The 144,179-nt window shown below is 40.5% G+C and overlaps 1 protein-coding gene and 2 long non-coding RNA genes across 4 annotated transcripts; 2 read left to right on the top strand and 1 right to left on the bottom strand.

The window, feature by feature from the left end:
- The first annotated feature begins 82,381 nt into the window (after positions 1 to 82,381).
- LOC134297901 (uncharacterized) lies at positions 82,382 to 85,293 on the top strand. Its single transcript, XM_062976778.1, has 2 exons — positions 82,382 to 82,967; positions 83,096 to 85,293. Exons 1-2 carry the CDS (start codon positions 82,773 to 82,775, stop codon positions 83,939 to 83,941), a joined length of 1,041 nt encoding a protein of 346 aa, XP_062832848.1. The 5' UTR covers positions 82,382 to 82,772; the 3' UTR covers positions 83,942 to 85,293.
- Positions 85,294 to 88,849: 3,556 nt separating this feature from the next.
- On the top strand, positions 88,850 to 139,354 carry LOC103278157 (uncharacterized). The gene is made up of 4 exons (XR_010004851.1): positions 88,850 to 89,110; positions 114,374 to 114,485; positions 129,467 to 129,645; positions 138,292 to 139,354. It is a non-coding gene; the product is annotated as an uncharacterized LOC103278157 (long non-coding RNA).
- Positions 109,469 to 135,237, bottom strand: LOC134297900 (uncharacterized). 2 transcript variants are annotated; one of them, XR_010004850.1, is made up of 5 exons: positions 134,830 to 135,237; positions 132,463 to 132,539; positions 130,907 to 131,017; positions 126,446 to 126,581; positions 109,469 to 110,373 (listed from the first exon to the last, which is right to left on the bottom strand). It is a non-coding gene; the product is annotated as an uncharacterized LOC134297900 (long non-coding RNA). The 2 variants fall into 2 exon arrangements; XR_010004849.1 differs by lacking the exon at positions 130,907 to 131,017 and having other exon boundaries at positions 134,830 to 135,234.
- Positions 139,355 to 144,179: the final 4,825 nt, after the last annotated feature.

Genomic DNA, 144,179 nt, shown 5'->3' with positions numbered 1-144,179 from the left:
CACGAAGAGTCGAAAACGACTAAATAACTGAGCAGCAGCATGTCTACATGTAGTTCAAGGTTGCAGAAGTAGAGTTGCACATATGTTTATGTTTCACATTGATGTGAATTGCACATTACAAACCATAATTAAGACTGACCACATTTAGGGTTTTAAAGAAAGATTGAACACTAAAATAAAAATGGCAAATTCTAATCTAGCTTTAAAGGAATACAAGCAAGGTGGGAATACTTGAGCCCAGGCCTCATTCTCGTAATACCAACTTGTGTTTTAGAGCTAAGAGACTGGGCCATAGTGAGTTTTGGGCCTGTGATTTTCCCCCTGCCCTCTTCTCCTTTGGCCTCCGTGTTTGACCTTTACATATTAAGTGGGGCATTGTTTTTAATGCTTAAGGTGGAAACTCCTTAACAGCCAAAGTAGCAAGTAGGAGACCTGTTTTATATTTGGGTGGGTGGGCTATGTTGAACTTCTTGTTCAGATAAGAAATGATATGCCAGATTTCTTTCCTCCTCATGCACATACCTCCCTTAATTGGAAATCAATAGCCCCCAATTTCTGTATAGCATGGCACATTTGTCTTTTGCTCCTATTTTCAGCTGTTTAGTATTTCCCATGACAAGGAAATAAATCTAGAGGAAAAATGCATATTAAAATTAGAATTGATTATTCTAAGCAAAGCACTGCTTTCCAAGTTGTAAATCTTTGCTTAAGAAGTCAAGCCTTAAACATTCCAGCAAAAATGACCATATTAAGGAAGGGAGAAATCTCTATAGTTTAATCGTGTGTTAAATTTGGGCTTTTTATGAGCAACAAAGCAGTAGGGAGATATATCTTTCAGAAAGGAGACTTTATCAGGCAAGAACATGGCTCATCAAAGATAGCAGAGTTTTTCTTGTACTGTATAGGGATGCTTGAGGATATTATTCTGCTTCATTTTTAATCAGCCCAATCTGATAGTTTATAAAATTTACTTTTATTAATACAACTCCCCAAATTCCTTACAAGTATAATGGCTAGCGGGTTCAGCATGTCAGAATCCAAAAAGGTCACTTTTCCAGGTTGCCTTTTTGTATTTTTTGTATTAATGGATTTATTTTTGGATTATGCTGTTCTCTGAATGCTTGAATCACAGTCTTCATCTCACAAAATTCATCAACCTACATGCCAAAAATGTCTAATTTAAGATAAAGTGAGCATACAACAATATATTCTAGGAGAAGACATGTGCAGAAATGAATACTCATGTCAATATGAATTTTAATATGAATTTCAATACATTTCTTCTTTGTTTAAAAATTTCAGAGTAATGGTGCCATAACAAGCTATAAATTCCAGAATTCCATAGGATGGAGCTATAGCAATTATAGTAGTGTCAAGATGTTATATCTCTGTAGTGTGAATGGTCTTTGGATGTTTTGATTTTCCCTGCCAAAATGTAGGTCATGTTCCTACTTTTTAGTTAGATTCCTTTTAAAAAAATCAATAAATCCCAACAAAATAGTAACAAGAAAAGGTGAGTAACATAACAAGTCACATAATAATGAATTACTACTTTTTGATTGCAACAATGCTATAACCATATAGCGTGCTGTGAAATAGCCCAAGAAATGGTCTGCTATCCAATGGAATGGTTGCAGCAGAGACAAGAAATCTCATCACAAAAGGTCAATCGTGATGAATCAGCAAAGTTCTCACAGGAGTGTGAAGACCTCATTGCTCCACACCCCACATCGCATAACTTACCTGGCTTCCCCCCTTGTTTTGAAGACAACATGGGAAGCCTCTCGTGTTGCCACAGTGGCGGCATACACCACTTGCTCTCCCCTTTCCTGACAGAGTCCAGTGGGAAGTACACATGCATTGTGTAATAGGTTCCATCCAGAAAGTGGAAAGCAAGCGGTGTACAATGGGGAAGGTAGCCTTTCCAATGAAGTCGCATGTATTCTGTGTCAAAACAATACATTAAATAATAATAATAATAATAATAATAATAATAATAATAATAATAATAATAATAATAGCAAAACATTGCATGGAAAGTTCCTTGACAAAATTGAAGGAAAAGTTGATAAGGAGAAGACCTGGCTGGCTATGGCTCATGAATGGGACCCTGAAGAAGGAGACAGAAGGCCTGATCCTTGCAGTCCAGGAGCAAGCCATCAGAACACATGCAATTCAGGCCAAGATCGAAAAATCAGCTGATGACCCAAAATGCAGACTGTGCAAGGAAACCAACGAAACCATTGATCATATCCTCAGCTGCTGTAAGAAAATCGCATAAACAGACTACAAACACAACTACGTGGCCCAAATGATTCATTGGAACTTATGCCTCAAGTACCACCTCCCAGCAGCAAAGAACTGGTGGGATCACAAACCTGCAAAAGTATTGGAAAATGAGCACGCAAAGAAACTGTGGGACTTCCGAATCCAGACTGACAAAGTTCTGGAACACAACACACCAGACATCACAGTTGTGGAAAAGAAAAAGGTTTGGATCATTGATGTTGCCATCCCAGGTGACAGTTGCATTGACAAAAAACAACAGGAAAAACTCAGCCGCTATCAGGACCTCAAAATTGAACTTCAAAGTCTCTGGCAGAAACCAGTGCAGGTGGTCCCGGTGGTGATGGGCACACTGGGTGCCTTGCCAAAAGATCTCAGCTGGCATTTGGAAACAATAGACATTGACAAAATTGCGATCTGTCAACTGCAAAAGGCCACCCGACTGGGATCTGCGCACATCATCTGAAAATACATCACACAGTCCTAGAGACTTGGGAAGTGTTCGACATGTGATTTTGTGATATGAAATACAGCATATCTATCTTGTTTGCTGTGTCATACAATAAAATAATAATAATAATAATAATAATAATAATAATAATAATAATAATAATAATAATAATAATCTTTATTTTTAACCCACCCTCTCTCCCAAGGGGACTCAGGGCAGCTTTCAAAAATGAAAGGCAAACATTCAATGCCATGTGCAATGACAAGATAAAATGAAACAAACAACAAGATTAAATGAAACAAATACACAATTAAAGTAAACAGTTACAAATGCACGAATAAAACAACTTTGTTAAAACAAGTCTCATAAAACACATTAAGTAGTTAAAATCTATATAAAAATATAAAACGTGGCTCTCCAATAAGTTAAGGCAATCACTCTCAGCATCGTCAGACAAGGTAGAATCAATGATGAACTAATCATCTTCCTCTCCATAAGCTCATGTGCAAAAATAGGTTTTTAGTTGTTTCTTAAAAGGAGAGAAGTGAAGAGGCTGTTCTAATTTCCGTGGGGAGGGAGTTACATTACAGAATAATGAGCTACACTTGGGTGTTTGTCATGACCAACACGACACATTATTTTTAAATGTAACTTTCCACTTCATAAAAGCTGGGGGGAAAGGATGAGGGTGAGGGATTTTGTCCACTTTTTGTAATGGTTGAGATGCTTTTGTGTTTGTCCCAAATGCTATTATATTACGAAGCGTAGGAAATAATGATATCGCTGATTCAGATCTATGTATCCAACAAAACTGAAACTAAAAAAGAGAACGACTTCTCAATTGGCTTGTCAAAAGAGATCAATGTGTTCACAGTTAAAATGGGTGATTTAAATGTATACAAACATTCAGTATGAAACTGCAGCCCTAGCAACAGGAGCACCTGAGCAAACTCTGAAAATAACATCACATTCAAATCAAAACAATTTCTGCAATATGAGTTCTTGATTAGGATGTATCTATAACAAAACAGTCATTGATGTTGAAGACAAACTGTTCAGGAGATCTGGGCATTGACAAGCCAATACTAGACCCAAATTTTAGGTTTTCCAAAGCAAACTCAGTACCTGTTCTCCTACTCTATTAAGGTTTTGCTGTTGGCAAAGATCAATGGCAGAGATAATGATCGGACATGATCTATAATAGCAGTCCAAGCATGAAAAGAAGATTGCCGTGAGCATTCTATTAAACCACCTTTCTCCCACTGCTGGCCTTTCCCCAGGTGTGCTCTTGAGATGCTTGCAATAACTTATACTTCATCATGGAACAAAGAAGGAATCATCAAGAAGTTGATGTTGGTAACATCAATCTTGTTATAAAATAATGGGAATCGAAATTAAGCTCTTCCAATCACTCAGCTCTGTGTGCATGGAAGATCTCTATATGGCAGGTTTGGAGATAATGAAATCATAGTATCTTAGAGTTCAGAAAGGTATCATAGGCCATTGAATCAAACCTGTCCTGTTCCACCACCTTCACCCCCAATCTCCAAATGCAGGAACTCAAGCTAAAATGTTTCCAGATGGTAGCTGTGCAGCTTCTTTTTGAAGATGTTCTCTAGGTAATTGGTTCCATTGCCAAAATTCTATAACTATCAAGAAGTTCTTTTTGGTGTCCAATTGATATCTCCCCTCCTACATTTTAAAAACATTAAACTTGGCCCTACCTGATCCCCAAGTGGCTATCCAGATATTGCAAGACCTCTGTCCCCACCAGCCCCAGCCTGCCTAGCCCATGTTGATCATTCTGCCCCATACTTTTTTCTGCCCCATAGAGATTTTCTTAAGTAAAGTAGCTGAGCAGTTGTGACATGCAAATCCAGTGGGTTCATCTTTCACTCTGTCTTTAACAAAATGATAATCTCAGGATACTTAGGGAGCGTGATTGCTCAGAACTTCCAAAGTGCTAAATTTGCCTCTTTGTAACATGCTGAAAAATTAGCATGGATAGCTTTTTTTTATCACCCAGGATAAAATGGCTTCTTTCTACAGTAGTGGGGAAGTACATTCAAGATTCCATCAGTGCTTCCTTGACAGGTGCTTTGAAGCAATTGCCATTTCGGACAAGAGTTTTATGAACTTTGGTTCTGCCAGGAGTGCACCCATGGAAATACTCCTTATGTACTATTATATGTCCCCCTGCAATGCATGGACCAATGTCTTCATAAGCCTAGGGTACTTATGGGTAGTGATCCTATATGTAGCAGGTGGAGCATAACACTCTGGCCATATGGGTTTCCAGCATTGAAAGTGACACATTTAAAGTGTGGTAGCTCCTTTAAAGTTTAGACCAAAATCCAAAACAGATTCCCTGACCTATATTCATGGAAACTATCAGCTGCTCCTCACACACAGAATAATTTACACAAAGTAAATTATTATTTACTTTGATGAAAATCATATGGGAGAACAATTTCTACTACACCTGGACCAACAAACTTCTTTTGAAGGTGTAGAAAATACAGCATCTGATCTAGAACCTGAAGGAGCCAACTCACCATACCTAATAGCAGAGTTGACCGTGTGGGAATAATATTTACAAGTAAAATTATGATTCAGTTTGAAAGCTTTCTATGGATCAAATATTCAGGATTATTCCAGTTTGAGAGATTGAAAAAGTTCATTTTTCTGGACTAGAGTTCCCAGAACTCTTAGTCTAGTAAGGCTAGTGGCCATGCTAGTTGAGGGAAAATGGGTGTTGTGATTTGAGAAAATAGCTTCCACCAGCTCTGTTTAATGAATTGTCTAACACAATTCAGTTGACTGATTTCTGACTCAAGAAAAACGTTTTATTTCCCAACCGACTTGAATATTTCTTCTGAGGACAGTGATGCTTAGAGCAGTGACAACCTCATTCATCTTTCCTGCTTTCAGAAAGTGAAGGGTTCATTCTTTAATCCTGCTGGCTATGTGCGGATGGCACTTGAAAGCCCTTCCTTGCAGTCCAATCACTTCAAATCCGCTATTAGATTTAAATGGTGTCGGCTTCGCCTATTCTCAGAACATAGTTATTTGACACATTGTTCCTGCACTTTATATGACATCTCCTGATCATGAATATGTTGCTGCACCCTCTATATCAGCATAGAATAATAACGTCTGTGAGCTGTCCTTGCATCTTGCTTTTTGCAAACACAGTCAGACGCTCATCAGTCACTCTCCTTGCAAGTACATGCAAATTTCTTGTGAAGGAGTAACCTGTGCTGTTAGTTACAGGACAGGCCTGGGAAGTGTGAGAATACAGTTGATGCAAATAGTAGGCTGGGTAAAATCAAGGAGAAAGTTAAAAGTGTTTGACTTTCAGGATGGGCTGGGAGTAATATTTACAAATAGAATTATGACTTGGTTTGAAAGCTTCCTGTTTTATCCTTTTATATGTTGAAAGGCTAAGCAGGAACTTGGCTGATATACTGCTAAGAAAATAGAGGCCTGATGTACCAGGCATGATTCCTCCAAGCCTGCGGGAAATTTCATTTTCTCCTGCTCCAATCACTGGCAGAATGGACCTCCTTGTCCTCATGCAGCTGATGCTCAGGAAAGTAGGATAGGGAATTAAGATGTGGCAATAGTGTTTAAAGTGTGACTAAAGACTTTATCATATGAGGCAAATAAATTAGTATTGCAACTGAAGGTGATAGTCCCTATTGCATGATGCCATGTGCATCCCATTGTTGGTTTGCCTTCTCCGTTTCATTCTTCTGTTTCTAGCTATTAATGGGGAAAACTTGTCAATATCTCCCAGTCTACAACATTAGTGTCACCTCCCTTGGTGCAATTTCTGTCCAGACATGCTAGCAGTAAAGTGAAATCAGAGGGTGGGATTCTTTTCTTGTCCCCATTCCCCCTTGTTATTTCCAAGTTGGCTGGTTTCTTTTCCTTTTATATTTATATTTGCTTTTTTATAATAATAATAATAATAATAATAATAATAATAATAATAATAATAATATAATAATTGTGCAGTGCAAGAATTGATGTCTAAAATGTATAATGACCTTGGAATGGCTTTAGACCATGATTTTTTGGTTGGCGTGATTTTTAATTGTTGTAATGTTTACATTTTTATGTCTAATTTTTTTAAATATTTAATATTTTAAGCTTTGATTTTATATGTGTTTTGGGGCATCAAATTGTGCCATGTGTAAGCCGCCTTGAGTCTCCTTCGGGGTGAGAAAGGTGGAGTATAAATGGGGCAAAAAATAAATAAATAATATGGATATCCAGAAAGTAAGATTACAAGACTTTTTTAAAATACAAAGAATGAATTCCCTGCTTCCCTGCTCTGGCTCTGTTGCTGCTGCTTCCTCCGACATACCTCCATCTCTCTCACAAGGATCTCTATTTTGTCTGGATTCAGTTTCCATTTATTCTTCCTTATCCAGCCCACTCCCTCCTCCAGGTATTCATTCAGATGAGACACGTTATCCTTAGCTGATGTTGTTTTTGAAGTCTGTTAAGTACTGGAATTGTGTGATTTGGTGAAGAAGAAGAAGAAGAAGAAGAAGAAGAAGAAGAAGAAGAAGAAGTCGTCAATGAACAGCAATCATGCAGGATGGCAGGCTTATGAAGGTAAGTGGAAGTATGAATTCAGGGCACAGACTGGTAAATCGGCACAATTGTGCCACTGAAGAGAAGTGTGATATTGAAGTTCGTCAATGCGATATACATCCACTATCAACATTAACACAACTGTAGTGGAATAACCCATTCATGTGACTGAATTCTAAGTTTTGGTCAATATAAAACAGTTATGGATGAGCAATTGAGATAACTGCTTGGTCTTCATGATAGTTGCAATTGTGATACTATTGCCGTTTCTGTTATTCATTCACCTGCGCTGGGCTGTGGCGCAGCTGTTGAGCAGCTGCCTTAAATCACTCTGACCATGAGGTCATGAGTTCGAGGCCAGCCCGTGGCGGGGTGAGCACCCGTCAATTAAAAATAAAAAATAGCCCCTGCTCGTTGCTGACCTAGCAACCCGAAAGATAGTTGCATCTATCAAGTAGGAAATAAGGTACCACTTATAAAGTGGGGAGGCAAGATTAACTAATTTACGACCTGGAATGAGGAAGTGCCGTCAGTGTGGATGATGAAGCAGCTGCTCCCCCCTGTGGCCAGAATCGAACATCCCCTCAGAAGAAGGTTAACTTTCCTCTGCCTGTGTGTCTCTCAGTCTCTGTTTGATGTGTTTATGGGCATTGAATGTTTGCCCTATGTGTGTTATAATGTGATCCGCCCTGAGTCCCCTTCGGGGTGAGAAGGGCGGAATATAAATACTGTAAATAAATAAATAAATAAATTATATACCAGGCATCGGCTGAATGGGGAGAAGAAGATCCATTCTGCCAGCAACTGGAGAAAAGGTTTATAACATTTCCATCAGGTTTGGGGCTTAGGAAGGTCAGGCCATGAGAGTTTACTTCAGTACATTCAAAATTGTAGACATACTTAATTAATGCAAAGAGATCTTGTAGCACCTTGGAGACTGAGAGCAAGAAATTGGTAGCATAAACTTTTGTAGACTAAATATATTTCTTCATTTGCGTGAAGTCAAGTGTCTAGGCAGGTTCATAAAAATATTAAATGTGTGGGTGTGGTGATAAGACAACAAGCTTCATTGTAATTATAGCCATTGAGGATCAAAGACAAGAAGAAAGAAGGTGCCTAAAGTGAGGGTGAGTGATAAATAGCCCAAAAGAGCTTTCAGGAGGTATGGGTATTAAAACAGTACTTTCTATGGCAATTTGAATTTACTCATAGTCTGCTTAGATTAGTGCTTCTCAACCTGTGGGTCCCCAGGTGTTTGGGCCCACAACTCCCAGAAATCTCAGCCAGTTTACCAGCTGTTAGGATTTCTGGAGTTGAAGGCCAAAACATCTGGGGACCCACAGGTTGAGTACTACTGGCTTAGATGGTCTTCCAAGACCCTTCATCTTGTATAGTCCTCTATGGGTGAGAAGGGCGGGATATAAGATGTAATAAATAAATAAATAAATAAATATCTGATTAAGTAGATTTATAACCTGTCTACATTGTCCAGTTATTTTGGAGGGCCCTTGAGGCTTGGAGGTGTTTGCATACTCCATGTTCAAGCAGCAGCAACTGTACAGTAGAGCCTACATGGTCTAGCTATGTCAAAAACTTTCCTGTCACAGCTGCTGCTGCTGCTGGATAACCACAGAACTCCAGGAGAGCTCCTGGCCATCATAGGTGCTGCTACTGACATCAGTAAAAGGCACCCATTTGACCTAGGAGAAGGAGAGGGCCCATCCATTCCCTTTTCTCTGTGAAGATGGTGGCATTGGATTGTGTGTACAGCAAATTGATTTGTGTCACAACCAGCTATGCCATTTACACTCTGCCCTAAGTGTGGGGCTGCCAAAACCCCAGCATACTCTCTGACATTCCTTTAACCACTTCAACATGGTTTACCCTGCATTACAAACCAGAAGTCCTTAGGTGTTGTGTAGACATCTAGTAGTGAGTTCTAGCCAATCTGGTTTTTTTGTAGAGTCCATAATATAGTGAAATCTCTCCCCACAACTACAATGTAACTAACACAGATACATCCTAAACGTTCTTCCTTAAGTTACCATCAAAATGTAATTTTGTTACGTTCTGCTTTCTCCAGAAGAAATTCTTTACAAGGAATTCTTTGGGAGCAATTACCTCTGAACTCTGATTCTGTTGTTATACTTTTATTTTGCACTCTACACTGAATATGCCTTGGCATAGAATGAAGAGATTGGGTTTTGAATTGAATGAATGAATTTCAACTGGTTCCAGGTGGATAATCCATTGTGCAAATGAAAAGAATAGTGTAGGTGAATTTGCTTTGCATTTTACTGGCAGGAGTCTGGCCCCAAGATGTCCTCTCCAAGGGAGTCCTGATTCTACTGGTGTTACGATGTGTCTCAAAAAAGGGAGGATTCTTTGCCCAAGGGAGGTTTAAACTTTTCCATTGAACCTTTTGTTAGATGAAGCTGTCAAGTGATTTAAAAGCACATTGTGGTCAAGACGAAAAAAAGAAATGATTTCAAGCAGGAAGGCTTTGGAGGTGGGCTCCTTGTGGGAGAAAGAAATTCATCCTTGAAAGGTGATGTGAGTAAGTTGAAAAAGTTTTTATCTGCAGCAGACAAATCATTTGCCAGACCTTTTATCTCTCAAGCAAAAGAGAAAAAGAGAAGAATCAAAAGAGTGTACGATTTCTCTCCCCTTTGTTCACACTTCCCTTTCAATTCACCATGTGTGCTATAGCTGCTGCTTTCCTTTACATTCAGCATATATTTTTTTAAAAAATAGGAAGAGAACTGATAATGCTCAAAGGAGGAGCACGCTGTGGAAAAGAAAATGAGAGAGAGGGAGATTTTGCATGAGAGTAAATTGAATTAGTTTTTTTATTTATACAAATACAGTACTTCAACTGGAAATGCCAGTCTACAAAAACTGCTAAGATTGGAAAGATATCAGTGATGCTCATCATTGACCTGAAGGTAGGAAATATTTTAAACAAAACAGAACATCTTAAGAGAAAGCCATCATTGTCAGGACCCTCATAAACAAAGGTTCTGTGGCTTGAAGTAAGAGGCACTTGGGCTGAAACACTTTGATCATTATCACACAAACCTGCTATTTCTCTATAGTCACATTATTGATGACAGCGGATACATACTGCATTGAACACCTTGAATGTCACACTTCACTCCATTAGCACAATTACACTGTTTCATCAATTTGTAGTTCAATATCATACTTCTCCATACCCTCTAAATAGTGGTTCTCAACCTGGGGTCCCCAGATGTTTTTGGCCTACAACTCCCAGAAATCCCAGCCAGTTTACCAGCTGTTAGGATATCTGGGAATTGAAGACCAAAAACGTCTGGGGACCCCAGGTTGAGAACCACTGCTCTAAACTCAGCAAGGAGGGAATTGCTCTACTTGAAATACCTACAATCACATGTCTACACACTAAAGATATGGGATTGTTGGTTTCAATACCTGCCTTAACCAGTCCAGTGATATCACTAGGGTTGGTGTCACCCAGAGGAGTAATTCATGATATCACTCCATGGACATTCTCTGATACCAGATCAAGCCACAATATTGTAGCTAAAATACCAGAAAAGTTGACAAAATCAGCAGCTATGAAAATCCAACAGTAAAAAAACAAAAACAAACCAACAGCATGTGCTTGTAACCAAGGCAGATGAAACCTTGTGATTTGAAGGGGCTTTCTAATTAGGTAGCAATGATAGCTTTGACCAAAGCAAACACTCATTTGAAGATTCAAAAATAAATTAGCATAGAGATTCAGTATTGTATGTATAGTACATGTAAACTTGGTTTACAAAGATATCTATAAAAGTTTTCTGAAAATTTATAGGCTAGTCATTTGGGGGTCAAACCTCTGATGGTTTCACTTGATTCAGTTTGCAACCCTGCACCAATCTAGTGACACCACTGAACCAGTCATACATTTTGTTTCCAGATATCTCCAGACTCTTGAAGCCCATAGACTTCTGGATCTCAGCACACTTTTCTGATTCTTTCCTGGACAGTTCCTTGAGCGCTTCAGAAATCAATAGGGCTTTAGATCTCAGATTACTTCTGGACTGCCTTTAATTCATTCTTTGGCTGTATTTTGCATTGTGCCATTGCTCAGTTTGGGCAGTTGTCATCCAGGACCTGGGCATCCTACCCTACTACCGCCCATAACTTGTGTTTTGTCTCATCATTTACATGCAGCTCCAGAAGCTAAGTCACCCCCTCATTCTGAAACATATATAGATTTTTGACTTCATATCCCTTGAGCTTTCCCTGCTTCTAAATACAGAACTTTCTGTTCTGTCTACACAACACACAATTTTTATAAATAAAATTGGGATTTTCAGTATATCTGGAAGGGTCTGGTTGCTGCCCCAAAGTGTCCCTAAATAAACACTGCATGCTCTATTCCGGCAATAAGAATGATTTCTAACTGCATGTTGGGTTCCATTTTCTAATTCTCTATCAATTCAGAATGCTTGACATTCCTCAATTTCCACGTCTAACTTCTTGAACTATCACATTTCCATTAGAGCGCTAATTCGTTCAACCTCTAAAAGAAATGTTGACAGAGATTGGCTTTCTTCTCCTCATTGCAGGAAGATTACCAGTTGTGAGTGAAGACTGAAAATCTCCTCACGTCCAGACAGAAGCCTGGCCTTCCATTTTATAATGATGGTGCTGCTCTAACTTTAGTTACACTATTTCATGCTTTTTTCCCTCTTCTGTCTGCAAATCACATAATCCATTTGGTACACAGGGAAGAGCTACTTGCACTGTAGAGCGTGAGGTTTGAAAACCAAACAAAACACATCCAGCATTACAGAACATCTATCCTAAAACTGAGCTCAACATACCGAGCAGCCAGGGGATGCCATTGTCAGTGTCTTTCTACAACAGGAAGAGGCATGTGTAGAGAGGGACAATATTCACCCCCACAGCAGAGTGCATAACCAGATTTTTGGTCAAAAATTAGTCCTGGAAGTAACAGGAAACTTATGTCTGGGTGTTGGACACCTCTTTGGGGGTTTGGGAAGTCAGGGGAAGTTTGGGGGGAAAGAAGCACTGTTAATTGAGGTTTTTCATTGTAATAGTTTTTTATAGTGTATATAAAAAATAAAACAGACAGTAAAAAAAGAAAAAAGAAAGAAGAAAGAAAGAAATACAACAGAATAAGCAAGTTTACAAAATGGTATACATCCAGCACTCATCAATGGGCTGGGCTGTGGCGCAGCTGGCTAGTAACCAGCTGCAATAAATCACTACTGACTGAGAGGTCATGAGTTCGAAGCCCGGGTCGGGTTAAGCCCCCGACCATTAAATAGCCTGGCTTGCTGTTGACCTATGCAGCCCCGAAAGACAGTTGCATCTGTCAAGTAGGGAAATTTAGGTACGCTTTATGCGGGAGGCTAATTTAACTAATTTACAACATCATAAAACTGCCAGCAAAAACACGAAGAAAGGAATGAGGAAGTACAGCCACTAGTGGACAGTGAAGCAACAATAAAATAAATAAATCAAACATGTGAAAAATCAAATTTGGCTGTACAGTTTTTATACCTTAACATTTCTTATCCCTCTAACCCCACACCCATGAACCCAACCCCCATGACCTCTGACACCCGTCAGTATGGATCACATAACTAGCCAGCAACTATCCATATATCTTCTTTCACTAAATCCCCTTTATGGCAATCTTCAAATCTACCTTTGTCTTCTTTTCCAGATACACAAGGGCCAGCCTCCATTTGTTTACAAATTCTTCATTATTTCCTCCTCTGCTACTATTTGTCAGCTTGGCCATTTGGATATAATCTACTAGTTTATCTCTCCAATCTTTAGTAGTAAACTCTTTCTTCCTCTTCCATGTTTTAGCTATTTTTAGTCTCACAGCAACAAAGCAATTTTGACAAATTTCTTCATCACCTGAGCGAATACGTCTTCTAAATAGTCCCAGTAATGACATTTCCAGGTTTTTCTTGACCTTTTTGTTGATCATATTGTTTGTTTCTTTCACCCCTTTTTTTACAGAATTCTTGAACTATATTACAAATCCATTATACGTCGAAAAAAGATCACTACACCTTCTTACATCTCCATCCTGTTTTGTTTGTTTTTTTCTATTTTGGCCAATTGCTCTGGAGTTATGCAAGTTCTATAAAACATTTTAAACATATTTTCTCTAATTGAACCAGCCACTGAAAATTTAAACCCCTTTTTCCAAAGATGTTTCCAATTTTCAAAATCAGTATTTCTACCTAAATCTTTGGTCCACGTAATCATAGGAGTTTTTATCTGGTTTTCTACTAAGTTGTGTTCTAAAATATACTTATAGAGCCTGGAGATTAGGCCTTTACTGCACTTCACGGAGATAGCTCTGATTTTTTAGAGGCAATCCTACCTTCGCATCTTTCCTAAACCTATCATGCAGTTTGAAGTAGCTAAACCAGGCTTTTACCCCAAATTTTTCTCTACCTTTAAGTAGAGGTTTATTTTCCAGTCCCTCGGTTAAATTGGGTTGTCTGGCAGCCGATCTATGAAAGACTCATCCATACCACAGTGTTGTCAGATAAGTCAGGACTGACTGAAAATGAAAATATAATGGCTGAGATAATGCCAGCTCTTCTCTTCTGCAGTCAAGAGTATAATGTTCAACATGTATAGCTATGCACCTCTCCCTTCCCACCAGCAGCTGTCAAGCTCCAGAAAGTCACTGTTGCTGCTTGCTTACGGGCAAAATGAGTGAGAGAGAACATGATTAAAGTAACCAAAAGGTGTCCCATCTTATAAAAGGAAGAGAAAAAGGTCCCTCTCCACTCACTCTTCAAGAAAATGCCCTTGCAGCCAAGAATGGTCACTTCTTGGTTGGGTGTTTCTTCCCCCTTCCAAGCTAATAAACTGCCCTCCCCCTCCAACACTTGAAGGCTATGTTGACGGAAGGTTTTGGTAGATGCAAAAAGGGTGAATGAACACCATCCAAAGGAAGATGTAGGCAAAATATATAAACAACAGGATTTCAACAATGGCTTGATTAATCCAGTCTTGTTTGCGCTGCCATACATCCTATACTTAATACTTGGTTACTTCCATCTAGGCTTGGAATTCTTAAAGCAGGAATATTTTACATATTGTGCCTTTCCCCATTTCTAGTTGTCATTTTAAACATCTAGCACATATCTCATTTACATATGTACAGCAGAGTCTCGCTTATCCAATGTAAACGGGCCAGCAGAACGTTGGATAAGTGAATATGTTGGATAATAAGGAGAGATTAAGGAAAAGCCTATTAAACAGCAAATTAGGCTATGATTTTACAAATTAAGCATCAAAACATCATGTTATACAACAAATTTGACAGAAAACGTAGTTCAATATGCAGTAATGCTATGTAATAATTACTATATTTACGAATTTAGCACCAAAATATCACGATGTATTGAAAACATTGACTACAAAAATGCATTGGATAATCCAGAACGTTGGATAAGCGAGTGTTGGATAAGTGAGACTCAGGGCCGGCCCCACTATTGAGGCACCTGACGCCGCCGCCTCGGGCGCAGGCCCGGGGGGGCGCCGTCAGGCTGGGCGGGAGGCGGGGCACCGCCCTGACGGTGCCCCGCCTCCCGCCCAGTGCGCCCTGGCCCGTCTGGCCTTTTCTAGCTGGCCAGAATGCAGCGGAGGTCCCTGCAGGCCGCAATCGCGGCCTACAGGGACCTCCGCTGCAGTCTGGCCTGCTAGGAAAGGCCAGACGGGCGAGCGGGAGTAGCGGAGGCGGAGCCAGCTCTGACGCCGCTCCCCCCCGCCCAGCGTGCCTTGGCCCCGCCTCCCACGCAGCGTGGGAGGCGGGGCCAGGGCACGCTGGGCGGGGGGGCGGCGCCAGAGCTGGCCCCGCTTTCACGCTACTCCCGCTCGCCCGTCTGGCCTTTCCTAGCAGGCCAGAAAGCAGCGGAGGTCCCTCCAGGCCGCAATCGCGGCCTGGAGGGACCTCCGCTGCTTTCTGGCCTGCTAGGAAAGGCCAGACGGGCGAGCGGGAGTAGCGGAGGCGGAGCCAGCTCTGACGCCGCTCCCCCCGCCCAGCGTGCCCTGGCCCCGCCTCCCACGCTGCGTGGGAGGCGGGGCCAGGGCACGCTGGGCGGGGCCAGGGTGCGGGAGGCGGGGCCGGTGGCGGGGGCGCTTTTCAGCACCCCCGCTTCCCATTAAAAAATATCTCCGGCCGGCCCTGGTGAGACTCTACTGTATTATGTGGTCTTTACAACAAATACATCCATTGCATGATGTTGACCCTTTGGCTCTTCATGCATAGCATGACTTGGCGTGTATCTATACTGCAGAATTAATGCTGTTTGACAACACTTTAACTGCAGTGGCTCAGTGCTATGGAATCATAGAAGTCTGATGAGGCACGAGTACTTTTTGACAGAGAAAGCTAAAAACCTTGTAAAACTACAGCTGAAATAATTCCAGGTAAAGTGGTACCAATGTGTATTAATTCTACAGTGTGGGTGCACCCTTGCTCATTCTTATGTCCCTCAGGTTGGTAGAAGTCATCCAGGTTTTTAAGTCATTCTTTCCTAACTACATGTAGTTAATGTACTAGCCAGCTTTCATTTTCTTTCACTTCTGAAATGAGATGATACTGGATGCACTCAAAGTCTATTGTGGTAAATAATATTTTTTATTCTTAGTTTCCATATTACAGTGTGTGCAGAGAAGTCCAGCTAGGCCAATAGCAAAGCTGTATTTCTACTTGTACAGGATAATACATAAAAAAAGTCCAGGCTCTATTTCTATTCTGTATACAACACCAAAAATAACTGCACTTTTCTTCATTGTGAACTCTGGCATTTTGGAAGACAAGAAGTAGTAAACAGTCTTCTTTCTGAGTTATGACCAATTCTTAAGAATTTTGTATCTGAGTCCAATCAAAACCTGCCTGTTTCTCATCATCAGCCCAGCCTTGTGTGGCTTTTTAAAAATAGACAGCTGCAGTGATTGATACAATAGATGAGAGGAGATTGAAATAACACACACCTCCCAACAAGCACAAATAATGCTATTAGGCATCTTACAAAAGGAGCAGACAACTATATACTACAAGCCAACCTGCTGTGTTTTGAGCAAGAGAAGGAACAGAGATTTAGATAAGTTGCTATGACATTTTGTTATACACGTTGAAAGGTCAGGATGGAATTCCATTCTGGTATAAGCTAAAGCAAGTTTCTGAATTCAATTCTGGTTTTCCATTAGAAGAGAAGGATTCCTGCCTTCCACATGAAATGTAGTGCTATTCAAATGGTAAAATGAGACATTTCTGTTTTGAAAAAAGAAAGTTTCACTCAGAAACCTCCCAGAGAGTTCTATACACACAGCCCACATTTTTCTGTAGCTTAGAGAGCAGTTACAAGAAACAACAATATACATACCGAAGGTATGAGAAGAAACATTCATTATCACATCTTTGCTCAATGATATGTTTATATAAAGAGCTTTCGTGTTAGGAATGGATTACATGAAAAACGTGGAATGTCAGGTGCAAAACACAATCATAATACTTGAATATATAGAGAGTAGGACTGTGCAAAACTTTGTTTGTAATTCATTTGTCGTATCTATCACGTACATATGAAGTGATATTAAGAAATGGGAAGGGCAGCCACACAAAAATCATAAGATTCAAAACACTGACCTATGACCTTTTGAAGAGTTATGTAAGTGTTGTAAAGGGCTCTAGGTCTCCATTGCAGGTGCCGCTTCTCCCCCAAAAGGGCTGGGGTTTTTAGCTGCTGCATCACACTGTTGGCTCATGTTCAACTTGTTGTCCTGATCTTTTTCACGTGGACTGTTGTCAAGCCAGGCATCACCCATTCTGTATCTGTGCATTTCATTTTTTTTCTGCCTACACTTCTCATTGTTGAAATTTATTTTGATCCAGCTCTCTAATCTGTTACAGTCATTTTGGATTCTGATCCTGTCCCCTGGAGTATTAAGCCAATTTGGTGTCATCTGAAAACTTGATAAACTCACCCTCTAAACCTTGATTTAAGTCATTAATATAAATGTTGCAATATAAATGGGCCCCTGGTGGCACAGTGTGTTAAAGCACTGAGCTGCTGAACTTGCAGACCAAAAGGTGCCAGGTTCAAATCCCGGGAGCGGAATGAGCGCCTGCTCTTAGCCCCAGCTCCTGCCAACCTAGCAGTTCGAAAACATGCCAATGTGAGTAGATCAATAGGTACTGCTCTGGCAGGAAGGTAACGGCACTCCATGCAGTCATGCCAGCCACATGACCTTGGAGGTGTCTACGGACAATGCTGGCTCTTCGGCTTAGAAGTGGAGATGAGCACCAACCCGTAGAGTCAGTCACGACTGGACTTAACGTCAGAGGAAAACCTTTACCTTTACTTTATAAATGTTGAACAGTACTGGGCCCAGGACAGAACCCTGTGGCACTCCACTAGTCACTTCTTTCCAGGATGAAGAAGAGCAATTGATCTGCTCCCTTTGGGTTCAGTTGCTTAACCAACTACAGATCCACCTGACAGTAGAATTATCTAGCACATTTTACTAGTTTGTTTGAAAGAAGATCATGTAGGACCTTGTCAAAGGTCTTACTGAAATAAAGATATGCTACATCCACGACAGGTTTGAAGAAGTCATCATTACTACTTTTTCTGAGTCTGTGAAGATAAACAAATGAACAAATAAACCAGAAATCCATTAGGGACGCATTTCCCCTCTCCTTGAGTTCATTTTCCATCTTCAACAACAAAAATCAATACAACAAATCCAGCAAAAATAATACTTTGCCATTCTGGTTGAACCATTTATAGCTAAGCTGTGGCCTGTGGCCCTTTTCCTCACTATTTATCTTAGTACCTTTCCACAACTTTTAAATGCATCAAAATCAATTGAGAGGGTTATTCTTAGTGGTTGTATTTATTTATTTTTAAAATATTCAGGTGAAGGTTGTAATTTTAATTGACAGACAGAGCCTTTTCTAAACAACAGGCAGGGTGTTATAGTCTTTCACTGGCATTCTATATTCCTCATTACATTGTATAACATTCACATATACCTAGTTATAAAGCACAAAAATGAAGAAACTGCTTTACTGAATTGTGAATATGTGTAACAGGATAACAGCAAGAATGCCTGATGTGCATTGGTGCCCAATGTGCATCAGGACTGATGTGATGCACACCAGGACCAATACAATGTGCATTGGGTCTGATGTATTTTGGTCCCATTGTCCATGTTTGAGCTGGCAAAGTGACCATTGAACACTGGATCAAAGCAAATCAGGAGTCAAAGCTCCATATATCAATAGATGGTCACTTGCTCTATAAATAAAACAAGTGACCATTTATCAGCATATGGAACTTTGTCTCTTGATTTGTCTTGATCCCTTGTTCATTGGCCACTCTATCAATTCTGCTGTAGTATAACAGCAGTCCTCTACTATACATGGATATTATGCAACTGTAAAATTTTAGGTGCCTCATACATAAGTCCATTTAAAGACATAAGCCCCTGCCCACACATGTTATCCTCATTTACCAAACATTTTTCCATGAGACAATACCAACCCATACAGCTCTCATATGGTGGTCCCTGTTGAAAATAATGACTTCATTTTCATTTTTGTGCTTCAGGCTGTCTTCCCAAGCTTTCATTTGGCTTTGTTTCTTGGCTGTGTACCACAACTGAAGAGAATGCTTCTGGGATTTCAGTTCTGACCAGGTGTTTTTGGGAAACGTTCAACTTCGTAGCAAGACATTGCTGACATGTGTTTTCTAATTGCTTGGCATGATTCCCCTTCTAAGAACAGTATTTTCATGAAACCATCTTTAAAAAGAATTATTTCTAATTATCATGCTACTTTACTGTGAATTGCCTTGAGAATCTCTTACTTCATCAGTGTGAGTTCCTCCAGTTACGTAGACTGCAATTTCTTTGCACTGTTATTATATTCAGGAGTTTTATGAGCAGTATAATGATTTAGCTGATATAAGATGTCGGTCCAGAATCCAAGATAGCAATAAACAGTATCAGTGTTTGTTCCTGCATTTAAACATTCAACAAATGGATAGGATTTTTCACTAAAGGTGTCATTATTTATTTGAGCTGTTATATTGAATTGTTTAAATATCCTAAAAGCACTGGATCCCATCTGATGTTAGAAACTTAGTAGGGTCAGCTCTGGATAGAACTTGGGTGAGAACCACCAACAAATGGCAGATGCTATTGACTGTATTTCAGAGGGAGGAACTGGTAAAACCCTATTTGAATATTCCTTGATTAAGAAAACCACATAAACCTCATATGATAGTGTAGGTCCACAGGTGACTTGTTGGTATATAAACAACTCTTATATCATTTGAAAAATTTCCATTTTTAACAATGTTTTTTTTTTTTTACCTAACTGCCATGGGGTATTCTAGAACCATGTTCAATAAAGTTCTATTTTCTCTTCCTTCAAAAAATGTCTCAATTTGTTCCAGTCTGTCCTTTGCCCTTGTGTGATATTCTGTGTTAGTGTTTGTGTCAGCAAGTCCATCCTGATGTCTAGGATCCTGAGAATCCACTTTTCTGTGGAGGGGCTGTCTTGGATTTTCCACATTTGAGCTAAACATATCCTTGTGGCAGTAGCTAAATACGTAAACAGCTTATTTGTGTTTTGGTCTATTTGGAAGTATATAATTCCTAAAAGAAAATATTCAGGTTTGCAGTCAAATTTTTGTAATATTTTCTCCATTTTTCCATAGATTTTATGCCAGAACGTTTTTACACTTCCACCACATGTGTATGAAATTTCCCTTGTGTTTTCCGCATTTCCGGCATTTCCCGTAATTTTCATTTTTTTTCTTTATTAAATCTGGCTAATCTTTCTGGTATTAGGTACCATCTATAAAACATTTTGTACCAGTTCTCTTTCAATTCAGTTAAATATGTAAATTTTAATTTCTTCATCCATATTTCCTCCCACTCTGCCATGGTTATTGTGTGTCCTACATCCCTGGCCCATTTTATCACCATTTCTTTTACCTGTTCTTCTTCTGTCTCCCATGCTAATAATTGCTGATATAATATTTTGATTAGGTTCGTGTCTATCTTTAGGATTTTATCCCAAAATGTGTCCATATTCTCAAGACTGTTTTCTTGAGGGATCTGGAGTGAGGGTTTTATGCACAAATATGGAAATGTTAGCTGGTGGTCAGCACTAAATAGGCAGTTCATGCTGCTGCAGAACATTTGACAGGAAAAAAACTCTCTCAGGGAAATGTCTGTGAATTAGTTCAATAAGCCATCAAATGCCCTCTGCGGTCTTTGCCTTAAAAGAATATTTTAAGGAAAATCTGAAATTGTATCTGTTTTCTTTCCCTTCAGTTATACCTTGGCATCTCCTGTTCTCCTTGGCAAGTAGGTTGTGGCAGAAAAAGCTGTTGCACATTGGAAAATGGAATTGATTTATTATGAAATTGATCTTACTTCCAGTCCTACACCAATGGTTAAAGCATTAGCAGTAATGATATCCATTACTTCAGCACTTAAAGAAAACCAACAGACTTCCTAACAGCTTTTTTTTTTCATGTGTTAGACTTTTCCAAAATGTAGATATGGAATGTATGACTACTCCAATGTCAGAGAACTCTGCTATGGTTGCTATTCTTCTAGATATGCTTGGCTTTTGCAAAGATTTTTTAGCCTACAGCTCCCCAATCTTTGCACCAACCAGGAGGATTTCAGACATTTGAAATTTAAAAATCACCTTTCCAAGCTCTGGATTTTCCTGATCTAAGGACAGGAGCAAGCCTTCCAAATCCAGGTGAAGGGGAATAATTTATAACAACAAACACATTTTCAGTTTGGTTGAAGGAGCCTCTGGTGGCCTAGGGGATAAAAGCCTCATGACTTGAAGGTTGGGTTGCTGACCTGAAAGCTGCCAGGTTCAAATCCCACCCGGGGAGAGTGTGGATGAGCTCCCTCTGTCAGCTCCAGCTCCATGCAGGGACATGAGAGAAGCCTCCCAACAAGGATGGTAAAACATCAAAAACATCTGGGCGTCCCCTGGGCAATGTCCTTGCAGACGGCCAATTCTCTCACTCCACAAGCAACTCTGGTTGCTCCTGACACGAAAAAAAAAGTTTGGTTGAATAAATAAATAACACACACACACACTTTTCAAAAGAAGACAAAATCCAACATTCTGGAGGAGGAAACTGTCTAAACAATATACCTACTAATAGTACTGTATATTTTTAAAACTATGTGCAAAAAAGCATGTAAAAAAATTATGACCATTTCATAAACCCATTTCTTTTGTGGTTCCTCTTCATATGCTGCCAGGAGAAATACAGAACCACCAAGGGGGATCTAAATGATGAACTCTACATGTATTTTTCTTGAAATGAGTTTTATTTGTTCCAATCCAGTTCTCCTTCTTGTGGAGATATTCCCAAACCCTATTTCAGTCTTACGTTATTTCAGTTACTTTTCCACCCAAAAGCAGCTAATGCTGTTTGTCTTCGATAATTGTACACAAGATGGAAGTTTGGCAACAAGTCATGGAAGAAAGAGAAGACAAAATCCAACTCTTCTCTGCCCCAGCTATGCTTGCTCCAGATGTTCTCAAACTATTCAAAGGGTCCATAAAAATTGGCAATTACTGAGGTTCCAGATAGAGAAACAAAGTGAATATGAAACTTGATCAGAAGCTATTGCTGACATACGTTACACCTGACTTAACAGAATTTTGTCACAAGAACAGATGGATCCACTACATTAGAGAAATACATGACTGCAGTTATTGAAATATGAATCACACTGTTCTTTCATTACAGAAAAATATAAGCAATGGGGCACATACACTTGTCAAGTGAGCAACAGAAAGGGGATGTATTTGGAAACTGCCATTTTCATTTGTTCACTAGTTACCATGAATATGAAGAAATAAACTGCCAGATTATTCACACAACAGAATTATAGCAGTTTGATACCACTTTAACTGTCTAGGATTGGTAGTTTGTTGAGCTCTCCAAAAGAGAAAAGGTAAACACCTTACAAAACTACAAATCACAGAATTCCAAAGTATAGAGCCATGATGGTTAATATGTTGCTAAAGTTCAATAATACAGCTATTATGAATTAACTTTCCTTTATATTCTATATCAGGCATGGGCAAACATCGGCCCTCCAGGTGTTTTGGACTTCAACTCCCACAATTCCTAACAGTTGGTAGGCTGTTAGGAATTGTGGGATTTGAAGTCCAAAACACCTGGAGGGTCGAAGTTTGCCCATGCCTGTTCTATATGAAAGAATATAAAACAGAACTTAGAAATTGTACTTTTCAGAAATATTACTTTTCTGGGAATCAGAGTCCAAAACTAAAATTTTCTGCTTGCTAAAATTGTCAAAAGTGAGGAGTTTCAAGGAAAAAGAAGTGGAAACTGTAAATGAGCAATAACAGGATCAATCCACAAAAGCCCAACCGTTTTATAGGTAGGAAGCTAAAGACCTAGGGTCTGGATGGATATTTTTTTCCCATTTGAACTACCCCTTCATTCACTTTAAAAAGTCACCCCCTTCAGAACATGATTTGGGTAGACTCATCTAAAAAGAGTACTAAAAATGATTATCATTCTTAAAACCCAACTGCTTTAGACCAAAGAAGAAGGGCACTGTATGTTTCCATTCACAAGCTTTTTGTACATCAGATTTTTAAGAAGAGAAAATTGTAAACCACAGTGAAGTGACTTTTTTCGCCTCTTGGATTCCTGGAAGCATACACTTAGCATCCCTATTAGTTGCAATTATCTAGCGGTATTGATTGTCCTGCTAATGTTATCTGAGGAACAAGGGCCATCTTTAGCCCACGAGCTAATGCTGCCTTCTGTCAGTTTTAATTTCAGCCCCTCCAAATGGAAAAGTGATCTTCATACAACCTTCTAGCTTTGTCACAGCCACTTAGCAGCTTCCAGACTGGAGATCATGCAAACAAAAGGCATGCTCCCCGCGCTTTCTCTCATGTTCCTTAATGCATATATCTGAGTAGAAGAAACTGAACATGTCCATTCTCACTGATACTAATGTGAATTATTCAAGCATTTTAATTTTGGGTTTCATTACAAAACCACTTGAAGATTTGAAAGTGATCTCTATAACTAGCTGTTTTGAGTCCCCTTCGGGGAGATAAAGTGGGGTAATAATAATAATAATAATAATAATAATAATAATAATAATGACTAATTTGGACCTTTTGTCACAAATATCTTTCAGGTCCTGATAGCTTGCATTCTATGTAGTCTATGTTTATCAACAGTTATTTAGAACATCTGTCCAATGAATTATTCCAACTGGAGTACATGCCCACTTGTCCATGGGGGAAAATGCCTACCTAGGACCGGGCTGTGGAAAATGCCTAGGACCGGGCTGTGGCGCAGGCTGGAAAACAAGCCAGCTGCAACAAATCAACAAATCACTCTGACTAAGAGGTCATGAGTTTGAGGCCAGCCCGGTGCCTGCGTCTTGTCTCTGTCTCTGTTCTATGTCATGGCATTGAATGTTTGCCTTTATGTGTGCAATGTGATCCGCCCTGAGTCCCCTTCTATCAACAAATATCAACAAACAATAACAGAGCATGGGAAAGTTAATTTTGGAATATAAATCTCAGAATCGCTTGCAAAATATATTGTTATTGTGAAAGACTAAAACCATTTTGGAACATGAAACCAATATCCAGTCTCTTTATGGGTTTACCCATACATTAAGACATTTAACAGGAAACTTTTTGTGAATGCTTCCATCAATTAAGTTAAGATGGAAGGTTATGTGATAGACTAGTTTGAGGAAAGTGTCCTTTTATGTCTGCAGACCTTCAACAGGTCCTGATCACCTGTGTCATTTGCAACTATTACTACTAAAAAGGGGGACATGTTCCCAGATTTCGCATGGATATGTCAAACCATAGATAATAGCAAATCTTGCTGAAATGAAGGACATTTGGCCCAAGAATGCCATAGATTCTTTCTTGGAGGACTCGTAAAAACCTGTTTTGACCACAGCAGAGGTGCCTGTATGACTACTAACTTCATTTTGGATATGTGGGCAACTCCATTGATGTTAGAATTGAATGCCTTTGACAGCCAGGAGCTTGCACAGTTCTGTGGCAAGCTGGGAATGGCAGCCAATAACAGTGACATTTCTGTGAGAGCATGAGTGTCCTGTCCGAACAGCAAATCAGTCCAAATTGGGTCAAATTCCATTGTCCAGATTGCTTTAAAATCATGGGATACTCTAGAGTATCCAGCAAATTGCAGAGTATCCTCCGATTTTGCCTAAAGCAGAACAAAGGCAATTTACCTCTGTATGAACTGTGATATGCACTGGAAGTGGGTGAATGTCTGGGAAATAGCCAGAAGTAAATTTAGGCTGAATATGGGTTTTCTTACCCATGTAGATTCACCCCATGTTGGGAGTTGTCCAAAGTAACCTTCCCAGGCTTTGGTATGGATACCAAGCCAGTTAGTATTGCCACTTTTTCACCTGATAGAGCCTCCAGGATTTAGAAACTTCTTGGCATGCAGATATTATACAGGTGTTATTTCTCACACAACAGAGAGAGGAGGAGAACTCCACCTGTCAAAGCTGCTGTTTTAAAAGACACGATTTCTGTCAGGAAGGGAAAAAAGAACCCAACAACACATAGCAACCTAAGTTATTCTAGCATCAGTATCGTTCTGAACTCCCTGCATAACCCACAAGAAGAATTCAGTCTCTGTTCTTGGCTTGTTGCCACTGTATCACTTAATTGATTTTTCTCCCCACTACTCTGAGTTTTCTATTGCCATAGTAACCCTTATCAAATCACTTCCCACAAACACCTTTCTCACTTCCAGGATGCCTCAACAAAAGACAGCTCTGCTCCTGCATGGATTGCTTGATAAATGCTCAGTAGCTTTTTTGTCATCACTCTTATTTCCTCAGGTAAGGGATGCCATAGGTTTGGTTTCCACTGACAAATCAAAATGGTTGACCATCTCAAGAATGGAACTGGGATTCATGACACCCAATCTAAGGTGTAAGGAGATTAGAAATCTAGGTCAATGAAGAAATCTAATGCCCATCATACAGGAACCAGATTAATGATAATAGGATGGAACGCAAAGGCAGGGGGACAAGTTAAATCTGCACACTGTAGGACTGCTAGATCTCAATATGTCAGTTTAAAGCCTCCAGATTTGATGGACCTGCTCCATGAATGAACCAAGGGTACAAATTCTCCAGCAACATGAGATGCTAATTAAAAGTTTTCTGCCACCCATGAGTTTGTGTTTCTCTTTTTCTCCTCTACCCTTTTTTTTTATTGTGCTCTTCCAGCTGTCATAGAATCATCAAGTTGGAAGGAAACCCACAGGTGATCAAGTCCAGCCCCTCAATGAAGGAACTCCAGTTATCTCACCCCTAGGAGTTCTGGATGAAGACATCCAAAAAAAAAAAGAGAGAGAGAGATCTCACCATCTCTCTAGGTCTCTTCTACACTGCCCTATATCCCAGTATCCGATCCCAGATTATCTGATTATCCCAGATTATAGGTCAGTGGAGACTCATATAATTCAGTTTAAAGCAGATAATCTGGGACCAAATCCTGGGATATAGGGCAGTGTAGATTCAGCCTAGGTAATTGTTTCCACTGTTGAATCACTCTTACTATCAAGATATTCCTTTTAATGTTTCATTTGAAATCTACCCACCTGTAATGTGAAATCATTAGACTAAGGACCTCATCACATGATGGAAAGTCAACACCTTGAAAACTGCCACCCCAGTTGACCCTCAGAGCCCTACGCCGGCCATCACATGATGAGCCTCACTTCAAATCAGGCTCCATGAGTCAACTGGGGCAGAAGTATCATAGGGCACTGTGCCACCAACACGGGAGCCTCCTTGTGTTCCATTTGGAACAGGGCTAGTTAGGTGGCAAGCCTCATGGCAATGCTTTCCTATGTGTGATTGTCCGGCTGCCCCCGACTCACAATAGAGGCTGGAGAATTAGGACACTTAACCTCATCAAGTTATGTGGTCCCTAGTTCTACCCTCTTGGGAATCAGTGAACAACCCTGCACCCTTGTCACTATGACAGCCCTTTAGATATTTAACAGATGCAATCATATCCCCTTCTCAGGCTTCTCTGTATCATACTGAACATGCTCGGTCCCCTTCAACCTCTCTTCATATCTTTTTTGCATACTCCTTATCATCGATGTTGCCCTTTCCTGAATCCACTGCAACTTGGCTATATCTTTTAAAAATTGACCACACTTTTCCAGATGATTAGCACAGAATTGTAGTGAAACTGTTATTTCCCTTGACTTGGAAGTGATTGTTATCAATGCAGGCTAAAACATTAGTCGTCTTTGATGCAGTGTTGCAGCACTCGATCATGCTCAGCATATTACTGGGTCATGTCCCTGATGTTTGCTGCAATTTGACAGGCTTATTTGATTTCAATCAAGTCATTACAACCTTCAGAACTCTATATGCTTACTTATTTAGCTAAGCTTTCCTCCTCCTATGTGACATCACCAAAGTCCACCTCTTGCTATCGCAACAATTCATCTCTAGGTCTCATGGTTTGGCCCAGACATTTCAGGGCTGGGGATGTTCCTGAAATGACAGTCCTAAATTTGAATGTGTTTCCCTCAGAGTGTTTGTTGGAGCTGGGTTTAGGTGAAGGTAATCCAAACTACTAAGTTTCAGATGTACTCAGCTTGGTGTGCAGCTGTCATGAGCTATTGACTCAATTCTCCATTCAAAAGCTGAAACAAGTAATGCAAATACAGTGTATACGTTTGAATGTGCTAAGATACTGAGTCCCCTTGGACAACTTTCAAGACTAGTGAGCTGTGCTTGGCTTTTTTCATTTGCTTCACAACTATGGATGCCTACAGGAGGGATGGAAAGCAATTTCATTGGATTCCATTATCTCAGCAAAACAGCACTTCCACATTTCCCAAATCTTATTCTGAGAAAAGGTGCATCTTAGTTCAAAGATTCACACCTCACACATCATTTCCAAGTTAAAGTGTGGTCACAGCAACCTACATCTCTTAAAATGTGAATGGTTGAAATGTGCATAATTGGTGGAAAATGCACAGAAACAGGCTTTAAATTGTGTGTGTGGGTAGGTTGCATAAGTTAGGTAGCATTTTACAAACATATAAACAAATTTGGAAAAAATATGCCTTAAACATTGTGCAAAATTCAGTATGGCAACAAAACAACACAATTCAATATAAAAGAAAGATGGGAAGGAAATGCAGGAGGGATGTAGAATAATTCAATGAAATGGATTGTGAGAGATTTCAGCAACCTCTAACTGAAACTAGTCCATGGAATAATAATTAAAAACTACTTCAGAGAGATGAGGAGTCAGTAAATATGCAACAGAGATAAAGTCTTCCTTTCTGCATCCAGTGGAAAGCTTTTAACCTCAAAAAATCTTACTCTTCAGCTTTTAAGAGAAAGAGAACAGAGCTGCCAAGCGCTTTAGTTCAGAAACAAGGGGGAAAATCATTGAATGCCAAAACACAGCAAATGTGATTAGACAAAGCCAAGAAGACCATAATTAGATCATTACCATGGAAACAACCTAATTACATGGGTAGAGCAGGAAGGCCTGAGTTGCAGATCTGAATGAGTTTCTGCTGATGTCTGGCAGAGGAGTTGTGCTTTTTAATTCTTTTTTCTTCTTCCCCCACCCTTCCCTTGACTTGGAGATGGGTAAAGTGTCTAAGACCAACATTTCCTGAAGTTTATTCTTGTTTACATGCTACAGAATTAATTCCTTCTTCCCACATTATCCATAGAACATGTCTTGGGCCAAAAGCCTGACCTCTTATGATCAATTCATTACAAGTATCCAGAGAAGCGATAGGGTGGACCAGTTTCTGGATTTATTTTCTTTTCTTTTAAAAAACTTGGCAGATCATCCCTTTTCTTCAGATGAGGACTGTATGTGGAAAACAGAAAGTTAAAAGGTAAATGATATGGGTGTAGGATTGTCTGGACCACACCTTACGCAGAGCACTCAGTCCCAAAGTTTACTTTTAAAGGCCACAGAAAATAATAAAATGCCACCAGTTCTTGTTTTTAAAAAATCACTGCAGCATAAGATAGAATTTTGCAAAATGAGCATCTCTTAGAGATTTAAAAACTCTTTTAGGGTCTGCACACACAGAGATTCAGTGAAGAGAAAATGCTATGGTTTTAATGTTCTTCTTTGAGAAACCACAAGGAGCAGTTTTAAGAGCTGGTTATGATTAGTTTGGAGAAGACATTATAGCCATCTTTAAATATCTGTCATGTAGAAGATGGGAAATATTTCTTTTTTCTCTTTCAAAGCAATGGATTCAAATAGCCAGAAAATATTTGGAAGACTTTCTTGATGGAAAGGGCTGTTCAACACAGAATAGGATGCTTTGGATAGTGGTAGGCCTTATTTCATTCATAGTCTTTCAACAGAGTTGGATGCCTATCTTTCAAGAGTACTTCAGCTGCTTATGATCTCTTCCAACTCATTTTTATGTTTCCATGATTCTTCAAGATTAGCCACATATATCCCATCCAATTCCACATATGTAAGCTAACCAGCAGTTGACTTTCACTTCAATTCTGGTGTCTTCTATGGATTTTTCAGGTCCAGTGTTATGTATGCTGGCTGTTGTTTTGGATCACACTTCGGACACTTCCCAAGTGTCTAGGACTATGTGATGTATTGGCAAATAATGCGTGCAGATCCAAATAGGGTGGCCTTTTGCAGCTGACAGATGGTAATTTGGTCAGCGCCGATTATTTTTAAGTGCAGGCCAAGGTCTTTAGGCACTGCACCCAGTGTGTCAATCACCACTGGGATGGTGATGATAATAGAATCATAGAATCATAGAATCATAGAATAGTAGAGTTGGAAGAGACCTCATGGGCCATCCAGTCCAACCTCCTGCCAAGAAGCAGGAAATCGCATTCAAAGCACCCCCGACAGATGGCCATCCAGCCTCTGCTTAAAAGCTTCCAAAGAAGGAGCCTCCACCACAGTCTGGGGGAGAGAGTTCCACTGCCGAATAGCCCTCACAGTGAGGAAGTTCTTCCTGATGTTCAAGTGGAATCTCCTTTCCTGTAGTTTGAAGCCATTGTTTCGCGTGCTAGTCTGTGGGGCAGCAGAAAACAAGCTTGCTCCATGATGATGGTGATGATGATGATATTTATACCCCACTTTATCTTTCCTGAAGGAGATTCAAAGTGGTTATGGATATGTTGATTCACCATTCAGTAAGTAATTCAGGGGTATCTGCTCTCATTGAAACTAACAAATTAAGGGCAAAAAGAAATGGAAAACTAAACTAGGAAGATACTACCACAAAACATTACGTTTTCCTCCCCTGTATATCCATGTTTTGAGGTAAACATCATCTGCTCATTAGAAATTAAGATGTCTAAATTTAAGGTGGCATATTTGAACATCTCATAAGGGACTGAGTCACTGAGAAAAACAATACTGAAGGCAAGAGGGAAGTCACACTACAAGTGTATTGAATTAAACAAGGAAGAGATGACCCTGAGTTTGTAAAGGCTGAGCAGAGCAGTTGATGAGTGTAGCTTTTGGAGACCTCTCATTGAGAATACAGGTTTTGTTAGAAACTATATGAAATACTAGCTGTGCCCGGCCACGCGTTGCTGTGGCGAAGTATGGTGGTATGGGAAATAAAGTATTGAGGAATTGGTGGTAGTTAAGGTAAAGAGTAAAGGCTTTCTCCTGACATTAAGTCCAGTTGTGTCTGACTGCACACTGAAGTGGATTATATGGCAGTGTGGAGTCAAAATAATCCAGTTCAAAGCAGATAATATAAGATTCTAAATGGGTTATATAGCTGTGTGGAAGGGCCTTGAGTCTACACTGCCATATAATCCAGTTCAAATCAGATAATCTGTATTTTATAGGCAGTGGGGAAGAGGCCTAAGTGAGGCCTAACTCTGCCTGTCCCCTGGGCTGCGTGGATTGCTGGGAGACCAAGCGGGCGGAGCTTAGCCTTTTAACTGGCAGCAATTGGATAAAAACAATTATTCCTCTCCCTCTAATTAGGACTTTATTTTTCTTTTCTTTTTGTTGTATGAACGTAGAGGCATGGATGAGGGGTTGTGCTGCCAAGTTTAGTGTTTCTGGGATGTGTTGTTTTGTCCTAGGCCGAAATTTCATTACCCTTTTATATATATAGATAAAACTGGGGAGATATTCAATATAATCATTCTAATACATAGTTTAAATTCTATAGGCAAAGCCCTGGATTCAGATTTGAATCAGAAAGGTTAAAAATAGTGCACCAGATATGCCCATTTCTTGATATTATCCATCTGACCACCTAACATATGCCTTGCTTGTATTCCAGTTGGATTACTGTATCACACTGTATATGGAGTAGTCTTCGGAAACTTGGAAAGTTTTCAAACTTCAGCAGGTTTAAAAATTCTGCTGCCGAGCAGCTGACTGGGGTTCATTAAAGGAAACATATAAGTCCCCTGATGAAACAGCTCACTTGGCATGTTCACTTTTTTTATTCAAGCAGCCTTTCAGTTTATAATTTATGTGGCAAAGGGGGATTTAAATGGTTTTTTTTTACTGTTTTAATTTTTTTGCTTGGTTTTAACATAATAGTTGTTTATATGTTTTTACACTTTATGCATATAATTGTTTTATCTTTACCCTGTTTTCAACCAAATGTAATCCACTCTGGATCTCATACAAAGAAAAAGATGTGGTAGAAAATAAATAAATAAATAAATAAATACGTATTTTTATGATTTTCATCACGAACAAGGAAGAGGTTTTGACAACGAGTGCCATGGACTCAGGGCAAAACAGTTATGCATTCATGTGCCACACATGCGGTTGCCCCCAAGCCTTACATTTGGTTGCAGTGACATCTGCATTGTGAATTTTTTATCCTTGTGAAGCTGCTTTCATGCAGACTGCACAGACAGATCAAGCTGACAGCCTGCTGGGCTACCGCAGTTGTAGCTTGTTCAGACAGTTCCCTGTAGGTGGTAACGAGTTTGAAATATAGGTGTATTTTTAGCACAGCAGTGTTGGGTGACTCAAAGAGGAGGGGAGGGGAAAAACTAGGACAGGCAGCATTAAGAATTAGGACTGTGGAGGCAGGTTTTGCATACTGAGCAAAACTGGAGAATTTGGGCTTTTGCTGACTTCATAGAAAGGGTGAAAAAAAAATCAAGTTTTGGCAGGAAGTGTCTGTGCTGACTGTAAAATACCCACAGAGAATCACTCATTTTTGCAGAAAAACTGGGCATCAGATCCCAGCCTCATATAACAGTGAATTTCACATAATCTCTGTAGAAGATTTAAAAAACACAGCTGCAAAAAAGCATGGATCAGCTAGCTCAGCATAATGCAGAAGTGTGAATCATGTAGACGTAATGTTTTTGTACTGCAGCTCCCAGCATTCCTCACTGTTGTTTATGCTAGGTAAGGCTCCTGGGACTTGCCTTCCAAGAGGGCTGCATGATTCCTCCTGACCCCACCAGCAAAATGCACTCAAACCTGAAGAATTTATAACATGCCAAGTCAAAAATCCACCATACAACTGCTTTAAAAAGCACTGCATTTGGACAAATCAGGCTGCACTTCATGGATGCCCATGCTATGATAAACTAGCTCATCTTAATGGAATCATACTACACTTTATAATTCTGCTGTAACACAAACAGCCCCCTCCCCCCCCCCCATGAAAATCAATATAAGTTTGTGGTTCGCTTGGGACCACAAACACAGGTCGTCATTAAGTAGCTCGTGACTTATATTTGTCATGGTGAGTCACATTCAGTTGTCACATAAAAAAAATGGATAAATAAGCACCCAGAGGCTACTACAATATAATCTATGTGCTCATCTGTGCAAGCTCACCACAAATTTAAGTCTGGCAGTCTTCATGATGCAGTGCTACTTCCAGTAAGCATCCTAAAGTTTTTAGCTTTAAATAAACTTTGCCCCACTTTTGGATATTCCAGAATTGTCTGGAGTTCAGGGCACCCTGGACAGCATGATTAGGTCTGATTTGACCTGATCTGGTGCTCGGATAGGGCACTGGTGCCATCAATCTTTCCCTGTGTAAAAGAAATTGGGTGGGTCATGGCCATGTTGCCACCACTGCTCCTAGTTAGCCAGAAAGTTCCTGGCCATTGTGGGAGCTGTCTGTCATCAGGTCAGGGCAGTCACATGACCAGGAATAAGAAAGATGAGACCCCCCCCCCCTTCCTGATTGTACAGATACCTCATTCTGACATTGGCAGACCAGATGATCCCTCCTCCTTCTTCCTGATCCTGTGGATGCTTCTGCTGATATCAGAATGTGTCAATTATGTGATCAGTAAGAAAGAAGGGAATTATCCCCCTCTTTTTCTTCCTAGTCACACATTCTGATGTCAGCTAAGGTGTCCACAATGGCAAGGAACTCTCATAGATGTCTATGGTCAAAAAGAAGAGGCACCAGTGACAACACAGAGAAGATAGGTACACACTGCTCCAGAGGAGCAGCTGCACTTCCTATCCATGTAAACAATGAAATCTTCAGGCAAATTTCATAAAGGCCAGACCAAGATATTTTGATGCCATAGGCAAAGAATCATACAATGTTCCTTTCCATGCTATGGTCACAAGCCAAACTTAATTTAGCCTTCCACCAGTCTGCATGACTCCAGGAACATTCCAGTGTGGTTTTAGACAAAGAACATATTAATTGCTCATTAATTCCATTGTCCTCCATCAGTCTACCGCTAAACTGAGAGAAAGAGCCATCATTCTGCAAGTTGCCCTGTGAGTTCATGGCTGAAACAAAGAAGCAACCGCTCCACATATGGGAGTGGAGACATTGGGATTGAGGAGCAAACAACATGGAAGAATAACAGCCAAGCATGCTTGGGAAAGAAGCGGTAAGATATGCTTTGCTTTCAAAACAAACTCTGTTGTTTCCATCAACAGCCTGACTTTCAAGCATTTATATCTCAGCATCATATTTGGTAATATACTCCACATTGATTTTTTTCTCTCCCATGCTCTCTGCTGACTGTACATTCTGTAGAAAGCATTGACCTGAAAATCAAGGTTAAGTTCATGTTACCCAAATAAACAAGCAGAGGAAGAAGCCTTGAAGAGAATGCATGTCTCTGCTGTGAGATAATCAAGAAACCATGCAAACAAACAAAAATCACATATTTCTCTACACAGAGAGACAGACATGGAATTCTGTTACTAGCATGGTTCACTGTTATATTTGACAGTCTTCATAGCGCACAGGGACTTCCAATAAATATTTGGAGTTTTTTTACCCAATTTTGCTCTACATTAAGTAAAGTCAGGGAAAATTCAAGAATTTGCAGGTAACTCTGGAGTATCCTTAATCTTTCCAGAAGTCTGGACAGCTGGACAGACCAAGGATAGACGAAGTTGTCTGAACTGGTTAGCATATGTTTTGCCCTGATCTGTCGTCCACATGCACACCACCATAGAGCAGGGAAGCAGGTGGACTGTCCCTATGTTGCTGCCACCACTTCTCACTGGCCCCAGAGCTCCCTGAAATACCTAGTCATCTCAGTCATATCTGATCTTTGTTGATTGCCGCCCCTCCCCTAGCCAAAGCTTTGTGGTGTCCTTTTGAAATGTCAGGAGCTCTGCATAAGCCTCATGTCTCAGTCAGAAGACTTTGAAAGTAAGTTTCAGAGCTAAACAGGGGCCAGGAAGGGGAGTGTGACATTGCCATCTCGTCTCCATGGGTTACCTGAACCCGTAGAGTTAAGATGGTTGTAGGGATAGCCTGCTGGGATCACGCATGGTGATCCCAGGGGGCAGTCCTCACACACCCCATACTTGGCAAGATGTGGATGTTCCTGAAAGATCCGTATCTTCCCAGGTGTTTTTCAAACCTGGAATAAACCTGGATTGTTAAACTACATTATTTTGAGGCATTGTTTGGATGTCTCAGGATACTGTGCCCCATGTATCAATAATAATAATAATAATAATAATAATAATAATAATAATCGTTATTTTTCTATCCCGCCACCATCTCCCCGGAGGGACTCGAGGCGGCTAACATGGGGCAGAGCCCAACACAGAACAAAGAATAACAAATTAAAAACAATAGTACAACAATCAAGTAAAATAATCAGTTAAAAACATACCATATCATAAAACATAAGATATATATATATATATATATATATATATATATATATATATATATATAGCAGTGTATTTGCTAGGAAGTCAACTGGTTGGACCTTTCCCTTGTTTTTGTATTCTCATTTGGTATTGCTGATCTCATTAATCCTGTCTGCAACCACACCATGTTAAAATCACACACTTTTCCTGGTTATTGGGAATTATTTCATAAACTTGTGCTTTCTATAGATGAATGGCTCCCACCAGGCAGCAATGAAGGCTTTGCGATTGTTTGCATACTCAACTGCCTGCCCATGTTCTAAGATATTTCCATGTATGTATGAAATAGGAATTTCCTTTACAAATTCTGTGCAGGTTCAGATTTCGGGCAGGTTTCTATGCTTGTGAAATTACTGAATATTAAAAAGTTATGACCATACATTATAGGAGTTGTGATTTGTAAACAGATCAGCTTTAGAAAGCTGTCCTCTATTTTTTTAGTGCCAAATTTTTGTCTGTTGAAGAAAAGTTTGACTGATTGGTGTTACCCTTAAAAACATCATCATTACTTTCTTGAAAAACCACAGCTAATATTTATTTCTAAACCACACAGCACCAGTAAGGGAAATATAACATTTGTGGGTAGATCCTACTGGTAGAGAATGAACATTTTTCACAACACTGCAGAAAAATTCCAGCACAATAGGATAAAAATACTTGCATGTGCAGTGCGACCAACCCTCCATCCCAAAACATGACACGGAACACTAGAAGCTTAGGATAACAAAGGCCACAACTTGTTTATTGGTTACAGATGAAAATAGGGGTGGCAAACATGAAAGTAAGTTATCTATACACATAATAAAAGTGAAAATATGTATGTATGTATGTGGCAGTGGTGTCCACTTACACAGACAGCTTCCAGTCTCTACAAACAGCTATAGTTCCCACTGACATGCAGGTTATAGTGAGTGCCATGAACATGTAGCCCAAATTCTGCCAGTGTCCTCCACAAACACCATTCTGCCCCCCCCCCCAAGTGAAGGCTTTCATGAGGGGACAATTTCATCCTAGGTGTACTGTTTTTCCTCCAGCATGGGCACCCCAAGGTTTCTTAATTTGCATGTCCCTGCCCACTGCCTCTCCCTTAACCCTTTCCTACCCTTTCCTATGGCACACAGTTAACAAAGGAATTGATCAGCAACTGAACAAGAAGTTTGGGGAGAATTCACCATGATTTACAAGAGTTGTACTTGACCTAAATCCAGAGAGGACTGATAACCCAACCAATGATGGATCTGGACCAAACTTACCACAGATAATGGGACTTGCAGTACCTTCACTTATACTGTGACCCCCACCATCAATGGACTGGGACCAAACTTGGCACAGAGAAGCCCATGACCAACTGAACATATAGCAGGGGTTAGTGGGAATGGGCCTAGATTTTGGGAGTTATAGTTCACCTGCATCCAGGAAGCACTGAACCCAGCTGATGTCAGATCTGGACCAAACTTGGCACACAGACCCAACATGGCCAACTGTGCATACGGGCCTGGTTTGGGGGTGATTGACCTCAGATCTGGGAGTTGTAGTTCACCCTTATCCAGAGAGCCCCAAATCCAACCGACGATGGATCTGGACTAAACTTGGCACATACTGTGACGCCTCTAGGCTGTGTGAGCACTGGAAAACCAACACGGAGGCCAATAAACAATCTAATATCTTTATTAAAGCAATAAAAGAATCAAACAAAAATAAGCAGAGTATATAGTCCACCAATAGTCCTTTTAGGAAAGGTCAAATATAGTCCAGTAATATAAAGTTAAGTGTCCAGTATTAGAGTTCAAAGTTTTAAATCCAATAACCGAAACACACTCAAACTTCCAAGCAGTTTGAGTGGGGAATAAAGCAAGGTCTTTCACAAGAGTTCCAGGTTTAATGTCCAAGACAGGGATAACAAGGCAAGGCAAGGAAGCAATGCAAAGTTGATAATGGTGGAACTGAATTGCAGTCCAGACTTGACAGGGAGACGAGACGCAATGCCCGGTCTACTCAAGAGTAGCGTGCCGCAGGAACTAGAGTCGATGTTAACTTCCCAACTGACACGTTGACACCACGATGGCTGGCCTGTGCTCAGAACTTTTATGGGACTTCAAATCTTCCCCCAAACCAGGTGCCTGATCACATTTTCCCAAGGGAAACGGACTGAAGACAACAACTTTGCCAGATGCAACCCTCCCTGAAAACTCCCAAGGGAATCGGTTTAATTAGCGTCCTCTCTCTCCGCTAATCTCGCGCTTCATCTCTGATTCTCCTTCTCAGAGCGGAATGTTTTGAGAAACGATTTCCTATCAAAAGGAACACTGTCCAGGGAACCAGGCTCTGTTTCAAGGGCTTTTGTAATTAGCTTTGGACCAAAACTGTCAACAGGGAACATCTGGAAGGGAACAGAATCTTGCTGAGTTGGAACAAACCCCATATCCTCTTCAGTCTGATCTATAATGGCTGTGGGGTCATGACTCGAGGGTCTCTGACCCAACATGCCCAACTGTGAATACTGGCAGTGTTTGGGGGTGATTGCCCTGGGAATCTGGGAGCTGTAGTTCACCCTTATCCAGACAGCACTGAACCCAGACAACGATGGATCAGGATCAAACTTCAGTGTTATTACCTAACATCCCAAAACAAACAATGCCTTCTTCTAATAACCCAGGCACTGCCGGGTCCCCAAGCTAGTCTAAATAAATGTAGCGAGAGAGCACCAATGAAAAGAAGCAAGAATAGTAGAAGTGTGGTTAGAATGAAATGCAGAGTGAACCAGAGCGCAAAACATAAATAAAATAATAGAAATGGGAAAGGCGTAAACTTGTTGTGGAAATAAGCACCAGATTAATTGCACTGCTAATTGTGGCAAATGATTTTCTTAAGCTGATTTTCTTAAACTGGTTATTGTTGTTGCTGCTGCTCCGAAAAAGCCATATTATCATAGAGGGAGAATATGCCTGGTATGTTTTTATTTCACATTTATGAAGTTTTTGGGGACTTATTACTTTGGACAGATTTTCTGGTGAGAATGAGACTTCTGAGGCTGTTTTTGGTTTCATACATTTCCCCTCCCCCATCTGCTAAGTCAAAGCACAAATGTGAGTTCAACATTCAAAGGAGTGACATGCAATCCTTGATGTACTTCCAACCACAGTAATCTTGCCGTAGGCCTTAGAATAATAATAGGACATGAAATTCAGTGGTTTCTGATTTCTCAAGAAAAAGTCCCATTTCACTACAATGCATTAGTGCATCATTACAGCTGGCTGCAAATGTCAGTGCTGCATCACTGCCTGGAAATCTTTCTTTCTCATTCTTATTGCTGAATATCAATTTAAGCCTGAGGAATTAGAAAGGAAAGAAGAGCCATGGTTAACTACCAATATATGCAAGCAGTAGTGACACCGTACTGTGAATGAACTCAAACCCAGCTGACAACCTATAGGACCCCCCATTGGGACGAGTTTCAACTTCTTTGCTCATTTATGTCACATATGAGTGGGTTGTCAACAATGCACATGCAAAGAGACAATACAAGTTCCCAAGGTATGAATGTGACTGTCTGATTTAACATTCAGAGATTGGTATCTAATCAAGAATTTGATATCGGGCTCTCTCTTAAAATATTGCCTAAAGCAACATTCTAAGTAAATTTGAAGGTTCCTCCTCAGATGAAGTGACATTTGAGGAAGTTGAAGAGAACTCTCAAAAAACACATCAGTATCACTTGTAAATTGGCCATGATTTCTGCCAGTTTGAAAGTACAGTATTACTATTTCTACAAAGCTCCCAGACAGCATTCAGGAGATACTAGCATATACTTCTGTTATACCTGTCTTTCACCAAATGAACCAATAACTAGAACATGTAACAGACAACATATACTTTTAACCTAGTTCATAAATTGGCGGTGGATCTATCAGTTGATCCATTGCTGTGGCAGAGGTGATGTCACCAATTATTGGTTTTACTACTGCATTTTCAGTAGCCACAACAAGCTGAGCTCTACCAGTATAAAACCTCTGGTCCAGAACTGGTCTAGAGCTGGAAAAGTTCCCATTAAACTTAGAGAAGCTGCAAAATGAGAAGAAGTAAAATCTCGACTAGACAATCTGATCCTGACTTGGTTAGATGTTTGCCACCCTCTTTCAGTGTCTTGCAATTGGTTCAAAGTTTGAGGAAGTTAATTTTCTAACCAAACCTCCCAGACTCTTACACCGAGCATGGTCCTTGCTATATTGCTGAGCAATTCTGGGAGTCATCATCCAAAAAATAACTTTCCTAAGCTTTAAAATTTCAACATACATTTCAGCAGCTTTCCCAAACCTGGCATTCTACAGATGTGTTGTCATGCTAAGTTGGGGATGGTGGGACTAGAAGGTCAACACGGCTAGGGTGCTCCAGGTTGGGAAAGATGACTTTAAAATAATTCCTAATTCCTTTCAGACTATCCCATGGGATATCATTATCAACTAGTCTCTATCTCTTTCCTGATTCTGTATAATTATTCAATATTAGGAGAGCTTAGTTCAAATTAGCATTCAATAGCATGAACAATAGAAACTTTAATACCCTAAGTCTCCCTAGCCAACTTCTTAAGATGTAGATTGGTCTGTGTCACCAGGGGGTAGTGTTGGACACCTTTTGACCATTCTGTTTTCCTCACAAAATAATGAGCCTTTAAACCTCCAAGAATTTCAGTGTTACATCTTCCCATCTTTTTTCTATCTTTGGCTTATTCAAAGGTTTCAAACAATTACCATTTGTAACTAGGCAACGAAAGCACATGTAAGAACATAAGAAGCTGCCTTATGCTGAGTCAAACTGTGAGTCTGTCCAACACAACACTGTCAACTGTGAGTGGCAGTGGCTCAGCAAGCTTTCAGTAAAGAGGTCTTCCTTAACTCTACATGAAGTTGGCCATTATCTTCTCCTTAATCTCTGAAATCCAAGAAGATTGCTTGTAAAATATGAAATAGTTAAGGAAAAGAAAAATGAACTGGCTCTATTCAGAGCAATATGAAGGACAACATTTATTATGCTTTTCCTACAGTTATTGAAATATTGGATGCCTCTAGTAAAAAAAAAAAAAGACACAAAGAAGCTTTTGCACTACCCCTCCATCCCAATTGATTTTCTGTCTTTTAAAAAAATGATGAATAAAATGTTGGGGAAAACAAAGGGAATATGAAGCATTTGGACATCCTTCACCTTAAAATTCCATGTCTCAGGCAAGGAAACCACAAGATAAAAGCCACACCTAGAAGATCCTGCTTATTTTTTTAATGTTTGCATCCCATGTTGATTTTAGTATCTCACACAAGAAAGAAGGAAAGAAAGTAAGAAAGACATAAAATGTGATTGCAGATGATTTGCATAATATAAAAGTCAATGAGGAAGAGATCTAGATTGTTAAACATTTTCTTTACCTTGTTTGTGTGTGTCTTCAAACACTCGGTTGACATATAGCAAACAGCTCCATAGTACTAATAGTACTAATACTCCATTGTACTAATCAAGGCTGATCCAGATTGGCTTTCAAGATCAAATGGGATCTGGTGCCTTTAGGGTATTTTAGTACTCTCTGTATCTTGGTTCAGTCATTAATCAAAATGGAGACGAGAAATCGGAAGATGAAAAAGCCCTGCAAGGGCAGATATGAAGGAACCAGATATGATTCTCAAGTGTAAAAATATGCAAATCATTGAATACCAAGGTCGGGATTGTCCATCCCACAATACTTCTAATTTCTATGCATGGCTATAAAAGCTAGAAAGCAAAGATATTGTACAAGGAATAAATCAATTCATTTGAAATCTGGATTAGGGGTTTGTATGTATTTGCAAAAAAGAGATCAATATTCCTAGAGCAAATCAATTCTGAATTCTTCCTAAAGCCAAAACTAAACTGAGGCTATCACACATTGGACACATCATAAGATGACACAACTCATTGGGAACTATAATAATGCTCATCAAAGAGATAGAAAATAAGGAAGAACATATTACAGGTGGGTTTATTTCATAAAGGAAGCATAGCCACTAACTATACAAAATCTGAAGAAGGCTCTTGATGGCTAGAGGTGCATGTACACTGTATAATTAACACAGTTTGACACTACTTTAACTGACATGACTCAGTGCTGTGGAATCAGGGAAGTTGAAGTTTAATATAGCACTATCACTCTTGGGCAGAGAAGATAAAGATCTTGTAACACTACAACTCCCATACATCCATAGCATTGAGCTATGTCAGTTAAAGTGATGTCAAGCTCACTACTTCTACACTCCAACATTGTCGTCCAATGCTCAAATCACGAATGAGCCAGATACTAAAAAGAGTGCTGCAGGACTAATGTACTTTGGTGCCTGACTTCAAGACCTCTCACCATTTTAGTTGCCCTCTTTTTCTGGACAAGATCCAAACCAATGCACTAACTATCTAGTAGTTAGCTATTTAACAGGTGTTGAAAAGTACAAAGGGAGCCATGGCCCATTAAAAAGTTAAAATGCCACTCCTGGAATTTCCAGAAATAGCAATTCACTTTTTTCTTTTGCCAAAATAAGTACAGTCTGGAAAGTCTATAGAAAAAAAGAATCACAAAAAGAGCCGGGGTCCAGGGCATTTATTTCCATATTTTGCCTGCTCTTGTGCTAGTGGCAATGCAAGACAACTAAATATACAAGCAAAGAATCACTTTTGGCCTCATATGCGGTTAAAATCACATTCCCAACTGAAGACAACACTGCAAGGAAGGGAATTTTTGAAAAATCAGCCAATATAATTAGTCTTTGAAAATTCAAGACACCTGTTCCTGTTAATTCAGTGAGCAACAGCCTGGGAGTAAGTAGTTACAGGGTGTGACAATCCCTTCTTTGTTCTTATCAACTCTGGGTGAACCTCATAAGAAAAATATGTCTAGGGGTCACTCCACTGCCAAAGCACACTGTTATAAATTAACTAGGTCTGTTTAATAAAAGCCTGTAGGAATAACACAAATGAATCACAGGGATGAGTTGATGCCAGGTGTGGCAAAGGTCTAGCAATGGCAGCTGTTTCATAGCAGTAAGGGCCATTTGTATCATCACTTGCCGTTTTACATTGCTAGAGCCCACAATATTAAAGTGCAGATATCAAAAACTGGATACTCAGAAAGACTTTCTTTTCTCATTACAAGCAGAATACAAACTGCTTGTAATAGGATACTAATAGTGGCATACACAATGTACCCTCCAAGCATTCCAATTTGGCATAAATAATCCCAATTAATCCTTTGTGGTCCTCCTTTTAAAGCTTCCTTTACAATAACTCAGGCCCCATGTAATTTTAATATTTATATTAGGGTGTTTTTAATGCTTTTTCTTAGTGTTTAAATGTTGCATATGCTTATGTTTAATGGTTTTAATGATTTTAATTTATAGTTATATGTCAATGTTTAGTTATTATGGCTTTTTTATTTTATGTATGTTGGCACTGAATTCTCGCCATTAATATGTTGTAAACAGCCCTGAGTCCTCCCAGGGTTGAGGAAAGTGGTACAGTAGAGTCTCGCTTATCCAACGTAAATGGGCCAGCAGAATGTTGGATAAGTGAATATGTTGGATAATAAGGAGAGATTAAGGAAAAGCCTATTAAACTTCAAATTAGGTTATGATTTTACAAATTAAGCACCAAAACATCATGTTATACAACAATTTGACAGAAAAAGTAGTTCAATATACAGTAATGCTATGTAGTAATTACTGTACTTACGAATTTAGCACCAAAATATCACGATGTATTGAAAACATTGACTACAAAAATACATTGGATAATCCAGAACGTTGGATAAGCGAGTCTTGGATAAGTGAGACTCTACTGTATAGAAATATACTAAATAAATTAATAAATCTACACTGCCATATAAAATCCAGTTTATCTGCTTTGAACTGGATTGTATGGCAGTGTAGACTCATATAATCCAGTTCAAAGTAGTTTTTTTCATGTCAGTAGCGAGTTGAGAAACTGCAAGTCTGGATTATCTCCTTTGATAATCTGGATTATATGGCAGTGTAGAAGATGCTTCAGTTTTTATTATCTCCACCCACTTTTCTCCTTTGTTCTCAGCTTCCTTCATTTGCTGTCAACTGAATTCAAAGTGCAGAAGTAAGTTGCACTCAATTGGCAGAGGCGGTCCAACCATAAGGCGAAATAGGCATTTGCCTGTGGCGCCATCGTCCCGGGGGGCACCATCGTCCTGGGAGGAGGGTACCACTCTCCATCTCCTTCTCTTTCGGGCCTTCCAGCGGCCGCGCTGGGCCTTCCGGCCAGCGCAGACCCACCTTCGCACCACGCAAGCCCACCTTTGGGGCCTTCAGAGATTGTGAGGTCTGTAGGAACTTGGAAGCTAGGTATGTGGGGTTTATATATCTGTAGAAGGTCCAGGGTGGGAGAAAGAACTTTTCTTTGAAGCAGGTGTGAATGTTGTAATTAATCACCTTGATTAGCATTTAATGGCCCTGTGGCTTCAAGGCCTGGCTTCTTCTTGCCTGGGAGAATCTTTTTTTGGGAGGAGTTAGCTGTCCCTGATGGTTTACTGTCTGGATTTCTTCTGTTTTCAGAGTGTTGTTCTTTATTTATTGTCCTGATTTTAGAGGGGGTTTTTTTTAATACTGAGGGCTATCTGGGTTATCTAAGTCCACACTGCCCTATATCCCTGTTCAATGTTTAGTGCTAAATTTGCAAATATAGTAATTCCTACATAACATTACCATGTATTGAACTGCTTTTTCTATTGATTTGTTGTAAAACATGATGTTTTGGTGCTTAATTTTTAAAATCATAATGTAATTTGATGTTTTATAGGCTTTTCCTTTATACTTCCTTATTATCCAACATTTTCGCTTATCCAACACTTTTATTTTTCAGTGATTGGTTTGGGGGGGCGCCAAAATTCTGTTCGCCTACACTTGAAAAATACCTAGGGCCGGCTCTGTCAATTGGCAAAGGGGAGCGGAGAGAAGGGGGTGCAATCTTGCCCTTCCCCATAGGTTCAGGCAATTGCAAACTGCTGCACCTTCTGGTTTAGTTTGAGTAATAAACTAGATTCAGTACAGAAGTCTATAATCATATACAGTAGAGTCTCACTTATCCAACATTCGCTTATCCTCGTTCTGATTGATTGCACCTTGCTTTGCCAATTTTCTGGTATAATCACAGGATCCATCCCACTCCAAAACCTCTACGACTTTGTAGCACTTTATTAACTACCTCATGTCTACAAAACACACTTAGCGCATTTTCGCCCAGTTGTTTTTATGATTTTATCGCTGTATTTTAATATGTTTTTACCAATGTTCTTGCTATTTCTATGTTAATGTTTATTCCTTTTGTGTGCGGTTTTTGCTGTTTGATGTGTCTTATGTTCCTTACGGTATTTGTTTGGGCTTTTGCCCCATGTAAGCCACCCCGAGTCCCTTCGGGGAGATGGAGGCGGGGTATACGAATAAAGATTATTATTATTATCCAATGTTCTGGATTATCCAACGCAGTCTGCCTTTTAGTAGCCAATGTTTTAAATACATTGTGATGTTTTGGTACTAAATTCGTAAATACAGTAATTACTACGTAGCATTACTGCATATTGAACTACTTTTTCTGTCAAATTTGTTGTTAAACATGATATTTTGGTGCTAAATTTGTAAAACCATAACCTAATTTGATGTTTATTAGGCTTTTCCTTAATCTCGCCTTATTATCCAACATATTTGCTTATCCAACATTCTGTCGGCCCGTTTATGTTGGATAAGTGAGACTATACTGTATTTAGAAATGGCACAACATGTGAAGCTGAGAACAATAGAAGTTTCTCAATATGTTCCGTGTTTCCCCGAAAATAAGACATACCCATACAATAAACCGTAGCAGGATTTCTAAGCATTTGCACAATATAAGCCAAACCCTGAAAATAAGACATAGTGATACAAGCTGAGGCATAGAAGGAGACATAGAAAGTGAAATGCAAGAACTTTCCACAGCGGCGGTGGAGGCGAGTCCGGGCTTCCTTTCCTCTCACTTCCTGCCTTCTCTTCCCTTGAGGAAAAATAAATATAAGACAGTGTCTTATTTTTGGGGAAACACAGCATATCATATCAGACCACTGATCAGTCTATACATTACTGGTATCTACTTGGATTGTCAGCATATTTCCTTTGTGGCAGAGGACGATTTGATTCTTAGGCTCCTTCCATTTAGCTCAATGTAATTATGCCCCAAAGCAACACTAGATTCAAGGCAATATATTGGATTCAGGGTCATTGTAAAGGTGGCTCAGGAATATATCCGCTCTGCTGAGGCAGCATCCATCTCACCTCTGCTGTGTCACTGCTCCCTGCCCACAGAGCATTATCCACAGAGCTCCTGGCTGTCATGTATGTCTCTGTTGATGTTTGAAGGGGGCACCAGTGAAACTAGGAAGACAGCCAGGAGCTTCAGTGAAGCCTGTGGATGCCTACAAGTAGTGGTGACATTGATACAATCCTTTTCTTATGCTGATAAGAGCAGAGAAAGAGTGATGGCACCAGTGTGCAATCTAGACAGCAGACTGGTCTGAAATTCAGTCTTACTGTCCAGACTGGCCTGAACCTGCAGGATACTTCAGGGCTTCCAGCAATCTTTGGAGTATTTACTCTTTGCTCAAAGGGGGCAAAAAAGGAGGCTGTCCAGGTCCTGAACCGGTGCTTGGCCGCTGTGTCGGACTGGATGAGGGCCAACAAATTGAAATTGAATCCAGACAAGACAGAGGTCCTCCTGGTCAGTTGGAAGGCCGAACAGGGTATAGGGTTACAGCCTGTGCTGGATGGGGTCACACTCCCCCTGAAGGCACAGGTGCGCAGTCTGGGGGTGATCCTGGACTCATCGTTGAGCCTGGAGCCCCAGGTCTCAGCGGTGGCTAGGGGAGCCTTCGCACAATTAAAACTTGTGCGCCAGCTGCGACCGTACCTTGGGAAGCCAGACTTGGCCACGGTGGTCCACGCCCTTGTTACATCCCGTTTAGACTACTGCAACGCACTCTACGTGGGGCTGCCTTTGAAGACTGTTCGGAAGCTTCAATTAGTCCAACGGGAAGCTGCCAGGTTAATAACTGGAGCGGCGTTCAGGGAGCGTACTACTCCTCTGTTACGTCAGCTCCACTGGCTGCCGATTAGCTACCGAGCACAATTCAAGGTGCTGGCTTTAGCCTATAAAGCTCTAAACGGTTCCGGCCCAGCTTATCTATCCAAACGTGTCTCCCGCTATGACCCACCTCGAAGCTTAAGATCGTCGGATGAGGCCCTGCTCGCGGTCCCGTCAGCCTCACAGGTGCGGCTGGCGGGGACGAGAGACAGGGCCTTTTCAGTGGTGGCTCCCCGCCTATGGAACGCCCTCCCCATTGAAGTCAGGCAGGCTCCCTCCCTCCTATCCTTCCGTAGGAAGGTAAAAACTTGGTTGTGGGGCCAGGCTTTCGAATAAGAATCAGCAGCATTAATTACTATTATGTATACTGGAACTCAATTGACAGACCCAGTCTTTTAAACTTGTACATGCCTACCTATATTTTATAAATGCATTTTATGAATGTTATATGTAAGTTAATTTTTTAACTGATTTATAGTGTATTGTACTGTTTTTATATGTCTGTTTTATTGTAAGCCGCCCTGAGTCCCCTGTTGGGTGAGAAGGGCGGGATATAAATATTGTAATAAATAAATAAAATAAATAAAAAAGCAAAAAAAAGAAAAAAGCCCATGATACTTGTATGAAAAACAAAAGGTGGCTTCCAGTGGAAACCTTCTTTCTGTTCTTTTTCTGTTTTCCTTTTTTAATATATATATATATATATATATATATATATATATATATATATGCTATTTTCATTAGTGTGCCTGGGAGTAATATAGGGTCTCTAGGGCAGACCAAAAGGTCCCAGGTTCAAATCCCGGGAGTGGAGTGAGCACCCACTGTTAGCTCCAGCTTCTGCCAATCTAGCAGTTTGAAAACATGCCAATGTGAGTAGATCAATAGGTACCGCTCCCGTGGGAAGGTAACGGCGCTCCATGCAGTCATGCTGGCCACATGACCTTGAAGGTGTCTGCAGACCACACCGGCTCTTCGACTTAGAAATGGAGATGAGCACTAACCCCCAGAGTCAGACATGGCTGAACTTAACGTCAGGGGAAAACCTTTACCTTTACCTTTAGGGTAGTGGTTCTCAACCTGGGATCCCCAGATGTTTTTGGCCTTCAACTCCCAAACATCCTAACAGCTGGTAAACTGGCTGGGATTTCTGGGAGTTGTAGGTCAAAAACATCTGGAGACCCCCAGTTGAGAAGCACTGCTCTAGGGCATTTTGAGCAAGGTAGCAGTTTTCAGAAATAAGGTCCATTAACATATAAACTAAAATTTGGAAGTATTGTAATCAGAAAAAATAGATAAATACAACTTTTTAATACACATAATATGTGTTTTGCCCCATGCCATGACATCATTGAGTCCCTCCCACTGCTTTATGTATTTTTTTAAAGGAACGATTTATAAATTATGCTGGTCTATGACCATGTTAAAGATTTTGATTATATTTTAAAGCAACTGCACTAAATAGCTATAATTTCACCTAAACAAGGAACCCTTATATGTTGATATACCGGTTGTATCACCATCAAACTAGTGGGGATACTAATGTTACTGCTAATTGAGGATTAAGTTTAATGTTGGCCAAGCACAAGACTTTGAGGTGTCCATGGGGATCTGAGGGGCCCACAGGTCAATGATAGCTACCTCTGTTCTAATGACAGAAAATGGATTAAGGTGCCTGTTCAAGATATCTTGAGGAATTCAGCTTTTTCACAGCATGTAGGTATAAGTTTTATCCTACCCGATCTCTCTCTTTTTTCTCCACTCACACTTCATTCTTCTCATTCATGTTCATTCTCACTATATATTGGACGCCTATATAGAAAATTCTCCTATGTAGTCAAGATTCTAACAGCAATTTTCCTTGATGCTATTTGCTCACATTGACCTTCTCAGCAGGCCTCCAATAACATGCAATTGAAATTTGTAGACAAAAGAATAAACTCCCACACTGTACCGGTTCAATAAATGCTTTATAACTCAATAGCCAGCAACATTCAACACACCAACATGTCCCTGAATAATTGATCATCATACAATTCTGCCTGAACCTGATCAAGTGAGATAGCCTTACTTGTGACCCTCACATTTCCCCCCTTCCCCAGTTTTTCATTTTCATGCATCAGCATAACCATGTACTCCGTAACCCCTTTCGGTAACCCAGTATGAGCATTTATGAATTGCCGGTAAACTGATCTTTCTCTATGCCCCCATCTCCTGATTTCCTCCTCTACGCCTTTCTTCCTCATGACAAATGGTTGTGTCAGCAAAAGAACAATGCAGGTGACTAACCTCATAAAATGTAGTAAATGATTAATAAAAATCTCAAATAACAAAGGCACCATAGAAGCACCGGTAGGCAGGCTGTCAGCACTGATTGCTCTTAGTGGTTGGTCTGCCTCGAGATGACACCAGTTAATGGCTCAAGGGGGAAAGCAGGGAGAGAGGAAAAATCCAAGTCAAACCCACCAGAGCCATTCATCTCACACGTCCATGCCAGAAAAAGCAAGGAAGAGTGTTAACAAAACCAAGTATGATAATTTTAAAGAAGGACTGTAATATTTTCACCTTGGTTTTTAACTTTTTCTCCCTTCAAGGAAACCTTTCCATAGCTTCACATGTATTGCAGAAAGTCCCAGGTTTGTCTACATAGGCTTCAAACCCCACAGTCACTGTGCAATTGTTTATGGCTGTTTTGGTTATGTTCTCTCACTTCGATTACTTAGCATAGGATAAAGCTACTTAACCATGATTAGCCCCATGTTAAGAAAAAGTGTGTGTGGGTCTGGGTGGAGGCTCTGGAATTTGGGAAACAGTCCAGAACAACCCTGCAGCTTCATCACAGTGTGGTCTGCAGAACCAGGTTGGATTCAGAGCAATCTGCTATCTATATAGCGCACCATTGCCAGCCCCTTTTCCTTGCCCACATCAGGGGAAAGTAGATGGATCACACCATTGTCACTGCCATTGATGTTGCAAAGCTCCAAGAGTGCTCCTGGCCATCATAAGCACTCTGTATTGACATCAGGAGAGGTACCTGCTCATCTCAGGACAAGGAAAGGGGATTGCCCCTTCTTCACACTGGCACCTCTACTGATGTCAGCATGGGGTCCCTGAAATAGGGAATAACTCTCATGGAGCTCTGTGACTGTCTTACAGCAGCAAGAGTGGTACGCTTACAGAATCCCTAATCCATCCTGGTTTTCAGGCTCAGGTACATACACATTCAATGTGATTCAGCTCCCTAGTCAGGTAAAGATGGTATTTATAGACCACAGCTTCCCCTGCCCACTTTCCCTCACCTGAACATCAGGAAGAACTTCCTCACTGTGAGAGCTGTTCAGCAGTGGAATTCTCTGTGGACTGTGGTGGAGGCTCCTTCTTTGGAGGCTTTTAAGCAGAAGCTGGATGGCCATCTGTTGGGGGTGCTTTGAATGAGATTTTCCTGCTTCTTGCAGGGGGTTGGACTGGATGGCCCGTGAGGTCTCTTCCAACTCTACGATTCTATGATTCTATGATTCTACCTGTTCACTGATACAGTACCTGGCCTGGGCCCAAGTTGGCCCACTATCATTCCCCAGCCTCTATAAAAACATGTGACTCTGCCATTGCCATATCTCCCTCTGCACTGAACAACCTGTATTGCTGCCCCAGTTTCCATATACACTTAATTAAAAACAATTCAGGGGCAAACAAACAACCAAAAGGAAAAAAGGAAAACAAACAAACAAAAGACTAATGATAAGACATTAATGTAACAACACTTAACACAAAGGCAATGGGTATATTCCCAGTCAATCAGGATGTTTAGCTTGCTAGTCCAGCAGCACCCTGCTCCCGCCTTGTAGCCAACTAGATGGTTATGGATATCACTCTTACAACTACTACCTAGTCCTTCAGCTGGCTCTCTCACCAGCTGGCAATTATTGACATATCTTCAGCATCCTCTTCCGTCTCGTGCTAAGGGCAGCACCCACCCCTCAATGCCTCAGCTTCCAGTTTCCCAGACTCAGAGAGAGCACCATTATCATGAGATTCACATTCCTGGACATCTGATTCTGCCATGTCTAAATTATCAGATTCCAGAGAGTGAGTTATGGCGACCTTTCCAGAGGTGCTACCGTGCTTCCCTGAAAATAAGACAGTGTCTTATATTAATTTTTGCTCTCAAAGATGTGCTAGGTTTTATTTTCAGGGGATGTCTTATTTTTCCATGAAGAAGAATTCACATTTATTGTTGAACAAAAAAAATGAATATTTATTATATATTGTACAGTAGTTGTCATCACAAATCTGCATAACCAGACAAACTGTGAATCTTATGAAGAATTTCTTGTTACTACCGTTATTTCCATGTACAACACTCTATGGTATGTACATTTACCAATCCTGCATATTCTGGTGTTCTGTTTAGTGGGCATGCTTCCAAACAAAAACTTTGCTAGGTCTTACTTTTGGGGGAGACCTTATATTTAGCAATTTAGTAAAACTTCTACTAGGTCTTATTTTCAGGGGAAGTCTTATTTTCGGGGAAACAGGGTAGGTGGTTCCGTACTTTGGATAGCTCCTATAAAACCCAGAAATGCTCCCTTAAAATCTATCATGAATTTATCAACATTTAGTAAAATCCATATATATTCCCTGTTGCCTGAGCCACTATTTCATCCATGCCTCAACCATTGCAGTGATATAATGCTCCCTTAAAAACCTACTTGTCAGCTGCTTTATGGACCAAACTGTGAGCATGCTGTTTTGGGGGGAAATAATGCAAGAGAATTACAATTCTTGCCCTCCACACTAGTGATCCCTACAGAATTTGCTTATATTTATTTTTTGAAACTTCCCAAAACCTCTGTTGAATATAGCCAGTACTCAATAACTTCAACTTTCCTAAATTCTGATGTTATCTGCTATTCTTAATTCACAAACATACATGCACACACAAACCCGCTGCCCTCTCTCTGGTATTAATCTTTTACAGAGCCACACAAGACGGTGCCATAAGACATGGGGCAGCAACCAAGGGATCAGCTACAATCCTGATTTCTGCCTCATTGATTCCCATGACTTGCCTCAGTGGTCCAAGGGTCTAAGCCTTTCTGTTCATGCCTGGACTGTATCCATGCCTCATCAATTTCAGCAGTCTTTTAATAGGATCCCAAGGTGCAATGGAAAACATTGTGCACTGCAACATCCCCTTGAGACATGGCCAAGCCTCACTTACCCAATGTGTGGTTATAATGATGAATAAATATCCCAATGATGGCCAAGCACTTGCAGAGTTACCAGAAGAACGCCTTCTCATGTGCCATTTCCACAATTTATGTACAGAGCAACACATAAATACTAATTAATGAAGCAACTATAGGAAAATTAATTTAAACACGAGAGGATAAAAGTCACTATAGAATCTTCTTGTGAAATAAATGGAAAGGGAGCCCATCACTAAAGCAGCCATCATCCATGTCAAACATTCACCACAGTTTCCAAAGGAAAGGACTGTTTTAATATTCTTAGCAATACTATAGCAATGCTCTGTGCAGGCATTCAACCACAACACGATAGGTTTTAAAAGACATTATGGTGGCATAAATGTACAATTGAAAAATTCCTGTCTGCCTGCATACCCAGCTCCTTTATAGATTTCCATAGGTTGAGCAGATTATGGAATAGTTGGTGGTCTTTTACTATCCTTTCCATGTGCTGTTTGGGAGATGCTGGGCATTGTACTTCAGAAAAGTACCTCTCTATCCTAAAGGTATAGAGTCAAGAACAAATTCATCCACTGAAAAAATGTAACCATCAGCATATACAAAACAGGTAAGTTACAATAGCATTTCTTATATCAAATCATTTTTCTATGATTAACATTGTTGAGGCATTTAGCAGTGTTGTGTTTTTCAAGGTGCAAGATATCTGGCCAGTATCCAAGATAGTGAGAAGGCAGTCTCCTTCATTGTATTCTTATGTTTACATTGCCAATATGGATAGTATTTTTTTTAAAATAGCATTACTTATTTGTCTGTTGGTAACTTTTATAGTGGGACCTGGGTATCTGATGGGGTTTGGTTCCAGGATAACCACCCTCCTCCATGGATGCCAAATCCACGGATGCCAAATCCAGGGTCCCATTATATAAATAATGTCATAGTTAAGTGGTGTCCCTCATATACAATGACAAAACCATAGTTTGCTTTGGGGATTTCTTTTGTGGAGGGAGATATTTTTGTGGTGGTTGAATCTGTGGATACAAAATCAGTAAATTATAAAGTACTGATTACACTATGTAACACATTTTTGTTCCTGGGTTATAAATGTCATTTCCTAACTGATTCTATCATTAAAACATGCAAAAATGTATTAAATTGCAAAAAACCCTTGTTTTTGCAAGGCATCCTGCACCTGCAGTATATTTTGCTATAGTTTTTCTATGAATATCTCATAGAGTCTCAACCAATTCAACATAGTTTGTGGCAGCCACAACAATGTTTTTTTTTTAGTATAACATTTATGATACTTTCAAAGTAAGTACTCCACAATTACATATGAAATAACACTTAAAAATCAGGAACAGATTTTTAAAAAATATTTTGTTACATATTGTTATATATTAAATTGCCTAATGCCATGAAGGCACCAGAGCCTGTATGATCTTGGAAGCTACCTAAAGTCGGCCCTGCTTAGCATGTGGATAGGAGACTGCCAGTCAATACCAGGTGTTGTAGACTCAGTTTTAAAAAAAGGAATTTGCAAAGATACCTCTCACTATTCTTTACATAAGAAAACCCTATGTAATTCATGGGATTTTTTTCAGGGGAGTTCAATAAAGCTTTCTAGGCTGAAAGCAATACATACTGTATCAAACTTTAAACATCCCATTATTTTATATGATGGAACAATTATGGCTAAACTGGTATCTCTCTCTAATATAAAGATTAAGGATCTACATCTTTGATTCTCTAGCTGTACTTCTCAGATGTTACAGATATCAGTGTTCCATAATTTCTGAAGACTTCTGGGAGTTGAAGTCCAAAACATCAGAAGACACAAAACTTGAGAGCCACTGACATACATCCTCATTAGATCCATGTTTGTGAGAAAGATGGGAAAATTTTCTTCCTGATGCAGGATGGTGAATTTGCTTCAATTTTGGGGGGTTCTTTCACAGATGTTTGCCTTCATTTCTGTACATTTGGTTTTGGAAAATACCAATGCTCAAACCCTGCTGGCTGTGCAAGTTAAATAGCGTTGGAAACATTGACTCTTGGGGCCATATTATATAGAAATCCCAAAAATTATTTCTTACCAAATCAGTCTATTCTTAGGAATACCATACTGGTTATAGAAAACATGGCAATCCACTCCCTGGGAATCCATCTTTGTCATCTTGGTCATGCATCAGGGCTGAACGGTCTCAAAAGAGTATAATAAATGCTCGTTGTGCAGTATTCTTTTGCCAAGGTGCCCAGACTTCAGAGAAGTCTTGGAATTAGCAAGATTTCTTTTCCCTGCTCATTCCAAGTGAAGATTTATTTTACTCAGCTTGTGGTTTCCCCCCAAGAGAATTGTGGCTTGGCAAGTAATGACAGAAATGACATTTGAATCAGGGACTTCACGTGTCACTTCCTGCCTCAGATTCCTAGTTACAGCATCAGCTTTTAGCACTTTCAATCTCATGTCCATCAAAAGCAAATCTTTAGAAAGGGAGAGAGAACCAGCAAAGATTTTACAATTATAGTAGCATTGGAGGGCAGATTGGAAATTACGATCTAAAGTCTATCTGCCTGATTTCTTTTCTATAGACCAGGGGTCCTCAAACTTTTTAAGCCGAGGGCCGGTCCACAATCCTTCAGACTGTTGAGGGGCCAGATTATCATTTGAGAAAAAAATACAAACAAATTCCGACGCACACTACACATGTCTTATTTGTAGTGCAAAAACAACAACAAGAACAATGAAAGAACAATACAATATTTAAAAATAAAAACAATTTTAACCCACATACATTTATCAGGATTTCAATGGGAAGTGTGCTCCTGCTTCTGGCCAATGAGATAGTCAAGTTAATTAAGATTGTTGTTGTTGTTGTTGTGTGCCTTCAAGTCATTTCAGACTTTGGGTGAGCCTAATTCTAAAATTTATTTATTTATTATTTATTTATTTGCTTCATTTATTTACTACATTTGTATCACACCCTTCTCACCCCAAAGGGGACTCAGAGTGGCTTACAAATTATATGTACATACAATATATTATATTATTAGCATAGCACAATATTAGCATTATATATTACTATATTGAACTATACCACTATATTGTAATATTATTTGTAATATTATATGTAATATAGAATATATAATTAATATTATTATATGGTATTATTATTAGTGTTATATTGCATTACATTATAATATTATTATCAATATTATATGTATATACAATATATTATATTATAAAACTGAGGGCGAGGGCCAGGTAAATGACCTCGGAGGGCCGCATCCGGCCCCCGGGCCTTAGTTTGGGGATCTCTGCTATAGACAGTGGGCAAGTGGAGAAGGAACCTCTTCTTGGAAAATGAATTAACTCCTTTCTATGGGGGTTTAGAAAGTTTTCAAAGCAGGACATCCACCATAAAGTGTAAAGCGAAAGATGCAAATATATTTCTAAGAATATATACATAACCCGACTTTTTCTCTTGGTGGAATATTAAAAGAAGAAGTCAAAAGGACAAATGACAGCAGGCATGGTTTGGGATATTGTGAGACACCCGCAGTACAGATACCACTTTAACAGCCTTGGCTCCTTCCTGTGCAGTCCTGGGAATTGTAGTTTGTTGTGGCACCAGAACTCAGCTCCCACAATTCCTAATAAACTGGCTGGGATTCCTGGGAGCTAAAGTCCAAATCACCTGGAGGAGCAGAATTTGAGAAACACTATCCTATAACACCCGGAAAGCCATTGCTCTTACAGCTCTGAATTAAAAGATACTCTTGCTTTTATCATTTTAGTGTGAGAAGCACATAAATGCTAGACTCTAGAATTTGCCCAGCTAGATAATCTTCACCAATATTTTAATGTAGTAGGAAATGGCATTTACATTTTAAATTCAATTTGATCCTTTGCTATTGTTCTAAACAGCACTGACCACAAGGCTAGGGTGAAATATAAAAATCTGAAACAAATGAATATGTAGCAACTTGGTGCAGTTGTCAATATGATGTCTTTTCAAAATGGTGAATGCACAAACACAAAGAAAAGCCTTAACTTCACTTGATTCCAGCAAACAGTTATCTGCCAGAAGATTTTTATGCCCTTTTGATGTTAATTATAGCTTTTCTCCAGTGTAGAAGTTATTGAAAGAAAGTGAAGATAATTTTTCAAACAGATGCTCAGATCTTTTGAGGTTTTCTCAAATTAAGGGTTCAAAGGGATCTCTTAAGTATTCATCTTGCGGAATTGACTCTGCCACCTTTTCTTCCAATCACAGCTCCTGTGCTACGTGACAGGTAGAAATGCAACAGGTAAAGCTTCATTATGTATTTCTGAAGATTACTAGTTCCATTGTGTCTCCAAAACTGACATATTTTTTTTACAAATTAAATCAATAGTGTTACTAAATTATTTTGAACTTAAACCGAAGACAGGATTAGGAACACATCCTATCTCCCAGATGGACTAATTGAAACTTCTTTTGGAAATTGCATCATTTATTTAGGTTAAGGTTAAGGTTGGACTGTAAATCTTAACTAGGTTTAATGTGTTGTCGAAGGCTTTCATGGCCGGAATCACTGTAGTGATGTTTCTGGGCTGTATGGCTGTAGTCTAGCAGCATTTTCTCCTGATGTTTTCTCTTGATGTTTCGCTGACATCTGTGGCTGGCATCTTTAGAGGATCCCTAAAACCACACAACACTCCAGTTAACGTGGTTTGTACTTACATAATAAACAAGGAACAACAACATCAATCTACTTAATTTTTTATTTGAGAGATTTTCTAGTCTGTTTTTGTACATTTCTGTAAAATTTACAAAACTTTTCAATGCTATAACTGTTGCAGTAGGTGGGTTGCATTATATGGGTTGTTTGTGTCATTACTTTCTCTGTATACCTGTGTACACAGAGATATTAATTGTGCACAGGGAGAAGATGGGTGGTGAAATGTTTTTTTCTTAAAATACCAAAAATACAGTAACACCTGTTCCTCGATGCCTCTGACTCCTCCAGAAGTGAGATGTCTCAAAGGAGTTGGAGACTAGTCTTGCAATGCTGACACAATCTGTCTTGACCAAAACCTAGCAACTGTAAGCCTCTCCAGTTGAAAGGAAACTCTCTGAAAGTCCTATCCAAAACCAATTTTGTTTTGAAGACCCACATGATGGTTTCTTCACCCCAAAGTATTTTCTGGGATCTCCTGGAATTATCAAGGACTTTTCATTCCTCCTTCCAAAGTCAACCTAAATTAACCCTGTAAAACATAGCTATTGTCTCCACAACACAAATGCAGTAAGCAAAGGGAAAGAAGATAGTGAGCATTAAAACAAAATGATTTTGATGCTTATTAGTATAACAATGGTAAAGAAGTTTAATACTTTGACTATAACAAAAATACAAATAGACACTATGGAAATTGCTGGAAACCAATTTGTGAAAAGTTGCATGAGTGACAATAAACAGTGGGAGGGGAAGAAGGAAGGACTCAAAGGAGGAGGAGTGAAGGAAACTTGGGAAAATTCAAGATGCAAACCTAGGAATATGCAGGCAACATCAGCTTTCCATATGAATGGATTCTATATCCATGGATTTAACCATCCATATACTGAAAATCTCTCTCCCCCCCCCCCAGAAACCTCCCCAAAAACAAACATTGTTTTTAAAGGTAAAGGTTTTCCCTGACGTTAAGTCCAGTCATGTCTGACTCTGGGGGGTTGGTGCTCATCTCCATTTCTAAGCCGAAGAGCCGGTGTTGTCCGTAGACACCTCCAAGGTCATGTGGCCGGCATGACTGCATGGAGCGCTGTTACCTTCCTGCAGGAGTGGTACCTATTGACCTACTCACATTTGCATGTTTTTGAACTGCTAGGTTGGCAGAAGCTGGAGCTAATAGCGGGCGCTCACTCCGCTCCTGTGATTTGAACCTGGGACCTTTCGGTCTGCAAGTTCAGCAGTTCAGTGCTTTAACGCACTGAGCCACTGGGGCTCTCTTTCTTTAAATAAGGGACACCCATGCACTTTGCCACTATATATAAAGAGATTAGAACATCTGTGGATTTTGGTATCTACAGGAGGTCCTAGAGCAAAACTTGAACAGATACTAAAGGCCCATTTTAAAATCAAAACAAAAAACAAAACTAGAAAGTCTTCAGACTTGCAGAGACTTTTTTCTATTCTGGATGACTATGCAGTAATTCTTTTTGTTCACATCCCTAATATAAGTTGGAGAACTCTGCTTTTTCTTGGTTGACATTTTGGATGACTCCAGCACTAAATTTCAATGTATTTTTAAGCAATGTGCAACTGCTTTTAGTGAGTCATCAGGACAAAACGTATAATTGATTCAGAGCCTAACAGGAGTAGATGCTCCATCAGTCCAGTAATCATGCAAATGGATGCACTTCATTATGGTCCTGAACCACAACCACTGAACATCTTCCCTGCTGTGATGAATGAGACCCATGAAATATGACAACGATTTTGGACCTCACAACAGTGTGCATCAGGAGCTCCTGTGCCAGAATAAAGTGGACCTGTCAGGCTGATTTTCTCCTTCGTCGGTACTTGTTTAAGTTTCCCCTTTTATAATTTGCAGCATTATCAGGGGCAAATTACCTGTATCGATAACCCATTAGGAAATGAAATAAAAAGACATGGGTATTGACATAAGAATGAAGACCCGCTCAATCTGCTTTGGTTCTTGCTGATTAGACTCAGAGTATCCATTAGGGTCAGACCTCACAAGTGACACTCATACTCAAAAGGTTGTTGTGGAGCAATCTCTTGATTGTGTTCACAAAGAGCTACCTGACCTCTCTCAAGGAGGCACTTTGTTTTGAAGAGATAGAGAATTACTTCCTGTCCTCATTACATTGTGGAAAGCGATCGATGGTGCGAAAAGCCATGCTAGGTGAGACCAATGGACCGTGAAGCTTAGTATTTCTTCTCCTGATGGTGGTCAACTAGAATTTCATTTCCCCCCAACAGATTATGATAGTGGAGAACACTAATCATTCCTTGATTAACTGTGTTAAGTTATTCATGTCTGGGGATATGAATATCTAGTCTATTTTAATCTGTATCAATTTCATATACATTATTCAAATCTAGACTTAAATTCCAAGTCCCAAATTATCTCAAAATAACCATTGATCCCTTCTTACAGATGCCTTCATCTTTGAATCTGAACAAATGTCTCTATGTTTGACTCTGATGTTTGTGAACTGAGCTGGGGAAATCTTCTATTTTGGACTACAGCTCCCAGAACCCTCTAATCAACATTGTGAATATAGGCATGTTGGCTGAGGGATTCTGTGGGTAGTACTTTTAAAAAATAACTTCTTAAATATATGCCTATGAGCCACACAGCTGAATCTGATCAAACCAGTTAGCCAGAAGCTATGGAATGCCTACAAGACAATCTGTTAGGACATAACAGGGTTATACTGTTGTTTTTCCTTCCACAAATGAGATTTAATGGTATACTGCTTTCAGTTTCCATTTAGCGATGATGTTTAAGAGCCACCTATAAAATTCTCCTTTTTGGATTGATCTAACTTTTTTTTCAAGTCACCTAAGATGTGGCTATCACTTTATCTTACAAAACTTAATTCCATAACTTAATTAGATATTATAAGACAATCCTTGAGATATGTCCCTTGCTGATAACTATTAGATTAGCTTACTTCTCAGCCCAGCATACCACAGAATTGCATTGGAGGACCTAAAGCCTCCTAGAGAGATATCCTTTTAAGAAATCTGCTAGTTCCTCCAACATTTTATGGTAACTTCCAGGGGAAGCATACCATAAAATCACCTGGAGGACAGAGTAAATTCCTAGAGCAGTGGTTCTCAACATTTGGCTCCCCAGGTGTTTTGGCCTACAACTCCCAGAACACCAGCAATAAAAACCAGCAATACAACACCAGCAATAAAAAATCCCCGTGTAGAATATCAACATCATGCAACATATGCCAAAGACTGGAAGCTGTTATGCCAGATATAATGTGCAATGTGGTTGTATGTACAACTCTGCTTCCACTGCTAACAATAGAATACATGCATTGTGCTATCATGAATATTTCACTCTGTATTTCAGAATGGGTGTGTGTGTATGTGTCTGTGTGTGTTGGGTGTGGGATTGAGCTCAATGCTGCATCACAAAATTTGGAAAAGTGCAAATTTCTAAGAATAAATTGAAACCTTTGGTGCATAATTGATTTTAATCAAAACTGCATAGGCATTATGGCTGAAAATTGTTTTAAATGGTTGTAGCTATTTTAGCTGTCTGGTTTTAACTTGTCAACTTTTAAAATATACTTCCATTCTGTTTAAATTAGGTTTTTATTATATTGCTTAGGTTCTTTAAATGTTTTTATTGTATGCCACCCTGGAATCACAAGATACCAGACAGGATGTAAGTATATTTTTTTTTAAAAAACAAAACAAAACAAAACAAAACAAAACACACACACACACACACACACAATTAAAATCTATTCCTTAGACTAGGAGTTCTGGATCTGATCTATTCGTATAATCATAGAATAATAGAGTTGGAAAAGACCACATTGGCCATCTAGTCAAACCCCCTGCTATGCAGGAAAAGCACAACCAAAGCACCCTGGCAGATGACCATTTAGCCACTGTGTCAAAGCCTCCAAGAAAGGAGCTTCCGCCACATTCCGAGGTAGAGAGTTCCACTGTTGAACAGCTCTCATGGTCAGGAAGTTCTTCCAAATGTTCAGGTGGAATTTCCTTTCCTGTAATTTGAACCTGCTGCTCCAAGTCCTACAACCTTATCTAAGTCCTATGATCTTCTTCAGGCTAAACACACCCAGCTCTTTTCCTCTTAGGTCACGGCCTCCAGACCTTGGATCATTTTAGTCGCCCTCCTCTGAACATGTTCCAGCTTGTCAATATCGTATCAGAATTCCCTATGATCCAGTTCCTCATGGGCAAACTTCACTCCTCAAAGTGTTATGGACAACTTACCAGCTGTTAGGTACTGTGGGAGTTGAAGTCCAAAACACCAGGAGGGCCCAAGTTTGCCTATGCTTGCTCTAGGTTATGGTGGCCTGGCCTATGAGTATAGACCAATCCCCCCCCCTCCCAAAAAAATGTTGGATTATTATTCCCCTGCCCCAATTCATGCAGAGCAGTCAGTAGCAACTCATCTTGGGAGCTGAAATCCTAAATGTCTATAAGACATCATCTCAGGGAAGGATGGCGTAACTGATCCATCTGTGAAACAGTATGCACCTGGACATATTTTGTCACAGGCTCAGGTCCAAATTATATGAAGCAACTGAGTTTCCAGAACAAATATGTCTGTGTTTTGAGATCTTCTTGGGAGGCCGTTCTCTTTTCCCATCTGGTAGGAACATGAGAAAGGCCCTTCTCAGTGGCTGTCCCCAAGCTAAGAAACACCCTTACTGATACTCTCCTTGTCTTGTCGTGTCAAAGCTTTGCAAATCAATTTTTTTAAATGGGTGAATGAGAATAATAGGTTTTGGTACAAAATGCCAGACTTTTAAATAGTTTATTTTTAGTTTTTTTTTAATTGCATGCTGTGAATTTTTATTTTTGTTTGTTTTAACTGTAGTAACTTCTTTTGTGTCCCAAAATATTGACAAGGGGGAATATAAATCAGCACAATGACCAAAAAAATATAACCTGCCATAGAAACTAGATTCTATACTTCTATATTTGGAGCATAATGATTTGTTAAAACAAACAGATGAGGAAAAGATAGAGAAAAAAGAGGGTATTACAGACTACTGTTACATTTCACATGCTGGTCATGCGGGCACATCTGCTGATGTCAGAATGGGGAGCCCATGGCTAGGAACTCAAAGGTGGCTGGCAGGAGCAGCAGTGATACAGCCACACAGACGGGATCGATCTCCTTTCCCTGGAAAAGTCCAGAAAAAGGGTGATGGTGCAGTAGAGTGGTTATCCACACTGCTCTGAAACCACAGGATACTCTGTAGTTTCCAGCAAACTCCAGAGTATCCTTGATCTTTCCCAAGGTAGCTTCAACTCTAAAAACCCCACAATACACACCAAAAATTGGTGAAGATTGTGGAACAGCCAAAAGTGAATTTGAGGTGAGTCCAGGCTTTCTTTCTGTGCAGACCTACCTCCCGTCTCTCAAGACAGTAGCAGAGACATAGCCAGCTGTTTTCCTGCAGGATACACTGCAAGGCATAGACTGTAGGGACCTCTCAAAGAAGTCTGGAAGCCCCTATGGATGTTATCTACAGTCTATTGAAGGAAGACAGCTGAATACATCTTCACCATCCTCCCCACAACAACACAGAAATGGCCATGTTGAAGGGGATGCAATATTTAAAATGTAGACTGGTGGGTAGCTACAGAGATATAGCTGAATTCCATATGTGCCTCTCCAGATGCAGGATGTTGGCTGATGTATATATTTTAAAGTCTAGAGTCCAAGATTTCTGCAGTGGAAATAATATGAATGATAAAGCAAGAGTGAAAGAAAAATCTCTTAAAAACAGACTGTAGGAGAGAGAGAGAGAGAGAGAGAGAGAGAGATTGAGATTCAGAGTTTACTGGAATTCTGAGTTACCTTTTAAGAATGCAAGTGGGACTAAGCTGAAAACACCATCTGTCAGTGGCAGAAAGTGTAAATTTTAATCTGATTACCAATTCTCAATTTGGGTAAGGCAATAAAAGTCCCAGCCATTGCCAGTCTGCTGCGTATACAAAGGAGGGAATTGATTTTTTTGCTAAATACCTGAGTCCCAGAACACGCAGTGTTGCTCACACTGTTAAAATAAAACCAGGCAGAGCTGCATCAGCCAACAGGAACCATTGCTGGTCTGATGTGTCTCTGGAGAGCAGCAAAATGCTGTTTCAGAGATCGTTTCTAACTAGTGATGGAAACGAAACACCCGGAAACTGGATTAACACTTTCCTTTTCTTTCTTTCCACCCAAAGGCAGGCTTTTTAGCAAGCAATTATAGTGTCCTTCGCCTAAGCATAATAAGTCAAGACTCAAATGTCTAAATACAAGAGGTTGCCTCTGAAAACTGTTCAGAAGCTTCAAATAGTCCAATAAGAGGCAGCCAGGTTAATAACTGGGGCGTCATACAGGGAGAACACAACTCTCATGTTATGTCAGCTGCACTGGTTGCCATTTTACTACTGGGATGTGAAACCCATCCCAGTTTCCACATGATAATCTATTTAAGACCCACGAACACCAATTCGCCTCTAAAAGAACAGTGCAGGGTAGACAAAAAACTATCCTAGTTCTTAGGGGAGGTAAATTCCTACTAGACCCCAAAGCGACCCCTGAGTACCCCTGAGGGCAGAAGGGCAGGCCATTGCTGAACCAAAAATGAAATTTTGGGTCAGAGCTCCAAGGTTAAGAGCCAGCCTTGCCCACAAAAGTAGTCCTGGTAGGGACTAATTGAACAGTGGTCTCTTTCACTGGGTGCTAGCAAATCACTCCGCCAGCATACACATTATTTCTGCTTTTATACTGGAAATGTTTTAAATGTCGAGAGTTCCTGTTTCCACTCCAAGATCCGGTGAGAAAGAGCAGGATAGAAGTGTTTAAACTAAATAATTGATCAATAAATAGTCCAGAAACATATGGAAGCTGGTTTAGCATGACTACAACTGATCACTATGGAAAAGATAAAAAGATAGCACTTGAAGGAAGATGAACAATGGAATAAAAGAAATAGGAAATTGAGAAATAAGAAATTAAGGGAACTTTACCATCCAAGTTAAGGAATATTCAGAATCATCAACAATAATGACAGAAAGAGGTTTGGTCACCTGTTCCTTCAATTCCAGACAGACAATGTCAATGTCTCTCCCATGCAAGGAAACCTGGGCTCAAACAACCATGCTGGCTTGTATATTAAATGAAATGTGCATGGAACTGCTTATGCAGTCTCCTTTAATGACTTATACCTGGGCAACTTCACCAGACGAGATCATAAATCTGAAGGCCACGTCTATAAATCAGTACATGGTTTGGCCAGTAGTCTCTGAAAACTGCCTAGAGAACAAATGAGTATCCATTCTTCCAAATAAATATACTCACTCTTTAGCTGAGCTCCATAAACCAACAGCACAGGCAGCTCTTCTGTAATTTCAGACATGGGCTCTCACGTGTAAAAAGCCACTTTCCCTCTGAAGCCTTTGCCATAATTCGCTGAGGCTACATCTGCACTATCGAATGAATGCAGCTTTATACCACTTTAACTGCCATTGCAGTTACTATGGAATCCTGGGGTTTGTAGTTTGGTGAGGCACCAGCAGTCTTTGGTAAAAAAAAAAAGGCTAAATCTATATATATAAAAGAGTGATGGAATCAGGGCACCGGACAAAATAACAAAACTACAGGCCCCCCAACCTCGAAATTTGACAACACAACCCATCATTCATGCCTCTAGGTTGATACAACAAAAAGAAAAGAAAAATAAAGTCCTAATTAGAGGGAGAGCAATAATTGTTTTTATCAAATTGCTGCCAGTTTAGAGGGCTAATCTCTGCCCACTTGGTCTCCTAGCAACCAACTCAGCCAAGGGACAGCCAGGGTTCAGTTAGGGGACAGGCAGACTTAGGCCTCACTTAGGCCTCTTCCACATATTATCTAATTTGCACTGGATTATATGGCAGTGTAGACTCCCACCAATTCCTCAATACTTTATTTCCCATACCACCATACTTCGCCACAGCAATGTGTGGCCGGGCACAGCTAGTATCATATAAAGCTATAGCTCAATTTTTTTTCTTCACATGGCACCATGGCAGCTAGAATGGTTTCAAACTGCATTAATTCTACAGTGTAATTTCCCCCTTGATCTTTATTCCCTACTGCAATTGATTTTGGGAATGTACAAGTGACATAAATATATTTTTCACTATTTATCCCGGCTTCTATTACTTTGTTGTGTGATTTCAGCTTCCACAAGAGCCACGGGTTAGTAGCCCAGCATGTCTAGCTTTTCAGACGGCAGAATGAGACACAAACATGCTGAAGGCAAAATCAGAGGTTTATTTCTCAATGGCCAGAGAGGATGTGAGCTGAGAAAGCACTCCAAAGATTTGACATACTGTAATTGAATACAGAGCACATTTATGGTATTACATTTTGACAGCTATTCAAGACTCCCATGTTAGCCCCTAACTGGTTCAGAAAATGTCTGGCTAGGATCTGCTCTGTGGTTGGTCTGGGATTCCCTCCGGCGTCATTGCTGGTTGGCCCCTGTCATTGTAAAAAACTTAAATAAACTGTCATTGGATTTTGTACGACCTTTTGTACTACCAAACTACTGAAATGTCAAAATGGTTGATCTAGTATGGATATAGTATATAAATATGGAAATGAAGGTTGGTCATACACAAATAGAAATGCATACAGTTTGTGTGTCCACTCATATGCATGCTCTCACACACATACACAATTCCATTCAGAAATCCCTACTTTCCATTTATTTGTTTGTTTAATAACTCTGTCTACCACTCTTCAATAAGTATTTTCAAGATGGTTCACATAAAGCAGGCTCAAATTAATAAATGGACAATAAAATATGAGTCAATGAATCAGTGCAATAAAAGTGACATGACCTCATTTCATCGAGTTAAAATGTTTTAATTATTCTATGTGTGCATATACCCTATCCATCTTCCACTGTGGAAGTCAAGAATATATATATTGGGGGAGAGGCCAAGGTAGTCTCCCATCTAGGCACTGACCACACCCAGCCCTGCTTAGCATCAGCAAGGTGCTTCAAGTGACCTTTAGACCATGATAAAAAGGGTGTCGGAAAACCTTTGAAAATACATTAATGTCAAGAACTACTTTGAACTGGTCTACTTATGCAATCACCCTGTTTGATTTCACATCACTTACAGTAGAGTCTCACTTATCCAACACTCGCTTATCCAACGTTCTGGATTTTCCAACGCATTTTTGTAGTCAATGTTTTCAATAAATCGTGATATTTTGGTACTAAATTCATAAATACAGTAATTACTACATAGCATTATTTCGTATTGAACTACTTTTTCTGTCAAATTTGTTGTATAACATGATTTTTAGTGCTTAATTTGTAAAATCATAACCTAATTTGAAGTTTAATAGGCTTTTCCTTAATCCCTCCTTATTATCCAACATATTCGCTTATCCAACGTTCTGCCGGCCCAAGTTCATTTAACCTCTATAATCACAGTCCTTTTCACAAAGAATAATGTTTGTGACCATCAATTTCTACCAGGTTGGGTTGTGCGTGTGTGTGTGTTTTGCCACTGTGATCAAGTGGCAAGAGTGTAGCATGTCTGTCAGTCTGCTGTCTATGGGCTGCTAAGTGTTGATGGGCAACTTCAAGGTTTCTGACTTGTTTTCTTACGTTTCTTTATTTTGAAAATCATGCTTTACCTGGGACTACATCTCTAGCATTTTCTCATTCCTTCATCAGAAAAAAGATCTCATATGCACTGCAAGAATGAGATATAAACTGGTATGTTTTTCAATGGAGTTGATGCAGTTTGTATAAATTCTGTGTAAAACTCCTGTCTGCAAACAAACAAAATGTTTCTCTTTTTTTAAAACTGTTCCCATATAGAAAGAGGAAAAAAGCACATAATGTGTCACAAGGACACAGAAAACCCAATCCTAGGCAGTAGGTATCACATTTTAACTATGAACTGTTTAAATTGTTTTTAAATTGTGTTGTCAGATGTCTAAATTGTTATTTTATGATTTTATGTGATTATATTGGGCTTGTTCCCCATGTGAGCCGCCCCGAGTCCCCTGCTGGGGAGATGGAGGCAGCATACAAAAATAAATTTATTTTAAATTTATTATTATTTTCCAACATTTCACAAAACAGAAAAGTGTACAGAATTTTGCAGAAAAGCGTGCAAGCCATTTGCAAGAATGAGTACATTTTCTCACAGACAAACAACCCCCAACTAAATCTGATGTCTTTTGAAAGTTGTCTAATTTCTAGCAAGAAGGTGGAATGAACTTCCCTGTATCTCTCCCACTTGTCTGGGAAGTGATTCAAGAAGAGATTAGATGAGAGAGCAACAGAAAGAACTGACTTAAAACCTGATTTGGCTGCTCTGGGAAATTAGAAGATGGTTGAGTGAGGTTATGTTCCAAAGATCATAACAGAGAACCGAAAGTGCTGGGAAGGGTTGTGCCTTCATCTGATATATAACCATATAAACTTTAATTTCTGCTTTCCCCTTTGCTTTCCTTATGGCCCATTTGATTTACTCTGTGAGTCCTTAAGGACTAGAGACCTATCTTTTCACATGAAATTGCTGTCACTTGTCCCTGGCTGAAGAAATAGCCCCTGTTGGCCTATAAATCAAAACAAAATAAGCATGACTTTTACAGCCCACCCTTTCTTGAATTCAAATTGTAATTCTCATAGGCTTGCAAGCTGGGAGTAGGCTCATAAGCTCCAAAATGATGGAGGACCTCATTTCTAGATGCTGATTTTGTTTGGATATATCTTCTGCCTGCTTGAGGGTGCACTGTTTCAAATTCTTCACCTTTGCCTGGATAAACTGGTTTTCTGGACTGTAACTTAACAAGGATAACTGTCAGGGGGGAAAAAACCCTTCACAGTTCTGATCTATATGCAGTGAAGATACAAGACAATTCACCCAGTTTTGAGTAGATATAATACCTGAGCAGCAGAGCTCAATATCAAAGAGTGAGCAAGTGTAAAAGAGTGCACTATTCTCGTAGATTTATTTGTGTGGAATTTTGTTTCTATGAAAAAGTCGTTTGGAATTTTTGAAGAAACAGTCCAAGATATTTTGAGGTACTGAGCAGTTAATCCAAGGGGCAACTCCATGATAGTAGAATGCCTTGTAAACATTAAATAATTAACCTTTGTTTTTGTTATTGAGAGTCAGACTAGATGTGACTGTAATTCAAGGGTGGGCAACTTTAACTGAAGGGTTTTCTGTGAATTTCGTGCTGCTCCCAAACTTCTCCAAGCATCAACCCCATCACAGAAGAAGCAAAATCTAACCTCCATTTCTGTGTTTTAGCAGATACCGTTTAGAAGCTAACAGCACAGTTGGAAGTTTTATGGAAAAGCTGTTAGCCTTGTAAATGGGATGCACACACTATGTGTATCTTGTTTCTGATAGCAACAGAGAAACAAAGTTACTATTAAGCTGCATGGAATTTGTTTCAATTTTTAAAAAAAATAGGGGAGGAAGATTCATTTTTGTATTCATAACAGTTGCAGAAATAGCAAATTGCACTGTGAAACTTTAGAAGATCTTTGAGATATTGCTACCTGATTACAAATTTCCACATTTCGAGCCAACTTGGACTCTTGCCCATGCTATTGCCCCCTCAAGCATTGTTGAGGCACCCAATATTGTTGCTGCTTCTTCCACTAGCCAGTCACCTTTACCTGCCAGACAGAGGTGGCAAAGTGGGAAAGAACCAAACAGTTATAGAATCATATAATCAATCTCTTATAACATAGGTAATGAGCACTTTCTCACTAGATGGGATTGAAAATTGGAAACATCACTACTCCACAGGTTGGAGAGTAAAGGTGGGTTGGAAAGGTATTGTAGCTCTTGACCAAAACCTGCTACCCATTTGGGGAATATACCGTGTTTTCCCGAAAATAAGACAGTGTCTTATATTAATTTTTGCTCCCAAAGGTGCACTAGGTCTTATTTTCAGTGGATGTCTTATTTTTCCATGACGACAAATTCACATTTATTGTTGAACCAAAAAAAATGAACATTTATTATATACTGTACAGTAGTTGTCATCACACACCAGCGTAACCAGACAAACTGTGAATCCTGTCAATAATTTCTTGTTACTACCATTATTTCCATGTACAGTAGAGTCTCGCTTATCCAACGTAAACGGGCCGGCAGAACGTTGGATAAGTGAATATGTTGGATAATAAGGAGAGATTAAGAAAAAGCCTATTAAACATCAAATGAGGTTATGATTTTACAAATTAAGCACCAAAACATCATGTCATACAACAAATTTGACAGAAAAAGTAGTTCAATACGCAGTAATGCCACGTAGTAATTACTGTATTTACGAATTTAGCACCAAAATATCATGATGTATTGAAAACATTGACTACAAAAATGTGTTGGATAATCCAGAACATTGGATAAACGAGTGTTGGATAAATGAGACTCTACTGTATTTCTATGTTACGTACATTTACCAATCCTGTATGCTCTGGTATTCTATTTGGTGGGCATGCTTCTAAACAAAAACTTTGCTAGGTCTTACTTTTGGGGGAGGCCTTATATTTAGCAATTCAGTAAAACCTCTACTAGGTCTTCTTTTCAGGGGATGCCTTATTTTCAGGGAAACAGGGTATCCATGGGCAAGTAACTGACTGTCCCACACAGTGAGTACTCATTTCTGCTTTCTTAAAAACAATAAGGAAAGAATCCTCATATATATGAGAACATATATACCAACATAGATGTATTTAAATGCACACTTTTAGCAGCATCTCTTTTCCACTGCTTTCCCCCTACAGGTATCTATTAATTAGGAGGTTTTGCTTCCCCAGCAGGCTGTAAATGGAAGGGCTGCATGCTAAACAGATTGCCCTGTATATGTAGCTTCTCGTAGGAATGCTAAAATGGATTAACATGCGTAACAGAAGGCTTCTGACCCTGGGAGACAGGGGGACCTGGAATAACCTTAATACTCTGTCAACTTGCATTACCAAGCCACAGTGAACAGAGGGAGCCTGTTTAATAGTCTGCCTCAGAAGGAAAATCCATATCTTTCATCGGGATGTTGTTTTTCATCCTTGCAATTCTAATGCTTATGATTCACTTTCTTCATTCCTGCCCTGCCACCCCATACATTCCCATTTCTTGCTTATTTTAACCATAGTAAAAAATAAAACCACATTGTAATAAAATAAAACATTTTCAGCAATGATAGTACCTGTTCACAAGCTCTCTTTGTCATTGTACTGCCCAAGGATATATCAATGCAGCCATGAGCATTGCAATGTAGCTGAGCCCCTCTGTTTCTCTCTCTCATTTCTCCTTTCATACTACATAATAGTAACCAAAGAATATGATTGGTAGAAATCAAGATAGATAGATAATGTCAAAATACTTCTTAATGATAACTGGGACATTTATTTATAAATAAATAAACTGTGCAGTATTTCTAAAATGTAAGGCAGAATTTCAATCACACAACAATTATGCAAAAAACCCCAAAAAAACCAGAAAACCCGCTGAGTGTAGCATTAGAAAGAAAATTCAGCTTCTCATAATCTTAGCTCTCAGATTTTTTTTAAGGAAGAAAGTCCTAAGATCAATGTAATTCAGTGAAATTGCAGAACAGAAGGCTGGATGGCCATCTGTCGGGGGTGCTTTGAATGCAATTTCCTGCTTCTTAGCGGGGGGTTGGACTAGATGGCCCTTGAGGTCTCTTCCAACTCTACTATTCTATGATTCTATGATTCTATGAACAAATATGTGAACAAATAGAACTGCTCAGTTTTGCTCCAGGTGGTTTGGACAGCCAACACTCTTCCAAACTAGATTTCAGAACTGACCATTGTTTCTACAATTCACACCACACAAGGGACCCAGCAGAGCTCTTGCGACCACAAGTAGGGCAAAGGTCACTAGCTTGGACAGCTGTAAAAGGGGATTAACAAAGGCGTGAAGGTATTTCTGGAGAGTGGACAAATTCGCAGACGATAAGCCTATATGCTTCATGCTGGATCTGAGACACCATGCCTCCTTAACACCACCTGATTAGGCACAACAGAAAGCTGCCTTCATGTCCAGCTTGTGAACTTCCTAAGAGTACTTGACTGAATATTGTAGGGATGAGGATGTAGTTGTTCCGTCTGATGTAAAATAATTATGTTTTCTCCCTCTTGTTGACTGAAGGTTCACCCATGAAAGCAGCCAGCACTTATTGTGTATGGCAGAAAATCAAGAAAAGAGTTTATATATGTCAGTATCAGAGGGACCCAGACAAATGTGTAAGGGAACTTTGTCAGGAATTGTTTGTTTCTGGTCTAGAATAGATATTCAATTATAAAATGTGTTTAAAGAAAGGTTTTCTTGAATTCCCTGATTTTTAAAGAATCATAGAATCATAGAGTTGGGAGAGACCTCACAGGCTATCCAGTCCAACCCCCTGCCAAGAAGCAAGAAAATCACATTCAAAGCACCCCTGAGAGATGGCCATCCAGCCTCTGCTTAAAAGCCTCAAAAGAAGGAGCCTCCACCACACTCTGAGGCAGAGAGTTCCTCTGCTGAATAGCTCTCACAGTGAGGAACTTCTTCCTAATGTTCAGTGGAATTTCCTTTCCTGTAATTTAAAGCCATTATTCCGCATCCTAGTCTCCAGCAGAAAACAAGCTTGCTTCCTCCTCTCTATGACTTCCCCTCACATATTTATACATGGCTATCATGTCTCCTCTCAGTCTTCTCTTTTGCAGGCTAAACATGCCCAGCTCTTTAAGCCGCTCCTCATAGGTCTTGTTCTCCAGACCCTTAATCATTTTAGTCACCCTCCTCTGGACACTTTCCAGCTTGTCAACATCTCCCTTTAACTGCGGTGCCCAGAATTGGACACAGTATTCCAGGTGTGGTCTGATCAAAGTGGAATATAATTTTAAGACAATTTTAAAATGTCCTTGTGAAGTGTATTGCTTAGAAACATGCAATATTCCGGCCAACCAGTGAACAAGTGACCTACAAAGCAGGCATGTGGAGGAAACACGTCCAAATATTCTGCAGCAAAATGTTCCAAAAGAGCAGTTCTTTTTTATGGAGGGCTCTTATGTAAGACTCCTCTCTTGCATTGTAACATTTTTGTGTCCTAGAGCAACCCCACGCCTGGGGCCTTGTATATAAATAAAATGGAAGTCAGCAGGAAGCGGCTGCCTTAGAAAACCTTTGCTGCCACCAGAGAACCCCACACTCATCCTTTTATGCCATGCACACATAATGAAAGGGAGTCATTAACTCCCATTTGTACATACTTTTCTTGTCATGCATTTCAATGGAAAATTGAAGCAATTAAACCCAGTTAGGCAATTTTCATTGATTCAAACACACATACACATCTCTAAATATAAATTCTTCCTAATGGTGTATATAACAAAGCTGGGGAACCTACTGTCTCAAGGAACCAAGTGACCTATGGCATGACACATGTTGGTAAAGTACTACGGTTTGACTCCTTTATCTATGAATTCACTGTCCAGTTTTACTTACCCACATTCCAAAATATTCCTCCACCAAAATGTTTGTAGGTATCCCCATGTCCTGTAGTCTGCTTCTACATTCCAAGACCAAATATAATCAAAATATGGGGTTTAGTATAATCAATAGTTTCAGGTATTCATAGGAGGAACTTAGAATGTATCTGCAGATATGGTGACTGAACTATACTTAATTTTTATTCGTTGCTGTCGACTTCAGTTATTGTTGACCCTATGAATGCAATACCTCCTATCATCAACGACCCTGCTCAGGTTTTGCAGATTCAGGGCTGTGGCTTCCTTGATTGAGTCAATCCATATTATCATAGTCTTCCTCTTTTTGTACTGCATTCTACCTTACCAAGCATCTTTTCTAATGAGTCATGTCTTTTTGTAACATGGCCAGACTATAACCGCATCAATTCAGTTATCTTGGCGTCTAGGGAAAATTCAAGGTTCTTTTAGTCTAGGATCCATTGATTTATCTTGCTATTTGTCCACAACATTTGTAGAACTCTTTTTCAGCATCACATTTCAAGTGAAATGATTTTCTTCCCATTAGTTTTCTTCACTGTTCAGCTTTCACAATTATGCACAGAAATCAGAAACAGAATGGTGTCAACTAGGCAAAAAATTAAAAATAATAAAACTCTATTGAAATATGTTTTCAACATATTTAACACGTGTTTTTTTTTGTGATTCTCTCCTGTAATCTAAATTAAAGCATCTCAGGGAGAATTTTTACACAAATTATATTTCAAATCATATAATTCAGCTCCTCATTGTGTGACTTTTTAACAAAAAACAGAGAAGGCAAATGAAAGTTAATTTTATAGCTCCGATGACAAAAGATTCGACTTTAAACTGAAGTTTGGTGGAATATTCTACCTGTGAAAATGGTCAAGGATATAATGTTCTCCAGCGATCTGTAGAAACTAAGTACCAATTAGAATGGCTGGGGTGGGCAGGAAATGTCACAGCAATGGCTATGAGATATCTTCATGATAATGTATTAAAATCACATTTGATAGGTTCCAAAGGTAAGATTTAAAACTGAAAACCACACTCAAGGGTTTAATGAAGCCCCATAAATCCAATCTCCTCCTGTTCAAGCATTTTTTTTTCATGTTACAAACCTTAGGGTGAAAATTCATACTCCCATTCATTTCTTCTTCTGTTTGGCAAACAGGTGGCCACAGTCTGTGCTTTATAATAACCTGAATTGCAGAAATAACCCCATCCCATAAAGCACCATCCAATAACATCTTAGTGAATAAATGTTGTTGTTTATTCATTCAGTCTCTTCCGACTCTTTGTGACCTCATGGACCAGCCAACACCAGAGCTCTCTGTCAGATGTCGCCACCTCCAGCTCCTTCAAGGTCAAGCCAGTCACTTCAAGGATAACATCCATCCATCTTGCCCTTGGTCGGCCCTTATTCCCTTTTATTACAATTTTCCCCAGCATCATTATCTTCTCTAAGCTTTTCTGTTTTCTCATTATGTGGCCAGAGTACTTCATCTTTGCCTCTAATATCCTTCTCTCCAGTAAGCAGTCGGGCTTTATTTTCTGGACTATGGACTGGTTGGATCTTCTTGTGGTCCAAGGCACTCTTAGAATTTTCCTCCAACACCACAGTTCAAATGCGTCTTTTTTTCTCTCAGTCTTCCTTATGGTCCAGCTCTCACAGCCATAGGTTATTACGGGGAATACCATTGCTTTAACTATGTGGACCTTCATTGCCAGTGTGTTGTCTCTACTCTTCACTATTTTATTGAGATTAGTCATTGCTCTCCTCCCAAGAAGTAAACATCTTCTGATTTCCTGGCTGTAGTCTGCGTCAAAAGGAATAGCGTCAGTCAAAAGTCACTTGTCCAAAAGGAACAAAACCAGGGCCAGTCCTAAGCTCAATGGTAAGATGCTGGAAAATGTCTATAGAACAGATATGAATTAAACTTGAAAAAAACAGGAACCAGACCTAAGCATCCACCAATATACTGAAGTACCGATGAACCGAAGAGCTGTACGAAAGATTGTATGGCCATTTCCAAGTCAAATACATGGAAAGTTTATGAAATTAAGCCAAGTGGATCAATTTTTCATTCAAAAGTAATTCAAGGCATGGATAGCTGAGTTGTAAAGCATATTACAAGCACCATTTTAGCAGCCTTAATTATCCAACAGCATTGGTTTATAAGATGTCAATGAAGGTGAAATTGACAGAAAGAAAGGCACAGCTGAGAGGTCAGAGTTCAAAGCACGAATGAGGGAATCCATCCGCCCTCAAAACCAGGAGCCTCCAACTCATGCTAGCAGGACTGCAATTATATTCCAATGATTAGGCCACATTTATGATGCTTGAGCATCTTTTCCTAGCTGAAGGCTTGAAGAGAGATGTGTTAATAAGGAGCAACAAGGGCAGAAGTTAGAGGACAAAGGTGACCACATGAAGACACCAGGGACAAAAGAGGTGGACTTGGGCAGAATAACAGCACAAAGACCAGAAACCTCATTAAAAGGTTTGGAGACTGCCCACCTTTCTCGCTGACCTTGGCAAATGAGGTGGGTTGCATTGCATTTTCAAAGATAATACTTTGGCCTGACACAAGAGTAAATCCTCTCTGCATTTCTGTAATAATCAGAAACATCTTGGCTTTAACATCTTGGAGATACATGCAATGTTTTTAACAATTTACTCTCTCCTTCCACCCACCCTCATCCTACTCAAATTAGAATCATGTTATTAGGAAGACCATTTCAGTTTACGGGCATATATGTATTCCTACAAAGATAAATGCAGTCCTTTCACAATGCAAGAATGAATGCATAAGGAAATAATAATTATCTTAAAAGCTGGAAACCATGTAATGAATGAAGACGCAAGGAATTGCAGTGACCGTTTTAGGGTATGAAAGGACATCTATCGAACTGTCCAAGAAGATTGATAATCCTTTATTGCACTGCATAAATGTATTTTTGAACATTTATATGAATGTCTTCATCAAACGACAGTGAATCTTTCAATTCTTCACTGCTAATACCTTGTATCTTCCAACAACAGAACTGAAATACAATTCAGAATTTGTAGATTTCCAGTACAAGGGTGGTTCTTTTTATTCCATTAGCTACATAATTCTTCAGACACTAGTTGGCATATAAAGCTAATTTATAGTGCATAAAGGATTCGCGTTAGTCATTCTGAACTAGTACTGTATTCCATAAGGCTGTGCCATCAATTCAATTTAATTGTGAATTCTGACCTGGCTCAAAATGATTTGAACCAATCTCCAGATCAAGTCCCAAATATATTTGAATCACTTTGAACTAATAAAGCAGTATAACTTAGGGCCCATCAAGACAGCCCTGAAATGTGGAACCTGACTCATTTTTACTGGAGGCATCCAAATGATATATCTGGTAAAGATGAAAAAAAACAAGGTTTCCTGAAAGGTTCAGGTCTAATAAGGTATTGGGCCTGTGGGGACTGACTTCTGAGATCATGTTCCATGACCCGGGGGGGGGGGGTCTGTCTCCACTGCCATCCCACAACTTTTGGGCTCCTGGAGCCCAAAGGTGTGGGATGGTGTCTACCCCCTCCCCCTAGACACCCCCCCCCCCCCACACACACACTTTTCTCTATAACTTACTTTAAAAGGTCCCTAGCCACCATAAATCTTCTCGTGTCTTCCTGGTGTGAGAAAATTAGGATTTTCCTCATCACCCTTCCCATCTCTTCAGGCATCAGTTTTTTGTGCCAGGAAGACGCATTTAAGGTGGCAAGTCATCTTTTTTGTAAGTTTTAGGGGATAAATTGTGGTTTCAGATGGCTTCGTGCCATCCTGATTTCAATTAGGATGCCATGTAGCTACCTCCCCACCCCCAACCCAAAAACCCTGGAGTTTGGGTGGGTGAGTGGGGACAACAATCCATGCCAAAGCAGGTTATTTAAACCACTTTGGTGTGGGTTTTAGGGCTGTGTAGCTGCGCCCTGGGTGTCCTGTAGACTTCTTTTGCCCTTGTGCTAGTATTCTATTAGTATGACATACATCATTTTGAAAGAGTTATGTTGGAGCTTGGTGCATTTAATACGGCTCATATTTTTCCTTCCTTGATCTTACCTCCTACCTAAATCCTTTCCCAATCCAATCCCGTTTTTCCACAATATTTATTGTTTCTTTGAGTAAGTTGTCTCTTGTCTCACTTTCATATCAGTTTTTATTAGATTTCCCTGATAAAGTTTTTAAAAGAAAATCTCATTTCTTGAGTCAGCATGGTGTAGGTGGTGTGCTGCACTAAGACTCCAAAAGGCCAGGGCTGACAACACTATTCAGTCACTTCAACAAATCACAACCTCTCAGCCTCAAGGAAGGCATTGGGACACCTCCCCAGTATATATACCCGACCAAGAAAAAACCCATTGTAAGTTTGCCTTAAGGTCTCCCTGAATTTGAAATGACTTGAAAGAAAAGAATAATAGTCACCTAATCTCCTTCTTTCACTCTATGGCAACATCTGTCTGCAACTGAGAGGAAGAATATTAAAATAGCACACCCTGATCTTGAATGAGTCATTCTACACACCTGGATGCAACATCTTCGCCTTGTCTACATAGTTCCAGGAGGAAATTCAGCAACAGTGAGCATTTCCTATTTATATGATGCATATGCTTATGTGTGGTTACAATTGATGTACTTAGAAAATAATTTGTTGCTATACTTGCTTACTACTTTGCCAAGGTAGCTTTCAATTAAAATTTCCAAAACTTTCCCATGGTAGCTTCCAAGTAAAAGCGTGTGTATGAAAATTAAAATGTATCACCTAGTAAAATACAACACCTGAATAAATGTTCAGATATCACTAGGCCAACTCAATGGCCATCTCTAGAAAAGTCTTGATAAATCTACTGTAAAACAGAGGAAAATCTCATGAGAACATCAAAACTGTGTCACTGCACAATTGTGGCAAAATTGGGGTGGGGCGCAATATGCATGCTGGGTAGGGTAGGCAGGAAAAGAGGCTGGATGGGAGATTGACCATAGGAAGTTACATTAATGAAGTCCAAACTTTGCACAATAGCACCAAGGCATGGATAATTCCAATAATTGAATGTCTCCATTTGTTTAAACTGTGGTGAGACAACAGAACAGGCTGATGTGATAAAGTCCATGCAAGGGGCAGGGCAATCACCTAGCAGCACTTAGGATTTTAGACATCTGTAAATTGAGATAAGCAATAGTTTTGGTTTTAGATTAGTTATATATTTAGATTTTTAAAAATAAAAGTTGATTAATATCTTTCTCAAGTTCTTAGTTGGTATTTCTCTGTATGTTTATGCTTGTACATCTTGAAGCAATATGCGGTACTTGCATCCTTTTTGGCTGAATCGCAATAAACTTCTGTGGCTTATTTTCAACCTAGTGAGTTAGTTTCTTTGTCCTGACCTATCTGGTTTAATATACGCTCACCAGGCATGGACTCTCTAACCATGGTCCTGGCTAAATTACTACACCATGAAGAACCGTGACAAAGATCTTTCTTCTGATTGTTCCAGCCTTGACGGAGGGGTGGGAAACATAATTCAGCAGTACAGATCTCCACCACTTGACATGGTTCTCTGGAGTTTAAAGTGGGATGAAGTGTGAATATGTAATATAACAGCATGCATGGTTCAGCTGCTTGAACCAGGGGTCCTTAAACTTTTTAAGCAGAGGGCCAGTCCACAGTCCCTCAGAGTGTTGGGGGGTGGACTATAGTTTGAAAAAAAAAATACAAACAAATTCCTACACACACTGCACATGTCTTATTTGTAGTGCAAAAGAAAACACACAAAAACAATACAATATTTAAAAATAAGAACAACATAAACCTATCAGGATTTCAATGGAAAGTGTGGGCTTGCTTCTGGCCAATGAGATAGTCAAGTTAATTAGGATTGTTGTCGCTGTGTGTCTTCAAGTTATTTCAGACTTAGGGTGAGCATAAGTCTAAAACTGAGGGTGGGGGGCAGATAAATGACCTTGGAAGGACATATCCGGACCATAGGCCTTAGTTTGAGGACCCCTGGCTTGAACAGTGGAGTACAAATCTGGAAACCAGGGTTTGTTTTCCCATTGAGCCATAGAAACTCACTAGGTGACCTTAGACAAGTCACATAGTCTTACCTAGCGAAAACTCTGTGATGAGTTTACTGTAGGGTCAACATAGGTTGGACATGACTTGAAGGCATATGACAATAGCATTATAATTGAATATGAACTGTTAACAGATCTGTAATTCTACATTACAAATCTATAACCACGTTACACCTAATAATAATAATGGGTAGAGTGATGTTTTCTACCATTGTACAATTGTTTCATCATTCTTTGTTGCATAAGTGAACTCAAAGGAAAGCAGGGATTGGTATGACCTACAGAGAATAGAAATATTTTCTTTTTTGGTTTTATACCCAGCTGTCAAGATATGAATCCAAATAATAAATCTCCTTAAAAATAAATATCAAGAGTATGGCATCTATATTTCCTGTTTTCATTTTGCAAACATACACAGCTTCATATCATATCCATGTGCACATGATTTCTGATGTATACAAATAACTGAACCCAAGCTGATGCAGAGAATACATCAGTGAGCCTGAGATTGAGCTGCTTTATGCAGCATCTAAGCAAATTTAAAAGCAATTCAATATTTAAAAGGAATCCTGAAGTGGGTCTCCAGAGGATGCCACAAGACAGAGTAACTGCCTTTGGGCTATTCTAAAATTCTCTCAGCTACATTATGTAAAGCCCAGGAGAGCAAGCTTTTTCAGGGAGATCATAAAATGTCAGCATTGATAGATTGATCAGCAAAGAGTAATGCAAGCAAACAAGTGTGGCAATATCAGATGGATTAGAGCTGAAATCTTATTTCTCTTTACCTGTGAGTAAGCCTTCCTGAGTTCAATAAAACTAATCCTGAGTAAACCTATAGATGACACACCTGACCTTTAACAAGATAAAAGTGAAATATCATAATTAACAGAATTTTCAATACGGGGGAAACAAAAACACTGACATGTGACCATAATATAGGTAGCTATTTTCCTTCTGATTCTGCATCATATCATCAGTGCTGCATAGTGGTGTCCGATGTTAGTTGGATAGTCAACCCATCTGAAATTTAAGTGGACTATCAAAGGTGGTAAACCTACTTGAGAATACAGAGTTCAGAAAATGCCTGTAAAGTTATCTAAAACCCAAAGCACATTTACTGCCCTCACTATGATGGGCCACATCTTCTTGGCTGGCTCAAAGTTCCCCATGCCAGACATTGTGAGTCAGGTAGAAACATAAAGAAAAGGGAGGTGACAGGGAGTAAAAATAAGAGGGATGGCAAAGCAAAGGGATAGGGAACAGATGGTAGACACAGAGAAAGGATAGCCCTGTACAATACTAGTAGGCAGCCTGGGCTGAGAAACATTCTTACTAAGATACTACTTGATCTACTACAACACTTGCTTTGGTATTCTGGGAGTCGTAGTGCCAGAGAAGCTTGGGTCCTTAATGGGAAAAAATGTCCATCTTTGTGATAGAACTTTGTTGAAGGAATAGACACATCCATGAAAGGGAGACCTTTGGAAAGCACGTAGTTATGAGAACTAAATGTAATCTCCAGTGGTTGCTAGAGAAAGAAAGCAATGAAGAACAAATGGTGTTTTCGGGTCTCTCATGGGGTTTCCTTTCTGTGCCCTTGGATGAAAAGGTCCAGAATGAATGAACTGTTTGGTTTCATTAATCAATTCATTCATCCAAATATTTATGTCCCACACTTTATCTAAAGATTTCCAGGTAGCATAAAATAAAAAACAACCTAATTAAAACATTATAAAAATAAAATGAATTTTAAAGGCTAAAAGCATATTTAAAATATTAACCTATTAAAGGGTTCAAATGGTTTAAAATAGTTTTAAAATGTTTAAATGCCATGTACATGGGGACAAAAGGGTTGTATAAAACTAATTAGAACCCAAAGGTTTTAGTGAGTTGCCATGTTTTCACTTGACAAAATGATAGTAATATTGGCACCAGTTGGGCCTCCAGGGAATGGTATTTCATACCTGGGATGTTGTAATACAGAGGTCCCTGTCCCGTGTCCTCACAACATATTAGGACAGAGAGAAAGACTGATCTGCATTCTTGGGCAGGCATATATGTGGAGAGGGGCTCCTTTAAATATCACAGTTCTCTTTCTGTTTAGTTTTAAATGTCATTACCAGCACTCTGAATTCAGACCGGAAACATTTTGGCAACTTGAGGGATGATATGGATCTTTGGTCTCACCCAGCAAGGCATTTTTAAGAATGATCCAAATTTCATCTAGAATGTTTTTCCAACATCTTCAAAGTTGTTTGTTTTTAATTTTTCCTTTGATCGCTGCCATAATATAGTACTGAGCCTGAGCTAAGGCTTGGCAACCTGTCTAGACATATCCAGCGTTTATTGTCGTATCATTAAAGACATAATTTCTACCGCAAAGAACAGGCCAGAACAGGTCAATGCTAACAGTCTCAACTGCCACTTATCCTCACTGAGGTCTGTGTGCAGGGTGGTGAGAAAGCCTGTAACTTTATGGCAGACCAGAGGAAAGAAATGGAAGGCATGGGTTATGAAATTAAAACCACTGTTTCAGCTGGTCTCCAGCTATGGAGTTAACAAGAGTGCTAGCCTGCTGCACTTGAGGAAGTAACTCTAAAGACTCTTAAGAGCAGCCCTATACGAGACAGACTTCAAGTCAATATGCACAGAAAGCTATAAGCAAGAATTCTATAAATGATAAGTGTCCAGAATTATGACCATGAAGCATACTATGGGCATGATATCCAATATTAGGAAAATTTTCTTATGCAGAAGGGTCCAGGGAGAAAGAGAAAATGTGTGTATGGCAAATTAGGAAGGATATATGGGAAAATATGTATACCTAGCATTCTTTACTCTGGTTGTTATTTGAAAGCCAGGGAAAGAAGAAGAAAATAGCACTGCTTATTCACATCTCTAGTGCCTAGATTTATATCTCAATTATGCACCAACTTGCAACATCCATACAATTAGTTATGCACACACTTACATGATCTTGGTGTGCAAGTTCAATAGGTACATAAATGGGTGCAAGAAGAAACTTTATCTCAGGTACCTCACACAGAGCCAGTTGGGTATCTTCTGAACCTGTTTATAAAAAGTTCACAAAGGGAAGAGGGAGTGGGGAAAGACTTTGGAAATGCAATGTTTGTTTGTTAGTTTTTCTGCTGAACTATATCACATTCTGACTTTATTCTCTGCAACAACTAAAACATACCAGGATGCAATGTGCACATTTTAGAAAGCACTGACCTATTTTTATCTCCATTCTTTTAATCCTTGAAGGAAAAACAACCTCTTAATGTTTAAAAATGGGAGTAGATCATATCACATCATTCTATTCATTTGGTCAGTTACATCCCCATACAAGGTCATTGTGAGGGCTCTCAAAGCCATGTTTTGGCTCTGTGGAATCTGCTCAAAGCATCCCTGATTAGTCTGATGATCCGGTCAGACCCACCTCATTTTCCTTTGCCATGACAGGCTTTTATTCTGTGGGATGGCCTCCGTTTTCAGTGAATCACTGGAACTCCTCCAGGCCCTTTTCATTAATTAAGCTCTGTCTGTGCAGCAGAAGCCGTTTTGCGTCACTAATCCAAGTCCCTTCCAACAGAGTCTGGGCCTTCTGCAGTATTGTAAACTAGATTATGCTGATGATGCTGCAAAGTCCATCTCTAGCTTTGACCTGGAAAACCTTCTCTTGTCTGGGTGTTTTGAAGACATAAATAGCCATCCCTCCACATTTGTAGGTTAAGCATTTGTGGATTTTATTGTTCACTGATTGCTGTTTTTTCCACTGCCTCCAGTGCAGCCCAACAAACTATGTTCACTTCAGACATTTTGCAAATCCTCCCGCACAATTCTGTGCTGAAGAGACCATGATTTGCTTCCCTGCTCAGTTATGGAAAAGCCCTGGGTGACCTTGGGCAAAGTCATTATTTCACAGTCTCATAAGAAGATAAAGGTGAACCTGCTCTGAACAAATATTGCCAAGAAAACCTCATGATGCATTCACCTTAGGGTCACCATGACTTTGAAATGGTTTGAAGTGAAATGGAACTGAAAACATATTTCTAAATGGATTATGTACACCCCTCAGTTATATGACTTTTACCTTTGAGCTACCCCCTTGTATTTGCAGGATTGTACAGTGAGCACTTAGCTTCAGGACTTCCATGGAAGCCAACAGTCATGGATGAACAACCCCTTTTCTATACAATGGCATAATCAAATGGTGTCCCTTACACAAAATGGCAAAAGTAAGCTTTGCATTTTGAAATTTTAGAAGGGAATAATTTCAAGATGTGGATGATGGAATCTGTGGATATGGAGAGACTACTAACATATGGTTTTACCTTTTTGGGTAAAGAAACTCACATGGAGCTTTTGGCTGGCTAGGAAAAGTGGTGACATTAGCACCATCCACTAGGCCTGTGTGATCAATGGAAAAAATTGTTTCAATACTCATAAAAATTGGGGAGTGGGATGAATTCCTTTTGAGGGTGTTTTCAAAATTATGAACCTAAATTTCTTTTGTAATTATAATGAAATAACAATTTTTTGTTAATTTTTCATTAAGTATTTGAGCAAGTGGGGAAAATGCAGGGGCTCATTTCTCCCTCCTTTTTAGAGCTATCATGGTGAAACTTGCTAAAACCATACCACACATTTTCCACTGTTAGCCCACCAAGTTTCAGAACTTCACACTCATCCACTACATTTTGGAGAAAATTTATATATATTTTAAAAAGCTAACTACAGTAAAACCCCGCTCGTTCGAGCCCCGCTCGTTCGAGCCTCCGTGCAATCCGAGCAGGTGAACGGGAAGGGCCGTAAAGGTCCTCCCCTTTCACCTGCTCGCTGGCGTGCGTGTTGCTAGGTAGATAGCAAGCTACCTAGCAACATGCACTGGGCGCTCGCCCCTTGGGAGGTGGCCCCTGTGTGTTGCTAGGTAGATAGTAAGCTACCTAGCAACACGCAGGAGGCACATCCCAAGGGGCGAGCGCCCTGTGCGTGTTGCTAGGTAGGTTGTTATTGTCAGGGTGCAACAAAGAACAGCATCATCAAAGCTGGTCTTTTCGCAACCTGACTACAAGAGGACAGAGGAAGGAGACCATTTGGCGGGATAGGCTGATTTATGACGGGGTCTGGTCTTCAAACGTGGGAAAGGACAAAAAGAAAGGGAGGTGTGGATGGAGAAGGAGGAGGGGGGAGGCAACAACCCCATATACTGAGGGGAAAAGCGGAAGAGGGTCAGTAAAAGCTTTTGCAGTCATCTTGGCAAGGCGGATTCAATAAAGTTTTCCATTGCGACCAGCGGTGTGAGCCTATTTCTTGGGTCCTACACCTTCCAGGAATGGACATTAAGCTTTTACTCCCTTTTTTTTTCCGGCTCATCCCGTGAGGAAAGGTCTTTCCGGTGAGAGCATGAACCCTGAAGGAGGAGAAACCATGAAGGAATTCCTCTTCCTGGAAGAAGAACAGGCGAACCCTCGAGGTGCTGAGGAGTTGAGAGAGGAAAGGAACCCATCGCCCGCGTTGAGCGAAGGGGGGACAGACCCCTCGGACCCGTCGTGGAAGCCGTTGACCTCCACCCAGTTACCCGCAGGCAGGGGAGTGACGGTGAGACGGAAGATCCAGATGGGAGGCGATTGGCAGCGAGACGGAGAGGGAGCCCCGGAGATGAGAAGGAGAGGATGGAGAGGAGATTAGATGCGATGGAGAAAATGTTCGAAACTTTCTCTCGACAGATGGATCTGATGCAGCGGCAGGTAAACGAGTCCTGGAGGGCGACAGTCGAGCAACGGGAGCAGAGGAGAGGGCTGCCTGGGAGAGGCACTGAACCCCGTCCCTTTGCCGGGGAGGGTCCACAGGACTATGAGGACGAGATGCCTCAGCAGGGGACATCAGTTTTCCCCACGGGCCTGTCGGGAAGGAGCCAAATGCCTGGGAAGGGAGAATTTCGGGTGAAGTTCAACGGGGACCCCAAACAGCTGTCTTATTTCATTACAAACGTAAGACACTTCATGGAGGATTTTGGGGACCAATTCCCTTCAGAAAGCGCAAAAATCCACATGGTGGGGGCAAACTTGAAAGAAGCAGCTGCAGACTGGCTAATGCAGATGTATGATACTGGTGCCCGGGAGCTAGCCTGCCTGGAGGATTTCCTAAGAGCCCTCCGTGAGAGATTCGAAGACCCTTTGGCAGAGGAGAGGGTGAAGGCCCAACTCAAAAGGATATACCAGGGAGGAAGGACAGTGTCAGAATACGCCCTGGAATTTAAAGCCACAGCGGGGAAGATTAGGGACTGGTCCGACACCACCAAACTGGAATATTTCAGGGCTGGTTTACGCTCTGAGGTGCTCGAGTGGGCTTTACACAGAGGAAATCCAAGAGACTTGGAGGACTGGATTTTGCTAGCGGGGCGCGTGGAGGTGGACCAACAGCAAATCTCTCGTCGTCCAAGGGAGAGCAACAGAATCAAACCCCCGACAGCAGCAACACGGCACTTCTCCCCTCGTCGCGGAAGGTCGACCAGCAGGGAGAGGAGAGCAGGGAGGGGGGCCTGCTTCGCTTGCGGGCGCGAGGGACATTGAGCGGCAGAGTGTCCGAAAGGGACAGGCGTGGAGACAAAAGGAGAGAGGCTTCACAGCCAGAAGCTGCCCCACCAGAACTCCAAACTAGCAAAAGGGAAAGCTGCCATGGCAACGGAAACGGCTTTAGCCCCAGGGCAGCTTCAGGCAGAAGAGATGGAGGAAGCGGAGGACCTGGAGTTACCGGGAAACGACCGGGATCTGTTTTGAACGCCCGGAGACAGATCGAACCACCAGAGGGTGACGGGGGTGAGTTGAGAAGAGTAAATTGTGACATTGTGAGAGTCAGAGTGAGGCTGTTGAACCCAGAGACAGGGATCCAGGTAGAAGCAGATGCTATGTTGGACTGTGGGTGCACGAGATGCCTAATTACTCCCGAACTAGCAAACAGGTTGGGGGTGGAGCCAAACCCACTAAAGACACCAGTAGTCTTCGCACAATTGGATGGAACCCCAGCATACGGAGTCCCAGTAACAGAAAAAACAGGGTTTTTAAGAATGACTATGGGTTCTCATGCTGAGACATTGCAATTTGTGATTTCAACAATGGCACATTTTGGGCGTTCCTTGGCTGAGATGGCAAAACCCTCAGATTGACTGGAAAAGGGAGACATTTACTTTCTGGGATGGAAATTGCAATTTTGTGAGTACCCCGAAAGACATAGAGGTACTGGAGCCAGAGGGGGCGATAGCAGCCACGTCACAGGGGGTACCATTGGAAAGCGTTCCCAGAGTCTACCATGAATTCACAGAGGTGTTCAGTGAGAAGGAGTGTGACCAGTTGCCCCCTCATAGGAAGACGGACTGTGCAATTGAAATAGACCCCAATGCCAAACTACCTAAGCCAAAACTCTATGCAATGTCGGAACCAGAGAAAAGGGCACTCAGAGAATTTATTGACAAAAATATAGAGAGAGGCTTCATCGAGCCATCTCAGTCCCCCATGGCAGCGCCAGTATTTTTCAGGCCAAAAGCAGACGGCCTAAGATTGGTCGTGGATTATAGAGGTCTTAACGCAATATCCACCACAAACCAATACCCGCTTCCCCTAATGTCAGAGATGTTGGCGCAATTGGGCGAGGCACGCATCTTTACCAAACTGGACTTGCGGGAGGCTTTTTATCGGATTCGAATCAAAGATGAAGACTGTTGGAAAACGGCTTTTAATTGTCACCTTGGGCAGTACCATTTTAAAGTTTTACCTTTTGGCTTGTGCGGAGGTCCAAAGGTGTTCATGCAGTTCATAAATGAGACCTTTCGTGACATGCTATATAAGGGGGTTATTATATATCTCGATGACATTCTTTTGTACAGTAAATCACTGTCTGAACACATTAGGCTGACTCGAGAAGTCTTGCGGAGGTTAAAGGAGAATCAGCTTTATGCTAAACTCTCCAAGTGTGAATTCCACAAAACGGAGTTAGACTACTTGGGGTTCCGCATTTCCACAAAAGGCATAGCTATGGACCCCGCCAAGGTGCAGGATGTATTGGCGTGGGAGCCTCCAAGGACTCGAAGACAGCTGCAGGGATTTCTAGGCTTTGCAAATTTCTATAGACAGTTCATCAAAGACTTTGCCAAGCTGTCTCTGCCTTTGACAGAATTACTAAAGACTAAGGGAGTGGGGGAGACTCGTAAGACTAAGACGCCGGGTGCGAAACTGAACTGGACGCCTGAGTGCCAAGAGGCGTTTGAGGAATTAAAAAGGAGGTTCACAAGTCAACCCATATTAGTTCATGCCCAACGGGACAAACCTTTTGTGGTTCATTGTGATGCATCAGAGGCGGCCTATGGAGCAATACTGTTGCAGGCCGATAATGAGGGTGCTCTAAGACCGTGTGCTTATTTATCAAGAAAGTTCACGGAAACGGAACGGAATTGGCGGGTGTGGGAGAAGGAGGCCTTCGCAGTGAAGGCTGCCCTATCCCATTGGAGGCATTTCTTGGAGGGAACCGAGGCCCAATTTGAGGTATGGACTGATCACAAGAATCTGCAAACTTTACGTACCCCTCAAAGGCTGAATGCAAAACAACTGCGATGGGCTCAGTTCTTTAACCGTTTCAATTTTAAGCTGAAGTTCTTTCCGGGGACCCAGAACAGGATGGCAGATGCCCTATCTCGAATGCCCGATGCAAACTATTCGGCCCTGGGGGAAGTCGGAACTGTGTTCACGAAAGAACAACTGGGTTTGATGGTGCAGACAAGGGCCACAGTGAAGGAAAAGCCCCCACCTAGTGGTCAACCACATGAACTGTCCCAGGAATTGAGGCTAGCTGCAGATGCAGACCCCTGGCTCCAGTCTCATAGGGATGAACTGTCTCAAACAGGGGGATTGTGGACTCACGGTTCCAAATACTATGTACCGGAGGAACTTCGGGGGAGGGTGCTGGCCCAAGCACGCTGGTCATTTTGGGTTTACAAAAAAATAGACAATTCTGGTGGCCAACCATACGCAAGGATGTAAAGGGTTATTTGCAGGAATGCCCAGTGTGCGCTATGGCAAAACAAAAGGTGGGCAGACCAGAAGGATTGTTGCAATCAGTAGCAGACCCCTCGAGACCGTGGATGGATATAGCTATGGACTTTGTGGTAGACCTGCCCAACAGCAACGGTTTCAACACAATCTGGACTATAATTGACCTGTTCTCCAAACAAGCTCACTTCGTGGCCCTTAAGAGACTTCCAACGGCACCCGAGTTGGCCAAATTGTTTCTGCAACACGTGTTCCGCCTGCACGGGTGTCCCAAGCGGATCATAAGTGACAGGGACTCTCAGTTCACATCGAGGTTTTGGAAGTCTTTCCTGGGTATTTTAGGAACTGAAAGGGCCCTGAGCACAGCCTTCCATCCAGAAACAGACGGAGCCACCGAACGGGTTCAGAAGACCCTTCAGCAGTTCCTCCGTTGCTACAGCACGTACCAGCAAGATCAATGGTCCTCGATGCTACCACTTGCCGAATATTGCATTAACAATTCGGATCACGCGTCCACTGGGGTCTCTCCGTTTAAAGTTGTGAACGGCAGAGATTTTCCGCCATTCCCCGCACTACAAAAGGAGTTGCCTTCTGACGAGAAGCCAGGGAATTGGGGCGAGAAGATCACTGCCGCTTGGCCTTCGGTTCAGGAGGCCTTGCGCACCGCCAAAGTGGATTACAAGAAATATGCAGATAGAAAGAGAACATCACCACCGGACTACAAAGTGGGGGAGTTAGTGTACTTGTCGACAAAGCACCTGAAATCCACACAACCATCCCGGAAGCTGAGCCCAAGATATGTTGGTCCCTTTCCCATTTCGGCCGTTGTGAACCCAGTGACAGTACGGTTACAATTGCCTCATAGATGGCGCAAGGTGCACCCAGTGTTTCACGTTAACCTGCTGAAACCAGTGCCAAACACTCACAGATGGAGTAAACCGGGGGCAGATCCGGTCCCCATTATGGTGAGGGCACACACCCATTTTGAAATCAAGGATATCCTAGACTCCAAGAAGTCTCGGGGGAAACTGTACTACTTGGTCCAATGGTCTTCACAGACCTTACACCCGGAATGGGTAGCAGCAGAGCATGTTAAAGCCCCAAAGTTGAGAAAACAGTTTCACACAAAGTTTCCCCATAAACCTGGACCATGATCCCGAAAAGGGGGGGGGGGTGGACTCTCTCTCTCCTTCTTCTTTCCTTCTCCTGGCTTATTCTGCTGCTGTTGTTCTTAGATTGTCGGAACTTTGTCTCTCCCCGCGGGGTCGTCGTCCGAAGGGGGGAGTCATGTCAGGGTGCAACAAAGAACAGCATCATCAAAGCTGGTCTTTTCGCAACCTGACTACAAGAGGACAGAGGAAGGAGACCATTTGGCGGGATAGGCTGATTTATGACAGGGTCTGGTCTTCAAACGTGGGAAAGGACAAAATGAAAGGGAGGTATGGATGGAGAAGGAGGAGGGGGGAGGCAACAACCCCATATACTGAGGGGAAAAGCGGAAGAGGGTCAGTAAAAGCTTTTGCAGTCATCTTGGCAAGGCGGATTCAATAAAGTTTTCCATTGCGACCAGCGGTGTGAGCCTATTTCTTGGGTCCTACACCTTCCAGGAACGGACAGTTATCTACCTAGCAACACGCATGTCCGACTCCTTCGCCTCGCCGGGCACTGTTGTTGCCGCCCCAGCGTGACGAAGGAGCCGAGGCACGGGTGGGCGGGTGGGTGGGTGAACGGGGAGGGCTTTTGCAGCCCTCCCCGTTCACCCACCTGCCAAACGAAGGGGCTTTCTTCCTTTGGCGAAGGCTTGGAGCCAGGGAAGCGGGAGTCACTTCCCTGGCTCCAGGCCTCCGCCAAAGGGAGGGAGAGCTCCTTTGTTGTGGGGGTGTTCCCAACCGCAGGGAGGCCTCTCCGTGGGGACAAGGGTCCAGTCCTTGTCCCCATGGAGAGGCCTCTCCCTGGGTACGAAGGCTGGATTGGGAGGTGCTGCAAACGCCTCCCGGTTCAGTCCTCGTCCTTGACCTCAACTCGGTCAACCGGATAACTCGGATTACCAGGCGGGACGCAGGCTGGATCAGGAGGTGCTGCAAACGCCTCCCGGTTCAGTCCTCGTCCCCATGGAGAGGCTTCTCCATGGGTACAAAGGCTGGATCGGGATGTGCTGCAAACGCCTCCCGGTTCAGTCCTCGTCCCCATGGAGAGGTCTCTCCATGGGGACGAGGACTGAACCGGGAGGCGTTTGCAGCACCCCCACACACACACACACACACCATTTTTAAAAAAAATTGCACATCTACTATTTTGGGAGATTTTTTAAAACATAGACAAAAACATTTATTCCCCCAAAAAGCCAGATTCAATAATTTTATTCATTATTATTAGACTGACTCTAAATGGCTGGCCACAGCAGCCCTCATTGGTGCTTTCTGATGCTGAGCACTGCATTCTGTGAAATATAATTCAGGGCAGGGCCTTTTGAATTCTCTGCCACCAGGGGCCTCATATTTCCAAATAACATTTCCCAAAATCCTGTGTTCTCAGTCTCCTGCCCCAGCTCCATTTCCTTATGCCAACCAGCAAGCAGCCTTGGTTTCAATTTAAATACAAGCTTCTTTCACTTTGCAAAAGTTGCTTAATACTTGTACTGAAAATTAATCTGACTCTGGGAGGCTTCCGAATGTTACAGAACCTTAACGAAAATTATTGGTGAGTGATTCTATATTTTTTTGTCTTCCCCTTTCCTTCATGTTTCTTAATAGCAATTTGTTTGCACGAATCTAATGAATTACTAATAACTTACTGGACTAATGATAGTTTTGCATAGTCCTATATTCCATCCTCCTTTTTCTACATTGATGAAAGTCATTGATGATACCTGTATACAATCTGGACTGTGGAACCAGGCGAAATGGACATAGCCACTCTATCCAGGCAGCCTTGAAGCCATGGATTAGTCTAGAGTTCCCTGAAGCCATGGGTTATTCTGGAACAAATTCCAGAGTATCCCTGATTTTGCCCAAAATGAGATAAAGTCAGTTAAAAGCAAAAAAAAAAAACAAACAAAAAAACCCAGAACAAAACCCTGTGATACACACTGGAAATTGCTGTATATCATGGGCAAAATCAGCCTTCCATTTGGATTTTTTTGCAATTGTAGACAAACCTCTAGATTCAAAGCCAAATAAATTATTTTGTGTGTATGTGAGTGTTTAGTTATTACGACCGCTATAATTTTATTGCTTACACAAAAGACTTCAGCAAGTATCTCCAAATAGCCAGATGACTCTAACTCTCCTGATTCATTTTGAGAAGTAATTTCAAATGACTTCTTGAATCAAGAGGATGTGTATCTTTAATTGGGGACACCACAGAGGTGATGGAACATAAACAAGTAGCATGTAAAAAATGTAAGACCCTTGGTATCAACACCATCACCAAATGCAAGCAAAGATATCTACAGCCCAAATTAATCTAAACAGGTCTTAGGAATGGATGCATAGATCATCCACTCTGCCCTACAGCTTAAAGGTTTTTAAAATAGAAAGGTTAGGCACTGAGATGAGAAGGCGGCAGTGAAAATATGCTTGCAGAATTTATTTTCCAATCAGGACTAGCTTTAAAACACTTCATTGGCTTGGCAAAGCAACTAAGGAATGGAAAGAGAGAGAGGGTGCAAATTAGTTTTAGAAGAAAAGAGGGAGAAAAGACACACGCGACAGCAGACATCAAATATCAAGGACTGTTTGTGCCTCGTTTACATGGTTCATTTTTATAGATCCATTTAGCAAAGTGCTGTGTGGATTTCATTGTAAATGAAATGAATCAGTGATATTGCTTCCATGGCAACCCGTCTGACGGGGATTGGCTCACCAGTATCCAGGCGCCTGAACAATACCTCTGAAAGTACGTGTCCCGTTAATATTTAACACAGTGAGGCGACGTGGCAAAACCTAGCAACCCCACAGCACTTGTTATGCAATTCTCCATTAATAGCCTCAAAGGGATACAGAACCATCCGTACGCTTTTCTCACCCTCCATGGCATATGCGATTCCGGCATTTTTTGGTTGTTGTTTTTAACAAACCTTTTACAAGAATGGCCAATGCCATGATTCAAAATAGAGCTTCAGACAAATGATCTACGCTTCTTGACAACATTTAAATCTGTTGCATTTAAAAGGGGATAATGAAATTATTTTATTTGGAATGTTTCATAATTTAACCACCAGGCTGGTGATACATAAACAGCACTTGTCCTAGGAATTCTGTAATATTTCAGCATAAGGCTGCATTCTATTGTCTTTCTTTTTAAATATTTAGGTCAAATAGTGCTTGGGGGAAAATAGAAGAACAATTCCCAAAAATAGTATTTAGCTGTAACAATAATAACTTTAAAAAAACCCCAAACCTTAGCTGCTGTTATTCCCACCACCTCAGTTGCTCTGCCTTTTCCTCAAATGTCTTGAGATTTCTTGGGATTTCTTGGGATTTCAGGTGACTTTTGCTGTTGTTGTTATGGAACTTCAAATTGACTCTGACTTATAATGACCCTATCCTTTCAATCCCAGCATTCTGCATAATGGAGCCATGACAGTTACAGTGCAATGGTTCTACTGATGTAGTGTTTCTTTTTTAAAATAGATTGTTATTGAAGGTTTATATTTACAAAAAATAAAAAGTATGGGGTATCCCTACCCTCCTCTAATAACCTCATGCTACCCATTTCTGACATGAGGGGATACTGGCAATTGGCCCCCAGCCTCTGAATTTGCCAGCCCATAGTCTACAGCTCCCTCCATAGTGAACAAGTAGGGATATGTGGATGGGTCTCTAGTGGCTGAGTATTCTCCCCCAATTCACAGGTTCGCCTGTTGTTGCAATTCCTTAATCCAAAATGCAGGCATGAGACCAGAACTGTCTCTGCTGTTTACTAAAGCATCCAACTCCCTCCTGATTTTTTTAAAAAGGAGTTTTGACTTGTGTTTGTTTGACATTGCTGTCAAGAATTCCAGACGCATAACCTTTCTACAGAATGCTATTGGCATAATGGATACATTTCAGTACATTATCTTGATTGTCAGTTCATCTTGTTCATCTCTGGAACAGCCAGAGGAAGCCATCCTGCCAACATCTGAAAACCCAAGAGGTAGCTTTAAGTTTTTATCACTGGTGTGAGAATGAAAAAATAGTGTCACGCCTACCATATGGAGCACAATAAATTCTTAATCACACAATTCACTTCCAAATCATTCATTCCCTCCACATCAATAATAATGTAATGATAAGTAGTATTTTGACAAGTGATCAGCAGTCACTGCTACCTCAACAGCTATGTATTTGGGCAGCATGTAAATAAATTGAATGTGCATAATAAGGTACATGCATTTTTCTGTCTGCATCCAAATCCACATGGGGCTGGAACCCTTCATTATTTAGAAAAGGTCTATGGATTTACATTAGAGTTTGGAGCACTTATTTTTGGACTAAGGATCCCAGAATCCCACAGTCATGCACACACTGCAGCTAATGAGACTTCTGCATTGATTAGTTAGGATGGACTAGTTTTTGTAGTGGTGCTGCAATGTCTTTTACATGTTCTTTGGATGATAAGGGGCATCGTAAGGGTGCCAGAAACATGTCAGAATGAACAAAAGGACAGGTCTTGTCATGTAGAGACAAATTACACAAAAGTTCAATGCTTGACTATATACATTTCTTAAAGATACAGAAAAAGACACAGAGAGGTAATTTTGGGCTTATCTACACCTGGGGTAGATTAGCCTAGTGTAAATATGCCCTGGAGCAGCCCTGGATCCAGAAGGTTTATGATTAATCTGAGGTGTCTCACACCATCTCCCTCATATTGCCAAAGTCACCACTCCTAGACATCTTGTCCTGGACAGCTCTGACAGTGAGGACAAAGGGTTACTAGAAGGTGCTGTGTTGGATTTGGAGATCAGTATCCCTCAGTAGCTTTCCCACTACCTTAGTCAGGGCAGGAGAAGAGTCTTCAATAGAAGCTACCACTTCCCAGCAGGAGGAGCAAGCACAGTCCAATACATCAGGGCAGGCTGAGGAAGGGTTTTACAATTTAGAAGGGAGCATGCTACTAATTGTAGGTCTGCATGATTAGCAGAGAAACAGGCTCTTTACAAGCAACACCTGAGAACATTGTATAAAAGGTTCTCAAGTTTGTAGTTCTGTTGCTGGAAGCAACATCTGGCTTCATAGTGAAACTCTACACTTTTTTATATTCGGCTATGTTGACTCTAAACTGAATCTTGACTTCTGTGTTTAAATTTTGCATGTATTTATTTATTATTACTACTTACAAACTGCATTTTTATACTGCTTTTCTCAAAGCGGTTTACAACATAATGGCAAAATTCAATGCCTCACATATGTATAAAATATTACACATATCTAAATCAAAAATTTATAACTATAGATTAAAACCATTAAATCTATAAAAACATCTAACATAGACATAAACATGTTATTGCTACAATTAACAATGTAGACCCATTCTCTTCCCCCATCTCCCTATCCATAGCATCTCAGCCCTTCTTTTTATACCCTCCCTGTTCCCTTGATTCCACAAGATACAATGTTCCTTAGGTAAAGATTGAGTACGGAATGGGGTGGGTAAAAAAACATCCTGGGCCTTCTTGGAGGATAGTAAATATGATATAGAATAATAGAATCATAGAGTTGGAAGAGACCTCATGGGCAATCCAGTCCATCCTGTTGTGGTAATCTCTGAGCGGTTAGACTCAATTTAACCCTCTCTGGCGGAGATTCCACCAAAATCAGCAGAGTAGCAAAAACAAAGCTTTCAAATGCAACAGTTACTTACACTGGCGAGCAAGAGAAGCCTTTAGGATTGCAATGGACTGCAGAGTCAGAATAAAAGTTCAAAAAGTATTTATTTAGGTATAAAGAACTCCATTGTAGATAGAAAGGCTTGGGAGCTGTCTAGATTACTATAGACTGGTTTCTAAGGGGGAAAAAAGTAAGGAAAAATAACAAACATCTACATAGTTACATCTTGCCAGGAGAGATGGCAAGATGCTGCTTGTTAGTTTGAAGAACAAAGGGAGAAAAAGAGAACCAAAATGGTTCCAACCGCATGGTCCAGTTTATTGGGGCCATAAAAGACATTCTGACCAATGGGAAGTTAGTGTCCCTAAAGATTCACATTTCTACTAACTTCAAAGTAAGGGATGTGACGTAAACAGGATAGAGTGAAACACAGTAAAGCCTATCTAGGCATGCTTTGGAAACAGGGAAAGGATTCCCTCAATCTAACTCTATCATCTATCTAACTACATTTGGACTTGAGTAGTCCAGGATGATTTCCCAACACATCCCTCTACCAAGAAGCAGGGAAATCACATTCAAAGCACCCCCGACAGATGACCATCCAGCCTCTGTTTAAAAGCCTTCAAAGAAGGAGCCTCCATCACACTCCGGGGCAGAGAGTTCCACTGCCGAACAGCTCTCACTCTTAGGAAGTTCTTCTTAATGTTCAGGTGGAATTTCCTTGGGGATGGTGCAGAGGGGAGAGTCTTATTTGATGATGGCAGTAGGTTACTGATCGGTTTGGTAAAAGTCCAGAGGAACATAGATTTTATTAGTTGTGGTATCCTAATAGGATTGTGGAAGAGCCCATGGCCCGAGTCAGTTGTGAGCTATCACTTGCCAGTAAGCTGAGAATGGTTTATAGTGAGGCCAAGACCACCACCCAAAGACCAACCATGGAAAGGGTGATGACAGACCCCAAAATCCACTGGGATACCTGCTATGATTCTAGATGGAATGATGATGAAATAATCCCACTTCTGCTCTGGAGGAGCCGAAATCTCCTGCCTCCTTTTCACCTCCTCCTCACAGGCCTTTGGGGGGGGGGGGTGGCAGCGGGAGTGTGGCTACCACTGTAGAGAATTGGTCTGCAGGCTGCACCTTCCCCTCTGGAGGATTCAACCTTGGACTCCATTATATTTGCCCTGACTGACTTTGTTAACTCTGAAACTTTCTCAGTGTGACCATGGTATTTGGACTTGGAATTGTGCTACTTTAAATGGTCGATGTGTGATTTAACACTAAGCCTCAAGGACACACCCAGGGAGCTCCATGCAAACTTCTGACCATCTTGGATGGCTCAACTAATGTCAGACTATGGAGCGCATTCAACCAGGAAGAAGAAGGTGAGATTGCCTCCCTCCTTTTTTTCTCGGCACACAGGAGCCCTGTTCTGATGTTGCCATGTATAACCCAGTCCCGGTTAATCTAATAGCACAATATTTTAACACAGTTTTGGATATAACATATAAACAGGCCAAAGCTCAGTACTCTGAGAACAACATTTTTTTCCAGGCTGTCTGGAACATTGGCTATGTCCCCTTAGTGCTAAGGCAGGGGTGGGAATGTGGGACATATATTGCTCTTGGGATCACGTTAGAGTCCTTTAGAGCCTGAAATAATCCACCCCAAATATTCCAGTCAATTCTCCCTACAATTTTCCAGCTCCCCAAAAACCAAAATGGTTCAAAGTAGTTGAATCTGTCATATTTCTGATAACCATCTGGTTTCATTCTCTCTCGCTTTGAAACAAGATCATCTCACCTTCCATAAGCCAAACCCGTATCAGAAGTATTACATCTGGATGCCAAAATGGCAGGCATAATGACATAACTATGACTATCTAGACCTTCGAAAGAATTGAAAGTTGATTGGTCCACTCTTCTCAGCCTCAGCACACAATCATACAGAGTATTTGAGGATCATGTGTAGCTTCAAAGCTATAGGTTATTGTTAGGTTTTACAATGTATTGAGTCATGCACTGCTAATGGGCTTCTATTGGGAATGCTGATTGATTGTATATGGGGAATCATTTGGGGAATGTGTTTGGGCCTACTCCAGGTGATTGTCAATGATGCAATCCTGAGTTTGGGTTGGGTCAATTAGTTGGTAACAAATCAATGATTACTATGTGTAATTGTATATAAGGAACTATGTTCAGTGTATTTTCCCTCCTTCCTCCTCTTTTTGTTGTGAAGTCTATGTGCAATTAAACCTGTCTACTAGGACAAGAAACTACATTCTGTGGTGAGTCTGTAATATCATCTAGACTAGGGGAAAGACAGTAGTAAAAACTGACAATGGCCGGGCATGTGCTCAAGTGTCTACTGTGGAAGCAGACTGGAAGACTGAAAGTACTGAGCAGGTGTAAGCTACTGGAAGGCGCTGAGACTGTGCAAGTATAAAGTTAAATCTTAACAGTTATGTAATAGATATGTGGAGTTTGTTACATCTACAAAGGTCATGAGTGGAGTCTTCTGCAATCCTATTTTCCCCTCTTAAATGTATATTCATATAGAATGCCTGCAAAAGTCTACAAATCAGCTGTAAAGGGAAGGAAGCAAAGAAGTGACAGACATTAAATGAGAAAACAATAATCTTGGCCAACTCTTGATCATTCAATGTGTCATTGTTCTGCTACTGAGACAATGAAAACATATTTTGAGTTGCCCAGGGCAGCCAAATAAATAAATAGAAATGAAGCAAGAACAAAAAAAACTACCCTTACGTTAGTTCTGTTGAAAGAAATATGTTGGTTGGGAAATGTTAATATGAAATAGAGGCATAAATTCAGCAGTTCATTACTTCTGGAGGTGGTAGGATGGGAACCAGTAGAATTGTCTAGGCAATAATCTTTAAAGATAATTGTGTTCGACAAGTAGAGACCTGCCAGTGCCTACACTTGTAGATGCGTGATTTATTTATTCCATGCAATACTTTCTCCTTATTTTACCTTATCATAAATTCTCCCATTCACATGCACACAGTTATTGTGTTTTTACTATTCTTGTGTGTCATTTACCTTTAAGAATAAAAAAAAAAACCTCATTGTTTTCAACAATCCCAGAGTAGTTGGTCTTTTGGCATATCCTGAGATTAGTTGATCCTTGGCACAAGAATCTGCATGTCTCTGAATATTATAGGCAATCTTCAGAGAAAAATGTTCTAGGCAAGGAATACTCAGAAATGTCTTTGCCAGTTCCTTCCCCTGAATTATGACCTACAGCACCTAGGATTCATTGCTGGTCTCTCATCCAGCTACCAACCACACTTGAATTTGCTTACCTTGCAAGATTAGATGAGATTGAAGCATACTTAGAAATGAAATGGATTTTGTAAAACACTTTGAATATCATATCCTCTTACAGATACCCCCCAATCACAACTTTGCTTCTCTCCTTCTTCTACACCCCCTTACTGTATCTGCATAAAATACTTTGTCAAACCCTTATAAATTCAAACCAAAACAGTTCACACTATGAGTCACCTGAACTTTAAACAGATAAAGCAAGCCAGATAGAAAACTACCCAAATCTGGGAAATTCAAATGAGTCACAATTCTCAGGGCTGCTACAAAGGAAGTCTGAGGCATGGGTTTTTAATTAATGACCCAATATGAGCCAAATACTTCTTGCAATATTGAAACAAAAAACAAACATGTTACACATTCTAATTAGAAAAAATAACCTTCATTTTATGGCCTCATATTACAGTTCATTAGAAGTTTCCTTGAGTGTGATATTTTAGCAGTATGAAAATTATAATATACTAGCTGTGCCCGGCCACGCATTGCTGTGGCGAAGTATGGTGGAAATAAAGTATTGAGGAATTGGTGGTAGTTAAGGTCAAGGGTAAAGGTTTTCCCCAGACATTAAGTCCAGTCGTGTCTTACTCTGGAGGTTGGTGCTCATCTCCATTTCTAAGCCGAAGAGCTGGCGTTGTCCGTAGACTCCTCCAAGGTCATGTGGGATGACTACATGGAGCGGCGTTACCTTCCCGCCGGAGCAGTACCTATTGATGCACTCACATTTGCATGTTTTCGAACTTCTGGGTTGGCAGAAGCTGGGGCTAACAGTGGGGGCTCTCTCCGCTCCCCCAATTCAAACCTGTGGCCTTTCAGTCCAGAAGTTCAGCAGCTCAGCGCTTTAACATGCTGCGCCATCAGGGGATAATATTTCCTAAAGGTTGTGAATATACAATATTTCTGATTGGTTTTTTGTTTGTTTGTTGGAGGCAAGTATGAATGCTGCAATTAGGAAAAATGATTAGGATGTAATGGCCTTGCAGCTTTAAAGCCTGGCTGTTTCCTCCCTGAGTGAATTTTTTGTTGGGAGGTGTTAGCTGGCCCTGATTGTTTCCTGTCTGGAATTCCCTTGTTTTCAGAGTGGTGTTGTTTGCGATATTTTATGTGCTTCTACTGTCTGTGGCCCTGAGAAAACAGAGGATTTTCCAGACTTTGATGATGGGAATACTTTGTTGGGAGGTGTTAGCTGGCCCTGATTGTTTCCTGTGTGGAATTCCTCTGTTTATTTACTGTCCTGGTTTTAGAGATTATATTGTTCTGCATTATTCTATCCCAGTAATTATTTCATAAAGAAGAATCTCACTTATCCAACATTCGCTTATACAATGTTCTGGATTATCCAACGCAGTTTGCCTTTTCATAATCAATGTTTTTGTAGTCAGTGTTTTATATTCATTGTGATATTTTAGTGGTAAATTTGTAAATACAGTACAGTAGAGTCTCACTTATCCAACATAAACGGGCCAGCAGAACGTTGGATAAGCGAATATGTTGGATAATGAGGAATTAAGGATAACCCTATTAAACATCAAATTAAGTTATGATTTTACAAATTAAGCACCAAAACATCATGTTAGACAACAAATTTGTCAGAAAAAGTAGTTCAGTACACAATAATGCTATATAGTAATTACTGTATTTATGAATTTAGCACCAAAGTATCACGATATATTGAAAGCATTGACTACAAAAATGCGTTGGATAATCCAGAACGTTGGATAAGCGAGTGTTGGATAAGTGAGACTCTACTGTAAATACTACATAGCATTACTGCGCATGGAACTACTTTTTCTGTCAAATGTGTTGTATAATATGATGTTTTGGTGCTTAATTTGTATAACGATTACCTAATTTGATGTTTAATTGGCTTTTCCTGAATCCCGTCTTATTATCCAACATATTCACTTATCCTGCCGGCCTGTTTACGTTGGATAAGTGAGACTCTACTGTATATTTCTAATCTTATATTATCTGCTCAGAACTAGATTATCTGAGGCCCCGTCTTCACAGCTGTATAAAATGCACACTGAAGTGGATTATATGGTAGTGCGGAGTCAAGATAATCCAGTGCAAAGCAGATAATATAAGATTATAAATGGGTTATATAGCTGTGTGTTATGGTTGAGCCTTCGGGCTCCGGTAATAGAAGAAGGGGTCATAAGACTCCTCGAGAGTCAGACTCTTTCGAGGAGCGTGAAAGAAAACGGCTCCGGGATTTGTTTACAGACCCGACAGATGAGGACTCATTTGAGGGTTTTCTCAGGGTTTGGAGGAAGAGATGGCCAGCTCGGAGGAGGACGACATGGAATGGACTCGTGTGAGAGAGGATTTGGGTGTTGGGGATACAGGCAATGAAAGCATGGGAGGTGATTGGCGGGTTGCAGGATCAGACCCATGGACTGGCTGGAGGGATGGAGCGGGATCCACAGCTGGGGATGCTGTGGGGCGTAGTCAAAGGTGCTTAAGCTCTGATGAGGATGATGATGTTGGGGCGCCTGGAATTGGGATGGCAGCTGACAGCGATGATGAGCTTGAACTGGGATAAAATGGGGTTTGGGACCAATGTCTAATTGCGTTGGGCAAGGTAATCTGGACGGACGCTTGGGCTTTTGTTGGGGAACTTCCTGAAGACGGGTGTGATTCGTTACTGGATACGTACGTTTACCATGGACACTGGGCATCGACGGCGGGAGGAACTGTGCGGGGTTTTTCTCTGTGCAACTTGTGTTTAATCTCGATAGCGTGGACCTCCGTCGTCTTTTTGACGGGCAATACCTACCCACACTGGATTGACGCTGGACTGACTGACTTCGATTCCGGATTATTCCTTCTGCTGGCTATCGGTGAGACCTTTGGATTTCTTGACGACTACGCTTGGCTATAGACCTTTGGACCGGATTGGGACCCTGCTGACTGCCGTTACCCTGACTGCTGTACCTGGACCTGGATATCGTTGGCCGCTGAACCTAAAACTGAATCCTGACTACGACCACGCTTTTCGCTCGCTGCATGAAGGAATAAACAAGCCTGGTTTATTTCCCTGCTGTTTCTGAGTAGCAGAGAGGAATCTGCCACCAGTCTGTTGTTTACTTTTTGTCTCCTGTTGATCCTCTTTTGTTTGCATTGTTTGCCAGGTTGAAGTAAGCACTTTTGTTTTAATCCGGATTATACTTCTGTTTAACCCGGTTTATCCCTTTGAACCGTTTAAGCTCAAACTGAGCTGTTTTTTGTTACTTATCACACTGAAGTCAAGTGTTTGCCCTGTTCTTTGTTTCCTATGGGCGTTTTTAGTTCTGTAACCTCAATAAACTGAGTTTTGTTTTACTTGCTGGCGTTCTGTCTCTGACAGATTGCCCAACGCCCTAAAATTTCAGTGAGGTACCAACGTCAAGAAGACGATGGAGGAACTCAAGGCTCGTTTGGATCAGCTGCAGGCTGCATTTTATGCTGCACAAGCAGCACAGCCAGCTAAGGGACATGTAATGACTCCTGAACGTTTTGATGGGTCCCGGAACAAATTGCCTACTTTTTTGGCTCAAGTTGAACTTTATTTTTCTCAGATTAGCCCACAAGCTTTTCCTACGGACACCAGCAAGGTGGCATTTATTTTGAGTTTACTGACCGGTTCAGCGGGACAGTGGGCAACTAATTTGATTCTGGGTAATGACCCAGTCAAGGATAATTTGGTTAACTTCAAGAAATTATTGTCGGACACTTTTGGGGATCCCCTCCGTATGGAGAATGCTAGCTGGGCTCTTTACCGGTTAAAACAGGGAAGAGGGTCTGTTTTGGACTATTTGAATAAGTTTAATTCTCTTCGCCATCAATTGGACTGGGGGGAGAACGCATTTATGCTTTTGTTTATAGCTGGTTTAAGTGACCATCTTCAAGATGAACTGGCGCGGTTAGAGCCAGCAGAAAATTGGGACGCTTTGGTGGCTAAGGTTTTGCATTTGGACACCCGGTTTGAATCTCGTAAACAATCTAGGGCTATGTATGCGCCCTCTGTATCTGTATCTAGGACACCTGTGGCTAAGGGGGAGGAGCCTATGGAGCTCGGGGTGTTTAGAAAGTTGTCAATGGCGGAAAAAGACCGTAGAAGGCAATTAGGATTATGTTTGTATTGTGGGACTGCTGGGCACTTTGCTAGGAACTGTAACATCAAGCCTTCTCAGTTTTCGGGAAAAGGCCAGCCCTAGTGCGATGTGAGTCCAACGCACTAGGGCTTACAAGGCAGTCATTAGAGGGAAAGAAACATGTTTTTGTACCCATTTCTCTATCTGTTGGGGGAAAAGAACTTGTTTCAACTCTGGCATTGCTGGACTCAGGGGCTACGGTCTCGTACGTGGATGTTGGGTTTGAAAGAAAATATAGGCTCCCTACAAAACGTAAAGCATGCGATATATGGGTGGAAGGAGCGGATGGGAGACTACTGGAATCTGGGGTGGTTAATTGTGAAACCTCAGGAATAACATGGGAGGTGCAAGGGGTAACTGGAGAATTTGTATGGGACATCACACGGTTACCAAGATACAATGTAATTCTGGGAATGGATTGGTTAACTTTGGTGAACCCTCAAGTGGATTGGGTGAAGCGTACTATAGCTTTTAAAAGGCAGGGATGTTTTGTTTTAAATTCTTCCCAGATTGATATGGAGGGTATGCCTACTGAATACAGGGAATTCCAAGATGTTTTCTGTAAGAAGGAAGCAGATAAGTTACCGCCTCATAGACCATACGATTGTGCGATTAGACTGGTGGAAGGCGCTAAGTTACCAGCAGGAAGGTTGTACGCTCTAACGGTACCTGAAAGGCAAGCCTTGAGAGAATTCCTTGATGAGAATCTAGCCAAAGGGTTTATTCGTCCATCTAGCTCTCCAACTGCTGCACCTGTGTTTTTTGTGGCTAAGAAGACAGGGGAGCTTAGGCTAGTATGTGACTATCGGGTTCTTAATAAGCATACCATTCGTGATAGGTATCCACTACCTTTGATTTCGGAGCTTCTCTCAAGGGTTCAAGGGGCTAAGATCTTTTCTAAACTTGACCTACGGGGGGCGTATAATTTGATTAGGATGCGGGAAGGTGACGAATGGAAGACGGCATTCAATACATGCTTCGGATGTCACGAATTTCGTGTGATGCCTTTCGGGTTATGTAATGCGCCCGCCGTCTTCCAAAGGTTCATAAATGACGTGTTTAGAGATTTGATTGATCAGTTTGTGGTTGTTTATTTGGACGATATATTGATTTTCTCAAAAGATGAGAAGGAACATCAGCAACATGTGAGGCAGGTGTTGCAACGTTTACGGGATAATGGGCTTTTTGCTAAGGCCTCCAAATGTGTGTTTAACGTGTCAGAGGTGGAATTCTTGGGACATGTAGTTTCAGGAAAAGAACTAAAAATGGACCCGCACAAGGTTGACGCTGTCAACTCCTGGCAGGAACTCAAGTCTAAAAAAGATGTACAGCGTTTTTTTGGGGTTTGCTAATTACTATCGAGAGTTTATTCCAAACTTTGCTAAACTGACTGTACCTTTAACACAGCTATTACGTAAGAAGCAACCGTTTGTGTGGGGAAGGGAGGCTCAAGATGCGTTTGAACAGTTGAAATCCAGTTTCCAAGATGATAATGTACTAATACATCCAGACATTGATAAACCATTCATAGTAGAAGCAGATGCTTCTAGCTATGCGTTGGGGGCTGTGTTATCTCAAAGGGATTCATCAGGGACCTTGCGTCCCTGTGGATTTTATTCCAGACAACTAACACCTTTTGAACAAAATTACACCATCTGGGAAAAGGAATTGTTGGCTATAAAGGTGGCTTTTGAGGTGTGGCGGCACTGGTTAGAAGGCGCACGTCATCAAATCGTGGTCAGATCTGACCACAAGAACTTAGAACATTTACAGACTGCCAAGAAATTGAATCAACGCCAGATTCGATGGGCCTTGTTTTTCTCTAGGTTCAACTTTAAGGTTCAGTTTGTGGAGGGGAAGGTTAATTTAAGGGCGGATGCTTTGTCTCGTAAGCCAGAGTTTAAAACTTGCGAGCAAACAGTGCGTCAGACAATATTACCAACTGCTTCTTTATGTGTGGTAGAGAACGAGTCTGGGCTACACACTCAGATTCTAGAGGCTCAAAAGAATGATAACTGGACTCAAGAACAACTCATATTGCTTTCGGTAGGGACTCGTACTGTGCTACCTCATTTACAGGAACAAAAGGGGTTTTTGGTGCGTAATGGGCAAGTTTATGTACCGGCGGGTTCACTCAGGTTGGAAGTAATTAGGGCACATCATGATGAGCCGATGGCTGGGCATTTTGGTAGGTTTAAGACTGTGCAACTCATTATCAGAAATTATTGGTGGCCTAAAATGCGACAGGACATTCTTCGTTACTGTGATAGTTGTGCAGTATGTCAACAGAGCAAGACGCCTGTCGGGCGCCCTAGGGGATTATTGTCCTCACTGCCTGTTCCTGAAAGACCCTGGCAAATTATTTCTATGGATTTCATTTCTGACTTACCTAGGTCTGGGGGTTACACGTGTATCTGGGTGGTGGTAGATTTGTTTTCTAAAATGGCTCATTTTATACCTTGTTCAACGATTCCGGCGGCTCCTACATTGGCTTTACTTTTTACTAAGCATATTTTCCGTTTGCATGGGGCTCCTGAGATTATTGTATCTGACAGGGCTCCTCAGTTCGTATCTCGTTTTTGGAAGCATTTTCATGAGTGTTTAGGAACCAAGTTGAATGTGTCCTCTGCTTTCCATCCGCAAACGGATGGACAATCTGAGAGAGTTAATGGGCTGTTGGAGCAGTACTTGCGCTGCGTTTGCCTGGAACAACCTGGTGATTGGGTGAAGTGGTTGTCGGTAGCCGAGTTTGCTTATAATAATGCTACGCATACGTCCAGTCGACACACACCATTTGAGTTGTCTTATGGTTTCCATCCGCGGGGGGGAGTGGCACCGTCAACCAATGTGGTTTCTTCTGATCCTGTATATCGCTCCTCTGAAATGGCTGCCTTACATGATATCGCTCGTAAGTTGTTGTTAGAAGCCAAGGCAGCTCAAAAAACTCAAGCAGATCGACATAGGCAGGCAGGGGAGGAGTTAGAAGAGGGAGATTTGGTTTGGTTATCCTCTAAGTATATAAAACATTCTGGGGAAAAGTTTGGACCACGGTATTTAGGGCCATTCCCTATTGTTAAGAAGATCTCTTCTGTGGCGTTTAGATTACGTTTGCCGTCCTCTCTTAAGGTCCATCCTGTATTCCATCGCTCTTTGTTAAAGTTGGACACTTCTGGGCAACGGGATACTGTAGCCGCGGAGGTCTCTGCTGTGTCTCCACCTTTGGAGGGTGAGGCCTTTGTGAGGGGGGATAGTGTTATGGTTGAGCCTTCGGGCTCCGGTAATAGAAGAAGGGGTCATAAGACTCCTCGAGAGTCAGACTCTTTCGAGGAGCGTGAAAGAAAACGGCTCCGGGATTTGTTTACAGACCCGACAGATGAGGACTCATTTGAGGGTTTTCTCAGGGTTTGGAGGAAGAGATGGCCAGCTCGGAGGAGGACGACATGGAATGGACTCGTGTGAGAGAGGATTTGGGTGTTGGGGATACAGGCAATGAAAGCATGGGAGGTGATTGGCGGGTTGCAGGATCAGACCCATGGACTGGCTGGAGGGATGGAGCGGGATCCACAGCTGGGGATGCTGTGGGGCGTAGTCAAAGGTGCTTAAGCTCTGATGAGGATGATGATGTTGGGGCGCCTGGAATTGGGATGGCAGCTGACAGCGATGATGAGCTTGAACTGGGATAAAATGGGGTTTGGGACCAATGTCTAATTGCGTTGGGCAAGGTAATCTGGACGGACGCTTGGGCTTTTGTTGGGGAACTTCCTGAAGACGGGTGTGATTCGTTACTGGATACGTACGTTTACCATGGACACTGGGCATCGACGGCGGGAGGAACTGTGCGGGGTTTTTCTCTGTGCAACTTGTGTTTAATCTCGATAGCGTGGACCTCCGTCGTCTTTTTGACGGGCAATACCTACCCACACTGGATTGACGCTGGACTGACTGACTTCGATTCTGGATTATTCCTTCTGCTGGCTATCGGTGAGACCTTTGGATTTCTTGACGACTACGCTTGGCTATAGACCTTTGGACCGGATTGGGACCCTGCTGACTGCCGTTACCCTGACTGCTGTACCTGGACCTGGATATCGTTGGCCGCTGAACCTAAAACTGAATCCTGACTACGACCACGCTTTTCGCTCGCTGCATGAAGGAATAAACAAGCCTGGTTTATTTCCCTGCTGTTTCTGAGTAGCAGAGAGGAATCTGCCACCAGTCTGTTGTTTACTTTTTGTCTCCTACGGGCGTTTTTAGTTCTGTAACCTCAATAAACTGAGTTTTGTTTTACTTGCTGGCGTTCTGTCTCTGACACTGTGTGGAAGGGCCTTGAGTCTACACTGCCATGTAATCCAGTGCAAATTAGATAATCTGTGGAAGACGTCTAAGTGAGGCCTAAATCTGCCTGCCCCCTAACTGAAATCTGGCTGTCCCTTGGTTGCTAGGCAACCAAGTGGGCAGAGATTAGCCCTCTAAACTGGCAGCAATTGGATAAAAAAAATTATTGCTCTCCCTCTAATTAGGACTTTATTTTTCTTTTCTTTTTGTTGTATCAACCTTGAGGCTTGGATGATGGGTTGTGTTGTCAAATTTTGATGTTGGGGGGCCTGTACTTTTGTTGTTTTGTGAATTGCCGTGATGCCATCACTCTTTTATATATATAGATTATATAGCAGTTGCAACAAAAAACACTACATAACATTCATTCATTCAATGTTGAGTTAAAGCAAAGGTTATTTTCATTGATTCAATGGGTCTTCTTCTCATTGAGGACTGACAATAAGATTTAATCCAAAACTCCTTCATCCATGAAGGACTTTCTCTCTTATCCAGAGCTTAAAAATATGTTCTCAGAATGAATAAGTTTTGTTATTCGTTGGATTGTTTAAAAAGTAACATAATGAAATATATCAATTTGTTGTATTACTTCTTGTGTTGCATGTTACTTTTCCTTTGCTGATTGACAGTTTATTGTTTCAAAGAGGGGACCATACATTGATAAAAGAATGGCTTAAATCTTTCTGTCAAAATAGCTCTTAAAATGCCCTTAACACTAACCTGAATTATAGTAACTGCGTACTGTAAAGCAGTTGTGGCCAAAGGGCAGGATATGTGTCACATGTTGCCCATTGGATCCTTGGCTTTTAATCCAAAGCTCTTCCTGATCCCCCCCCTCCATTTAAAAAAAATCCAGATTGATTTTTGGGTATGTTCGTGCCCAAAATCTCACCAAAATATGTCAAACTGCAGCATTTAATTTCCTCTGACCTTTTATAGTCCCATTCCCACCTTTCAAAAAGCTGCCCAAAATCTGGCCAAAATGACAGCTAGAAGTAACATCTCATCTTGTCTCTCCTAAATTGAATCACAATCTTAGGAAAAGAAGAAAACAAACATGCTCCGTTTGCACATTCTTTGTGGTATTCCCACCAAAATTACATCATATATTTAAAAAAGATTGTGGTGGCAGCTTAGAGAGACTAGTGGGGTACTTCAGTGGCTTCAAAAGTGGGGCCCAGGACCTCATCCATCCTATAGGTCACATTTTCCCTGATAAACAAACTATTCCAGGTTTATTTATTCCAGGGCTGCCTGAAACTATGGTTTATCATTGTGAAAAAACAATAACCAGAAAGAAGAATAATCAGGGAATCACAGAGAAACTCAGTACATAAGAGAACATAGAAACAATGTGCCTAAAGAGAGAGGCAGAACATATACACACAAGACTAGCATTAAAGAAGGTTGGTGGAGTTAGAGTTGAAGAATGAAAAGAAGGATTCTCCTACAGTCTTCCGATTAGGCAATTAGGGTGGAGTTTTGCTGGAGCTGAGATATACCATTCAAAATTTTGGATGTGTGCCTCTACATGGTTTTAATGACATCTGCTTCCAAGTAGGCACATGTTGGATTTCAACCTCAGGGCTAATTCACACAGTAGCTCTGCTTGCACCAACTACTCTTCCTTTGGCTCTCTTCTTAATTATTTGAGTAATTTGCACAATCCTTTTCCCCATAAATCAAATCATGAAGGAGGGGTGTCTGAAATAGCAGATCCTGCATGCAAAAATATGGACAAGGTAAAGGTCAAATACTTGAGAAATTTATCATATCTATCGTTTGCATAATCATATGGCCCCCAGAAGCCTTTTTGAGGGGTTTGGCAATGGCAACCAGTGACATCCTTATCTGTAGTCCAGAACAATCCAAGAAACTGAAGCCTTTTCCTAAAATTAGTTCCAAACCAGAATAGCTATTCGAAAGTTCAGGGTAAAACATGGAAGAGCACCATGCCCTATCTTTTCTAAGTTGTGATCCAAACCTTAAAGGAAATATCCAAGATGTTGACCTTATGCCTAAAATAGATTCCTCACCTCAGACAAGTCCTTTAAAATTCAGGATAAGCCTGATGTGGATTCATCATTCTGATGATATGACAGGCTCCTGCATATTGCAGGATAAACCTTTGGTACTGAAGTAAAAATTGGTTAAAACCGGGCAAAAGAACCTTGTATGGGGAAATTTTTCCCTTCCAAGGTTATCCCGCAAAGCTACAACCCATGCTGTTTGTGAGCCTGCCTTTGATGTCCCATTCAGATTCAATAGGAGCCTGTAGAAATTCATAGAAAAAAAGGATTCTTCAGAACAGGTCCTCTGATTTGTTGTAAGGCAGGCTCTGACTGTTGGATATCTATATCTTGAATGCTAAAACACGCATTGTTTATGAGGCCTGGAACAAGATTCCACCCCTTCTTCTTCACTCCCCATCTGAGTGTAGTCAACTTTTGCCATTTGAATTCAATTTTCAGGAACTGAAGTAAGCATAGGACAAGGAGGTGAAGTTAGAAGAGGAAAGAGAAACTGGGACGCTTGAAAAACAGCTGAGAGGGTGAGATGACAGCGGAATAATTGAGACCGTCTTTGCCAAATGAGACACATTAGGAAAGGAACCTTCAGGAGCCCACAGGATTTTTTTTTCAGAACAAACCCTCTGATCAGGGGCCCTAGCACGCAACACTGATATAGCACTATTAACACTTTTAACAGTCATGGAGACATTCTGAGGCATTTTGGGGTTTTTAGTTTAGCAAGACCCAAGAGCTCTCTGGCTAAGAATGCTAAATGTCCCTATTTAAACCACAAATCCCATCATTTCAAACAATGATGTCATGGCATTTAAAGTGGAATAATAGCACTTTATCATGTAGTAAGGTAAAGGTAAAGGTTTCCCCTAACGTTAAGTCCAGTCATGTCTGACTCTGGGGGTGGTGCTCATCTCCATTTCTAAGCCGAAGAGCTGGCGTTGTCTGTAGACACCTCCAAGGTCATGTGGCCGGCATGACTGCATGGAGCGCCGTTACCTTCCCGCCGGAGCGGTACCTATTGATCTACTCACATTGGCATGTTTTCGAACTGCTAGGTTGGCGGGAGCTGGAGCTAACAGCGGCTGCTTACATCGCTCCCGGGGTTTGAACCTGGGACCTTTCAGTCTCCAGCTCAGTGCTTTAATGCACTTTGCCACCGGGGCTCCCTACTTTATCATGTAGTCTACTATAAAGCAGCCTCTGACCACAGGAAATCGGCATTTTCAGTAATGGCTCCTATCACAGATACAGCAGCTTAGAGGGCCTGGGACAGATGTCTCTGGATCTATGAACTCGGTGAACAATGTGCCACGGTTTCTGCAGAGACCAATGATATACAGCAGACAGGGACTGAGACAAGCAATCCCTATTTGGAGGAAGCCCAAAGCAAATTGCCCAAGGCACTCTGTCTTTCAGCTGCAATGTAGCAGCCTTAAAACCTTCCTGTTCGATATGAAGAGGGCCCACAGATCACGACACGCTGTGCACCCATACTGGAAGCCTCCCAGCTACTGAGTGAAGCAACCCTACATTTAAATTTGGATTAGCCTGATTTCTGAAAATATCTATGACAGATGCTAGTAGGCCGGCAAGCCTCCCAGAGCTGCAGTTCTCTAGACAAATCCCGGCTCTGTTGTTTATTCCCTTTTGACAGGCTCCCGAGTTCCTGTGACATCGCCTGTGGCACCGTTGCCAGGCAGCAGGCAGGTCTGCGCTACAAAGGATGCAGGCGGTGGAGGAGGAAGGGAGGGAGGGAGGGAGGGAAGGGGGATGGGGATGGAAAGACAAGCTGCTATTACGGCTAAGGGAGGGGGAGGGGGAGGGGGAGAAAATGCTGAGCCAGAAATTCCTTCCCTCCCTCTCAGCCAAGCCAGTCTTGTGCATCCTTCATGTTCTAGTAGCATAACAAGCCAGAAAGCCTCGCCCATATCTCAGAAAAAAGGAATGCAGTTTTTGGTGTCTGAGCATTTCAGAAGGAAATGCTTGATATTGCTTGAGGAGTGGTACAGGGGAATAACAATGACGCATCATCAGCAAAAGAAAGAAAAAAGGTCCACTTGCACATCTTCAGACAGAAGGACAAAAGACGACACAGATTGTTCCGTAACCTTGACACATACACAAATAGACAGACTGACAAAGAGCAATATAAACTCAGCAGAAATTGAGCCCATTCTTTTGGGGGAGACCTGATGGACTGTTTGGTCCACTGTTTTTGCAGAATGCCGAATGTTCTCATTCAGTTCAAGCTTGTGGTGGTGCCATGGCACATAGGTGACACATTTGGTAGCACATTTAGTAGCTTTATCCAGTTATGCAATTCAAAACAGTCAGTACAATGCACAAGTTGCACATTGTTTGTCTAGTTCGGCAAAGCCTTGGGTAGAATCTTGACCTATTTGTTTTAAATCAGCTCACATTAGAAAAGTTTTAAAATTTGCAATAAGGAATATCTGCTGTAAAAATTGGGGCTATATATACAGTAGAGTCTCACTTATCCAACACTCGCTTATCCAACGTTCTGGATTATCCAACGCATTTTTGTATTCAATGTTTTCAATACATCGTGATATTTTGTTGCTAAATTCGTAAATACAGTAATTACTACATAGTATTGCTGTGTATTGAACTGCTTTTTCTGTCAAATTTGTTGTATAACATGATGTTTTGTTGCTAAATTCATAAATGCAGTAATTACTACATAGCATTGCTGTGTATTGAACTGCTTTTTCTGTCAAATTTGTTGTATAACATGATGTTTTGGTGCTTAATTTGTAAAATCATAACGTAATTTGATGTTTAATAGGCTTTTCCTTAATCTCTCCTTATTATCCAACATATTCGCTTATCCAACGTTCTGCCGGCCCGTTTACGTTGGATAAGCGAGACTCTACTGTAGTCACAAGTTATGTAAAAACTTCAGCATAACAACATCAGTGTCTTCACCCAGAGGCTATGGGGGAAAGGCATTCAATAAAAATGAAGAATAATGGCCTATTTAAGAGCGCATGATAGACTCTATGCATGGTGAACTCGTAACACACACAGGTGCCTCTGGCCAGTATTCACTGTACATATCTCTCTGTACTGTACTTTGTGTTGACAGATGGAATGGACCCAAAGGGTTTCTTGACAGAAACATTTCTATTTCAAGCAGGTCTTGTTTTTCATAAGGTAATGATGAGCTGTTGGCCTCCCCATTTCTCCAGCTCCTTCAGCAGAAAGGTTTGTTGAAAGATATATTTGTCATGTCCCATCCAGTTTTTCCACAAGATTGTCACAGGTCAGGCTGTGTACTCCATTTATCTGTCAGAATGGAATGAATAAATATTTTTTCAGGCACAGGGGGGTTGCCAGTTTCCTGTCACAATCCGTAATCTAAAGAGCATAAAGCTAATATCTCAGCATCACTTTTAGTGCAGGGTGTAGCTATGGAGGTGGAGATAGGGCTTGGTATTGCCCCTTCACACAAGAAAATTCCTAATAATGATGATGATGACGACAACAACAACAACAACAACAACAACAACTGCTACCCATTTTTCCCTGTGGGCCTCCCTTTCTGGCATTGGAAAGAGTGAGATATTAAAAACCGTTCACATCTACAACTTTTATCTCTCTCGTGTTAACATTCCCTTGGTATCTTTGCCTGGCCTTTCTTTCCTTGAGTTTCCTAAACTGCTATCAAATTACTCAACTGAGATTATATGTCATTGCAATGTTAGAAATTTGTAGACCAAAGGAACATTTCCATGGGGATAGAATTCTAATTTGAGGTCAATGCTCTCATCCATGTCCCTATAGTTATATCCCTGAGTCTTCTTTGCTTAAGAAATCCCTACACCCCTAACAGGAGTGTTTCTTTAGCACCAAGGTCAATAGTCATATTAGAGGGGTGGGTATTTGGTTGTGGCATCCCAGCCACGAAAAGCCTTGGAAGCCCAATTGGTGCCAGTTCTAGCATGAAGTCAAAATGTGGCTATTTCTTGAAACTTTATTTGGAATTGATTGATCCTCACACCACCCAAATGCAATGTCTTAAACCATTTTAACTTTTTCATATGTTTTTATGCTGTTTTGGATGTTTAATTGTTGTAAACAGTTTAACAGTTTAACTGCCCCGAAAACCCACAAACGTATCACCAGAAGTTGGCTCTGCAAACACATCCCTCATTTCTTGTACCCTAGTCCAGTCCGATGTGCCCTCTACATTTTCATCACTCCCAGACCCATCATCCCCAGAGAAACCCAAAAATGACTCCTCCTCTGTGGGAGCAGTAAGTATATCCCAGAGCTTCTTCCTCTCCCTTTCCTCATCTGATTCCTGCTCCCAAATAACCCTTTTAGTTCCTCTATTCACATCCATCCCGTCTCCTTCTTCAATCATTGACTCCTCATCACTTGAAAACCCTTCAAATGTGTCTATCTCAGAAGGTGCCATAAGTATCTCCCGGATCCGTTTCCTTTGTTGTTCCTCATCTGGCACCTGCTCAAGATTACCCCCTTTCCTCCTACTAGTACTTCTTCTACCATTTGTAATATTGCCGGAGACTCAACTACAACACTAACATTGTATTACAGGTGAGTTTTGACCAAAGCAGAATAAAGTGGTATTATTATGTCCCTAGATCTGGACACTATAGTTCCACTGATGCATGCTAGGAGTGCCTTGGCTATTTTTGTGCTGTATCACATTGTTGACTCAAGTTATGCTAGTGGTCTGCTAAGATGCCCTCATCCTTCACAGTTTTACTCCTGTTAAACCAAGTGTCACCCATTTTCTATATGTGCATGTTTTTTATTGTTTCTTCATTCAGTCGCTTCCGACTCTTTGTGTCCTCATGGACCAGCCCACACCAGAGCTCCCTGTCAGTCATCGCCACCTCAAGCTCCTTCAAGATCAAGCCAGTCACTTCAAGGATCACATCCATCCATCTTGCCCTTAGTCGACCCCAATTCCTTTTTCCTTCAGTTTTCCCCAGTATCATTATCTTCTCCAAGCTTTCCTGTCTTCTCGTCTATATGTGCATAGGATGATAAAATATGGTATGCTTACTAAGATGGGAGATAAAGTGCAAATGTATTGTGAAATGATTATAGAGCCCTAGCCAAAAGGGAGGAAGGGCAATTGAATCCATAAAACAATAAGATTTCCAAATTATCTTCTACTTCAAAGCAAGGAAAGGGTTAATGTATACCTCTTGGCTAACAGAAGACAGCCTTAGTATAATGAGAATAAAATGTAATTGGAACCTTTGGCTCCTGATAAAAAGAAATATAGCCTACATTTTAATTAAATTGAGATGTAGCTGGTTAATCAGCAAGAATACTAATGGTGTGATTAAAAAGAAGTGTGCAAGAAGAAACTGTAAGCCTTGCTCTGTGGTTTGGCAAAAGAACTGGAAAATCAGGTTTGGGGTCCCATTTGGGGATTTGTATTTTCCTACTTCTTCATGCAGAATTAGACATTGGAAGGAAAAAGTTGACCAAACCCATGATTCAGTGATAACACTCATAAGCATGACTGGTGGATGATTTCAAAAAGAATACTGAAGGGCTGGAAAGCAAATCATTCTTAAAACCATAGTTGTGTGTTCAAATGGACACCCAAATCTAATACACTCAGTGGAGACAAGTGAACACCTTATTTAATCAAGAATCAAGGACACAAATCCAGACAGACAGTATCAAAACATTAACAATACATATGAAATTTTAATTAAATAGAAGACAAACAGCAGAAAATTTGGCCACATCACACAATACGTTTTTGGGATTGAAATCATATTGCTACAGAACTGAAACATGAAATGAATAAAATCTATACATATTCTGAGAAAACTGGGCTATAACTACAATGTGTGTATCTCTGTGTGAGGATAGCAATGCATCCTGTCTTATCCTATATTTAGGGGTCAAAAAGCCTGTGATATGAGACTCTCCAAATTGCATATTCATGGAGTAGGAAGAGCAGCCACCAGTCTAATGAATAATTTCTGGAAGAAGAATATCATAGAAATTTGCTGGAGGACCTAGAGAACACCTCTCTAGTATGTCTAGGTCCTCTAGTGTAACTCTATGCCCAGCTTCCAGCAGAAGTGTACCAAATAATTTTATTGAAATACCTAGAAAATTGCTAGAGAAAATGTATCTTTTCAGACAAGAGTTAAGTGTGATCACAAGCATATAGGGGTCATACTATAATGTATGAAAGGATTCTCATGTTGGTTGGGTTTCATAAAATTGGTTTTATAAAAGAGAATTAAGGACTGTGCTAAGTTTTACATTTTTGATGTCTAATATATATATATGTATACACACAAAGAAATATATTAAAACACAGGAGATGTTTCCACTTTTCATTCTGACAACCCTAATCAAAAACATATCTTCCTTCCGGCAGACAGATGGGAATTATTTGTTTTGATAGCCTTTAATCTTGTTTAGTGGCCTTTAATCCTGTTTTGCAATAATAATAATAATAATAATAATAATTTTATTCTTATACCCCGCCCCATCTCCCCGAAGGGACTCAGGGCGGCTTACATGGGGCCAAGCCTGGACACAACAATATAAAAGCAATAATAATAATAATAATAATAATAATAATAATAATAATAATAATAATAATAATATAACCCAGCTCTCCTTGTTATTGAGCCAAGGTAAAAATCCCCCAAAAGATTTATAATTCACCAAAGGCTCAGAAATAAATATCTGATTTTTCCCTTTTTAAAAAGACTGTTTCCAAACTTGTGCAGGCTCAAAACATCAGAAGATCAAGACCAAACCAACAACAGTTATCATACCTAATCTTTTAATAAATTGTATATATTTTTCATGATTTTCTATATAACTTTTATCTTTTTATATACTGTGTATCTATTTTACCAAAATATAACCAGATAAGCCCGGAGTCATTCATCTCCCTGCTGAGAGATTTCCTGGAGAGGAAGGGTGGGCAAACCCCTTGGACCTTTTTCCAAGCCAAGACAATTAACCAAACCCATTGTTCATGTGTATGCAAAGACAGGTGATTTCCTGCCAGCCCAGATGAACCCAAACCTGTTTATCTAGCTATATGGTTCACTTGAAGCTGAGAGATTGCTGGCTGCAAAAACAAACACTCAGAGTATATACATTCATAGACCTTTTATTTTAGACTCAAACATTGACTACAGAGATCATCACCCTTTGTTCATTGAGTCTTGCACCTTTGTTCTGAAAGCTATTTTTGTTTGACACAGGATTAAACATTTGAGCTCATCAGGGGCCCATCTTCATATCTTTACCCTTGTTTTTCCAGACTGTGTCCTCCCATCAGCTTCACTCAGACCAATCCCTGGCTGCCATTCCCCCCGCCAGCCAATCCTGGCATGAATCCTAACTAGTCTCTTCTCTGGCCAAACGGGAAAGAGGTGAGAAGTTTGAATAGCTTTCAGAACTGTATATCTTGTATTTCTCGGTTTGTTAATGCTTGTACATCTTGAAGCAAAATTGCTGTACTTGCATCCCTTTTGGCCAAATTAAAATAAACCACTGTGGCTTGTTATCCACTTGGTAAATTGGTTTCTTTGACCTGGTCTATCTGGTTTCTAACATATGGGCTCGCCAGGCATGAATCCACTTTAACTGCAGTCCTAGTTAACCACAACATGCTCATGGCTTGAGGTGGGGTATAACTCACTTTAAAAAACTCAGATAAAATCCTAATCCTAACCCTAACCCTAACCCTAAGCCAAACCCTAACCCTAACCCCAAGCCAAACCACCCAAACCAAAACCCAAACCCAATCAACCATAACCCTAACCCAATCAACACTAACCCTAGCCTGAAACCAAACCCTAACCCTAACCCAATCAACGCTAACTCTAACCCTAACCCAAACCCAAAATCAATCAGCCCTAACCCTAACCCTAGCCATAACTGTAACCCTAACACTAAACCTGACCCAGACCCAGACCCAGACCCAGACCCTGACCCTGACCCTGACCCAAACCGTAGCCCAAGCCCAATCCAACCCTAACCCTAACCTTCTGACCCCCTAACCCTAAAATACATATTTTAAAATACACAGCATAAAGATTAAAATAGAATATTAATAAAATGTAAGTTTGAAACAATAAAACATTTTATTTTATAATTGATATTGTTTTACCCTTTCCTTGTTGCATTTATTTTCTTGATAGCTGTATTTCAATAAATACCTTGAGAGAGAGATAGGTGGGGTATAAACTTAACAAATTGCTTAATTAAATTCTGCAGCTTGGGGTGAATGATCCACTTCCCCAATAGAAGGTCCAGTTTTATGAAAAAGTCTGTGATTTTTAATATCTGCCCATGCTTACAGTATGTGCAGGCTTTAAAAAAACTGTGATCCTTGTCAAGATTATTAGTTTTCATATACAATTAAAATAAAGATGAGAAAGAGCTAGGGGAGGGGAGCAAAAAAAAAAGTAAGAAAGCAGGAACACAATGTACCAGCAGTGCAGTTTTTCCACAGGTCCTTGCTTGTAATCTGTATTATATACAACAGGGCATGTAGAAATAAATCTTTTATGGTCTTGTTGTCTAAATGCTAGCACCCGCCCAAAGTGCTTATGGAAAGTGTAGGTTATAAAACCTATGTAAATAAATCAAAGCAGACACAAGGAGGGCTGAAGGCAAAATTGGAAAATCAATTGGGCATATTTTGTTGCAAGACTAAAACAAAACCAAAAAAAATCCCTAGAAAAAGTCTTTTAAAGTGTAAATAAATGTCAAGCAAGACAGTCCGCTTAAACTGGCCATCCCCCACCCTGCATGAATAAAATACATTTCCTTTGGAGTCAACCACAGCCTGAAGCATTTTCCATGGCAAAGGGCCAGCAGAAATCTTAAAGCAATCTTCGTTATTTTTAAGGTGGATCTTTTAAAGTCTTCCATCCCTGGCTCTTTTAATGCTCTTTTAAGTGTAAACACTTATAATTCTGTCTTTTGTGATTATGTGTGGGACGTTGACTTTTTTTAAAAAATGAACCCATTTGGAAAGAGAGATGCGATCTAAAGATCTTCTGGAAAAGATCATTAAGGAAGTGGTCTGCAAACACTTAGAAACAAATGCGGTCATTGCTAATAGTCAACACGGATTTACCAAAAACAAGTCATGCCAGACTAATCTGATCTCTTTTTTCGATAGAGTTACGAGTTGGGTCGATACAGGGAATGCCGTGGATGTAGCATATCTAGATTTCAGTAAGGCCTTCGACAAAGTCCCCCACGACCTTCTGGCAAACAAACTAGTAAAATGTGGGCTAGACAAAACTACGGTTAGGTGGATCTGTAATTGGCTAAGCGAACGAACCCAAAGGGTGCTCACCAATGCGTCGTCTTCATCATGGAAAGAAGTGACAAGTGGAGTGCCGCAGGGCTCCGTCCTGGGCCCGGTTCTGTTCAACATCTTTATTAACGACTTAGACGAAGGGTTAGAAGGCACGATCATCAAGTTTGCAGATGACACCAAACTCGGAGGGATAGCTAACACTCCAGAAGACAGGAGCAGAATTCAAAACGATCTTGACAGACTAGAGAGATGGGCCGAAACTAACAAAATGAAGTTCAACAGGGACAAATGCAAGATACTTCACTTCGGCAGAAAAAATGGAAATCAAAGATACAGAATGGGGGACGCCTGGCTTGACAGCAGTGTGTGCGAAAAAGATCTTGGAGTCCTCGTGGACAACAAGTTAAACATGAGCCTACAATGTGATGCGGCAGCTAAAAAAGCCAATGGGATTTTGGCCTGCATCAATAGGGGAATAACGTCTAGATCCAGGGAAGTCATGCTCCCCCTCTATTCTGCCTTGGTCAGACCACACCTGGAATACTGTGTCCAGTTTTGGGCACCGCAGATGAAGGGAGATGCTGACAAGCTGGAAAGCGTCCAGAGGAGGGCAACTAAAATGATTAAGGGTCTGGAGAACAAGCCCTATGAGGAGAGGCTTAAAGAGCTGGGCATGTTTAGCCTGCAGAAGAGAAGGCTGAGAGGAGACATGATAGCCATGTACAAATATGTGAGGGGAAGTCATAGGGAGGAGGGAGCAAGCTTATTTTCTGCTGCCCTGCAGACTAGGACACGGAACAATGGCTTCAAACTACAGGAAAGGAGATTCCACCTGAACATCAGGAAGAACTTCCTCACTGTGAGGGCTGTTCGGCAGTGGAACTCTCTCCCCCGGGCCGTGGTGGAGGCTCCTTCTTTGGAGGCTTTTAAGCAGAGGCTGGATGGCCATCTGTCGGGGGTGCTTTGAATGCGATTTCCTGCTTCTTAGCGGGGGGTTGGACTAGATGGCCCTTGAGGTCTCTTCCAACTCTACTATTCTATGATTCTATGATTCTATGATTCTAATAAGGAACATAGCAACAATGGAGGCTATCAAATGATAGTCTACTCTAGTGTTGACTGTACTGACTGAGAGAAGCTCTCCAGGACTTTTGGCAGAGGTCTTCTCCAGTATGACCTGTAGATTTTCTTCTCAGGCTGAGAACTTTGCTTGCCCAGTCAACCAGTGGATTCTTATGTCTGAGTGGGGATTTGAACAGAGGTAATTTCATCTTATAGGCGAACCTAGTGGCCGCGCCCCCCCCCCCCCGAAATTGTCGGTGGAGGCAGTGGCAGTGGTGGGGACCATCGGCTCCCTCCTCGCCAAATGCGGAAGGCCTCAACTGAGGCCTAGCTCTTCTCACGAGATCTCGTGAGGATTCTTATGCATTCTGGCATAAGATAAATGTAAAGTTAAACGTTTCCCCTGACCTTAGGTTCAGTCGTGACTGACTCTGGGGGTTCGTGCTCATTTCCATTCCTAAGCTGAAGAGCCAGTGTTGTCCATAGACACTTCCAAAGTCATGTGGCCGGCATGACTGCATGGAGCGCCGTTACCTTCCCGCCGGAATGGTACCTATTGATCTACTCAGATTTGCATGTTTTTGAACTGCTAGGTTGGCAGTAGCTGCGGCTAACAGCGAGCGCTCATTCCGCTCCTGGGATTTGAACCTCGGACCTTTTGGTCTGCAAGCTCAGCGTTTTAACATACTGTGCCACCAGGGGCCATTCTGGTATACTAGGGTTCAAATCCCCACTCAAATATGCCATTGGTTGACCTTGAGCAAGAAACACTCTCTCAGCTTCAGAGGAAGGCAATGGCAAAATTATTCTGAATACATCTTGCCTAAGAAATGTCAGAAATGACTTGAAGGCACATAACAACAATGCCCACATACTCAAACGGGAGTGTATTTTTACACACAATTGCGCATGCTAATTTGTACAGGTACATGCATATTTAAAATAATTACTATCATTCAAATGGGGTGGGGAAAGTATGATTCTGTTGCAACATGTGCCATCTTGGTTGTTTTTGCAACCCTGATTTTTGCAGAGTTAACTACTCTTTCGCCTCCTCGTGGAATTGAATTGCCTCTTATAAACACCTTCAGGAGTGACAGTTAAGACCTGCTGTTCACTTGAATATTTTTTTACAATAAATTGTTTTGTTTTTCAAAACCAGAAGTAGCCTTCTGACCATTTCTTCTTGTTTTAAACAAAATTAACAGTCCATATAGTCCTCTGACAGGGCAGAGAATCAACCCTTAATGCTACTGCAGTTGTTCTTCCCTCCAAAAACCCCTGTACAGTTGGCTCTCCACAGATCCAATCATTCATAATTATAAGATGCACAAACACACAAGTATATCTCTCTTTCATCAGTCAGAAGCAACTCAACGGCAGAGGCTTGATGCTCAGTAACACATATTTTCTTCTGTTGATGGGAGAAAGAGAGGTATATGAGAGATATACTTATGCCTCTGCCACTGAGTCGCTTCTGACTGATGAAAGAGAAATGGGCCTTTTTGACATGCGAACATTGGATCACCACAGATCCAGCCATCCACAAACCAAAAATACCAGGAGTAACTATGGAGTTTCCTAGAAACCCTGAAGTAACCTGAAGTTATCTTTATGATGGATTAAATGGTGGAAGGAGCACTTCTGCTGTGGAACTGGCCATATGTTAACATGACTACTCGCAGTGGGTTCAAGATGAGAACATTTTATTTGACGTGTATAGACATAGGGTTAGCCAATGAAACTTCATACTACCAAATTTGTTCTCTCATTTAGTCTCTAAAATGCTACAAGATTCCTCTGCATTCCTATACAAGTGTGGGTTTTTGGCCAGGGCACCATGTTTGTAATTAGTTCCCAGTTATCATCTGCCATGGAGGAATACATAAGTGTAATTGTTACACATTCTGTTGCACATTTTTTGATGGCATTGAGCTATAACTCTGTGTTATTGATGTACAAGTTGATTCACTCAGATTGTGGAGATGGCCATTGTACAAGGGAACAAAAACAAGCACTTTTGCAGATATACAAATTGATTGTACAATGAGAGCATTCACTAGAAGGGAGGTGTAGCAAAACTACTGTGTAACTATGTGACTGTAAATCTGGGATCTCAGTGCATATTGAAGTAAAACAAAAGAGAACACAAAGAAATAAGGCTGCTAAACAGAAAGAAATGGAACTCAAAATCCTCCCGCAATGTTCAGTCCTTTCAAAATGGTAAAAAGAAAGTGCAGGAATAGTTTGAAAAACAATATCTGGAGAGCCTGCAGTATAATTGAAAATGGGAACTAAATGGAAATTTGGAAACTGAAGTTTAAATCAGGCTTGCAAAAGACAGCAAAAGGGATATCTGTCAGGAGGAGCAGACTGGAAATGCAGTCATTGTTTCTACTTACAGGCTTTGAAATGTAAATAATTTAGCACTCCACTCAGCAAAGGCAGTTCTGGCTATTTTTGGTCTCTTCTGAACAAAGGCAGCAGTGTATTTGAAAACATATGGTTCAGCATATTTATTTTTATTTATTTTTTTTAAAAAAGAAGATGATGAAATTCTAGGAACTACAGATCAGAATTTGTCTTCACTGCTGACATTCAGAGGTCTACATGAGAGCATTGGATTGCAAAAGCTGATGTCAAAGCAGGATGATTAATTCATGGGGCATATTGTAATAAGCACCCAATTTCCCTTAGAACTATGGATGGCCCATAAGTAGCAATTACCAAGGTTTAATCTCCTGTGGAGGAAGAGATTATTAGAAAAGTATGGCGTACACATGTTTGTGTTCATTTTTTCTACTTTTTCAATAAAATATTCTCAGACCCTCAGGACTTTATTGCACCATGCTGCTATTCCTTGGTAGTCATATGATTACCAAAAGCAGCTACACACCTCGCTATTACACTTCTCTTTATTCATGAAATAATTGATTGATTATTAGTTATAGATTATTAGAAATAGTTGATTCACCAATCTGTGGTCCTGTGGTCATATACTCATAACCTTGTCTACTGACACCTCTGCTGCTCTGTTGTTGTTGTTGTTGAATTGCACAAACATATAAATAGCTATTTCCTAGTCATTTGGAGTGATTTTCCTTTAATTGGGTCTGCAAGCTTGAATCTAAATTATTTTGGTCACTCCCATCTTCAAATCTTTTTAGGAATCTTAGAAATTCATTGCAAAGAAAGAAGCAATTTTTTCTGCCATCCCTGGAAAGGAACTATTTAATTAGAGACTGAATATGGCACACAGGGAGTTAACTCTTTTAGTTGTGGTTCAAATTTTGCCTGAAGCACCCATTTGTCTACCTTGTTTGTGCCCAGTCAAATATATAAAACATATGCTTCCTACATCATCTGGAGAAAACAAGGAACAGGGCTTAGAAAGGAAATCTCTCCTCTCCCCCAGCCCTGCCACTCGCTATGTATCATTCAACCCCTTTGATAGAGATAATACTTTCTAATATTCTTATTATAATGGGAGAAGTTTCTGGGGATCATATAGCCTAAGAACATGGTGTTCTGTAACTATGAAACAGATGGGATTCAAAAATTATTCAGTGCATTTTTTCCTAATTTTCTAGGAAAATCTTTAAATGCCCACATGATTGCTCTGTGTGCTCTTAATTAAGTGTGCTCCAATTTGTGAAATATAAAAAGCGAATCCTGCAGTTTAACGACGTACATTTTGAAGGCTTTACTGGAAGGCTAGGATATAGCCTAAGATATTATTATCTGAGCTGGATGAACTCTGTACAGTTCTGTTTTTTTAATAATATGCTTGAGTTTAGGAAGGCATTTTTTTCTGCCAAATCTGAGTTATTTTAATTCCCTGCTTCCTGTAGCATGAATGCTATGTTTTCATTTGGGCATTAGTAAAGGTAAAGGTTTTCCCTTGACATTACGTCTAGTCATGTCCAACTCTGGGGGTTAATGCTCATCTCCATTTCTAAGTTGAAGAGCGGGCATTGTCCGTAGACAACTCCAAGGCCATGTGACCGGCATGACTGCATGGAGCACCATTATCTTCCTGCTCACATTTGCATGTTTTCAAACTGCTAGAGACCAACAGCAGGAGCTCACCCCACTCCCCAGATTTGAACTGCTGACCTTTTGATGAGAAAGTTCAGCAGCTCAGTGGTTTAAACTGCTGTGCCACAGAGGGCTCCCCATTTGGGCATTAGTGAATGTTAAATATAGTTTGAAGTTAGGCATGTGTACCTGTTTTGTTGATTCATTCCAGTCATAATATATGTGATCATCTAAACTCAGCCAACAACATTTCATAGTTAAGCCAGCCTGAAATACCACGAATCTTATGTTCACTGATATAACTGCATTCTGTTTTATCAAGAAGGTGAGCTGGATCTAGGACTAATTTAGGGCTCAAATAGACTAAAAGGCAAATCTAATAAAATCAAACATTGTTTCCCCACCTCTTGCCTTGTCGAACTATTGGGCCTTGACTGAGAACCTATGGCTAGATTCTTCATTAAGATTGTGTTGCATAAATCTCTTAAAGAGTTACATACACTGGCTCGTATCCTGATAGACGTTTACACAGATATATATGAACCAGATACCTGCATATGTCTATTTTTGTTTACTGTGGAGGTTGCTGTTCCTGTCTTCCTTCTGTAGTAATCAAAACCCTTCCTCCAAACCAGTAGATCTTTTTTTTGCAAATGTTACCTGAGTATGGATGTTCTGTATCAGACCACAATCTCCAAGAGCTTTTGTGCCATAGACATGTACTTTTGCTTTCTGATGGTTCGATGTAGACACATTTTGTTTCATGCACAATTTTTAAAATGTGTATAAAATTAACTTCTGGTTATGTGTATAAAGTATATATGAAACACAAATTAATTTCATATTTGACTTGGGTCTCATTTCCAAGATATTTCATTATGTATGCAAATATGGTTTTTCAAAAATCCAAAATCTAAAACATTTCTGCTCCCAAGCATTTCATATAAAGGATATTCAGCCTCAACTATGACTGCATTTTCCTGGCCTACATAACCATCAGGCTCCTCCTCCTTTCCCACCCCAATCACTTCACAAATCCAAAGAGGGTTTTGTTTTTATTTTGCAAAGTTTCTGTACGATTTTAAAACAACTAATACAGCAGAGCAAATTCCATTTGAATGTGACTATTCCACTAGGAGATAAATTGTTTTGCTGCAAATTGTTTCTTAAAGCTCTAATTAGAAGATTTTGAAATATAAAGCAGGCTTTTAATGGCCTTCTTGATAAACAGAATGTCTGGTACACAGTGGGGATTTGTGCTAATACGATATTATTTCAGCATCAACCACAAAATGCCATAAAGCAAAAAACCTTCTGAATAGATCAGCTTTGGGGCTGGAGCTGCTGATTTGAGGTTGCGCTAGAAAAGAACAAAAACATACAGGAATAATATGGGTCATATAAAAATACCATAATCAGAAAAGGCAACTTGGAAGACTCAATAGAACAAAATATATAAAAGAGGGAGAACGGAAGGTGCTGTTAGAATATCGTGATGAGTGAGTAAAAAAGAGTTAATAGGATTAAGAGTTCCCAATAAAGCAATTAGAGAGAAGAGAAGGATTTCAATTTCAATTCCAAAGGGGGTGAGAGAGATACTGTGGGAGAGAAGATTGTGCTATGTGTTAAGATTAAGGTTTCACAGTATATTAAAATAAAACTGTAAATTAAATGTATTCATGTGATGAACTGTAAAGAGAGAAATAACATCCACATAGCATCTTAAGTAATATTTAACAAAATTATAGCTGAGATCCTACATCACACTTACGTTTGTGCAGATTTACAACTATGTAGATTTACAATCACATATTGTACTATGCCACACCTTCTGCTGAATACTGACATTGTCTAAGCAGTTGTGTATCTTTGAATTTGTTTGCTGTTTCCATAATCCCAGTAAACCTTAAAGAGACTGGCAAATAGCTACATAACATCCACAAATTTGCAACTGCGCAAGCATCAATTATATTTGTTGAACTCTGCTTACGCAACTGTGAACTGAATTGCACAATGCATAACTGAATTATGCAATGGGGAAAAGAGAACAACAACCATTTATGTAAAGGAATGTTACAGATACAGTAAAACCTAAGCTCTAAAAGAAAGGCTTTACATATAGATTTAGTTTGTAACAATTTAATATAATTTTCATAATCAGCATTCTGTCCTATGGAATCCTGGGGTGTGTATTTTGATGAATTTATGTAGAGAAATTTATGTAGGGCTTTTGGGGTGAAAATTCTATGTAGGTGACTAAATCACACACCTGAAACTTCTGTAAGATTTAGATATAGAAGTGATGTAGATGGAGATATAAAGTGGTATAGAACCCTCTAACACTCCATTTTTCACTTCTGTCTAGGAAAACAATTGACCCTCTTTGGGTTTGGTCTGCAAACCACTACAAATCAAGTTAACATGAGCATAAGATAGATTAGAAGTATCGATTTTGATTATTTTGACTGTGCTAGTGAGGTTGAATAATTACTACAGTATCTTCCCAACTGAGAAGAAAACAAATATTTCTGCACAATCTCACCTGGTATTTGAACACCCCAAAACATTTCATGAAATCCTTCTGTGCAAGAAGACAGGTGAACAGGTTTCTTGCATGAGAATTGGGGAGGGTTGCCACTATATTGTGTGTGTGTGTGTGTGTGTGTGTGTGAGAGAGAGAGAGAGAGAGAGAGAGAGAGAGAGAGAGTCTTATGTCACTAATCAAAGGATCCCTATGAGGGACATTTTGTGCAAAATTGCTGGGTTTTACACACAAAGGGCGTTTGTTTTATGCACAAAAAATGAATGTGTAATTTCGTGCAGAATAATTTCCTGAAAAATTTCAGAGTGTGCAAAGTAAAGGTAAAGGTTTCCCCTGACGTTAAGTCCAGTCGTGACCACCTGGGGGTTGGTGCTCATGCAAATATCAGGCGAAAATGTCACAAAAACGTATTTCATTAGGAAAATTATGGCACAGGAAGACATTACCAGAACACGTCTATCAATCCATACGTATTTATTTTAAGCCTTTTTTGTGAGTATTTGAATCAGGTGACTACTTTCACACCAATTCAATACCCAGATGAGTTTGGAATTATTTGATTATTTGAATCCATCTAATCTAGACCATTGCTATCCAATTTTAACCCAATCTGCTTTGAAATATCCAAATTTGATTCAGAATTCAATTGCACAGTCCTAGACATATTGATTTCACCCTGTTATTCCACTGTTTCATTTGTTTTATCCATTTTTATTAGTTTGCATCTTGAATGGTTTTGACTAAGCAAATCGACATATATTTTAAGACAAAGAGAAGGAATGGATATATGGTTTACTCCATGTTCATAACTAATGCAGGTAACTGAATTTGGGCATATTTGAGACTGGCATAAAACTCACAGATCAATCTTCGCCTTGGAGAAAAAGTCTCACATGAAGCAGTCCCAAGTCAATTTCAATAGAAATGTTTTCAACTAATTGAAATACACACTGTGGATTCTGCATGCCTCTTTTTAATAGAGCAATTAAAAGCAGCAATTGCTGACCTTAGAAATCAACACTGGGATTCAAGAAAGCCATTGCCACATCAACAAGCCCACTCACAATTGATTCTAAACATTCGGAAGTCTCAGATAACAGTCGAGAGGACTGCTGTGGTTTCTATTGCCAACAATCTCAGCATTGCAAAGGCAGGTTGCCTTCAGCAAAATCCCTTTCGTTTGAAACTAATGTGGCAGGAGTTCTCCTTTGATCCCTTTGCTTCTTGAAATTCACAGACTGCTCTGTGATAGTTCAAAATGGAGTGTTTGGCTCAAGCATGTGGGCAGACTGCTCCTTGGACAAGAGCACAATCTTCAATGAGGGATTTGAAAATCTTTCAGTCTCAATTTCCCTGTGTTCCTCTGAATGCAACCTGCATTTTTTTTTGCTAACCTCGTTTTGTATTAAGCTTCAAGAGATTGGCTAGCATTTTGTTACTCACATATCCTGTGCACGTTACACTGCATATATAGAATTACTTTTTTTTGCTATAGCATATCAAATATCCTTGGTTTACAGTAGAGAGAGTGAAATTGTGCTGCAGCATTGTAATACTTTGTGGTTATGTACTATACATTGTAATTTATGCTTTGTTGTTGTGCATTACAGAATGGCATCCAGTCATTGACAAATGTTTGCTGCTTTGAGTCTCTCTTAATAAATTATTATTATTATTATTATTATTATTATTATTATTATTATTATTATTATTATTGTATGACACAGCAAACAAGATAGATATGCTGGATTTCGTTTCACAAAATCACAAGTCGAACACTTCCCAAGTGTCTAGGACTGTGTGATTTATTATTATTATTATTATTATTATTATTATTATTATTATTATTATTATTATTATTTTATGCTGCTTGGATAATGCTGGTGCAGTTTGTTTTCACTTTTGGATATTTATGCTACACTTAGTGAATGTTGAATTACAGCCTGTGTGCATATTCTCTTTGGAAATTCATGCATAATTTCCTTATGCATTTTCCAAATGTATGCCTGTGTTTATGCAGTTTATATAATGTGTCCACTCTGCCCCCCCCCCCCAACACACACACACACACTGTGGGATCATTCATCTATACTGCCCATTTAATGGGGTTCCAAACCAACTCAAAACTGAGGTGGCCACAAAACACACACTGCTCTGCACAATCCAGTGTGAATTAAAGAGTATGTAGTACATTAAAGAAAGTTGTAGGAAACTCTAAATTAAGACCTTTAATGTACTGCAGCAGATCTCAATATATCCTAGATGCCAGAGTGAAATCAGCTCTGCAGATGCAAAGCGCATTGTAGACACCCATCCTTGCTGAAGCATTTTGTAGGTTTCTAAATGAGGGATCGAGGCAGCTGTGGAAAAATGCCCTAAGAGCATCACTGGGTAGCAGAGCGCTAATTGATTACCTCCAGTCCTGACTGCCACTCATCTCCCCTTTGTGTTGTTGTTGTTGTTGTTGTTGTTGTTGTTGCTGCTGCTGCTGCTGCTGCTGCTGCTGGTGTTTTGCCTCCTGTGCCTCTGAAGCACTGGTGTGCATCACTCCTGGAAATGGGGAAAAAACAGTTTGAGGGCAGGTTCTGGGATTAATGTAATCACTTTCCTGACCTGAAATTGGTTCCAGATATACCAATCTACTCACCTGCACAGTGAAATTGATTCCTCCCAAACCAGTTCCAGAGTGCATTATATTGTCTAGGTGGATATAAACTGCCTAAAGTCCAAACTAGAGACCATATCTCCCTATTTGAACCTGCCAGAATCTTGAGATTTAAAGGGGAAGGTTTTATCTTCATCCCATCATCATCTCAGATACATTTTGTTAGGACGGATGTCAGAGCCTTCTCAGTGGCTACTCTCAATGGAATTGCCTTCCATGGGAGATTGGCTTGGCTCTCCTGTCACCAGCAGGCAAATGACTTTCTATTCAAACAGTCTTGGCTAATTGCTTGCAGAAGAGGTGCTTTATATTTTAATTTTTGCATGCTTTTGATATTTTTATACTGTCTATAAATATGTATATTGTGTATTACATATAAAATTGTTGTGTTTTTATCTGATTCTTTTTGTGAGGCACCCTCAGTCTACTCTGGGAGAAAGGCAGCATATAAAAACCAATGAATGGTTTGTTTGTTCATGTTTGTTTATGTGATACAACATATATATTGTTTTACCTCTAAATTGCTCAATAACCACGTAGGAATGTTTAAATGTTCAAAACAGTAGGACTTTCTTGTCTCTATGAAGCAGTATAAAATAATGTTTTACATTCATTGAATCCAATGAAATTTTCTTCCATCTGTATTTTAAACCAATGAGAAACATGGGCAACATTTCAACTCAGCACACAGGTGTTCCAGCTATCCTTGTCTATAGCTATAAGAAAATAAAACGTTGACTGCACTTGAAAAGACAACAGATTTAGTGGGGAACAAGGAGGTCTCTGATTTAACCTCTCACTTATTCAGAAGGAAGGGAGGGAGGGAAGGAGATGAGTGAAGGCTTCCTTCCTAAATTCCATTGAAGACAAGTGAGGCTTACTTCCAAATAAACATGAATAGACTTGTGTTGGAAAGGAAGACCGTTGCTGAGGAGAGGATTTCATTCATTTCAGTTTATGTTTTGATGCAAGCTTATCAAATTTCACCTTGCCAGATCAATATGAGAAGTAGATTGTAGATATCTCTTTGTATTTGCATTTCTCAGAATTCTGGTCTCTAGGCAAATTCTCTCTAAGCTTTAAATTCAGGAGAGGTTATTTATGCCTACCATCTACAGGCATTCCAGTAACAAAGTACAAGGTTTGTATATAAAAATCCTCAGCTTCAGTTCTTTGCATCTTCAGTTAAAATGATCTAGTAGAAAGGCATTAAAGAGCCTTAATGTTCAGCCTAGAGGGACTATCAACTTGACAAATAACCTTTACATATGTATTACATTTCCTCAGATATTAGGGAAATGTAAAGTGTGCCTGCTGTTCCTGGAGATGCCTGATTTGACCAGAGTGACACATGCTTAGTTGCATCAATTTGGATTGATGTCATGTGATCTGTGTGCACAGAAATTTCAATGGCCCTAAAAAGCTACAAAAAGATTTGTTTCTGGGGCAGCCTAACAGGGAGCACAGCTTCACGTTGCTGCAACAGATTCACTGCCTGGTGGTTCCTCTGTGGGCACAATTCAGAGTGCTGGTTATGGCTAATGAAATAGCTCTATGTCGGTTGGGTCCAAGACATCTAAAGAGCAATACCTTCTCATATGAGTCTATCTAATAAGATCATTGGAGAAGGCCCTGTTATCGAACATGGCACCCCCACCCCTAATAAAAAGGGATCTATAGTTCTTCAAGGGCAAGGGGCTAAAATGAAATGCAGCAGCACCCTTCTATTTAGATAAAGTCTTCCCCAACCCACCATGGACCAGCAGCAGGACATGCTCCCAAGAAGTCTTTTCCCCACTATTGTACACATTTTGACCCTATTCTTTAATCTAAGGCGATCCGGATCAGTGCATGTTCGAAGGGAGTCAGAATTCCCCAAACATGCACCCCAGGATTGAGTGCAGATCGCAAGGAGTTGGGTCCACCCGAGAGTCTCTCTCATGGACCTCAGGAATCTTTAACTGGCACCCTGGTCCCAACTTTGCCCTGATCTAAGGGAGCCAAACCTGGCTCCCCAATTGGTACTAGTTGGCACCAGCACTTGTTTCATGGCCCCTGGCCCTGGTGTGAGGTCTCTCTAGGAACAACAAAATACCCAATTTACCAATATGAAATAGATTCTTATGATGCTACAATGTATCTTTCTCCATGGACTTTGTGACACTTTATTTCTTTATGTCTCCATTTTCCTTTTTCTCTGCTAATACCCGCATGTGTACAGGGGCCAGATAATAAAAGAAAAAAGGAAATAACCTTTCTAACCCTCTTATACCTGATCACTGTGCAGCCATTTCATCTCCCCCAGACCCCTGCTTCTCTCCTCTATTACTTTAACTATGCATTACACTTGATCTCATTTTATTCTACTTTATTTTATTTCTATAAGTATATTAAATAAAAGGTAAATTTCAATAAACTATTTTAACCTCTGTCGGACCCCTGGATAGAGTCAACATTCCTGGAATCCCCATCAACACCTTAAGCTGAAGGTGCAGAAAGGACAATTATCACTTGGACATTATCTTTCTACACCTAAGCTGATATTCTTATTACTGTCATCTTGGGATCCGCCTCTGAGGGACCCAAGCCATCTACTAAACCAAGCCATGGACAAAGGGGAATATTATTGCTCTACTATTTCAATAGACATTTTGAAACTGACTCTTAGTTCAGCCAGGGAACAGACCAGAGAACATCCTGGATTTGGCATTTGCTTAATCCCATCATTCTTTCACCCCAGACCTTCATTGTTTCCCAAATTCCATCCTAGGTATCCAGAGATGGGTACAACATCCTGGGAACCCTTTCTGCCCCAATAGATGCCTCCAACGGCTGATTGGAAGCCCCAGGACTTCAGCTGGGAGGGAATCACCAGCCACATCATCAGGACTTAAATCAACTACAGCATGAGCTCACCTGAGCCCGCCCCCCAGCCAATCAGGAGCAAAGGTAGCTTCCAGCACTCAGCCAATCAGGGACAGGGGAGGGAATTTCAAGACTTGACAATGTTAATGCAGGGCATTTCTTCTGTATAAAAGTTACTGCATCTCCCATAATGCTTATGCTTGTACCTTTTGGGCAGGAGCCCTACTTGCATTCCTTCTTATTCCAGAATGCATTAAGAAGCCTCTGACTTTGTGTCTTTGCTTCCTGGTGAGTCTTTAAGCTGGAAATCCAATGATCAATTTTGGTTAGTAACGCTTGCCAGGCTGTGCCCTCATAATTATAACCTACATTGGATATCAGCTCTTCTATATTTCATTGGTTTTTAAAAATAACTTTATCAATATTCTTACTTAGTTTTTAGTCTGTTTTGTTTTGAGTCCCAATTTTGGGAAAGGGGTGGAAAATAAATATACAGTAGGCCTTCTATATATCAGGGTGTTAACGGTGCAGGAACCCCATGAAAGTGGGAAAAAGTGAATGCCACTTTTTAGCCTGAAAAAACAAATTTCTAGCATTCTCTAGTTCCTCCAGGGTGTTTCTATGGAAATTTACCACAGAATCAGCCTAGAAGACTGTTGTGGCTCTATGGGCAACTTCTAGATATTGTCTATAATGTATGCAAGAAATTTAATAAGTAATACACTGGCCCTTTGGTATCCACTCAGGTTTGATTCCAGGATCTTTTTAAGCTATTTTCAAGCCATGGATGGTTCATTTGATAGGTGCCAAATCTTTGGGTATGGAGGGCTGACTATATATCAGATAAATACAGGGCAAGCTGAAGTGGGGTGTCCAGGGTTGAGCATTCTTGTTTCTATGAAGCTAGTTGCAAATAAAATCTCTCTGTAATTGTTTTGGATATCTGCTTAGCCTGAAACAAACCTCAGAGGCTTTTTCACACTTCCTTACTATTAATAAGTTTCTCACTTTAATCAAAAATAGATAGTGGAACCAGCTCGTTGATTGAAATTAGTGAGAAACCTGGTTCTCTCAATCAAGGCTTTGTTGAGACATAAATATTCCATGTTGTGGCCTCCAAGTTGGGGCAGACAGATTCCCAGAGCAGATGTAGCCAATTAACAGAGTCCCTTGTCAGGCTGCCGAAATAACTAGTATGCATGTCCCCGTCCTGTTACCAGGGCCAAGATGCAAACATGGCATTTGGCTGTATGGCTTGCATCTTTTGTAGGCAGTGAGAAACAGAGGGAGAAAAGCGAGACCTATGGATTTGTTAGAATCCCCCCCCCCCTTTCAGTTGATATACCTGCAGTTTGGAGAGGGAGCATATCTTAGTGATAGAGTACATGCTTGATATGCAGAAAGTCCAAAATGCAGTCTCTACTGTTGTACTTCTTTCTGTGTTCTATGAAGCCATCTAAAATTGAATATTGTAAACACAATCACAATTTATGTATGTGTGTGTGTGGCAAGGAATACATTATTATTATTATTATTATTATTATTATTATTATTATTATTATTATTATATCCCACCTTTCTCCCCTTGGGGATTCAAGGCAGCTAACATCTATCCACACCAAACAGCTTAAAAAGAGCAATACAAAAGTTTAAAAACAATTAAATAATAACAATGGGGTAAAAACAGAATTAAAATATAGCAAACACATTAAGATGGCTTTTAAAACTCAAATCCATGAATGAATTGTGGAAATGTGAAACTGCAGATAATAATGAACCCTGAATTGAATGACCTCTGGTGGAAGCAAGCCAAATATTCACTTTGGAGGACATAGAAAAGGTCTAGAAAGAACACCTGTCTAGAATACCTAGGTCCTCCAGCACAACTCTATGGTCAATTTCCAGCAAAAGCATCCATAGAAAAGTTTAGAAAATACCTAGAGATAATGTATAGTGCAGCTTTCATGGGAACTCTCCATATGTAGCAAAAGCGCTCTTCATATTGATTATGTTTCACACAAGTAAAGTGGTGATACAGGGGACACCTTTAACACACTTGTACATGTATTCATCCTATTTCTGAATGCTTGAATAGGTATACTCTGATTCCAAATATTGTGCTCCTAAGACCTGTAGAGAGTTTAAATAGGTGACAGTCATTATTCAAACTTCATGAAATACAGAAGAACATCTAACTTAAAGAAACAGAAAAGTGAACTGGATATGCCCAGGCTGTTCTGGCCTCTGCAAAGAAGATACAGCTCCTTCTAGCTTCCACTCAAGACAATGGTGTCACTAGGAAGACATGGTGGAGGGTGAACCACATTTGAAATGTGGGCCTGCAGGAGAGCTCTATGGATACCCTATTATAACAAACTGAAAAATAAATAGGTCCAAGAACTAATCAAGCTCCAGAAGCCACAATTAGGTTAATGTACTTTTGGTCACATCACAAGAAGACGTGATTCATTAGAAAATATGAAAATGTTTGATAAAGTTGAAGGCAATGGGAAAGTAGGAAGATCACATTACAGGTGTATAGTGTTAGTCAAGGAAATCACATCCCCAAGTTCACAAGACCTGAGTAAAGCTGTTGATAATGGTGACTTGGAGGTTTCTCATTCATAGGGCCACCATAAGTTGAAATGAGCATGACGGCAATTAACAACAAGAAACACAAAGGGTCCTATAACTTGAAGTGGGAAGAATTGTTCCACAAGGTGATGGACTTCATTTAAATCTTAAGCAGCAGCCACATGAGGAAAGCTGTAGCCCAGTTGTCAGAAGTCTTTCAACTGCTGCCCTTCATGTGCAGAAAGTGTATGAACTCCCTCTGAGTTGCAGTGTAATTATATAGCTGCAGTGGAAAGTTACAGTGGTTCTACTCTCATTTAAACTTACCCAGGCACCTTGGGAGTTGTATTGTGCTGAGTATTCTATTAAGAATTTTTGCCTCTGGGCTGCATTTCTTGGTTTCTCTGGAAGAAAAAAAAATCGGTTAAACTAATTAAGATTTGTGATATAGTCAGTGTCTGCATCTGTGACAACTTCTTTCCAAAGAACAACAGATTTTCAGTTCCTATATGGAGAGAACTGGTTTTTGGACAGTACTCCACTGCATCTAGAAAGCATCCCCTTCCAAAATCAGAATGTCTTAAGTTTGACTTTCTCCTGATTGTTACTTGGATAATAAGGTTTTGCAATGCAAAATGCCAGCTTCCACAGCATTTTCATATGAGCAACATAATGGGCACCAGCTTGGATACCAGTGAGGAAGCCAGCAATGCTTTGTGGTCCCAGAGCCAGCTTGCATTTTGTCAAATCTGGTTCAGCTGTTTCAGCACATTGACAGTTGACTTCCTGGCTGCTTCCCAATGGCTCTGCACATACTGTACCGGGAAACAAAGTGAGCTCCCATGTCCAAATTGAGGTGAGCTTTGCTGACAGATTGGGCTGCCTCCTATTTGGATATCACAAAGACATGGTGCTGCCAGCTTCTCCAGCTAAGTCAGAGACTGGCTGCTTTTGGATTATCCATGTGTCATTTGCATTAATAGTTGCATTTTTTCTAAGGTAGAGAGATGTTTTTAGCTTGAGGAAGGGATTTGTCAGGAAGGATCGGCCCTGTGCCTGCCTTGTATTGTGGCCTCTGCTTTCAATAAGCACTCATGCTTAATTTTTACTGGATATTTTAGACTCCTTCACTGAATCTAACTGTCCTTGTCAGGGCATGAATGTTCTTGAATTTCTTTCCCATGCCAAGAATGTGATCTGGGTGATTGTTGGCAGAGGACAGTAGCTTCTGTTCTCCAGCACAGAACTCCTGACCTTTCCACTACTTAACGAAGCACTCCCTGAAGTATCATTATAAGAAGACAACATCAAATCCTTGGGATATTTGCAAGATTTTGAAAAGCAGTATTGTTTCAGCAGCATATATGGATACACTGGTTAATTTTTCATAGATTCTTTTTTATGTAATGGCTTGAGGATTACGCTTGATAAACATACAGAGAATGGTGAGTTGGAAGAATCTGCAAGTAAAAGAGCAGCTTGCATCATTTCTTGTTGTAGAGAGGCCATCACAGCTTTGATTGCTTCTCCAGGATCAGGCAGGGAGGTGCTGTGGTAGATCCGGTGTCATATTTACCATTGTGCTTAGGTGTGCTTAAGTACAGGGCTCTGTTGGCCTGTGGGGCCCATCTTCCTGTCAATTTTTTTTTTTACGATGGACTTTGCTTATGTGGTGCAATTCTAAATTTGAAGACGTTCTATTTTGGATCAATTTGAGACATAATGATAAAGTTGATTATCTATGGGAGTGTGTCATAAAATAGGCAGTGTAAGCCTACCAGGCCTACTTTTTTTCTCTGAATTGAATGGAAGATCTGCCAGCACCAAACTAGAATCTTTGGAACTCAGAAAAACTGTCTGAGGAGTGTAACCAAAACCACAATAGACTCACCCTCTCTGTAGTGGCCGATATACCAGCTTGTTCAACTATAAACTGTGATTCACCACAGTTACCCAGGCATATTTTATATAGTGAACTCATGTCAAATCATTCAGAAGTATGATCTAGTAAACTTTTATTGTTCCATTTTGACTTCTTGGAATTTATGATGCCAAATTGAGAGCAAGGTCTGCATTTAGATTAACTGAAGCCCAAATAATAATTAATACCCAACTCTGGGGATGGTCTTATCATTAAAAGGTGTCTGTTGGAACAATCCTCATGCACAGAGAAAGAATTGTTTAAAACCAGTGTGGACAATGGTGTTAAGCTTGATAAACAATAGGGTGCTTCAAGGTGTTGGCCAAGTCTATAGGTTTTTCTATTGGGGTCCAATATGAAGACCCGGGAAAGGGATCATTTGCAGGCTAGCCCAGATAATATCCGATAAAACAAAAGGTACCTAAATGCTCTGACGCAAATTCATGTTGTGTCTCCTCCCATTCTTCCCAGTTCATTGTGTGATAATTTTGATAATCTCTTCTGGGTGAGGGTTTGTTGACCCTCACCCATTCCTAGGTTATGTAAGTCCCCCTCATAGGATACAATTTGCAACTGTCTTTCTTGCTGCAAGAAATGCAAAGTGTTCGTTTTAGCCTGAAAGTTTGTTTAGCTGTTTTGATTCCGAATTTCAGCTATGATTTATTTTAGTCTATGTTGTAAACCACCTTGGGCTTTGCATAGGGAGAAAGGTGAGATATAAATCAAATAAAGAAAGGGGTAAATAATCTTGCATGAAATTCCTTGATAATTACCTCCAAGGCTGACACTTGGGCTTCCTTGTGAACAAACATGCATAGGTGTGCAAAGTATGATTAGTTTGTGACCAGGTTTAGCTTGGACCAACAGGAAGAGACAGCTGTTCATTTAACTGTCTTGAGGAAAGTAAATGTCAAAAGCTGCGCCATACCGCCAATTGTCTCAATTACGCAGGGATTGTCCCAGGTAATCCCCCTTTATCTGAATTTTCCAGCTGCTTTTAAAATGATTTTCTTTCCTCCTCCTCCCATTTTCTTCTTTTGTCCTTAGTTTACTCCCATTGCTGCAAATTGAAGTGAACATGCAAAGACAGTTTGAGGTGCCTGCCAGAAGGAAGGGTTTGCTCTTTCCCCTCCTTACTGAATGCACAGATGCCCCATTATAACCTCAGCAAACCCAACTAAGAATGCCCTGTTATGACCTCAGCAGATGTGATTGTGATGGTAAGGCACACACAGGGAGTTTTATGGCCAGTGGTCCCATTCCAGTTGAACCTTCTGGACAGTATTGCAGCACCTCAGAGACTTCTGCCCAGTATATGTGGCCAACAACACAGTTAATTCTGAGTTATTCCAGAAATAATGCTCCCGACTGGAGCTGGATTAAACAGCTGATGTAGACAAGGCCTCTGATGTTGCACTTCTCTCATGCAGAACAAGAAATGTAAGGACCCTTCCAAACAGGCCCGAACTGGGAGTGCCGGGCTTGTGGGGATTGACTCCTGGGACTGCTTCTGCAGATCCGGGAAACAATCCCCACAGCCATCTTGGTTCTTCAGGCTCCTGGAGCCCAAAAGAGCAGGAGGGCACACACCCCTCCCCCGCAGTCCCCATTCTCCCACTAAAAATACTTACCCGAGGGGCCTGCCCTCCTGACACATCATTTTTGTGCATCAAAAGTACTATGCAGAGGGGTCTGCACTGCTGGCATGCCCCTCAGATAAGGTTTTTTTTTTGGGAAAATGGGGGGCTGGAGGAGGGGTGGATGCCATTCCCCAAGGGGAAGTCCAGGTTTTGGGTTGGGGGTGGGCACAGAAATCTTGAAGGAAGTGGGTTAAAATAATCCACTTCCTCCTGTGTTTCTGCCCTATCCAGAAGGGCCCTAAAGGATGTGATTCAAAACCAGGAGGGTTATATTTGGCCACAGTAGAGTTATGGTGTGTGAGTGGGTGGCTGTCTATAAAATCATAACTCTATGATAATTGTTTACTCTGGACAAAGGAAATGGTTTATTTTTTATTCTGATTTTGATTCTCATAGCAAATCTTGAGGAAAGGCTGTTTATATAACCTGCTATGGAGTTGTGTAAATGTAGATGCCAGAGATTGAACCTGGAATTTGCTTTAAGGACTGGCAACAGCACTTGGTAAATGCCAGGACCATAAGCTCAACAGACTCACCACTGCTTGTACTATAATCTTTCCTAATTTTAAAAAATAAGGTGGTGGTGGAGTTGATGTTTTAGTGTTGGCCAGGCACTCTTAATAAAATTGGTAGGCGAACTGGCTGCACCAAAAGGCATCTTAATTTCCTCAGAATGCCTCTGGCTATCAGTATTGTTCACATCAGTTGATACATCATTATTTGTTTGGATGGCTTTGGCCACATTAGTCAGGAGAAGAAGCCTATGACATATGAACCACTTGTGCCATTGCCCATCCTTTTGGTCTTCCAAGACCTGGTCACTTCATCACCATAAAAATAGCAATGATATTTTAGTTTTAAGAGTGCCATTTGTGTCTAAAGGAAATGTTTTCTCCTGAATCTCTTGTCTTCAAGCAGATTCACAATTCTGGAAGCTTGCCAGAAGTGCTGAGACCTTCCTTAAAAAGTGGAGGGAGACAGAGGAGCAAAACTGAGAAATTAAAAGTAAAATGTCTCTAAAGCAATTGAACGTAAATGCACTTTTTTGTTGCAATGTTTCCCCTACTCCCTGGAGAAGTGCAGCCACTGGTGAATTCAGATGGGCAATAAGGTCCCTGCTCCCCAAACATTGTCCATCCTGAGATAATAAGTACTTTCTCCCCCATTCTTTAATGGCATAATTTAGCCATTAAATTAGGAATTTATTTTAATTGGAGAGGAGTAAGCATGTGTTTTACTTTCCCACTGGAATCAGTGGGAATTCAGAAGTGCTTGGCTTTCTTTCTACCAAGCTTTAGTGTTTTGTATTATTATTTAATGACGTTCAAAGCTCATGACCTTGCATTCTACACTCTTCCATTAAGCTGTTCAAGAAACTGAAGAAGGCACTCCAAATAGCCTTCAAAGTCATGTTGATGTTTTTACCATTTCCAGTTTGCATATAATATGTTAACTTCTGCCTGTGCATAATGTCTTGTGCTTTCATGAGCCAATCCATTTGTCCTGGAATCTGTTTACTTTTCCACTTCCTTGGTAAATGATAATTTAGCAGCTGTTCCTGAGTTCTAAACCAAAATCTTAATGCTCATTATTTATGAAATCCTTACAAAGTCCCAGCAAAATCTCAGCTGGACTCGGAGGAGATTCTGTAGCCAATAAGCGCTCTGGTATGTTTCCAATTGCTTTTTTCCAGCATGTTGTCATTTGCTTACCCATCCAAATGATACACTTTAAACCCCTCTTATTGTCAATGGGGAAGAGAAATGAGCAGGTGCTATGCATAAACACCACTACTGTAATAAATGAACCTTAAAAGACAGAATCAGAGCTTGGAAGTGTTACTTGGTTTGGAGCTGCAACTACAAGAATCCCACAGCTAGTATGGCCACTGCAAAATTATGGGAGTTGTAGTACAAAACAATAATTTTTCCAAGGTCTGATAAGGATGGGTGAGCCTTTCTTCCCCCCCCCTCTCCTGTATATGATTTTTCCATCCCAAATATGATGAAATATGGGTTTTAATAATATTTATAAGAAATGAACTGAGATAAAAATTCTTACACAACCACATTGGGATTCATGTGGGTACAGGAACACAACTTAAAATTATTCAATATACAGTTTCAAAGGGAGACTATTTGGGTCTTCCAACAGAGATCAATGGTCAGGTTATTCATAGTCAGATGTTATGGTTAGAGGACCTCTGACTTCTGGTGTGATTCAATTACATTGCCTAATTTATGTTGTTTGGTCTTTCACCCTCAATTTGGACCATGGTATTATATCATGGCTTTCCCTTCCTGCTGTATTTTGAGTTAGAAAGCTACAGTTTCTTCCATAAATCCAGTCCCTAGAGGAAATAATAGCAATTTTCCCCATAAAGCTGTTGAAGCTGTTGAAATATATGAAAACATTATGACAATCATTATTAATATAAATTACTCAAAAACAGAACATTAGCTGCATCTATTATAAAGGGGAAATCTTTTTTCCCCTGCAGCTTCTTCCCACCCCAATCTCGCTTAAATGTTTAAATGAATAACCAATATAAATGATTATAAAAGACCTCTGTTTTTCCCCTTCTCATCTCTGTAGGAAAATGAAGGATGGTTTTGTAAAAGCAAAGACTCGTGATGCTCTGTTCAATAACATGCATGTTGAAATGCTCCAATTACAGTGCGCCCGACTTGCTCCAGGAGTTTTTAGAAGAATGATGCTGTTGGTGATGGATGCTGGAACGCAGCATAAAAAATGAAAGAAAGAAAGCTTTAAAAAGCAGAAGGAGAGAGGCAAATGTGTTCCCAGCTACATTAGCCACCCAAACTCTTCAACAATATCTTCACTAATCTACACAATTGTGTGTTCCTGTATGGCAGGAGGTTGGGTTGGATAGCCCATGTGGTCTCTTCCTACTCTATGTTTGTAAAACAAGTAATTTCTTATGATAAATGTGGTGAAAATGTCCCCACATTTGAAAATGTGAACATTCAGGGGCAATTTATGTTTAACAGGGCACAGAGTCCACAGAAAGGCTGCATGTGTGTTGTGGGCTACACTTTGCTCATCCCTGTTAATGGTGTTTCCTTTCTTGCCTTTATGTGTTGCCCTCCAAAATGATGTTGGATGGGGAATGTGAGCAATGCCTGGGGAGATCACGGGGCCCAGTGGGGCATTCCTGGATATGTTTAGATGCATCAAGTGGTGCCATCTGCGATGTTGTGTGTAGGACATGCATGTGAGTCCATCGTCTTCCTCTGTGTGTGTACAGCTATGTAGGTGGAGATGGCACAGTACTTGATTTTTGGACACTAAATGGCTTTCACAAACATATGAAGGGAGCCCTCCCATTTACCACTATTTTTCTGTCACATTCAAAACTCAATAAAAAGGGAGCAGGAGGGAAGAAAGAGGGAAAACAGCCATGGCAACGGAGCAGTGCAGCCCACCTGTATTGTATCCATCTAATGCTTTACAAAGTACATTTCTGAAGGAGGAAAAATGTGAAATTAAAAGAAGCCAACCAAGACCAGCTTTTGATGCTTCTATTTTGATCCAGAGCCCATAATAGTAGCTTGTTTATAGTGTTTAAAAATTATGTAATCAAACAGTATATACAGTGAATTAAGAAATTAAAAAATAAACAATATGTGTTCCATTTTTCTTGTTATATGTGTTATTGTTTTGTTGTGTTTATTTTATACACAATGGGAAGTAAACTTCCTACTTGTGCACTCTGTTCTTGGAGTAGGTGGCAAACAAAGGTACCTACTTTCACTCTTCTGGGAAGCTGCAACGCAGTGGTTCCCAAACTCTGGTCCTTCAGAAGTTTTGGACTTCAGTTCCCAGATACCCCAACCAGCTTGGCCAATTGTCAGTAATTCTTGGGGTTGAAGTTCAAAACATTTGGAAGATGAAAAATTTGGAACTATTGAAGTAAAGTAATGAATTCTAGAAAGATGTCCCTGAACACAGCTGCCTATATTTTCCTTGCTTACTCACATCTGAAGCCATCCTACATTACTTTGGATATTAATTGTGAAATTATATAGTGATATTATATAAAGTAGGCACAGACACCAGTGGCCTTCCAGATGTGGGACTATATCTCCTACAATCCCTTGATAGTGTTGTTAGAACTAGTGGAAATTATAGCAAGATGACCAACTAGATATAAGTTAATTAATTAATGTAAGTGCATAATGAAACACTAGAGATGAGGACCAGGGTCCCACATGGGGAGATGGGACACCTGCCAACTTTTAGTCACCAAGTTTTTCACAGATGAAACTTTGCTCCATCTTCTATCTTCCCTCTGTCAGCTACTCAGCCAATGGAGAGCAGGAGGTAGGAGTCAAGAACTGGGCTGGATATACAATGATGAAAGCATCTTCTCGGACATGTGTCATGCCCATTCTTTCAACTTCTCACTAAATGACCATGTTGAGGGAACACAGAGATAAGGTAGATTTCCAGTGGGTAGCAGTTGTTACATGAAGGAAGTGGTGAATTTCTCCTTCTACAATGGCTAAAAAAGACATGTGCTAGAATAACTCCACTGGATAACATGTACAGATTCCACCTCTGCATTTTATGTACACTGTACTAAAGTATAACCCCCCCCCCCCCCATATCTGTGTACCTGGACTGCAAGTGGATACACAAAATGTAGGTAACAATAAATCCTATTGAATGAAGAACCTCTGTCAGAAGATTGCCATAGAGTTGCACTGGAGGATCTAGAAAATGCGTAGAGAAGGCATACTTTGTTAGACACAGGTTAATGAGGCCACATGTATCAGTCCCACAGACGTAGAAGTCGTACTGTACTGAGCTATGATCTTACCCCTAAGGGGATGACTAAACCCCTGCCATTTCCTCACATGGTTTACCACTGTAAGGACGCTAATCACGTTTCACAGTACATGTAATTTAGTTAGATATATAGTTGTTAACACAGTGAAGCATGCTTTTTCCAAATATTTGGAATCTTTACAAAATCTCTGCTACAAATCTACAATGTGGCTTTACTCTGAATAGATACCAGATGTTCTCCATTTAGGACATTACATTCCTTTCTTCCCTTACGTTACACACAACACGAACAAAGGAGGTACTGCCAGTGGAACTTTTTCCATTTCATTCTGTATTTGTTCTCTAGATTCAGATACTTAATTGAACATTTTAATTCTGGAAACTCCCTGTTCAACTGGCAAAGAAAAAACATAGTTATGTGCATACTTATCAGGAATAAAGCACCTGGATTATACAGGCTGATTCATACAGCCTTTCTGAAGGCTGCATCTATATTGTGGAATTTGTACAGTTTGGCACCGCTTTAACTGTCATGCCTCAATACTATGGAATCCTGGGATTTATACCTTGGTGAGGCACCAGCACTCTTTTGCAAAGAAGATTAAATGCCACGTAAAACTGCAACTCACATGTTTTCATAACACAGAGCTATGGCAGTTAAAGTGGGGTCAAACTGCATTGATTCTACTGTGTAGATGCATTCTGAGTTAAAATCATATTGAACTGCCTTATGAATGTGGCCCTATTTTGAAGGCACGTTAAAGTCCTTTGGTAGCTGGCTTCTGGTGGCCAGCTTGGTTTCCATTCGTGGCATGTTTTGAAATGTTTGGAAAAGTTCCTCTTTTGATGACAACTGTCAAGGCAAAGTTTCAAGGCAAATGGCCATAATAGTTGGCAGGTTCTATAAACTATGCATCAGAATAGTCATTTTTCCACACTCTGATCCACAAGCACTTGGCAGAAAGAAAATGCTGGAGATTATTTCTCCTTGCAGGATAGAATCAAGAATGAGAAGATTTACACCATTAGTCTGCAGTAGCACAGCTGTTTCCAGGCTGAAGTCAAGCCAAGTGTTTTCGGATGGAATTTTTTTGATCTCTCGGTGGGCTTGGCTACGCATGATAGCAGCAGCAGCAAGCTTCCACTGCAATGGTAGAAAGCAATGGCCATGGCTATTGAAGTGATAATAAGTAGCAATCATGATGGTAATCATTTATTTATACCTCATTTTCCCTCCTTGTCCTGGGTCTCAAGATAGCAACCATAGCTGCGAGTTAATAATTACAATGATTTACCCATACATTTGGAGCATGCTAGTAGGTATTATAAATCCTAGGTTATGTAACTTGCTTGCATTGTTTGTGGGCAAATGATTGCATGTCACAAACTCCCTTTTTGCCCAAACTTCCAAAGGAAATTAATACAGCCATTGTGGCCACGCTAAATCATGCAACAACCCACATTGAGGGGTTTGGCTTTGTTTTCTATAGCAACCGTTCCCAACCATGAGCAAACATTAATGTAATTCCTGAATTAATAATATAATTGCCTTCTTTAATCCATAAATGTTGAAAGCATCACTTGATTCAGCTGTAAGAAACTCTCAGAGGCGATGCGATATAAATTGCTGGGAGATTAGCATTTTGCTAAAGCCAAAATCTTAAAAACTCAGCATTTGAAAATAAATATTACTGATTTCTGTTAAAGTAAGTTTAAAAAAAGAAGAAGATTACAGCTCCAACTATCTATCATCTACCCATGTATCCTGAAATCCCTATGGAGGTTCAGGTGCTCCCCATTCACCTACTGTAAGTCATTTTTCCATACCCTTATAATATTTATAGCATGAAACACCAATCAGAACAAAACCAGTCAGATCATAATTGCTTCTCATTTGTGGCAAATAGAATAAGTGGGGCGTCAACAGGACCATAGCTTGGGAAAGAGATATTTCCATCTTCTAGTTAAAAACATATTGTATGTTTTTTGTTATTTAAATATGTGAAATATACAAACACATTCATCATCTTGTTTGGTTGTTGTGGGTGTGTCTTCAAGTCGCTTGCTGATTTATGGTGACCCCATAAATTTTCCATGGGGTTTTTAAATGAATATTAAAGAGATTATTTTGTCAGTTCTTTTCTCTGATAAATTGTCTTCAACTCCTGGTGGCCTCCCATCCAAATACTTACTGAAGTGATCTTAAGACAAACTTATAATGGAGTTTTCTTTTGGTCAGATTTGTTCAGAAGGACTTTGCCATTGCCTTTGTCTGTTGATGAGAGAGCATGACTTGCCCAAGATCTCTGAGTGGGAATTGCAACTTTTAATATTTTTTTTCAAGTGTTAGACCAATACTCAATCCACAATATTACACTTACTCTTTTTCTAATTTAGACCTTGGTATTATTAAACATCCTTACTACCATTTACTGCACAGTACTCAGGGCTCATCCAGACAAGCCTTTAAACTGAGACCTATCTCAGTTTTACTGGAAGCATTCAAATGAAGCCTCTGGTAAAACTGAATTAATTTGGATCAAACCAGGGTTTCCTTGATTTGATCCAAATGAATTAGATACTCCATTAGATCTGGGTCTTCCTGAAAGATCTGGAAGATCTGAGAGCTCTATAGTTTAGAGAATTACTGTTTAAATCCAAGGAGAAGTGGGTTTAAAAATAAATTGTCCTGTTTGTGTTTCTTTGGTGAAGGAACATAGGTACACAGTAACCCAGATATAAGAACATTCTTTGAAATGAAAGCATAAGCCTTTAATGAAACCACTAAGCATCTGTACTGTTCAATGTTAATGAAATCATCACTACAAATAAACAACCATTTCTTGTTTCTTCTCACACAAAGTGTCACATCTCTCTCTCTCAAAAACCTAATATAGAAGAGGGTCCTGAAATAAAGCATTGGTGGCAACATTTGATAGAAGTGGCTACTTCAAATGCTCTACATATTTGGTGGCAGCGGAAATAGAAAACCCTGCAATTCTGGCAATTTGAAAAATTCTCCCTATTGTATATTATTTAACCCCTCCCCCCAATCCTCCCTACCATCACATGGAAGAATTTCACATTGCCTCCATTACGTTTCAGGCCAATAATTAATGTTTCTGAAGGCTGCTTTTTTATCGTCCTCAGAAAATGCAGACAGATAGCCCTACCATAAGATTTCATTCCTTTCCCTGTATGGAAATAGGAATTCCTTTTCAAGTCTTTCGAGTTGCCTTCTGGTCTATGTCTGGCAGGACTGCAGAGGATAGATTACCACAGAGTGGGAAACGGGTGGGGAGACTTTTATAGGACAAGCGGATCAGTTTTCATCTGGCAATTCAATTGAACCTCTCCTGGTGCCTCCCTCTGGCAGTTGAACTTAATTGACAAGACATTAAACTGTGCTATATTAGGATTGCATATAAATGTACCAAATGGACCAGATGACACATCTTAAAATCATAAGAGCCTAAGAAAAGGAATGGGGAGAGAAATACCACACCCTCATTGAATTTGAATAGAAATGGAAACCAGGAAGTTTTCAAACAGTTATGGAAAGAAAAGAATACGGGACATGTAGGGTGGCCATGCATCCAATTTTACAATAGCGAGTCATCTATTTCATGGTGTATCTTATCTGAAGGGCTACACAATCCAGATCGCCCTTG

The sequence above is a fragment of the Anolis carolinensis genome, chromosome 3 (assembly GCF_035594765.1).
Source record: "Anolis carolinensis isolate JA03-04 chromosome 3, rAnoCar3.1.pri, whole genome shotgun sequence".
Lineage (NCBI taxonomy): Eukaryota > Metazoa > Chordata > Lepidosauria > Squamata > Dactyloidae > Anolis > Anolis carolinensis.
This window is presented reverse-complemented; position numbering and strand designations above follow the sequence as displayed.

What these genes read in the sequence shown, in the direction of transcription:
- LOC134297901 (XM_062976778.1), top strand. Translation starts at nt 82,773, where the DNA reads ATGAACCCTGAAGGAGGAGAAACCATGAAGGAATTCCTCTTCCTGGAA. An exon ending in CCGCAGGCAGGGGAGTGACG is followed by an intron (nt 82,968 to 83,095) that starts GTGAGACGGAAG and finishes TTCTCTCGACAG; the next exon opens with ATGGATCTGATGCAGCGGCA.